This window comes from Delphinus delphis, chromosome 1 (genome assembly GCF_949987515.2).
Source record: "Delphinus delphis chromosome 1, mDelDel1.2, whole genome shotgun sequence".
Classification (NCBI taxonomy): domain Eukaryota; kingdom Metazoa; phylum Chordata; class Mammalia; order Artiodactyla; family Delphinidae; genus Delphinus; species Delphinus delphis.
In genome coordinates this window covers 152,196,467-152,339,961 of record NC_082683.1, presented here as the reverse complement: position 1 = coordinate 152,339,961, position 143,495 = coordinate 152,196,467, and the positions used below count along the sequence as shown (strand labels likewise).

At 40.3% G+C, this 143,495-nt stretch overlaps 7 protein-coding genes across 12 annotated transcripts; 5 read left to right on the top strand and 2 right to left on the bottom strand.

The window, feature by feature from the left end:
• The first annotated feature begins 3,259 nt into the window (after positions 1 to 3,259).
• On the top strand, positions 3,260 to 10,846 carry LAX1 (lymphocyte transmembrane adaptor 1). The gene is made up of 6 exons (XM_060010415.1): positions 3,260 to 3,344; positions 3,683 to 3,882; positions 6,422 to 6,531; positions 6,945 to 7,055; positions 7,730 to 7,815; positions 9,618 to 10,846. Exons 2-6 carry the CDS (start codon positions 3,794 to 3,796, stop codon positions 10,359 to 10,361), a joined length of 1,140 nt encoding a protein of 379 aa, XP_059866398.1. The 5' UTR covers positions 3,260 to 3,344; positions 3,683 to 3,793; the 3' UTR covers positions 10,362 to 10,846.
• Positions 10,847 to 46,305: 35,459 nt separating this feature from the next.
• On the bottom strand, positions 46,306 to 48,451 carry LOC132414070 (uncharacterized). Its single transcript, XM_059996362.2, has 2 exons — positions 48,243 to 48,451; positions 46,306 to 47,118 (listed from the first exon to the last, which is right to left on the bottom strand). Exon 2 carries the CDS (start codon positions 46,915 to 46,917, stop codon positions 46,312 to 46,314), a length of 606 nt encoding a protein of 201 aa, XP_059852345.1. The 5' UTR covers positions 46,918 to 47,118; positions 48,243 to 48,451; the 3' UTR covers positions 46,306 to 46,311.
• Positions 48,452 to 60,375: 11,924 nt separating this feature from the next.
• ZBED6 (zinc finger BED-type containing 6) lies at positions 60,376 to 66,203 on the top strand. Its single transcript, XM_059996271.2, has one exon. It carries the CDS (start codon positions 62,114 to 62,116, stop codon positions 65,054 to 65,056), a length of 2,943 nt encoding a protein of 980 aa, XP_059852254.1. The 5' UTR covers positions 60,376 to 62,113; the 3' UTR covers positions 65,057 to 66,203.
• Positions 66,204 to 66,249: 46 nt separating this feature from the next.
• Positions 66,250 to 66,829, top strand: LOC132414062 (uncharacterized). The gene has a single exon (XM_059996350.2). The coding sequence runs from the start codon at positions 66,722 to 66,724 to the stop codon at positions 66,818 to 66,820; it is 99 nt and encodes a 32-aa protein (XP_059852333.1). The 5' UTR covers positions 66,250 to 66,721; the 3' UTR covers positions 66,821 to 66,829.
• Positions 66,830 to 72,231: 5,402 nt separating this feature from the next.
• Positions 72,232 to 95,519, top strand: ZC3H11A (zinc finger CCCH-type containing 11A). 5 transcript variants are annotated; one of them, XM_059996328.1, is made up of 16 exons: positions 72,232 to 72,360; positions 73,446 to 73,565; positions 80,391 to 80,514; positions 82,844 to 83,047; positions 83,173 to 83,289; positions 83,562 to 83,642; positions 84,887 to 84,997; positions 85,808 to 85,870; positions 87,228 to 87,326; positions 89,398 to 89,466; positions 91,262 to 91,765; positions 92,275 to 92,354; positions 93,245 to 93,551; positions 94,168 to 94,334; positions 94,693 to 94,760; positions 95,177 to 95,519. In XM_059996328.1, exons 1-16 carry the CDS (start codon positions 72,307 to 72,309, stop codon positions 95,433 to 95,435), a joined length of 2,427 nt encoding a protein of 808 aa, XP_059852311.1. In that variant the 5' UTR covers positions 72,232 to 72,306; the 3' UTR covers positions 95,436 to 95,519. The 5 variants fall into 5 exon arrangements, with proteins under 5 accessions (XP_059852311.1, XP_059852292.1, XP_059852301.1 ...); XM_059996309.1 differs by having other exon boundaries at positions 93,245 to 93,557; XM_059996318.1 differs by having other exon boundaries at positions 91,259 to 91,765.
• A 10,617-nt stretch (positions 95,520 to 106,136) lies between these two features.
• Positions 106,137 to 111,899, top strand: SNRPE (small nuclear ribonucleoprotein polypeptide E). 2 transcript variants are annotated; one of them, XM_060010391.1, is made up of 5 exons: positions 106,137 to 106,260; positions 106,758 to 106,784; positions 107,833 to 107,895; positions 108,841 to 108,919; positions 111,244 to 111,899. In XM_060010391.1, the coding sequence occupies exons 1-5, from the start codon at positions 106,207 to 106,209 to the stop codon at positions 111,297 to 111,299; spliced, it is 279 nt and encodes a 92-aa protein (XP_059866374.1). In that variant the 5' UTR covers positions 106,137 to 106,206; the 3' UTR covers positions 111,300 to 111,899. The 2 variants fall into 2 exon arrangements, with proteins under 2 accessions (XP_059866374.1, XP_059866383.1); XM_060010400.1 differs by lacking the exon at positions 106,758 to 106,784 and having other exon boundaries at positions 106,192 to 106,242; positions 111,244 to 111,479.
• Positions 111,900 to 114,778: 2,879 nt separating this feature from the next.
• LOC132424578 (small ribosomal subunit protein uS19-like) lies at positions 114,779 to 115,466 on the bottom strand. Its single transcript, XM_060010379.1, has one exon. The coding sequence runs from the start codon at positions 115,235 to 115,237 to the stop codon at positions 114,872 to 114,874; it is 366 nt and encodes a 121-aa protein (XP_059866362.1). The 5' UTR covers positions 115,238 to 115,466; the 3' UTR covers positions 114,779 to 114,871.
• Positions 115,467 to 143,495: the final 28,029 nt, after the last annotated feature.

Below are 143,495 nucleotides of genomic sequence, written 5' to 3'. Positions count from 1 at the left end.
AGGCGTGAGAGAGCAGTCCATTAAGTGTAAAGAAATGAGTCTCATGCATTAGGAGATGACATGATAGTAGCAGCCCCATTTAATGAGCTGTTTCATAGCCAAGAATTTTTCATTGTTCATCCAATTAATTCTCACAACAGCATTACCTAAACACTATTATTATCGTCATTTTGCATCCAAGGAAACAGCCAAAAAGATTAGAGGACCTGCCCGACATCACCCAGGTAGTCATTTAAGATCTGATACTCTTAACCCAGCGCTCTGTCTTTCCTGAGAGGATTCTGAACGATTTTTGGTATTAGCAACAACGTTAGGCGTGTAGCCCCGCCCCCTCAAAGGGCTTTGCTTGCTTGGATGGTTAAGTTCTGTCTATTTAAAACCAATCTTAATACTTTAGAATCATATGTCACATTCAACCCCTCAAGTCATCGAGTGGTTAAAAGCCAACACTAGAGCAATCAGGTTGAAAACACATACGCTGTCACCCAGGAGTGAGTAGTTTTCTTCCGCTATCACGATGAATAACTTAGGGTATCTATTTTGTGTTTTGAGTGGTGGGTTTGATTGGTTTACGTACCATGGGGAGGGAAAGAACAGGGGAAAGTGATGCAGCCAGGGCCTGGCAACCAGAGCTCACTCTGAAGCCTGGGAACTTTCTATGAGGAGGCTGTTTCACTCAAGCGTGGGGCCAGGAGAAAAGCAGAAGACCGGAGAGATTAGTCTAACTAAAGCAGACTGGGTAGATAAGATAACATGATAAGACCTTGAGATGATCACAGGCAGGGGGAAGTTCTTGAAAAAAAAAAATTTTTTTAAGTAGCTGTCAGTGTGCTGAGGTTTGGTTCTATCTGCACTTCCCATGTACCATCTTCCAAGTTCCCAGTTCACACACCATCCCCTATTGGCACCAATGGCTCCGGACAGGCCTGTAGAGCCCTCTCTCTTCCTTCGGTCCCAGCCACAAGTGTGATGCAGCAATGGATCTTCTTCCCCTGTGAGGAGTCCTAGTTCTTAGACCCATCCAAAGGAGAGGCGGACAGAGACCCAGGTTCCAGTTCTAGAACCAGCTGCCTCTGAGTCATCTCTACTTCCTGCCAGGTAAGGCTACTTGGAGGGAAGGCAGCGAGGACCTGCACTGGCAGAGCCCAGAGGAGAGCTGGCCAGGGCCAACCTGCAGACCTTTCCCCTGGGGGCCCTCTGGGAGCCTGGACACAGGGCAGGCACCGACACCTCAGGGAAGCTGAGGCCTCAGTGTCCGCTGGGATGACATAAGGGAGAAGCATGTTGGACTTCCCTGGTGGCACAGTGGTTAAGAATCCACCTGCCGTTGCAGGGGACACGGGTTCAAGCCCTGGTCCGGGAAGATCCCACATGCCGCGGAGCAACTAAGCCCATGCGTCACAACTACTGAGCCCGCGTGTCACAACTACTGAAGCCCGCATGCCTAGAGCCCGTGCTCCGCAACAAGAGAAGCCACCGCAATGAGAAGCCCACACACTGCAACGAAGAGTGGTCCCCGCTCACCGCAACTAGAGAAAGCCTGCGCGCAGCAATGAAGACCCAACGCAGCCACAAATAAATAAATAAAACAAATAAATTTATTTTAAAAAAAAAAAGAGAGAGAGAGAAGCATGTGATGAGGCACTGGCTGGCTTCCCTGCCATCCAGCTGGGAATCCATTTCCTTGTGGAAAGTGACATCAGAAGCTCTTCTTCACTAATAGTCTTAGTGGCCCCTTCTCCTTGGACTCTCCCAAGATGAAAGAGTGTCAGGAAATGCGTAAAAGGAAGAGGGGGAGAAAGCTAGAAAAAAAACTTTGAACAATCTTTGAAGGGACTTCCCGTGTGGCACAGTGATTAAGAATCCGCCTGCCAATCTTAACAAGAAAAGAAATGGTTCTGAAGAACCTAGGGGCAGGATAGGAATAAAGATACAGATGTAGACAATGGACTTGAGGACACAGGGAGTGGGAAGGGTAAGCTGGGACGAAGTGAGAGAGTGGTGGACATATATACACTACCAAATGTAAAATAGCTAGCGGGAAGCAGTCACATAGCACAGGGAGATCAGCTCAGTGCTTTGTGACCACCTAGAGGGGTGGGATAGGGAGGGTGGGAGGGAGATGCAAGAGGGAGGAGATATGGGGATATATGTATATGTATAGCTGATTCACTTTGTTATAAAGCAGAAACTAACACACCGTTGTAAAGCAATTATACTCCAATAAAGATGTCAAAAAAAAGAATCCGCCTGCCAATGCAGGGGACACAGGTTCGATCCCTGGTGGGGGAAGATCCCACGTGCCGCGGAGCAACTAAGCCCGTGAGCCACAGCTACTGAAGCCCACGCGCCTAAGCCCGTGCTCAGCAACAAGAGAAGCCACCGCAATAAGCCCGTGCACCACAACGAAAAGCAGCCCCCTCTCGCCACAACTAGAGAAAGCCCGCGTGCAGCAACGAAGACCCAACGCAGCCAAAAGTAAATAAATAATAAATTTATAAAAAAAAAAACTTTGACGTTTGGGACACTTTGGGTAGACACGGGGAGTGAATCTTCCAGCTTCTGAGACAGGTGCACAACAGGCCAGACTGGGATGGATCTTCTCTTGAAGAGCCCTGTAAGCAAGCCAGCCAGCAGCCGGGGGCCCTGAGGGCAGGCCCCCGGGGCCATGTCAATCCTGCTTCAGCTTCATTCTGGGGCTCGCACCCAGAGCAGAGGTCCTCAAAATGTGAAACACAGACCAGTTCTGTGAAAATCACCTGGGAAGTGTTTATGAAAACCACCAGTCCTCCTCTGCCCCCTCCACCCACGTATCAGCAGCCGGTGCCAGAGATCTGCATTTGTTTCTAAAAAGCACCTCCCAGTGCTGAAACAAACATTGTAAATCTGGAGGCTTATAAAACTCTCCGTGTCTCAGAAACCCAGGGCGAACAATCACAAATCCCCCACCACCTTGCCCCATCTTGAATCACGCTCCCCCCAGAACACAGCGCGCCGGGCAGCCCAGGGAACGGGGTGCAGACATGATTGCTTCTACCTTATTAAGAGCTGAGCAGCCTTTCCTGGGCCCCATGCTTCATTAGCACGTTAGTGGTGTTGCTTCCTGTAGCTGACTCTCTGTTTCCATTCTGGCAAAGTGTTTGCTCTCTTATCTCTGCTTTGGGGGTTGGGGGAAGATGAGCTTCTCACGGAGCCTGTCTCTGCCTTCTTTGCAGTTTCCCCGTCAGTGCCCCTCACATCCCCCTCACTAGGCAGAGACCCTGGCTTCCCCCTGAGCCTCGCTGCGGAGCACCACACCCAGAGGAGCTCGCCCCTCCTGCAGTCGGCATCGCAGCTACATCCAGGTAGAACCAAACCTGTTGTTTCATATTTTGGGTCAAGTCAGCCTGACATTTAAGGGATAGAGGCAAGGTAGGGAGTTGATTGGGGGTAGAAAGTTCTAGAAAGATAGATGGGAAGCTTTAGAAAGAAAGAAAGAAAAACCAATAGACTTTATTTGTGAGGGACTTTGGTAAATAAAGATTTACGAAGATGAATTTTGAGAGTAAAATGTTGTATGTTAGGGAATGTTCGGAAGACATGGAGACCAGGAGGAGTTCTGTCATTCTTATCTACTAAAAAAAGTGGTTATACCACACAGGATTATATGTAAAACACAAACCAATTCTGCCTTTTCTCCTAGGAGTCAGCAATTTAGGAAGAGCCAGGGAAAGTGGCAGACAGGCTGGCAAGCAGATGACGATTAAGAGAAGGCTTAGAAGGAGGAGCTGAAGCCAGAGACGGTCCTGGGATAATGGATGTCACCATACCGACCCGCTCAGAAATCAGAGCGAGGACCTCACAGCCCAGCACTCTGCAGGGAACCCTCGGCAGCCCAGACACGTAAGTGGCCCGGGTGGTGAGCTCTCCCCTCCCCTGATTTAGACAGAGGGCCCTGGTCTACCCTGGGATGCTTCTATCCCAGCAGCATTGCCACCCCTCACCAGGGTGGTCCCCTGAGACCAATAAACTCTAGGCTCAGAGAAGTTTACTCAGAACTGCTTGGAGGAAAGAAATGGGTATTGAGGAGAAAAAGGAGTTGATAGGGGGAGACAAAATATGATAACACAACATTTCCTTAGAGCTGGCTGCCTGGCCTGGTTGGATTTCTCACGCTCAGAGGTCCTGATTGCTGTCCTCGATCATTACTGTCTCAGGTCCCACCAATCACTCCTCAAAGAAATAAAAACAAAAACTAGTTCCCACTCTGATGGAAACAGAAAGCCCACTTTTTTCATGTGTTTTTAGGCCCTAAAAACTTGCCATGAATAAAAATGGAATCATAGATATGATAAAGATATATCCTTAGAACATAAAACCCCACAGAACTAATCGTAGATGTAAATTTTACAGCTAAAACTTCAATATTATATTAAATAAAAAATCCATCAGCCATTGAAACTTTGACAGTGGGAGGTATAAATTTCAGTGCTATCATAACAGCACAGCTCAAAATAATAAATTTTAAATCACTGTAGTTTGGGGCGGTAAGTATCATTACCATGACAAACAAATATATGTCACTTGCAGGTGGACAGAGGCATTGATGGGGAATGAATTCGTAAAATGTCAGAACACTGCAACTCCCCCAGCAAAAAAATCCTATCTCTATATTCATTCATTTGTTTGATAATTTACTCATTCATTCATTTAACAAATATTCATAAGGCCCCTACTGAGTACCAGGCACTGTTCCAGGCACCAGGTGAACCAGACAGACAAGTTCATGACCTCCTGGAGCTTACAGTCAAGTGGGAGAGTCAGATAGAAACAGATGAACAAATGCATGGATAACATAATGTCAGTCAGTCATAAGTGCTCTGAGGAAAAACCAGGGCAGAGTAAGAGGACTGAGAGTACGAGGGAGGGTGTGGCCAGGAAGGACCTGTCTGAGGAGGTGACATTTCAGAAGAGACCTGAGTGAAATGAGGGACTGAGCTGTGGGAGAGGGAGCCGCAGGTCTGAGAGACCAGACTGCTTTGCCAGGAACAGCACAGAGTCCTGGAGGTCAAGGTCAGAGGGAAAGTGGTAGGAAATGAGGTCAGAGGCAGGCAGAAGCCAGAACAGAAGAGGCCATGAAGTTCTCACTGGGTACGGACTATGGATGTTATCCCAAGTGTGATAGGAAGTCATGGGGGGTTGCAAGCAGAGGAGGGACGTGATCTGATTTACCGTTTAGAGGATCACTCTGGCCCGAGCATGAAGATAGTGTGTTGGGGCCAAGAGTGAAAGCAAGGAGACCCATTAGAGAGGTTCTTGCAAAGGTCCATGTGGAATGCACGGTGGTTCAGACCAGGGTGCTGGTAATGGAGGAGCAAGAGGTGACTGGTTTGGATAGATGCCCAGGGATGAGCAGACAGAGTCTGCTGGTTAACTAGAAGTGGGGTGTGAAAGAAAGAAAACATTCAAGGATGGCTCCAAGGTTTTTGGCCGAGTCATTAGATGATGGGAAACACCAGAGGGGCAGGTTTGTGGGGGGAGAGCAGGAGTTCTGTTCCAGACATTTTTGGTTTGAAATGTCTATTAGGCAACCTTGTGGAAATGTCCAATACAGAGTTGGGTAAACAAGCCTAGAACTCAGGAGGACAAAAATCTTCCCTGATAGATGACCTGGTTTCTAGTAACTGGGGGAGCAGGTCTGCTAGTGAGTCCTTCTGTAACGTCAGTTGGCTGCTTCTTATAGGCAAAGCAGAGCAGTAACTCCGTGCCTGCCTGGGAACTGCAAGTAACCCAGAACTTGCTCCGTGCATTTGCTAAATTCCGCAGAACAACAGAGTGTTGCTTGGAGACCAGCTCCACAAGTTGGTGCTACAGGGGTTATTCAAGTGCAGGCAACATGAACTCTTGTCCCAGAGCTGCTCCCTAATTGTAAGTTGGGTAATCTTCTACTTCAGGCAAGACAGAAAGCCCAGGAGCAGTGAATGGGGGAAGCGGGAGCAGGTGGACTTGACATTACAAGTTTGGAAGACAGTGTGAAGCCATAGAAAGAAGAGTCTTTGGGCCCAAACAGACCTAGACTCACATTCCATCATGCTCTTTCCTACCTGTGTGATCTTTGACATGTTACTCTACCTTTCTGAGTCTAATTCTCGGATTCCTTGGTCACAAAGAGAAATGGGATTGTTGTACAGATTAAATAAGGTTCACATGCAAAACACTGGCATCCAGTAGGCATTCAAAAAGGATAGGTCCCGTCTCCCATGTCCTATTTCCCCTCTCCAAGGGAAGATGACCCTCTCTTCCACCATCCAGCCCACCCCACTTCAGCTTTCCTTCACCGGGCTCTCATTCCAAATCCTCAAGCCCTACCTCCTAAAGGAAGCATCTTCTCCAACTTCCCACCCTCCTATGGCTGGGTCATGGCGTCTGGTTTTCCTCGCAGAGCTAAAGACCACAACAGCAGCATCTTTTCTGGGTTTGCGGGACTCCTTGCCATCCTCCTGGTTGTCGCAGTTTTCTGCATCCTGTGGAACTGGAGCAAATGGAAGAAGTGTGAGTCCCTTGTTTGTCCAAAGTTGAGACACACTAGGATCAATCAACTAGCCTGGTATTTAAAGCCCAGTTTACCCTCCAGAGATAAACTGTTGAGCTGGGCAGTCCTCTGTTCTTACCTGACACACGAGTCATTGTCTCCCTTGGGATCCTAAGCTGTGGCTCCATAAGGCTCAGTGCTGAGTGGAGTTCCATTTTGAAAGTCATTGCCCTGGTATCCCTGTGCCCTGCTTCTGTCCACTGAGTCCCCTATGCTTCCAGCTCAAAGGGAATTGGTCAAGTCTGAAAACGTATTTTTCATGATACATGGTGAGGGTGGGCAATATTTTCAGGGACCATCTCATCCCCAAGGGGCCCCGCATTCTGTGCAGCTGGGCCCAGCCATGACCTCCGTGTCTCTCATTGCCTTGCAGGGCGAGTTCCTTACTTCCAAGGTACCGTCATGCCCTTGTTGACTCTGCCTCGACCCAGACAAGGAGCCAAAAATATTTATGACCTCTTGCCCCGAAGACAAGAAGAGCTGGGTAGGTTTTTCTTTCTAATCCATGGAGTCCAGACCTACAGAACTTCTACCCCCGGAATGTACCTCTCACCTGCACACAACTTTCTCTAAAGTTGCAGACCTTTCTGCCCTTCAGGGAGCATGAGAGAGAATGGGATAGATAGACTGCAAGATGCAACTCCAGTGGGGGCTTGGAGAGCTCGAAGAAGGGAGCGGGAGGTCATCTGGGTTGGGGGTTTTGTTTGTTTCTTTTTCCAATTTCATTGATAAAAAATTGACATACATCACCATATAAGTTTATGGAGTACAGCATGATGGTTTGATTACATAGACAGCAGCTTTGGTTTTTCCTGACGTAAGTTAGCAGGCGACAGCTGGGTACGTCTAGCATTGGGAAAGACATACAGAAGGAGAAAATGGCCTCCAGCCTCAAGGCAGGGAGGGTTCGCCCCAGGAGCCTCTTTCCCAGCCTCCTCAATTCCTGTGCTAGTGTCCTTTTGTCCTCAGCTAGCCGAGGAGGGTTCCGGGTCTCCTAGCACATCATCCCTGTAGCTCTGACCCTCTCCCCACAGAACGCCAGGCCCCAAATCCCAGACATCACACAAACCTACTTCACCCAAGATGCAGGAATTGTACAGGCTGAAGCACTCGGAGGACTGGCTGACTACGTTCAGGGTTTGTTCTCTGTCCTTTCAGGAAGACATCCGTCAAGAAGTATTCGTATTTTCAGTACCGAGAGCCTCCTCTCCAGAAATTCTGACAGCCCTCCCTCTGAGCATGTGGTAAGAGCCAAGTGAAATGACAACCCATTTGGAAGAAATGATATGTCTCTGGCAGAAGAGCTGAAGTGCAAGAGTGCTAGGTCTTGGCTCTAAGCCTCTGCAAACAGCATGTCCTTTGGCACACACACACCACCCGCCTGCCCCCCACCCCCGAGGCCCTATTAATAAATTGGGAAGACTAGCCTCAGGACTTCCCTACCACCCAAGGCAAAAAATTTAGAAAGAGAGGAGCAAGCACTTGGGATTTTAGGAAAGGCACCAGGGCACGTGTATTCAAGGACATGATGTTAGAACTGAAATGTGTTTTCCAAATGAGTGTTGTCCCCTTCAAAGTAATCACCTTGGGAGGGTACCTACATATTCCAACAGTGCTGTTGGTACTCAAAATACTCGTAAAGTCCTACTTTGACAATTACTTCTGAGCCTATGTCTAATTGTTTCAATCCTCCTCCATAGCAGAAATACTCGTAAGTTCACTCAGCACTGTAACTGGTGTAGAAATCACTGAGCACGTCGGGGATACCTTTGAGGTTACAAGGGGACTATTACAATTAATAACAATAATCCCTTGTGTCTTGTAGTCTGGCTCTGAAGGCCGCTCCCCAGGAGGAGTCACACCAGGGATAGTAGAGGGACTATTTTGAAGATCAGGGTGCTTATTTCCATAGATAAGTTCTCATTAGCTTGTTAAAAGAATCAGTTCCTTTGGTTTTGTGACCATCCTTGGGTAATACAGCCATGCTGCAGCTGCTGCTGATTCGGTTGTTACCCAGCCTTTCTTCACTCAGGGGCTTAGGTTGATTACCATGTGGCCGCTCCACGTTGCCACCTTTGCTTCCCCTTCCTCTTGCATGTCCCATCCTTGGGCTCTGCTCCTGCTTCTAAGACTTCCTGGGGCAGCAAGTCTAAGGGGCTGATAAAAGGAAGAGCGGAGGAAACTCCACTGCTAAAGCGACTTCTAGGACTCAGGGGGGCCCTGAGGGAATTTTGCATCTAGAGTTTAGATTTCAAACTGGCTTAAGCCCACAAACATGTTTGGATTGTACTCTGTAGTGTTTGAAGGACATTTTGAACCAGTTGGCAACATTCAAAAACCTAAAAGATTTCATATTAAAGTCCAGATGTCCAGCTTTTCTTGAAAATCAGAAGTTCTGGAAACAACAGACTAGCATCTCTAATTGGCCATAATCAGCTGACCTGCGTATCAGCTGCCCCTATACTAATATAACAACAAGCATTTTTTAGTGTTTTCTTTGTGCCAGGAGCTATTCTAAACACTTTACGGTCCGTAATCCATTTACTCCTCACAAAGCCCTCATGGTGTAGATATTATTATGATTATACCCATTTTATAAGTTAGGAAACTAAGGCACAGTGAGATTAGGTAACTTGCCCAAACTCAGCACAGAGTGGTGAGGCCTGGGACTTGCACCCTCAGTCTGAGCCTAAGCCTCTACCTTTAACCACTATGCCGCGCCTCAGTGTGCTCTGGGGTGTGGCAGGCTCTCTCCAATTCCTAATACTTCCCCCACTCCCCATTGAAAGCCCACAGTGTGGCCAAAAATCTGTTGCAATTTATTGTCAAATTTACACTGCTGTTTCCTTAAACTCAGCCTACTTCACTTATTCCTACCTAGCATCTGAAGCCTTGAGGTTTGAGATCCCTGATTCAGACCTTTTCTCCAAGGTGAAGAACTGAGAGGAAGAACCATTAGATGTAGTAGTACTGGGCAGGGAAGAAGAAAGGTTTTGTCCATGTTTCTACTTCTATCCTGTCACTGGCTTTTTCTTCTTACTCATAGCCCTCCCAAGCAGGTGATGCCCTCCATGTGCACAGAGCCCATACTCATGCCATGGGGTATGCAGTGGGCATCTATGACAATACCATGGGGCCCCAGATGTATGGAAACCTCACTCCCTCAGCGCACTATGTCAATGTCAGAGCTTCAAGAGATTGCCCAAGCACTTCTTCAGAGGATTCAAGAGATTATGTCAATATCCCCACAGCAAAGGAGATTGCTGAGAATTTAGCTTCTACCAACAGCCCTCCTGGGAACCTCTTCATCCTCCCAAGTTCCAAGGTGCTGGAGTTGACTGAAGAAATAGATGAGGGCTGTGGGAACGCCAGTGACTGCACCAGTTTGGGGTCTCCAGGAACTGAGAGCAGTTATCCACTCAACGATGGTGAAGGGTCTTCTCAGACCTCAAATGATTATGTCAACATGGCAGTGTTGGATCTCGAGACCATCCAAGGGAAGCAGCCCTGGGGAACTTTTCAGTGCTGCAGAGATTATGAAAATGTACCACCAGATCCCAGTGGAAACCAGCAGCGGGAGGAGAAGGAAGTGACATCCTCAAACACAGACCATGTAGAGGGCAGGACAGATGGTCCAGAGACCCACATCCAACCTGTCATGCAGTCAGGGAGTTTCCTGGCCTTAAAGGATTATGTGGCCTATCAGTCATCTGCACAGAGTGAGAACAGTCAGATGAAACATGGAGAAGAGATGTCAAATGAAGACTCTCATGACTACAAGAATGTGTGAGCTGCCAAGGTAGGAGCTAGGGACATTGAGCAGGGGCCTGACACATGGCTCCTTCCTGATGAATTAACACCCAGCCACCCAGCTGGAAAGTCACGTGGAGTGGTCTATCCTGCCGGATCCATAGCCATTACAGGGTCTAGTGAAGACCCTTGACCACCCTTGTATTTCAGTGCATTCGTTTGGTTACGCTAAAAAGAAGCTGAAATGAGTAGGAAGCTAAGAGGCTCACAAAAGCAGAGGTTTGAGAAAGTCAGAAAGAAATTCTTCTCAGGCAGGGTACTGTTACCTCTCATACCAACTTAAGAATGCTGAAACTGCCTTATAGGTCTGTGAGGAGGTTAAAAATGGAAGAGTGCTTTAGTACACAGTGGAAGCATGAAGTAGTCTAAAATCATTACCTTCACTAATACCAGCAGGCTGCAAAGCAGGAATACAGATTATTTGGTAATCCAGGCAGAGGCCAAAAGGAACAAGGAAGTTGGGCTGGGGTGGGGGGACAGTTTCCACTCTAAAATGAGTGTGGACAACCAAACGCTGGAGAAAATGCAGAACAATAGGAACTCTCGCTCATTGCTGAAGGGATTGCAAGGCATAACATTCACTCTGGAAAACTGTTTGGCAGATTTTTTTGTTTGTTTTTGTTTGTCTTTTTTTTTGTGGTACGCAGGCCTCTCACTGTTGTGGCCTCTCCCATCGCGGAGCACAGGGTCCGGACGCGCAGGCTCAGCGGCCATGGCTCACGGGCCCAGCCGCTCCGCGGCATGTGGGATCCTCCCGGACCGGGGCACGAACCCGCGTCCCCTGCATCAGCAGGCAGACTCTCAACCACTGTGCCACCAGGGAAGCCCATTTGGCAGTTTCTTATAAACATAAACCTATTATACAGCCCAGTCATTCCACTATTAGGTATTTATCCAGGTGTGAAATTTGTATTCACAAAAAAACCCATACAATGACTGTTTATAGCAGCTTTATTCATAATTGCCAAAATCTAGAAATAACCCAAATGGCTTTCAACAGGTGAATGGATAAACAAGTGTCCTATATCCACACGATGAGTTTATCCACACTCAGCAGTAAAAAGGAGTGAAGTAGGTTCATGCAACAACATGGACAAATAAACGTATTTTGCTGAGTGATAGAAGCTAGACCTAAAAATCTACATATTGTATGGTTTCATTTATATGACATTCTGAAAAAGGCAAAACTATAGGGGTGGAAAACAGATCAGTGGTTGGCAGGTTTGGGGAGAGGGAAGGGGTTTACAACAAAGAGCTGTACAAGGGAATTTTTAGGATAATTGTTCTGTATTGTACTATGATGATGGATACATGACTGTATTCATTTGTCAAAACACACACACACAAAAAGCTGTATAGCACCCTCCACTGGAGGGTCTAGCAGCAATCATGGTCCAGTAGCAGTGAATGCACTTAGCTCTCAGACCTTGGTTTCTAAACTTGGTAGACACCACCTTAACCATGTGATCAAGGTCAACTCACCAGTAATAAGTTTTACTGCTATATGATCAAGGAGAAGGGTACTTCACCGCCATGGTATTCTTCCCCCAAATCCACAACCCCAGTCTTATCATGAGAAACATCAGAAAACTCAAATTGAATGACATTCTACAAATACCTGACTGGAACTCTTAAAAGTGTTAAAGTCATGAAAGACAAGGGAAGACTGGAGAAACTGTCAGACTGGTGGAGACTAAGAAGACATGATGACTAAAATATAACATGATGCCTTGGATGGGATCATAGTACAGGAAAAGGGCATTAGTGGAAAAAATGGTGAAATGAAAAACAAGAAAGTCCATATTTTAGTTAATAGTATTGTATCAATGTTAATTTCTTAGTTTTGATCAATGTGCCATGGTTATATAATTAACATTAGGGGAAGCTGGGTGAAGGGTATACAGGAACTCTCTGTACTATCTTTGCAACTCTTCTGTAAGTTATGTCAAAACAAAAAATAATTTTAAAACATGGACAAAGCTGGAAGTGAAGACATCTGGGCTCATTCCACTTAAATAAATGTGCCTTTGTTCCTTTTTCTGCAAAATGGACATAATATAAAGCATATGCTACTGTAATTGTTCTGAATATTTGTCTGTTTTCTGCATTGCTCTGTTAATGTATGTACTCAGTCTCTCCTATCAAACTGAAATCACTTTGCCTTTAGGAAAATATAATTACATCCTTTGTATTCACCCTAGTTCTTGGCACGAGGCCCAAGATGAACTCAGGTTATCGATGTGACACTTGATGATGTGGTTTCAGTGCATGTCTTTATAAAATGTTGAGTGAGGTTTTTTCTGTGGTTCAGGAATGGAGACTAAGGCTTAAAGCTAAGTATCAAAGGTGTTAAAACATCCCACATTCTGAGTTCAGAGCACCACCAGCTGTTAGGGATCTGCCAACACCACTCAAGGCTTACTGAGAGTAGGAAAATTAGTCCTACGATGTACTGCTCTCCACCACATCGCATCCCTTCTCCACAGGAGAGGACTGAGATGTGATTGCGGTTAGCCTTTGAGGACATGCTGGTCAGGAAGAGAGTTTCTTTCCTCCTTCACTGCCCCCGTCCCCAGGGATGCTAACCATCTCTTCTGCAGAGCACCTGATGCCCCAGTAAAAGGAGAAAGAGCAGTGTGTTGCCAGAATGGAGAGAAAGGGCTGTGGAGCAGATGGCCACCCACTGTTGGCCATGGCAACAATAAAAGTGTCACCAGAGGAAGGCAACTGGACCTGGGTCATTTTGTTGGCACCACCTCAACAGGGTGCCAAGGCAAGAGGCCTCTAGGCCTGTGAGGTATAGACCATCTGAGGTGGCTTCACAAACACTTGGGTGGGTGCTATAGACTGAACATTTGTGCGCCCCCAAAATTCATATGTTGAAACCTAATCCCCATTGTGAGAGTAGTAGAAGGTGGGGCCTTTGGAAGTGATTAGGTCATGACGGTTGAGCTCTCGTGAATGGGATTAGTGCCCTTGTAAAAGAGGCCCAAGGGAGCTCCCTCATCCCTTCCGCCCTGTGAGGACACAGCAAGAAGATGGCTGCCTGGGAAGCAGGTGTCAGGCTCTCACCAGACACCAAATCTGTGAGTACTTTGATCTTGGACTTCCCAGCCTCCAGAACTGTGAGAAATAAATGTTTGCTGTTTAAGTCACCCAGTCTATGGTATTGTTGTCATAGCAGCCCAAGCAGACCAGGACAGTGGGATAAAGACAGATTTTTACAGGAGCTAGCTCTCTCATACCTGGTGGCTATATTTTGGGTAGATTTCTTCATTGCTCTCAGATTCACTCTACATGTGACCAGCATTTAAATTCCTGCCACACAGAGGGTACCACATCAGTCTGATATTGATGGCCAGTAAAGGTTGGCCTGGGAAGCAACAATAAGCACAGTCAAGTAAGGAGAGATTTGTATCAGATGTGAGATGAAGATTCAGACAGAACTGAAAAACACTGGCATGTAAGGATTCTCATAACCAAGAAACAGTTACGTAGTCAAACCCAAGTCCATGTGCCCGACATACAGTGAGGCCAAACAAACTGAAACGTCGGTGTTTGGAGCACAAAAAGGTTTATCGCAAGGGCCATGCACGGAGAATGGGTGGTTCATACTCGGAAGACCTGAACTCCCCAGTGGTTTTCAGGGAAGAGTGTTTTGTTTTGTTTTGTTTTGGCTGCACCGCTTGGCTTACGGGATCTTAGTTCCCCAACCAGGGACCGAACCTAGGCCACAGCAGTGAAGGCGCTGAGTCCTAACCACTGGACCACCAGGGAATTCCCAAGGAAGAGTTTTTAAAGGCAATATTTAGGGTGAGGGCTGCAGGGTGTACAACTTTCTTTGGACTAGTTGGTGGTGAGGTAAACAGGGATCTCAGTCATCAACCTTCTGGTTCTCACCAGTCTGGCGTCTCAGCATGTATTTACCATCCTCCAACTGGATGGGGGTCTTAGTTCTTGCAGAACAACTCGAAAATATGTATCAGATTGTTACGTGTATTCCCTGAGGCAGAACTAGGACTCTGTTCTATCACTGAATTATTGTTTCTCGACTGCTTTTCCTGTGTTTCTGCATTCTTTAATTAGTAACTGCTTGAATTTGAATCTGTTCTTTGGAACTCAAGGAAGGCCTAGGAGACTAAAGCCTTCTTCTATAAACAAGAAGTGTGGAGGTGTATCTTTTGTACCTGGGAGGGGCCCACAGGATCCTGCTCAGTGTCAATCCCCCCTTTTCTTTGATACTCCTCAATCTTGAGGGGAACAGGGGCAGGACAAGAAAAGGAATAAAGTTTTGGATAGAGAAGTTAATCATAAAGTCAGCAGAGGAACTCAGTTTTAGGGGGACTCAAACCCAGCCAAAACCTAGATGGGACTTGAACCCATGGTCTCTTTTTTTTTTTTTGTCTGTTTTTAAATAAATGAATTTATTTGTTTGTTTCTTTGTTTATTTTTGGCTGCGTTGGGTCCTCGTACTGCTCACAGGCTCTCTCTAGTTGCAGTGAGCAGGGGCTACTCTTTGTTGCAGTGCGTGGACTTCTCTTTGCAGTGGCTTCTCTTGTTGCAGAGCATGGGCTCTAGGCGTGCAGGCTTCAGTAGTTGTGGCACACAGGCTTAGTTGCTCCATGGCATGTGGGAACTTCCCGGACCAGGGCTCGAACCCATGTCCCCTGCACTGGCAGGTGGATTCTTAACCACTGTGCCACCAGGGAACTTTGAACCCACAATCTTTTAATTGAGATCACACACTTGGTCTCAGGACTTAACGAAGCTCAGGTTCTTAATGTCTCATCACAGAAAGAATTTAGTGAGAGACAAAGTGATAGGTAAGAAGTGGATTTATTCAGAGAGGAACACACTCAACAGAATGTGGACCATCTCAGAAGGCGAGAGCAGCACCAGGTTACGAGGTTGCCAGTTTTTATAGGGACGGGTAATTTCATAGGCTAATGAGTGGGAGGAGTATTCTAGTTATTTTGGGGAAGGGGCAGGGATTTCCAGGAACTTGGCCACCGCCTACTTGTTGACCTTTTATGGTCAGCCTTGGAACTGTCATGGCGCCTGTGTGTATGTCATTTAACTTGCTGATGTGTTACAATGAGTGTATACTGAGGCTCAAGGTCTAGTTGAAGTCTTGTCTGCCATCTTGCACCTAGTTGGTTCTAACCAGTTTATGTCATGTCCTATGGCTTTGTCATTCTTTTAAAGGTTGTGCCCTGCCCCCCTTCCTTTCTGTTTCATTTTCAGTTATGAGATGAAAAACTATGGGATCAAAATGAGTTGTTAAGAGAGCTACCACCCAGTAAGAAAGGGAGGTTCAACCTACAACTTGGGTGGCAGGTCCCAGAAAAAAGAAAGCCAGCTCATGCTTATACCCCAATGAGCTGGACACCTCAATAAAAAAGAAATAACAAGCCCCAAATGGAGTCATTTGCCCTCCACTACATCAAACCACGGCTTAATTGCAGTGTCAGTTCTGCCCAGAAATGTGACCTGTAAAACAATATGAAATTTCCTGATCAGTACAAGTGAGGTAATCTGCATGATAAAGATCCTTGCTATTCCCTTCCCCTCAAAAAGACGAGGATCTGGCCCAAAGTAACCTTTTTCTTTTGCTAATAACTTTCTTGTCCCACCCTCCTTTCTATAAAAGCTTTCCATTTTGTACCACTCCTGGAATGCTAGATGGGATGCTGCCTGATTCTTGAATCGCCTAATAAAGCTAATTAGATCTCAAATTTACTTGGCTGAATTTTGTTTTTTTAAACATCAGTTACCCTTATATACATTCTCCCAAATTGAGAATAATTAATAAATTATTTTCTCAGATAGGTAACCTTTCTGTTTATTTCTTGTTCCGAGAATTTTTACAAATGAATGGATGAAAGACTTTATTATAATTCTTTCCCCTTACAGTTTTGTTGCAGGAAGGGGGACCCCTTCCATGGCCCAAGAGTGAGCTCTTTTCTAACACTCGGAAATGAATTATCCGAGGAGACACACATGCTGACAGAGCAAGAGACTTCATTGGGAAGGGACACCCGGGCGGAGAGCAGGAGGGTAAGGACTGCTTTGCCACCTGACTCACAGTCTCAGGTTTTATGGTGATGGGATTAGTTTCCGGGTTGTCTCTGGCTAATCATTCTGACTCAGGGTCCTTCCTGGTGGCGCACACATTGCTCAGCCAAGACGGATTCCATCGAGAAGCATTCTGGAAGGTTGGTAGGATGGACTGGCATCTCCTTTTGACCTTTCCCAAATTCTTCCAGTTGGTGGTGGCTTGTTAGTTCTGTGTTCCTTACCAGGATCTCCTATCGTAAAATAACTCATGCAAATGGTTACTGTGGTGCTGGCCAGGGTGGGCGGTTTCAGTCAGTGTTTCCCCAACAGTTTTATTTTCTCACATTAGTTGTCAGGAAATTTGAGTTAAATTGAATGCCCAGTTGTGAAACAGGAGGGAAGGGGGGATGTCATCTTTAAAAGAATGACACAGCCATAGGACATGACAAAAACTGGTTAGAACCAACTAGGTCCAAGATGGTGGAAGATTCGACTTCCAGTAGGCCATGAGCCTCATTATACATTTATTGTAATACATAAGCTTGCTAAATGACACACCCATCAGCACCATGACAGTTCTGAAGGTAATCATAAAAGGCAAAAAAATGGGTGGTTGCCCAATTCCTGGAAATCCCCACCCCTTCCCCCCAAATATTTGGAATAATCCTCCCACTCATTAGCCTATGAAATTACCCAGCCCATAAAAACTAACCACCCCATATTTCAAGGCCTCTTGCCTTCTGATGGCCCACATTCTGTCTGTGGTGTGTACTTCTCCCAAGGTCACTCTCACCTTTTGAGATGGACCACATTCTGTCTATGGAATGTGTATCTCTCTAATTAAATCCATTCTTACCTATCACTGGGTCTCTCACTGAATTCTTTCTGCAATGAAACTTAAAGAAACTGAGCTTCATTAAGTCCTGAGACCAGGTGTGTGATTTCAATTAAAAGACCATGGTTTCAAGCCCCAATCTGAATTCTGGCTGGGCTCGAGTCCTGGCACGTGGGTTCACATCCCATCTGAGTTGTGCAGTTTCAGCTGCAGTAATTGTCCCATCTCATATGCCTGATAATGCTAAATATGAAGACATTTTTTCAAGATCAGGATGAGAAAGTAGATATAAAACTAACTTATTCAGTATGAGTCCTTAATTAGTTAAATATAGTAAGTTAATTATTCAAGCTTGTAGCATATAGATTGTGACTTCCTTCAGAGTACTGTTTAGTATCAAATACAGAAGCTGGCTAAGTCTCCTCCTTCTCTCTCTATCATTCACCCTCTAATGGTGAGCAGAGGACATTCCCTCTGGCATGTCTCCTTCCTGAACACTCCATTAGTGTCACGGTGCTTTATCGTCATTTCTGATTTTCCTTTGGGCTGAGAGCCTGTATGAACTTGCAAATACTTCCAGAAACTCTCAGTCTTAAATGAGTCAGTAAGCTGTTGTCACAGAAAGAAGGCAATGGTGGTCTAGGAAACACAAACAACCAAGGAAATCTATCATAGCTATTCTTACTTTGTTACTGTTACCCAAATAATGGCTTCACCTCTTTGTGGGTGTCAAGCCAAAAGACTCAACCAAGGCAAGGAGCAGCAGAAGGAAGCATTTATTACTTACAGCAAGTAAGGAGAACACTGGGGATCTTTCCCAAAGCAGTGTCTCCTCAAACAGCAAAAGTGGGGAAGTTTTGAATTGGGGAAAAGGTTAGAGTCCAAGACTTAGTTGATTGAAGTCACGAGGGCCAGAAAAGGTCAATATCATCATTCTTTAGGTTCCAACCATTTTGGGGTCTTAGCAAGTATTTACTATCCTCCACCTGGCTGGGAGCCTTAGTTCTTGTAGAACAACTCAAAGATGTGTGTCAGGTTATTATATAAAAACAGTTCCATGAGGAGGAACTGTGTTTATATAACTCTGTTTTATCACTGAACCATTGTTTCTAGGCTGCTTTTCCTGTGTTCCGTTAAGATCATTAATCACTGAGATTTGTTCAAGGACAAGAATTATGGCCAGGCTTATATCACAAAATGGCTTTGGCCAAAATGGCTTTTCTTATGTCAAAAAGCTATATCTGGGCTTCCCTGGTGGCGCAGTGGTTGAGAGTCCGCCTGCCGATGCAGGGGACATGGGTTCGTGCCCCGGGAAGATCCCACATGTCGCGGAGCAGCTGGGCCCATAAGCCATGGCCGCTGAGCCTGCGCGTCCCGAGCCTGTGCTCCGCAACGGGAGAGACCACAACAGTGAGAGGCCCGCATACCGCAAAAAAAAAAAAAAAAAAAAAAAGCTCTATCTGGTTCTTTTCCTCCTGGGACCCCCTACCCTATCTATGTACATTATTTCCTTGTATTGGTTAACCACTTATGTTTGTAGGGGAGCAGAATTTTGCCACTGCAAAATATGCCCTCTTGACATAAGGATTATTTTAAACTGGTTATTTTAAAGAAACTGCAGACACAGGAGAAGCTCTGAAAACTGAGTAAAATTTACCCCTTTGTAAGAGACATTTACATTTATAAGGGAAATCTCCATTTGGAAGGGTGTCTCCCTCACTGTACCAGGAAGAGGGGGATGACTAAATCTTTAGAAACTCTTATCATTGGAGAAGGCAGCAACTTAAATCTGCATAACAACCTTACCCTTGTTTACTGTGCTTTTCCTGGTGATCGCCCATAACTGACTCACCATCACCACATCCTTTGTCTTTAGCTGAAGATGGTATTTAAGGTGCCCTTTTCCACCACTTTGAAGAGTTACTCACTTTTCCTAGGTCTGTCCCAAGGATACATGTTATTAAGCTTTTGTGATTTTTTTCTTCTGTTCATGTGTCTTATGTCAGTTAGGCCAGCCAAGAAAGTTAGAAGGGGAGAAGGAAAATCTCCCTCCCTGCCCCCGCTGAAAAAATTCCATTATCAAGAAAGGGAAAAATAGGCGAATCCATGGTTTGTTCTTCTGTCTGCCCTTACTCATCAAGTCAAAATTGGAGAGTGTTGATAGAATGCACGTCTATTGAGCAGTGGAGTTAATTTTTTTAATATTATGTATTTATTTATTTATTTATTTTTGGCTGCATTGGGTCTTTTTTTTTTTTATTATTTTTTGCTGTACGCGGGCCTCTCACTGTTGTGGCCTCTCCCGTTGCGGAGCACAGGTTCCGGACACGCAGGCTCAGCGGCCATGGCTCACGGGCCCAGCCGCTCCGCGACATGTGGGATCTTCCCGGACCGGGGCACGAACCCGTGTCCCCTGAATCAGCAGGCAGACTCTCAACCACTGCGCCACCAAGGAATCCCCCAGGGTCTTTTTTTTTTTTAACATCTTTATTGGAGTATAATTGCTTTACACTGTTATGTTAGTTTCTGCTGTATAACAAATGAATCAGCTATATGCATATGTATATCCCCATATCCCCTCCCTACCACCCCTCTACGTGGTCGCAAAGCACCTAGCTGATTTCCCTGTGCTATGCAGCTGCTTCCCACTAGCTATCTATTTTATATTTGGTAGTATATATATGTCAAGGCTACTCTCTCACCTCATTCCAGCTTACCCGTCCCCCTCCCCATGTCCTCAAGCCCATTCTCTACATCTGCAACTTTCTTCCTGTCCTGCCCCTAGGTTCATCAGAACCATTTTATTTTTTAGAGTTCATATATATGTGTTAGCATGCAGTATTTGTTTTTCTCTTTCTGACTTACTTCACTCTGTATGACATACTTTAGGTCCATCCACCTCACTACAAATAACTCAATTTCGTTTCTTTTTATGGCTGAGTAATATTCCATTGTATATATGTGCCACATCTTCTTTAAACATTCATCTGTCAGTGGACACTTAGGTTGCATCCATGGCTATTGTAAATAGTGCTGCAATGAACTCTGTGGTACGTGACTCTTTCTTTTTTTTTTTTTGCGGTACGCGGGCCTCTCACTGTTGTGGCCTCTCCCGTTGCGGAGCACAGGCTCCGAACGCGCAGGCCCAGCGGCCATGGCTCACGGGCCTAGCTGCTCCATGGCATGTGGGATCTTCCCGGAATGGGGCACGAACACGTGTCCCCTGCATCGGCAGGGAGACTCTCAACCACTGCACCACCAGGGAAGCCCCATGACTCTTTTTGAATTATGGTTTTCTCAGGGTATATGCCTAGTAGTGGGATTGCTGGGTCATATGGTAGTTCTATTTTCAGTTTTTTAAAGAACCTCCATACTGTTCTCCATAGTGGCTGTATCAATTTACATTCCCACCAACACTGCAAGAGGGTTCCCTTTTCCCACACCCTCTCCAGCATTTATTGTTTGTCAATTTTTTCATGATGGCCATTCGGACTCGTGTGAGGTGATACCTCATTGTAGTTCTGATTTGCATTTCTCTAATGATTAGTGATGTTGAGCATCTTTTCATGTGTTTATTGACAATCTGTATCTTTGGGAAAATGTGTATTTAGGTCTTCTGCCCATTTTTGGATTGGATTGTTTGTTTTCTTGATATTGAGCTGCATGAGCTGCTTGTATATGTTGGAGATTAATCCTTTGTCAGTTGCTTCATTTGCAAATATTTTCTCCCATTCTGAGGGCTGTCTTTTCATCTTTTTTTATGGTTTCGTTTGCTGTACAAAAGCTTTGAAGTTTCATTAGGTCCCATTAGTTTATTTTTGTTTTCATTTCCATTTCTCTAGGAGGTGGGTCAAAAAGGATCTTGCTGCGATTTATGTCATAGAGTGTTCTGCCTATGTTTTCCTCTAAGAGTTTCATAGTGTCTGGCCTTACATTTAGGTCTTTAATCCATTTTGAGTTCATTTTTGTGTATGGTGTTAGGAAGTGTTCTAATTTCATTCTTTTACATGTAGCTGTCCAGTTTTCCCAGCACCACTTATTGAAGAGGCTGTCTTTTCTCCATTGTATATTTTTGCCTCCTTTAGCAAAAATAAGGTGACCATATGTGCGTGGGTTTATCTCTGGGCTTTCTATCCTGTTCCATTGATCTATCTTTCTGTTTTTGTGCCAGTACCATACTGTCTTGATTACTGTAGCTTTGTAGTATAGTCTGAAGTCAGGGAGTCTGATTCCTCCAGCTCCGTTTTTCTTTCTCAAGATTGCTTTGGCTATTCGTAGTCTTTTTCTTTTTTTTTTTTTTTGCGGTACAAGGGCCTCTCACTGCTGTGGCCTCTCCCATTGTGGAGCACAGGCTCCAGACACACAGGCTCAGCGGCCATGGCTCACAGGCCCAGCCGCTCTGTGGCACGTGGGATCCTCCCAGACTAGGGCACGAACCCACGCCCCCTGCATCAGCAGGTGGACTCTCAACCACTGCACCACCAGGGAAGCCCTATTCAGAGTCTTTTGTGTTTCCATACAAATTGTGAAATTTTTTGTTCTAGTTCTGTGAGAAATGCCATTGGTAGTTTGATAGGGATTGCATTGAATCTGTAGATTGCTTTGGCTAGTATACTCATTTTCACAATGTTGATTCTTCCAATCTAAGAACATGGTATATCTCTCCATATGTTTGTATCATCTTTAATTTCTTTCATCAGTGTCTTATAGTTTTCTGCATACAGGTCTTTTGTCTCATTAGGTAGGTTTATTCCTAGGTATTTTATTCTTTTTGCTGCAGTGGTAAATGGGAGTGTTTCCTTAATTTCACTTTCAGATTTTTCATCATTAGTGTATAGGAATGCAAGAGATTTCTGTGCATTAATTTTGTATCCTGCTACTCTACCAAATTCACTGATTAGCTCTCATAGTTATCTGGTATAATCTTTAGGATTCTCTAGGTATACTATCATGTCATCTGCAAATAGTGACAGTTTTATGTCTTCTTTTCCAATTTGGATTCCTTTTATTTCTTTTTCGTCTCTGATTCCTATGGCTAAAACTTCCAAAACTACATTGAATAATAGTGGTGAGGGTGGGCAACCATGTCTTATTCCTGATCTTACAGGAAATGGTTTCAGTTTTTCACCATTGAGAACAGTGTTGGCTGTGGTTTTTCATATATGGCCTTTATTATGTTGAGGTAGGTTCCCTCCATGCCTACTTTCTGGAAAGTTTTTATCATAAATTAGTGTTGAATTATGTCGAAAGATTTTTCTGTATCTATTGAGATTATCATATGTTTTTTATCCTTCAATTTGTTAATATGGTGTATCACATTGATTGATTTGCATATATTGAAGAATCCTTGCATTCCTGGGATAAACCCCACTTGATCATGGTGTATGATCCTTTTAATGTGCTGTTGGATTCTGTCTGCTAGTAGTTTGTTGAAGATTTTTGCATCTATGTTCATCAGAGATATTGGCCTGTAGTTTTCTTTTTTTGTGACATCTTTGTTGGGTTTTGGTATCAGGGTGATGGTGGCCTCATAGAATGAGTTTGGGAGTGTTCCTCCCCCTGCTATATTTTGGAAGTGTTTGTGAAGGATAAGTGTTATCTCTTCTCTAAATGTTTGATAGAATTCACCATCCAAATTTATTTTTTGGATGAGTATGCTGTATTCCTGTCTCACTGGTTGTTTGGCCTGCGACATCCAGCACTTGAGTTTGCAGGCTGTTGGATAGAGCTGGGTCTTGGTGCTGAGATGAGGACCTCCGGGAGTCCTCACTTCGACTGATATTCCCTGGGGTCTGAGGTTCTCTGTTAGTCCACCAGTGTGGACACAGAGTTACCACCACAGGAGCTTGGCCTGACCTCTGGCTTGGGATAAAGATCCCACAAGTTTCATGGTGTGGTTAAAAAAAAAAAGGAAGAAAGAAAGAAAAAAAGGAGCAGTACAATATCAAAGAATAAAAAACAAAATAAAATTTGAAAGATAAAAAATATATTAGGAAAAATAAAACTATAATTGAAACAGCTGCAACAGGTAAAATGAAACCACAATAGAAAAAGGAAAAGAAAAAGGGGTGTGTGTGTGGGGGGGGGAAGAAGCCAAAAGGAGAGAACAATAACAAAGTATAAAGAATAAGACAAAATTAGAAAAATAAAAGACTTGTTAGGAAGAATAAAAATATAAAGGAACCAATAACAGTGAATCAATAAGGTAAAATCCTATACACTAATCCTATACACAATCCTATACACTAATGATGAAAAATCTGAAAGTGAAATCAAGAAAACATTCCCATTTACCACTGCAACAAAAAGAATAAAATATCTAGGAATAAACCTACCTAAGGAGACAAAAGACCTGTATGCAGAAAATTATAAGACACTGATGAAAGAAATTAAAGATGATACAAATAGATGGAGAGATATACCATGTTCTTAGAAGAATCAACATTGTGAAAATGAGTATACTAGTCAAAGCAATCTACAGATTCAATGCAATCCCTATCAAACTACCACTGGCATTTTCCACAGAACTAGAACAAAAAATTTCACAATTTGTATGGAAACACAGAAGAACCCGAATAGCCAAAGCAATCTTGAGAACGAAAAACGGAGCTGGAGGAATCAGGCTCCCTGACTTCAGACTATACTACAAAGCTACAGTAATCAAGACAGTATGGTACTGGCACAAAAACAGAAAGATAGATCAATGGAACAGGATAGAAAGCCCAGAGATAAACCCACGCACATATGGTCACCTTATCTTTGATAAAGGAAGCAGGAATGTACAGGAGAGAGGACAGCCTCTTCAATAAGTGGTGCTGGGAAAACTGGACAGGTACATGTAGAAGTATGAGATTAAATCACTTCCTAACACCATACACAAAAATAAGCTCAAAATGGATTAAAGACCTAAATGTAAGGCCAGAAACTATCAAACTCTTAGAGGAAAACATAGGCAGAACACTCTATGACATAAATCGCAGCAAGATCCTTTTTGACCCACCTCCCAGAGAAATGGAAATAAAAACAAAAATAAACAAATGGGACCTAATGAAACTTCAAAGCTTTTGCACAGCAAACGAAACCATAAACAAGACCAAAAGACAACCCTCAGAATGGGAGAAAATATTTGCAAATGAAGCAACTGACAAAGGATTAATCTCCAAAATTTACAAGCAGCTCATGCGTCTCAATAACAAAAAAACAACCCAATCCAAAAATGGGCAGAAGACCTAAATAGACATTTCTCCAAAGAAGATATACAGATTGTCAACAAACACATGAAAAGATGCTCAACATCACTAATCATTAGAGAAATGCAAATCAAAACTACAATGAGATATCATCTCACACGAGTCAGAATGGCCATTATCAAAAAATCTAGAAACAATAAATGCTGGAGAGGGTGTGGAGAAAAGGGAACACTCTTGCACTGCTGGTGGGAATGTGAATTGGTACAGCCACTATGGAGAACAGTATGGAGGTATGAACTACAAATAGAACTACCATATGACCCAGCAATCCCACTACTGGGCATATACCGTGAGAAAACCATAATTCAAAAAGAATCATATACCAAAATGTTCATTGCAACTCTATTTACAATAGCCAGGAGATGGAAACAACCTAAGTGTCCATCATCGGATGAATGGATAAAGAAGATGTGGCACATATATACAATGGAATATTACTCAGCCATAAAAAGAAACGAAACTGAGCTATTTGTAATGAGGTGGATGGACATAGAGTCTGTCATACAGAGTTAAGTAAGTCAGAAAGAGAAAAACAAATACCGTATGCTAACACATATATATGGAATTTAAGAAGAAAAAATGTCATGAAGAACCTAGGGGTAAGACAGGAATAAAGACACAGACCTACTAGAGAATGGACTTGAGGATATGGGGAGGGGGAAGGGTAAGCTGTGACAAAGCTAGAGAGTGGCACGGACATATATACACTACCAAACGCAAAATAGATAGCTAGTGGGAGACAGCCGCATGGCACAGGGAGATCAGCTCGGTGCTTTGTGACCACCTAGAGGGGTGGGATAGGGAGGGTGGGAGGGAGGGAGACGCAAGAGGGAAGAGATATGGGAACATATGTATATGTATAACTGATTCACTTTGTTATAAAGCAGAAACTAACACATCATTGTAAAGCAATTACACTCCAATAAAGATGTTAAAAAAAAAAAGATACAAGTTACCTTAAAAAATAAATAAATAAATAAAAGAGGAAAAAAGAAGGAAAAAAAGCCTTGGGTATGGGGGCGGAGTTTAGGCTGGGGTGGAACTTAGGCAGCGGTGGGGTTTAGGATGGGGCGGGACCTAGGCTGGTGGGGGAGGGTGACGTAACGTTTGAGCGTGGGGTGGGGCCTAGGCTCTGGACCCACGTAGCTAGAAAAGGCTCTGGCGGCGGGGCGTAGGCGGGGCAACATTCAAGTGTGGGGCAGGGTTTCTGCTTAGGACCTGAGCGGAAGGAGAGAGGCAGCACGACGAAAGGAGGGCGTCTGGAGTGTGGAGTCCTGGAGTTTGGAGGTAGGGCCCTGAGTGAGGGTGTGTGGGTGGGGTTTAGGCCCAGTGTGGTTAGAGGGGGTCTCAGAGGGGGTCTCCGAGTGTAGATTTAGGGCCCTGGGTGGGGGTGTAGGGGTGGGGCTTGGGTTCTGCACTGCTGGAGGGAGGCTCCGAGGACAGAGGATTAGGCCTGGGAGCCCAGCAGGGTCCCCAGTGCCTAAGTGGACAGGGAACACACTGGCCATGTTCCCTTCCGTTCCTTTGCCCCCCTCCCCCACTGTCTCCCTCAGGGTCTCCCCCGTCGCCGATGGACCCCTAACCATGGGTGGGTCCCGCTGGATGTAGGAACACCTCCCCTCCCCCAGCCACCCCTCAGGGGTGCCATTCCTGGGAGTCCGGCCTTTACATTTGCTCCCCGCCCCCCACTCCCTCAGGACCAGCACGGCTGGAGGGGTCCCAGGTGGGCAGAGGATCAGGCCCGGGATCTCAGCAGGTTCCTGGGGGCCCAAGTGGGCAGGGGAGCCCTGGCCATGCTCCCTTTTGATCCTCTGCCCTCCCAGTGGTTCCCCAATTTACCCCTTTGGAGTGGGATCCCTTCCCCTCCCCCAGCTTCCCCTCAGGGGTGCCAGTCCCATCTCACCTCCACTTCTCCAACCCCTTCACTCCCCCCACGCTGCACGTCCTATCCGGTTGCTGGGGGTTCCTCCTGTCCCCTTAGGTGTCCGTGGTCCCTCACCGGTGCCTGGTAGATACCCTAGTTGTGAAGAGATGCGAATTCCACATCTTCCTAGTACGCCATCTTGACTCTCCCCTACTGCATTGGGTCTTCGTTGCTGTGCGTGGCTTTTCTCTAGTTGCGGGAGCAGGGGCTCTCTTCGTTGTGGTGCGTGGGTTTCTCATTGCAGTAGCTTCTCTTGTTGTGGAGCACGGGTTCTAGGCGCGTGGGCTTCAGTAGTTATGGCATGCAGGCTCAGTAGTTGTGGCTTGTGGGCTTTAGAGCACAGGCTCAGTAGTTGTGGCATATGGGCTTAGTTTCTCTGCTAAGAATCGGGATCTTCCCGAACCAGGGATCAATCGCATGTCCCATGAATTGGCAGGCGGATTCTTAAGCACTGCGCCACTAGGGAAATCCAGAATTAACAATTCTAATCACCGATTACAGCATGTGGGGAGTTTCTGCACATCAGGCAATTCTCCAACACAGCTTGGTATCCTACAGTTCAATTCAGTTCTGACACTATCTACCCTGAGATAGCATCAGTTCCCACAGGTTAAGGGTTCAGTCCTACAAGACTGCCTTCCATTTCCAGTGCCAACTGCAAATCCTGGTTGTTACCCATGCTTCTGGTTATAAATCAGAGTTTCTCACAACCGCCTTCTTGGGTTCAATTAGTTTGCTAGAGCAGCTCACAGGACTCAAGAAACTAGTTAGCTCACTAGATTACCAGTTTCTTACAAAGGGTATTAAAGGGTATGACTCAATAACCAGATGAAGAGATATACCAACTAAAGAAGGTTACTCACCATCTGGTTCTGAAACCGAGCAGAACCCTGTGGAGCTCCTGGGCACAGAAGCCTTTCTGTGTCCCCCATTTCTTGTTTGTAGGGAATACCCTTCAGCCTCCATAAACTTCCCTGAGTACCAAAAGGCGGGTTCAAACAGTTGCTAATCAGGGAAGGGAGGGGATGCAGAGACAAGGGAGGAGGAATCAAGAAAAAATAGTGCAGCCTTGGGGCAGAGTCCTGGTTCCTCCTCAAGGGATACACATAACAATATCTTTGAGCCCTTCTGCAGAACTGAAACCCCCAACAGCTGGAAGATGTTAACTACTTGACAGAAGCATTCTTCATTACAGAGAGAAGGGCACAGTTTGATAACCTTGAGAATCACAGAAGTTCCTCAGGAGACCACCTGAGGCCAGATTAAAGGAATGCAGGTCCTGCACACACCCTGATCCTTATCAGCAACCCCGCCCTTGAACCACTGCTATAAAACTCCTCACCAAATCCCCCCTGGCTTGGGACACATAGTTTTGAGGGCATGAGCCCTTTGCCTGACAAAACAATAAAGCTATTCTTTTCTACTTCACCCAAAACTCTGTCTCCAAGATTCAGTTTGGCACCGATGCACAGAGGCCCAGTTTTCAGCATCGGTTCTACAAGCATTAAGTCATTAGCCTCTCAGTCACTGACCTTCAACACACCCTGTAAGGAATTCAGGGTGGAGATCAGGAATTAGGCACTCTGTGCTCTGGAAAAACTGGCAGAACAGGCCTTCAGATAGTTAGCTATTTTCAGGAGAAATTTTTTGTGAATCTGCATTCTTGCATCTTCCCATTCTTAGAAAGTCACTAAAACTGTTAGGGGAAACACTGACCAAAACCGTCCACCCTGGCCAGACAAGATAGTAGCCGTTTGCACAAGTTATCTTACAACAGGAGGTCCTGGTAAGGAACACAGAGCTAACAAGCTACCACCAACTGGAAGAATTTAAGAAAGGTCAAAAGGAGGGAGGAGACGCAAATCAATATGTCCTACCAACCTCCCAGAATCCTTCTCGCTGGAATCCATCTTGGCTGAGCAATGCATGCACCACCAGGAAGGACCCTGAATCAGAATGATTAGACAGAGACAACCAGAAACTAACCCCATCACCATAAAACCCGAGACTGCGAGCGACATGGCAGAGCAGTCCTCCTGGGTTCCCTTGCCCTCCTGCTCTCTGCCCGGGCGTCCCTTCCCAGTAAAGTCTCTTGCTTTGTCAGCACGTGTCTCTCCTTGGACAATTCGTTTCTGAGTGTTAGACAAGAGCCCACTCTGGGGCCCTGGAAGGGGTCCCCCTTCCTGCAACAAAACTGTTAATTAAGCTATCTAAGCTATCTAACTGAGTTCCTTATGACTAGCAGCAACATTCTACTGAAATGTGTGCTTTTTTTTTTTTTTTTTTTTTTTGTGGTACGTGGGCCTTTCACTGTTGTGGCCTCTCCCGTTGCAGAGCACAGGCTCTGGACGCGCAGGCTCAGCGGCCATGGCTCACGGGCCCAGCCGCTCCACTGCATGTGGGATCTTCCTGGACCGGGGCACAAACCCGTGTCCCCTGCATCGGCAGGCAGACTCTCAACCACTGCGCCACCAGGGAAGCCTGAGATGTGTGCTTGATTGCACCTATACCCTTCGCCAAAATCACCTACACCCTTTGCCAAAATCACATACATACTGACCTCCCCCCTTCCCTTTTGAACAGTTTCTCAGAGCTATCTGAGAGGCTGTCTCCCAGGCTATAGTTGTCAGTAAGACACTGAATAAACTCAGCTCACAGCTTTTACGTTGTGAATTTTTTTTTCAGTTGACAGACATCAATACACAGGGTGCCATCCCAAACAAAGGAGCTTCTATCATCATAGTGGAAGCACTCTGGTTCACCAGCCTGGAAGCTCTCCAAACTCTGTCCTTCTGGGGCGTTATGGAGGTTTTGTTTCACAAGCAGATTGATCAAATCATTGATGACTGGCGATGGATTCAACCTCTAGCTCCTCTTTCCCTCCCTTCCCTTCCCTCCTTGTCCTTTCCTTCCCTCTAATCACATGGTTTGTTCTCCTGACAATCAGCCCCCTTCCTTAGGTGGGGCCAGTAGTCACCTCAATAACATAACAAAAGGTATCTTTGTCATCCTCATCACTTAGGAAATTCCAAGAGTTTTAAGATCTCTGTGCCAGAAATGGGGACAAAGACCAAATATATATTTCTTATTATAGGTCACTATATCACAGGAGTTAAAGCAGTTGTGTTAGTTTTGTACAGTGTTTCCACTGCTCTGGTAAGAACGAAATACAATTGATTCTTGTTATTCACGGTAGTTATGGTCTAGAAAGTTACCACAAACACGGAATTGGTGAATACTGAACCACAGTGCTGCCAAGGGAAGTACAGAGTTAGGTTCCTGCAAGCTTCTGATCACATTTTCATCAACAGATCAATACATAACCTTATTTTATGTGTGTTTCTCTTTAAAGACACTTTATTTAACATACAGTATTGATTCATTAACATTTGAACTCACAGTCAACTGCACTAACTCATGCCTAAAGGAGGCTTATCTAGCACACATATTTTCTCCATAAGGCACATCACAGCTTTCTTGCCCTTTGAACCTTCAGCACTACACTTGGGGGTCACTTGAAACAGTGAAATCATGAACAAAAACCACAAAAATGCAAAAAATGTGACACTAAATAGGCCACAAAAAAGACACTTGTTTACAGTTTGAGACCTAAAACAAGAAAGCAGAACTTCACCTCTTTCAACCTGTAAGAAAATTAATAAACAGAAACCTCAGTTGAATAGAGTGGGGGACTAGAAGGGGAAGCTGTCACCCCTGGGATGATGGCAGAGCCCAAAAGGAAAAAGGAAGACTCCTCTGCTTTCTCAGCAAGGAGCCAATGAAAAGCCATGGACTCTTTGTTTGCTACAGCCCTCCCAATTTCCTTTTCCTCCTTGTCAAGTACCCTTCCATTGCCATGTGGGGGCTTGCACATGGCACACCATGTTCACAGACCTCGAATTGCAATTCTCTGCTGTTTCCGAATAAACCCATCTTTGCTGGAGAAATATCTGGCAGTCTATTTGTTTTAGGTCAACAAACCTAAAAGGTTTGCTGGCATGTGGGATCTTCCCTAAACCTTCCTTAAAAGGTTTGCTGGGAGGGAGTATGCATGTTGTCCAATTCCAGTTTTTCCCAAACTGTGCATGCACATGTCCATGAATGACCAAAAGTGCTGAGAGTATTGATTTTGAGGTTACAAATAAATTTTAGCTAGTAGGCAAATTCACAAACACAGAATCTAAAAATAGTGAGGATCAACTATGTGTATGCATGTACAAATTACAAAATAAAAATTGTGTAATTTTGGTGATTCCACTGATGTGTTAGTTAAATGCTGATATATTTACATTTAAAACTGGCATTTGCACAATATAAAGCTGAATGGTAAAATTATGTTAACAATTTAAAATTCAAGCTTTACTTAGAATGACATTAAGTAGTAAGTGAAAAAACACAAGTCAAGGGACTAGAAGAAAGGAAAACGTTTTCTATTTTAGCACCTTTGACAACACTTTTTTTCCTGATTTTTGAAGAATGGGTCCCACTTTTTCATTTTGCATTGGGCCTCATGAGTTATCTGTCTGGCCCTGTTCCCAGGGGCCTTCTTTCCCTGTCCTCCAGTTGATGTGCTTGTCCCAGTGTTGCGTATTGGTTTGATATGATTTCAAATCCAGGTGTTTATCACCTAGGTGAAGTTGTTTTAATCTACTTGTTTATGACTAAGACAAAAAATGTTGTTTTTAGAAGTAAAGTTGTTTTCATATGAGAATGAAGTAAGCTGTGTCAGGATGTCATCATCTCATCTGTTGTTGATAAGCAGTCAGTAGCTTAGTGGCTGAGGGATCCGGAAGGGGGCTTTTCCGTAGAAGATGTGGAGAAGGAACTATGGCCAGGGAACATTTAGACTATGAGTACCGAGATTTTTGTCTGGGCAGAGCTACTCTTTATTAACCTAGTTCTCCGAAGACCTTGGGGCACTGGCTGCTTTGATAAAGGCAACTTCTTTATTGGCAGTGGTGACCAACTGCTGGGAGATCAGCCAGCCTGCCAACACAACCACCATCGTTCCCTAGCAACGTGCTTTAGCAACCAGGGACTTTTATTTTTGTGCTGGCGTCGGATGTTAACTCTAACAAGAAATCAAAGCTCATAGAAAAGGTATTCCCTCAACTAAATTTGGACTTTATTCTTTTCATCTCCCCTTGCCTGGAGCAATCTATATTGGTTTGGTGTATGTTGTTTCTTTACTGGCTTATTAAGAGACACTATCCTGTATGCTATTCGCTTGTGAAATCATTGTAATTCCCGCAGTGAACCTGTGTTAAATAAAATATTTAACAAGAACAATCTCAGTCTCTGAGCATAATTTGCCACCCCCAAACAAAGTACTGAGTCTCTTTACGGGAATATGGGACATTCGTCTTCCCCACTCCAACCTCAAGAAACACATCCTTTCTCACAGGGAGAGCTCTGGCTCCCTCAGTCCTTCACTCTCCCCAGCACTCTATGCCCCAAGCCTAGGATTTGCAGGCTTCAGTGTCAGCTAGACAGACAATAAATGACCATCCCTACCTATGCTAGCAGATTCCTATAGAGAAAGACAGGCCCAGTCCAAAGATCAAACAGATAAAGACTCTTCCATCTATGTTTCCTTCTTCTATTATATCAATACAAGATACAGACCTCTGGCTGGTTCCTTTAATTAGTCAATCTATTAAAGTAATAAAATCTAAAACCATGGAAGTTTCAAATGAGACATGGGGAAAAGGTTTATAATCTCAGAGTGGCAAAGGTCTTCCTAAACATGAACCCAAACTTAGAAAGCTATAAAGAGAAAGATTGATAAATTTGACTACTGTATTAGTTTTATGAGGCCATAAACTTAGTGACTTAAAACAACATAAATTTATTATCTTACAGTTCTGGAAGTCAGACGTCTGAAATGAGTCTCACAGGACTAAAACCAGGGTATCGGCAGAACTATATTCCTTCAGGAGGCTCCTTGCCTTTTTCAGCTTCTAGAGAATGACTGCATTCCATGGCTCATGGCCTTTATCCTTCATCTTCAGAGCACACACTCCAACCCTGTTTCTGTTGTTGTATCTCCTATTTTTTGATGGTGCCACGCAACTTGCAGGATCTTAGTTCCCCGACCAGAGATTGAATCCAGGCCCAGGTGGTGAAAGTGCCTAACCACTGGACCACTGGGAAATTCCCTACACCTCCTTTTCTGACTCTCACCTCTCTTGTCTCTTGTCTCCCTCTTATAATGACCCTTGTGATTACATTGGGCCCACTCAGATAATCCAGGATAATTTTCCCATCTCAAAATTATTAATTTAAAAAAAAATTATTAATTTAGTCACATCACATAGTCCTTTTTACCACATGGGGTAACATATTCACAAATGCCAAGGACTGAGACATGACCATCTTTGGGAGGGACATTATTTTGTCTACCACAACTACATAACAGTTTAACATATCTGATGATAGATGAAGCTGATAGCATCTGAAGCTCTGTTATAAGATTCAGAAAAGTAAAATGATATGTGCACACATAGGCATACACACACATCTGGGTTTTAAAAGAAAAAATGAGAGTAAGAAGATGGCTGCTAGGCCTGGCACATTTGCTGGTTTCTTGATAAACTGATTTAGATTATGTACCAGATAGTGTATTAATTTAGTGGAGGTGCTTCCTTTCATGGAAATCACAGCAAACGTCAAAGCAGAAAGCAACCATGAGAGCCACCAATGCCCTGGGAGATACCAGGCAGGTATCAGGGGATACATCAGGGGAGGCTTCCAGTTGGCTAAATTTATTTAAAAATCCCTGAGTAGCTTACACTTAGATACTTAGAATCTCTGACAAAAGCTTGGGTTTGTCACAGGTGTCCTGGCTAACCCTGATTCCCTATAAGAGGTATGTGTTCTTGATAATCTCAGATAAAGGCATAAGTCTCTAAGTGTGTTCTAATTTTGCAGAATCTCTCACACAAAAAATATGTATTCATCTGCTGCTGAGTGGAATGCTCTGAAAATGCCAGTTATGTCAAATTGGTTGATAATGTTGTTTAGGTCATACATATCCTTATTGATTTTCCTTCTACTGGTTCTATCAACTACTCAGGAGTGTTGATATCTTCAAATGTAATTGTGAATTTCTCTATCTATCCTTTCAAGTTCTACCCATTTTTTCTTCATGTACTTTGAAGCTCTATTGTTAGTTGCATGCACGTTTAGGATTGTTATGTCTTCTTTTTTAAAAATTTATTTTTATTTATTTATTTTTGGCTGCTGTGGGTCTTCATTACTGCACACAGGCTTTCTCTAGTTGCGGCGAGTGGGGGCTACTCTTCGTTGTGGTGCGCAGGCTTCTCTTGTTGCAGAGCACAGGCTCTAGGTGTGAGGGCTTCAGTAGTTGTGGTGCATGTGCTTAGTAGTTGTGGCTTGAGGGTTCTAGAGTGCAGGCTCAGTAGTTGTGGCGCACAAGTGTAGTTGCTCTGCGGCATGTGGGATCTTCCTGGAGCAGGGCTCGAACCCGTGTCCCCTGCATTGGTAGGTGGATTCTTAACCACCGCACCATCAGGGAAGCCCCTGTTATGTCTTCTTATTGAGTTGACTCTTGTCATTATTTAATGTCCCTCTTTATTGCTGGTAATATTCCTTGTTCTGAAGTCTACTTTATCTGACATTAATATAGCCACTACCTACCCCCCTTCCTTCCTTCCTTCTACCCTTCCTTCTTTCTTTCTTTCCTTTCTTTCACTTAAAAAATGTTTAACCCTTTTTATTTTGAAGTAATTTTAGACTTACAGAAAAATTCCAAAAATAATACAGAGATTTCCCACATATCCTTCATCCAACATTCCCTAATGTTAACATCTTGCGTAACTGTGATATGATGATAAAAACTGAGAAGTTAACCTTGGTACAAGATTACTGACTAAGCTGTACACTTTATTTGACTTTTATTAGCTTTTGGCCAATGTCCTTGTTCTGTTCCAGGATCCATTCCAGGATCCCACAGAACACTTAATTGTATATCTTCTTAGGCTTCTCCAGTCTGTGGAAGTTCATCATTCTTGCCTTGTCTTTCATGATTTTGACACTTTAAATGAACAGTACCTGTCAGTTATTTTGTAAAATATTCCTTGATTTGTGTTTGATGTCTTCTCATCATTAGATTGAGGTGTTACGTCTTTCAGCATGATGTGCCCTTCTCAGTACATTATATCTGCAGGTACATGATGTCAATATGTCTTATTACTGGTGATGTCTAACTTGATCATTTGATTTAGGTGGTGTCTGCAAGATTTCTCCACTGAGAATTGACTATTTTCTGCTTTGTAATAAATAAATATCTGGGGGAAGATACATTGAAACTATTCACATACCTAATTTCTCCTCAAATTTTCTCCCATTAATTTTAGCATCATTGGTGAATCTTGTCAGTGACAATTAATACAGTCATCTCATAATGATAATTTTCTATTTCCTTCATTCCCTCTACATTTATTAACTGGCATTTATCTGTAAAGGAGAGCCATTCCTTTTCTCCTGCCAGCTTTCTTTTTGATTAGTGTTTGCAGATTATATCCCTTTCTATACTTTTACTTTTAACCTATCTGTGTCTTTAAAGTGGGTTACAGTTGACCCTTGAGCAATGTGTGTTTGAACTGCATGAGTTCACTTATATGCAGATAATTTTCAATAGTAAATACATGGTCTGTGGTTGGTTGAATCCATGGATACGCAGGGCCACTCTAAGTTATATAAGGATCAACCTCCTCATTGTTCAAAAGTCAACTGTATTTGTATGTAGCGTATGTTGTGGTAATTTTAAGAAATCACTTATTGAAATGAAATATAATAATATAAAATTAACACTTTTAAAGTGAACAATTCAGTGATATTTAGTACAATTTACAATGTTGTGCAACCGTGATGTGGTCTTTGTAAAATACAGTCTGATAATCTCTGCCTTTTAATTGGTATATTTAGACAATTTACATGTAATATAATTATTAATATTATTGGATTTAGGGTTACCATTTTATTATTTGTTTTCTGCTTTTCCTTTCTATTTCTTTTGCTGTTTTTGTCCCCCACTGCTCTGCTTTCTTTTTGATTATTTGAATATTTTTTATTATTTTACTTTATCTATTGGCCTTTTGGCTATATTGTTTTGGATTTTTATTCTAGGGGTTGCTCTAGGAAATTCAGTATATATATATCTAACTTTTCACAGTTTACTCAGAGTAAATATTTTACTGTCTCAAATAATATGTAGAAGCTTTTAACCATATAGGCCTCTTTACCCTTTCTCCTTTATATTGTAGCTGTCATATGTATTATAGGAACATTTGAAAACTCCAACAGACAATGATATTATTTTTGCTTTCACTCAGTCATATATATTAAAGAAACATGAGAGATGAAAAATAGACTTTTATATTTACCTAGCTATTTACCACTCCTGTTGGTCTTCCTTTATTCTTAAATTTCCAAGTTTCCCTCTAGCATTGTTTCCCTTAAGCTTGAAGAACTTCCTTTCTTCCTGTTCTTTTAGAATATGTCCATTGATGACAAATTTTCTTAGTTTTCTTTCATTTGAAAATGTCTTTTTTTTTTTTTTTTTTTTGGCTGTGCTGCACAGCTTGCAGGATCTTAGTTCCCTGATCAGGGATTGAACCTGAGCCACAGCAGTGAAACCACCAAGTCCACTGGACCATCAGGGAATTCCCAAAAATGTCTTTATTTAGCCTTCATTACTGAAGAATATTTTTGTTGAATGTAGGACTCTGGGTTGACAGATATTTTAGTACTTTAAAGATTTTGGTCCACTGTTTTCTAGCCTCCACAGTTTCTGTAACAGAGATGAACAAACCTGACTCCATATTGTATCTATTCAATATGCTCTAACCTTTGTGCTCTGTTGCCTGTGCTTAGTCATGCTGGCTTTGTACCTTTTGCAAAAGAATGTTGCCTATAGCCTGAAATATACAGGATAGTCCATTCTCAAGGCTCTGACCTTTAAAGGTATAACACTTTTCCTTTAAAAAGTTGCAGAACAGAGAATAACATTTGTCTTGTTGGAGGTTTATAGGAACATTTTGACCAGACCTAGGTGGACAGCTGCAAGAACAAGGGTTCCTACACTAAGAAGTTTGCAGTAACCAACTTCACCCCCTCCCCTTTTAGTATAAAATAAGCCTGAATTCTAACTCAGGTAAGATGGTTCTTTGGGACACTAGTCCACCATATTCTTTGTCTGCTGGCTTACTGAATTAAATTGTTATTCTTTGCCCCAACACATCATCTCTTGATTTATTGGCCTGTTGTGCAACAAGCAGTACAAGGTTGGACTCAGTAACATTTCTGATGAGAAATCTGCTGTAATTCAAATAATTGTTCATCTCTGTGTCCACTATATTTCATTTTTCTCTAGCTGCTTTCAAGAATTTTCTTTATATATTTTTTTTAGCAGTTTAATTATGATGTGTCTTCATGTGTGCGGTTGGGGGTTTCTGGGTTTTGTTTTTTTTGTTGTTGTTGTTTTAGTTTTTCCTGTTTGGAGTTCACCAAGCTTCTTGAATCTGCAAATTTATATCTTTCATTAAATTTGGGAAGTTTTAACCTATTATTTCTTCTAACATATTTCTGCATCAATCTGTCTTTCCTCTTCTTTGGAACTCCAATGTCATAAATGTTAAAATTTAAAAAAATTTTTTTATTCCACAGAAACCTGAGATACTGTTCATTTTTCATCCTGTTTTTCTCTTTGTTCTTCAGATTGAATACATTCTATTGATCTATTTTCAGGTTCATTAATTCTCTCTTTTATAATCTCCATTCTGCTGTTAGCCCATCAAATGAATTTTTAAATTTCATGTGCTGTATTTTTTCAATTTAAAAAGTTTTCTATTTGGTTCTTTTTTACAGTTTTAATTTCTCTTCCAAGAACTTCTATCTTTCTATTCACTTCAGGTATGTTTACCTTTAGCTCATGAAGCATAGTTACCATAGCTGCTTTAAAGTCTGTGTGATAATTCCAACATCTGGGTCATCTTGTGGTTGACATTTGTTAATTGTCCCTTGAGAACTGATCACACTTACCTTTTATTTTTATGTAAAGTAATTTTAGATTATATGCTAGGCATTTTTAATATTATGCTGTATAAGGTCTGGGTCCAGTTAAAATCCTCTTAAGAATGTTGATTTTTTTTTTCATTATAGCAGACAATCAACCTAGTTAGGGTCAGATTGCTAGTTCTGCTTCATCTTCTGTGGGCAGTAGTTTCAATCTCAGTTCAGTTCTCAAAGCCTTTGCTGTACTGATTTCAGTCTGTCCCACGCAAGCACAGTTCAACATCAGCCCATGACATGTATAGGTTCATACACAGAATTAAGTGATCCCTTCTCCAGTTCTCTCCTCCTCATGAGTCCTCTCACACTCTCAGGCCCTCAGGGCCACCTTTTCCAGTTCCTCTGGCCAGATAGAATTTTAACTGAAATTTTAATTGCCTACATTACCATCAAAGTACAGCTTTGTGCCCCATTTCCACAACTAGGGCCCCATTTCAAAGAAAAGGTAAGAGAGGAAAAAAATGAGGATCACATACACATACTCTCTTCAATCCTCTTTTCTTGTTTCTTCTTTTTAGAAAGATGGGGTTTCTACTACAAGTTTAGCCTCTTCTGCCACCACCACACAGTGTTATAACTGGTACCTGCCCTCCGGTCAAAGCTATGAGAAAAAGGAGGAAATTTTTTTAAAAAACAAAAAATTCACATCTGTATGGCTCATTTCTCTAAGTTTTGACTTTTCTTGACAATTTATCTTCTTTTTTTTACTTTCCAGATCCTCATGTAGTTGCTTTTCATGTTGTGTCCAGAGTTATTAGCTGAATCCATAGGAGACGGAGGATGTAGTGGTCTTATTCCATCTTGGAAAGAACCAGAAGCTTCACCTTTATTATTTTTTATGTTTGAGTTATTTGATTAAAAAGAAAAATGTTCTGGCTTATTCAGCCTTATACAGAGTTCATTCTGGAGTCTCTTGTATCTTCTGTCAGATACAGTTTCTCCCAGTATTAAAGCAGGTTTGATAATATTCGTTGAAATGTGATGGTTGAGATGTTACATAGAAAGGTTGAGAACCACTGAGCTGACAAGCTGTAGTTCATCTTCAGTTAGTTACAGCCACTCTGTTAGCCAAAGGTCAGCATAAACACATTCAGCTGGCCACCTCACTAGGGTTTGAGCCAGTGTTGATTTTTTTTAATGCTATTCTCAACAGGCTTAGCCTCTTAATTAATTAGAGAATTAAAATTTTTTGTTTGGCTCTTTTTTATATATCTTAAGCCCTACTGTGTTGTACTGTCTGTGTGCCCAGGGATACCAAGCAGTTCTTAAAACAAACAAAAATAATTAATTAATTAACCCTTAATCAACTCCCAGAAGCCCATGTAAGGAAGAGAGCCTGTTTTATGCCTTTGCACAGTTAGCCTGTGTTCAGGTCTGGATGATGGGGGAAGAGAAGACTCTTCATGTATCAGTCAGTCCATCAAATTCAATCAGCAGAGACCCCATCAACACTGAATAAGTCATCTGATGTTCACTGTCCCACATGACACTTTGGCAATACATGGATGGGTCTGAGGGCTTAGAAAACCAACTGCTGGTAGATCTGTCCTGTAGTCTTGGGGTATGTCTGAGCAGTCCCAAGCCCTCTTCACCATCACACTTCCTGAAGCACTGTAGTAGGCACTTTCACAAATATTATCTTGTTTCATAGGCAAAGACTTATCTGGATGCCAATTTATGGGGCCTTGGATGGCCCTGGGCTACCTCACAGTTGAAAAATCTGCTTGATCTAGTATGAAAGTTGACAGCCAACATTTGGGGCAAATTTTTTACCATTCTTTTTACCAAAATTCCTTGATCTCTTAATTGTGGGAAAAGGCTCCACCTTCGATGCAAAGTTCTTCAGGAAACCTTTGCCTTTGGCAGAGTCTATATTCTCAACAGTTATACTAGTCTTAGAGGATATCAGGGATGACTCCTGGGTTTGGGACCTAAGCAAATAGATGAGTAGATGGTATGTCATTTGCTGGGGTGGGGAAGACTGAGGAGAAACAAGTTTCAGAGTGGGGAATTAAGAGCTCTGCTTTGAATATATTATGTTTGATATATTTTAGAGAGCCGAGTAGAGATGTGAAGTAGCTAATTAGATGAAAGTTTGGAGTTTAGGGAGTCACAAGCCCGTAGACAGTATTTAAAGCCATGGAAGGGGAAGTGGTCCCCTAGGGAGAGAATCAGGATAGAGGAAAGAAGGAGATGCAAGTCCCAGTTTTGGAGCTCCATCATTTGAAAGTTGGAGAAAAGAGCCAGGAAAAGAGACTGATTGCCTGATGCTATAGGAGGAAGACTATGAGAGTGTGTTGTCATAGAAGCCATGTGAAGAGAGTGTTCCCGAGAAGTAGTGGTCGTCCATGGCCAACGATGCTGAGAGGTTGAGTGAGAAGGGGCATGGAGATGTTCTTTGGATTTGCCAACATAGAGCTCATAGTGACTTCAGTTTCTCTGTCAGTAAAATGGGTTGTTCTGAGGATTATAGATTATAGAGAGTCTATATCTAAGTTGTCGTTAGCCTGAGTTCAAATGATTTTACTTTTTAACTGAGGTATAGTTGATGTCCAATATTATATAAGTTTCAGGTGTACAACATAGTGATTCACAATTTTTAAAGGTTACATACCATTTATAGTTATTATAAAGTTTGGCTATATTCCCTGTGTTGTACTGTTTATCCTTGTAGCTTATTTATTTTATACATAGTAGTTTGTACCTCTTAGTCCCCTTCCCCTATCTTGCTCCTCCCCCTTTCCCTCTCCCCACTGGTTTGTTCTCTACATCTGTGAGTCTCTTTTTTGTTATAATCACTAGTTTCTTTTATTTTTTTGATTCCACATATAAGTGATATCACACACCGTGGAAAAAGAATGTCGCCTGCCATTTCAGTAAACAAAGGATGTTGCAGCCATAAAACCGTCAGCTAGCTACTGCAGCAGCCCCTGATGGTGCAACCTGAGGGGAATTCAGGATGGAGAAAAACAGGATACTGGCCCTAGATAGTTAAAATGCATATCAAAAGAATAATTTCAATGAGCCCAGACTCTTGCATCTTCCCATACATAGAAAGGTACTAAAATCATTACTTGAGATGGCAGTAATCTTTTGATGTTTGAATACATGGGGGGTTTTTTTACAGCAAAAACTCCTATATATACTGGCTCCTCTCTTTTCTCCTTGGAACAGTCCCTCAGAGCTATCTGAGAGGCTGTATCCCAGGTTTAAGTCCTCAGTAAGTCTGCCAAATAAAACATAATTCTCAACTTTTAGGTTGTGCACTTTTTTTTTTCAGTTAACACAGTGTTTGTCTTTCTCAGTCTAAATGATTTTACTTTTGCAGTGATGTTCTATCAGTAATTCTCAAACTTTAATATTTATTTGAATCACTTGGAGGGCTTGTTAAAATACAGTTTTTCTGATTCAGTAGGTCTGAGAATTGTATTCCTAACAACACTCCAGGTGTTGCTGAGTCTCTACCTGTTTGACAAATAAGAAGCTACAGCCTTTTCCAGGGGTTACTTTCTGCCTCTGCTTTTGAGGATCCCCATGACGCCTATATGTCCATAGATAGGCCTGATTACTGCTTGTTACTTCAGCCCATTGGTGAAAAGGAGACTAAAATACACTTTGAGCTGGGCCCAATTTCTGGTCCCTGACCGCCCCTCAGAGACACCAGTCTGACCAAGTCATTCATGCCCTCTGGCCTCTGCCCCAGTGTGGACAGCCAGGCACCTGCTGCCACTGCTAATAATGGAACCACAGATCCACCACTCAGTAGAGTTAGAAATTCATCAACGGCACTGGTATCAGTTTCTTGGCTTACACCCCAGAAATCCTAAAGGAATAAAACCCTAGTCTACTGACTCCTAAAGACCTTAGTTTAGACCTCTCTAGGTTTCCACAGACAGCACAACTTTAGTGAAATGGGAGGAAACATACTCCATTTCGACTAAACCCAAGGCAAAACTGCCTGGCTCTGCAAGTGGTAAGCTCATTCAATTCACATGCATACACTCCTCCGGAGTCACCACCACTCAGTACACTGTCAAAGGGACTCCCCTTTAGACCTTTGAATTGAATTTGCGTCACTGGCCCAAGTCCATTTTACCCTGTAGGGATTTTCCTGTTAGGAATCTGATTATCCTTTCCTGAAAACTTGCTTTGCCTGGGCCTTCCCCATTCATCAGTCATGCTGTTTTTGTTTGTTTAAGTTTATTTATTTATTTTAATTTTATTTATTTATTTTTTAGCTGCTTTGGGTCTTCGTTGCTGCGCCTGGGCTTTCTCTAGTTGTGGCGAGCGAGAGCTACTCTTCGTTGCAGTGCACGGGCTTCTTATTGCAGTGGCTTCACTTGTTGTGGAGCACAGGCTCTATGCATGCGGGCTTCAGTAGCTGCAGCACATGGGCTCAGTAGTTATGGCTCGTGGGCTCTAGAGCACAGGCTCAGTAGTGTGGTGCATGGGCATAGTTTCTCCGTGGCACGTGGGATCTTCCCGAACCAGGGATAGAACCTGTGTCACCTGCATCGGCAGGCAGGTTCTTAACCACTGTGCCACAAGGGAAGTCCCATCAGTCATGTTTTTGTAACCTTAAATCTCAGTGGGGTCAGAGTTCCTGTTCCCTCTGTTTTGTGGGATGGATTAGTTTCTAAACAAATTCATGGCTGCAGAAAGATACAAGGGATTGTTAGACCTGCGCGGTCTCCTAGGAGTTTCGACTCGCCCAGGAAACAACAAGAGTCGGAAGTCGATGCAAAACGCAAGAGGTTTATTGAAGGCCGGTGCACCGGGGTTCCTTGGTCCTCACGCAGGAGGTCGAAGAAGGAACCCTTTTGGGCGCGAATATGTCAGTTTTATAGGTTCCCACTTCCCCGTATGTAAATTATAGATTTGGTTGTGTTCTCCTGCTGATTGGTCCCGGCTTAGGCTCGGACCAGAGAGGGAACTTGTCCCCAGCTGCCTGATTGGTCTTTGACAGACACCTTTTTTACATTTTGTTATCTCCCTCCTTCTCCCCAGCTGCCTGATTGGTCTTTGACAGACACCTTTTTTACATTTTGTTATCTCCCTCCTCGGAAGGGGGCCGGACATCCTGGAAATTCACCCATTGTCTAAGAAGCCCCTATTGTCTGGAGAGTTCTTAATCATTAGCTGGAACAATGTCCCTCGAGTCCCACATTCCCCCCTTTTTCTTGTGACTATTGATTCCAATCATGGAATCTCAACCTTCTGTATCCCAATAAGGTGCTCCTATAGCCAATTTACAAACATCAGGAAAAAGATCTGGCCACCAGGTCCAGGGGGGTGCAGTATGACTAATGGACCAGGTTACATCTCCAGTCTGAGAAATTACCTGCCAAGTTAAACGTTGGGGGAGGTGAGGGCTAAAATCACTTACAGTCAGTAAAGGCAGTAAAACCAAAATTATAAGTCTTAGGTTCGTAGAAGCTTGAGTTTGAGCGGGTTGTCGGTTCTTTGGGCCCGCCATCCTGATGATGCCGTCGCTGGTGCAGCCTTCACATGTGAAGCATGGATCCAGGCAGCGATGCCGTCCACTTTTATGGCCGTTGGGGTGGTGAGGAGGACGGTGTATGGTCCTTTCCATCGAGGTTCCAACGTCTGGGTTCGATGCCGACGGACGTATACGGAGTCTCCGACTTGGAAAGGATGAGTTTCTCCCGGTGTTCCCGGTTGGTAGGCCTTGGCGAGTTGGGACCGTATTTCTTTCTGGACCAATTGGAGTCCCAGTAGCCTAGCATATAAGTCAGTGTTATTTTGACAATCAGGTTTTATTTCTTTTCCTAAAGTGAGGAGGGGAGGCGGGGCACCATATAATATTTCAAAAGGAGTAAGATGGTATCGGGAAGGTGTATTTCTAACCCGGAATAGGGCCAAAGGAAGGAGCACCGTCCAATCGGTACCGCCAGTCTCCAAGGACAATTTAGTTAGGGTCTCTTTTAGAGTCCTATTCATTCTTTCTACCTGACCTAAACTTTGGGGTCTATAGGCACAATGTAATTTCCAATCAGTCCCCAAATATCTGGCCACATCCTGACTTACCTGGGCGACGAAGGCTGGACCATTATCAGACCCTATTACCTTTGATGCTCCAAATCGAGGAAAAATTTCTTCTAAAATCTTCTTGGCTACTACAGCAGCTGTTTCTTTCTTTGTTGGGAAAGCCTCTATCCATCCTGAAAAAGTGTCTACAAAAACTAAAAGGTATTTATTACCATACCTTCCAGGACGCACTTCGGTAAAGTCCACTTCCCAGTAAGTTCCTGGGCGGTCCCCCCTGAGTCTCTTTCCAGTTTCAAGTTTCCCTTTGTGAGCATTTACCTGTTGACATGGGACGCATTCCTGCACAATTTGTTCAGCTATTTTGTCATTCCAGGGGTTTCGTACCCGGCTTTTTGTAACAAGGCTACCATCTTTTTAGTCCCCAAATGTGTCCATCTGTGCATCTGTTGTAACATGGATTCTGCTTGCTGAGGGGACAAAGTTCCTTTTGTTGTGGCCGGGATGATTTCTTCATCGCGGCCTGGTTTTTCAGGAACTTTATGTGACAGTCCTAAAATGACTTCTCCCGATGCTGTTTCTCGGGCCACTTGGTCAGCCATATTATTTCCCCTAATTATTGGGGTATTTCCTTTTTGATGTCCAGGGCAGTGGATGATACTGACTTTAGTAGGAAGCATGAGTGCAGTCAACAAAGCCACGATTTCGTCTTTGTTTTTAATTTCTTTGCCACCTGAAGTTAGTAGCCCTCTCTGTTGGTAAATGGCACCGTGGATATGAGCGGTAGCAAACGCATATCTACTGTCTGTGTAGATGTTTACTTTTTTATTCTCTGCCATCTCTAATGCCCTCGTCAGGGCAATTAATTCAGCTCGTTGGGCTGAGGTCCCTTGTGGTAGCGCCGCTGCCCATATGACTTGATTTCCGTCTACCACGGCTGCCCCAGTTCGACGCTTACCTTCCTCCAGGAAACTGCTCCCATCCGTGAACCAGGTGAAATCAGCATCAGGGAGGGGCAGGTCCATCAGATCTGGCCTACTGCCGTGTGCTGCAGCTAGTACTTCCTGACAATCATGTATGATGGTGGAGCCTTCCAAGTCAGGATCAGGTAGCAAGGTGGCTGGATTGAGTCCTGTGGCTGGAGCAAACTTGATGCGATCTGAGTTTAGCAACAGGGTTTGGTAATGGGCCATCCTGATGCCACAGGGTCCAATTTTTTTGACAAATAAGCAACTGGGCGATTCCAGGGACCCAATTTCTGAGTCAATACTCCTTTTGCAATGCCCTTATTTTCGGCCACATATAAATGAAAAGGTTTGGTTACATCTGGCAGTCCTAGGGCTGGAGCTGAAAGTAAAGCTCGTTTGATTTGGTCAAAAGCCCGTTGTTCCTTATCGCCCCAAATGAAAGGAGTGCTGTTTTTGGTTAGGGGGTACAATGGGGCTGCCAGCTTAGCAAACCCTGGAATCCATAGTCTACAGAATCCGGCCGTCCCCAAAAATTCTCTAACCTGCCTGGCGTTTTTGGGAGCCGGAATTTGGGCCACCATATCCTTTCTGCTCTCCGTGAGCCATCTTTGCCCCCCTTTTAATAGATACCCCAGGTAACTGACCTGTTGTTGGCATATTTGTGCTTTCTTGGCTGAGGCTCTATATCCCAGGGTTCCAAGTTCCGTTAACAGTTTTTCAGTACACTTGATACAATCTTCTTGGGTCTCAGCAGCTAATAAAATATCATCAACGTATTGGAGTAATGTTACCTGGGGATTTGATTCTCTGTATAATGCCAAATCCTGATGGAGGGCTTCATCAAAGATGGTCGGGGAGTTCTTAAATCCCTGAGATAGCCGTGTCCATGTCAGCTGACCAGACATTCCCGATGTTGGATCTTTCCATTCGAAGGCAAAGTAGGGTTGGCTCAGGGGAGAGAGTCTTAAACAGAAAAAAACATCTTTAAGGTCCAAAACAGTATACCACGTATGTTGAGGTGGAAGAGTGCTCAGGAGGTTGTAAGGGTTTGGAACTGTGGGGTGGAGGTCTGCCACCCGTTTGTTTACCTCTCGTAGATCCTGCACCGGCCGATAATCATTTGTTCCTGGTTTCTTTACCGGCAGGAGAGGGGTGTTCCATGCTGATTGACATCTTATTAAGATGCCCAAGTCTAGTAGCCTCTGTATATGGGGACGGATACCGTCTTTGGCTTCTCTACTCATGGGGTATTGACGGACTGTTATCGGGGTGGCAGTTGCCTTGAGTTCCACTAGCACCGGGGGCCGATTTTTGGCCATCCCCATTCAGGCAGTTTCTGCCCAGGCTTGAGGGAACCGAGTTACCCAATCAGTAACATTAACTCGTGAGGATGAAGGCTGCTCGTATAATTTATATTCATCTTCTAATTTCATAGTCAATATTTGAAGTAACCTTCCCTTATTATCAGTTATGGTGGGACCTTCTGGCTGAAAGTGGATTTGAGCCCCTACTTTGGAGAGTAAATCTCTTCCCAGCAAAGGATAGGGGCATTCCGGAATAATCAAAAATGAATGGGTTACTCGTCCAATCCCAAGATCTACTGTCCTTCGTGTGGTCCATGAATATTGTTTATTCCCAGTGGCTCCTTGTACCCATGACCTTTTAGCTGAGATAGGACCTTTTGAGTGGAGAAGGACGGAGTGCTGGGCTCCGGTATCTACCAAAAATTGAACAGGTTCCCCCTCCACTTTAAGAGTTACCCGGGGCTCGGGGAGAGGGTTCGAGCCCTGACTTTCCTAGTCGTCTTCTTTCAATGTTAAGATTTTGTTTTTGGTTGGCCTTCCTCCATTCTTTTTCTTAGGGCATTCTCTCGCCCAATGTCCTTTTTCTTTACAGTAGGCACATTGGTCCTTGTCTAATGGCTGCCTTCTGTCTGCCGTTCGCCCTTCCTGCCTACTTCTATCCCCTATATTTCTTCCTCCAACCACAGTGGCCAGTATCTTACTTAAATTCCTCTCCTGTCTCTTATCCCGTCTTATTTCACGGGCTTCCTGCTCTTTCTGCTTTCTTTCTTCCTTCTCTTCCTCTGTTTCTCTTTTGTTATATACTTTATCTGCCTCTTTTACTAACTCCTGAAGCGAAAATCCCTGCAAGCCATCTAGCCTTTGTAATTTCTTCTTAATATCAGGGGCCGCTTGATCTATGAAAGCCATCGCTATAGTAGCCCTATGTCCCTCCGAAGTTGGATCATAAGGGGTAAAGCGTCTAAAGGCTTCCATTAAACGTTCCAGGAACACAGTTGGCGATTCCTGGGGCCCCTGAGTTACTTCCCTTACCTTAGCCAAATTAGTGGGCCGTCTGGCCGCTCCATGGAGACCCGCCACCAGAGCCTGGCGATACATTTTCAGGCGCTCCCTACCTTCCGGGGCATTGAAATCCCAGTTTGGCCTGACGAGTGGGAAACCAGCATCAATCTCGTTAGGCAGCTGGGTAGGTTGCCCATTGGCGCCTAATACATTTTTTCTGGCTTCCAAAAGAACCCGTTGCCTCTCCTCAGTCGTTAGGAGAGTCTGGAGCAGCTGCTGACAATCATCCCATGTGGGCTGGTGGGAGAAAACAAGAGATTCTATTAAAGCGGTAAGGGCCTGTGGATTTTCGGAAAAAGTTGGGTTATGCATTTTCCAATTATAAAGATCTGCAGAGGAAAAGGGCCAATATTGGAGAGGTCTATTCCCTTGGCCATCGCGGGGGCCATATTCTCTAAGAGGTAGGGCAGTGGAGTCCGGGGAGATAGCCCTCCGGCTCCTAGTGCCCACTGAGGGACCCCTTTCTTCTTCCATCATGGATGGTTCCCTTGGTGCCGAGGGCAGTGGAGCTGGGGGTCCTCTAGGTGGTAGGGGATTCGGGGCCGGAGGATAAGGGGGTGGGGAATCCAAAAGAAGCAAATCGGACTGCGGGTCAGGATAAATCGCCTTCGGTAGATCCGGGGCGTCGGGTAGCTTCTCCGTGTTGGGGTTTTTCTTTAAGGCTAATATCTCCGACGCTGCTGATGTATGCGCGGACGTACCTGTTGAGGAAACAAAGGGCCGGACCCACGGAGGTGGGGAGAGAATTAAATCTTCCCAGACCAAGACATATGGTACTTGGTCTGGATGTCCGTGGGGATCTATATTAAATATCTTAGACTTCAGCAGCTTAATCTTGTCTAATAAAAAGGATCCTTCGGGGGGCCATCCTATCTGAAATGTTGGCCATTCAGAGGCACACAAAGTCTGCCACTTTCCTTTCTTTACCTCTACCGAAAAATTATGGGCTCTGGCCCGAACTTCGGTCCAATAGCTTAGGGTAAGGGAAAGAGGAGTCGTCATAGTTTGTCCCATTGTCGTCCGTCAGAGAAGAAGAATAGACCACAATACAGAAACAGTTAAAACTCCACGAAACACATATACGTATGGGCCACCGCGAGCTCGCTTCAAAACCGAAACTTCTTCAGATGGCAGTTACCACCAAGGGAACTGCCGAAACCGAGTGAAGGGGAGACAGAGTTTGCCTCTCCTTCCAGATGAGCCACTAGGGCGTCCCCTAGGGCTCATGGACGCCGGCTATTAGCACGTCTGCCTAGCCAGAGGTCCGATACAGATTCCATAATAAGCCGATTCTTACGGCTTTCCTCCGATAATGGCCCACAAAGAACAAGGGACAAACAGACAATCAAGCTCGAGCTTACCTGGTACCTCCAACTCCCGGTGTTCTTGTGGTCCGGGGCGAGTGGAATCCCGGACGAGCCCCCAAATGTTAGACCTGCGCGGTCTCCTAGGAGTTTCGACTCGCCCAGGAAACAACAAGAGTCGGAAGTCGATGCAAAACGCAAGAGGTTTATTGAAGGCCGGTGCACCGGGGTTCCTTGGTCCTCACGCAGGAGGTCGAAGAAGGAACCCTTTTGGGCGCGAATATGTCAGTTTTATAGGTTCCCACTTCCCCGTATGTAAATTATAGATTTGGTTGTGTTCTCCTGCTGATTGGTCCCGGCTTAGGCTCGGACCAGAGAGGGAACTTGTCCCCAGCTGCCTGATTGGTCTTTGACAGACACCTTTTTTACATTTTGTTATCTCCCTCCTTCTCCCCAGCTGCCTGATTGGTCTTTGACAGACACCTTTTTTACATTTTGTTATCTCCCTCCTCGGAAGGGGGCCGGACATCCTGGAAATTCACCCATTGTCTAAGAAGCCCCTATTGTCTGGAGAGTTCTTAATCATTAGCTGGAACAATGTCCCTCGAGTCCCACAGGATTCCACCAGAATCCACCAACCACAACAATCAAACCCCAAAAGCAGATAGATGCACTGGGGGAGGGGCATTGTTAAACTCTCAGCAAAAGCTCAAGGTCCACCCAGGCCTGTAAAACACTTAGCATGTACATGGTACAGATGTTCAATAAATGGTAGCTATTACTATTATTGCCTGTTTCTGCCTATAAACTCTCCTTCTCCCCAAACCAGTTTCCCCTTAGGCTTTCCCTACCCATCCCAGGGCCACAGCCCTAATATTAGTCCTCATTTCTTTATACCCAACTTACTCCCAACATCTGACTATCTAATCTCTCCCCCTCCAGCCTCTCTCTCTCCCAGTCCATTTTGTCACGTCATTCCCTTGCACAAGAACAGTGGTTCCTTATTTGTAATTATCCAAATTCCTCTCCCTGGCTGTTAAACCCTATTCCCCTATGTATGCAATCTTAGCAGTTACTCCCCAAAATTCATTCAAACACATATTGAATGCCTTGAGGCACTGGGGCTATGAAGATGAGCAAGATGTTTCTGTTCTCAATGAGTTTACAGTGTGTGGAAAGAAACAAATGAGCAATAAGCCGATTCCTAAACCATGTGACCAAGCACAGCCTGCTGGAACTTAGGGGTAACCAGTCAGTAGGTTGACTGAGGGTGGAAAAAAGGAGTTTGGGGGCAGAATAAACTACATGTGTAAAAGTATGGGGGCTTGAGAAGTAGGACACATTCAGGTTACTGCAGGTTATTCAACAAGACAAAGCAAAGAACTGGAGGAGAGTGGACTAGCAAGTTTTCGGGATGAATAGGTAGGCAGGAGTAAGATTTTTAATAATAATAGATATTAATAGAAGCTTAGAATTTATCCTAAAGGCAATGAACAGGATTGGAAGGATTTTCAATAGGGGAGTAATGTTTAAATTTAACATACAGGTTTGGAATTGTTCTGATTCATAAATAAGTCCTAATTAAGGGGCATGTTATGTGTTTTGAAGAGCTTATCAGTACAATACAGAGAGATCACGTGTTTGTGAACATGGAAGAGAGGGTAAGAGGAGTGACCTTCAGTGACCTTCAGTAACACCATGTATACCAATGTAGAAAACCATATTTAGCCAGACTATCAGGGAATACAAAACTAAAACCATTACTAGTATAACGTTCCTTCATTTTGCATAAAACTGTGTATCTGCAAAGAATGAGCGATAAAGAAGCTTGGAGAAGCAAGATAGCTTCCAGTCAGTATAGGACAATCCAAGTGAATTGTGCCTCTTTTCATGAAATGGATTATATTACCTATTAAAATTATATGCATTTAAAAAATTTTGCATAGATTAATACATAAACATGGTATAAAATTCAAACACTATAAGCCAGTGAAAGTAAGCTTCCTCCCATGCTACATAGGAGATATCCCCTGTCCCCTTGTCCCTCCCTAGAAGCAACTACTGTTTAAGTATATTAAAAAATCTTTCAGAGATGTTCTGTGATATACAAGTGGTATATCATAGAATATGCTCTTTTGCATGTTCATGCACATTAATACACAGAGGTACATAGTACAAAGCACATCATTCTTCATGACAGCATAGAAATTCATTGTATGTCTGTACTATTTTTGTACTTAGCCATTATAGTATTTATTGGCATTTAGGTTATATCATATCCATGTACATATGTCACTTTTGCTCATGTGTATGTACAAGAATAGGATAAACTTTTAGATGTAGAATTTCTCAGTCAAAGTATAGAGAAGTCATTTTTAAAAACTAGTTTTTATATAATAAAAGTAACACATATATAGTAAAATAATATTTGAATCAGTACAAAAAAATATAATAAAAGTCTCCATTCCACCTCAGACATCCAGCTCCTCTCTCTTCAATTAACCACCATTTATAGATTCTTCCAGAAACCTTTCTGTGCATAAGTGTGTGTGGAGTGTGTGTGTGTGTGTGTGTGTGTGTGTGTGTGTGTGTGTGTTGTTTACATTATACTTGCATTTTAGAAAGAGAAATTCTGTGGTAGGGAGAAATTCTGTTTGGAAGGGAGACTAAGGAGAGGGCAAGATGGACAGGCAGCAAAAGCAATGAGGAGGCTGGCTGTGGCAGCAATCTGGAAAATGAGCAACAAGTGATAAAGGCCTAAACTAAGCAGAAGAAATGGGAATGGAAAAGAAAAAGGAATATTCGAGAGATATTTAGGAGGTAAAGTCAATAGGATTTCCTAAGTATTTGGATATGGAAGGTGAGAAAAGAGAGAAGTCCTCATTGATTCCCAGATTTTTTTTTTTTTTTAATATTTATTTATCTGGCTGCACTGGGTCTTAGTTGTGGCACGTGGGATCTTTGTTGCCGCATGTGGGATCTTTTTTTTTTAGTTGTGGCATGTGAACACTTACTTGAGGCATGTGGGACCTAGTCCCCTGACCAGGGGTCGAACCCGGCCCCCCTGCATTGGGAGCGCAGAGCCTTAGCCACCGGACCACCAGGGAAGTCCCCATTCCCAGATTTCTGACCTCAGTAACTGGGTGGATGGTGAGTGGCACCATCCACTAAGACAAAGACTTCAGGAGGAAATATAGATGTTGGGGACAAGATGATGATTTCAGTTTTTGTTTGGAATTTAAAGTACCTCTGAAACATCTGATCAAAGATTCCTAAAGCCAGTTGAAGAGAGATCTGGGTCGGAGATTCAGATCTGAGAGTCACCACATATAATTAATTCATAGTCGAAACCAAGGAAGTGGATGAAATAACCCACGGAGAGAATGCAGAGTGAGAAAAGATGAGGGCTGAGGACTGAATCACAGCTAAGTGAGAGATGATAGAGGAGGGGAAACCTACAAAGGAACTAGAGAACAGGCAGCCAGAGAATCTGGAAGGAAACTGAGACAGAATTTTGTCCTTCAAACCATGGGAGGAGGAGTTTAAAGAAAGAAAATGGTGAGTGAGGCCAAATGATTGCATAATGATTTGGAGTTGGACAGACCTGGGTGTAAATCCTAGTTTTGCCACTTACTGACAATGACACCTTGGACACATCACCAGAACTTTATAAGCATTTGCAAAAAGAGATTAATAATATTACTTATCTAATAGAGTTATTGTCCGGATTAAGTTAGATAATGTATATAAAGCTATTAGCACAATATCTGGCACATAATAAACTATCAATAAATGCTGATTAATAAGAAAAATAAGCACAGAAAAGGATCCATTCAATTTAAAACTAATGACCCTACTACAGTAATTTCAGAGAAGCCACACAGATATAAATCCAAATGAAATATATAGAAGCGTGTATGAGAGGTGAAGAAAGAGCCAAGGAATTCGGCAATGAAGATAAAATGAGAAAGTAGGGGCTTCCCTGGCGGCGCAGTAGTTAAGAATCCACCTGCCAATGCAGAGGACACGGGTTCGAGCCCTGGTCCAGGAAGATCCCACATGCCACGGATGCAACTAAGCCCATGTGCCACAACTACTGAGCCTGCTCTCTAGAGCCTGTGAGCCACAATTTCTGAGCCCGCGTGCCACAACTACAGAAGCCTGTGTGCCTAGAACTCGTGCTCTGCAACAAGAGAAGCCACAACAATGAGAAGCCCGCGTGCGCAACGAAGAGTAGTTCCCAGTCGCCGCAACTAGAGAAAGCCTGCGCACAACAACAAAGACCCAATGCAGCCCCAGATAAATATAAATAAAATAAATAAATTTATTTTAAAAAAATGAGAAAGTAGGTGTGCCAGAGGGAAACAAGGAATTGAGCATAATGTTCGCCTACACCCATACCCCAGCCTTTTTAAAAAATGGAATGGGGAGTCATATATGTTACTAGCCTTTGGGGAACAACTTAGAGAGGAACAAGTTAAAATACAAGAGATAATTTGGATTGGGAGAATTCATATTGTTAAAATGGCCATACTACCCAAAGCAATCTACAGATTGAATGTGATCCCTATCAAATTACCCATGACATTTTTCACAGAACTAAAACAAATAATCCTAAAATTTATATGAAACCATGAAAGACCCAGAATTGCCATAGCAATCCTGAAGAAGAAGAAAGAAGCTGGAGGCATACCCCTCCCAGACTTCAGACAAAGAAGTCATCAAAACAGCATGGTACTGGCACAAAAATAGACACTGGATCAATGGAACAGAAAGAGAGCCCAGAAAGAAACCCACATACCCACATTCAATTAATCTTTAACAAAGGAGGCAAGAATATACAGTGGAGCAAAGACAGTCTCCTCAGCAAGTGGCGTTGGGAAAGTTGGACAGCCGCATGCAAATCAATGAAGTAAGAGCACCCCTCATACCACACACAAAAATAAACCCAAATGGCTTAAAGATTTAAATATAAGACATGGTACCATAAAACTCCTAGAAGAGAACATAGGCAAAACATTCTCTGACATAAATCATACCAAAGTTTTCATAGGCGAATCTCCCAAAGCAACATAAATAAAAGCAAAAATAAACAAATGGTACCTAATCAAACTTACAAGCTTTTGCACAGCAAGGGAAACCATAAACAAAACGAAAAGACAACCTATGGACTGGGAGAAAATACTTGCAAATGATGCAACCGACAAGGGCTTTATTTCCCAAATATACAAACAGCTCATACAACTCAATAACAAAAAAACAACTCAATCGAAAAATGGGCAGAAGACCTAAACAGACATTTCTCCAAAGAAGACATACAGATGAACAACAGGCACATTGGAAGATGCTCAACATCTCTAATTACTGGAGAAATGCAAATCAAAACTGCAGTGAGTACCACCTCACACTGGTCAGAATGGCCATCATTAAAAAGTCCACAAATACAAATGCTGGAGAGGGTGTGGAGAAAAGGGAATTCTTCTACACTGTTGGTGGGAATTATGTTGCAGCCACTATGGAAAACAGTATGGAGCTTCCTTAAAAAACTAAATATAGAGTTGCCATATCATCCAGCAATCCCACTCCTGGGCATATATCTGGAGAAAACTATAATTTGAAAAGATATATGGACCCCAATGTTTATAGCAGCACTATTTACAATAGCCAAAACATGGAAGCAAACAAAATGTTCATTGACAGATGGATGGATAAAAAAGATGTAGTGTACATATACACAATGGAAATACTACCCAACCATAAAAAAGAATGAAATAATGCCATTTGCAACAATATGGATGGAACTAGAGATTATCATACTGAGTGAAGTAAGTCAGAAAGAGAAAAACAAATACCGTATGATATCACTTATATGTGGAATCTAAAATATGACACAAATGAACTTACTTATGAAACAGAAACAGACTCACAGACATAGAAAACAAACTTACGGCTACCAAAGGGGAAAGGCAGGGGGAGGGATAAATTAGGAGTTTGGGATTAGCAGATACACACTACTATGTATAAAAATAACAAGGTCCTAGTGTATAGCACAGGGAACTATATTCAATATGCTATAATAAACCATAATGGAAAAGAATATGAAAAAGCATATGTATATATATGTATAACTGAATCACTTTGCTGTACACCAGAAACTAACATAGTTGTAAATCAACTATACTTCAATAAAAGAAAAATCTTTTTAAATACAAGAACCCTCTTAAGTGCTCATAGTGTCCCCCTCATACCCTAAAAGCAAAGACTCAAATGGGTCAAGATCACTCTTAGTGGAGTTGTCAGTAGAGAAGCTGCTGCATGGCTCTGGGTGTACCCTACTCTGCAAGTGGGAGACTCAAAACTCTTCGTGCAGAGCTCTTTGCAGCTGAACCAGGGTTGAGGTGACACACACGTGCCAGCTTAGAAAGAACTCCAGATAGTTTTAAGTGAGAAGAACAAGTCTCAGAATGGTACGTACAGTGTAGTGCCATTTTTTAGAAAACAGTGACAATGGGGACTTCCCTGGTGGTCCAGTGGGTAAGACTCCACGCTCCCAATGCAGGGGGCCTGGGTTTGATCCCGGTTGGGGAACTAGATCCCGCACACATGCCGCAACTAAGAGTCTGCATGCTGCAACTAAGGAATCCACTAAGACCCACACAGCCTAAATAAATAAATAAATATTTGAAAAGAAAACAATGACAATAAAAGCTATGTCTTACCTTAAAAAAAAATAATACAAGAGACCAGAGGGGGTCATGGGTAGGATCAATAAGGGACCACTCCTCGATTCTCCTGTTGACTCTTTACTGTCATCACTCCTGCTGAACATCACCACTAGTTTAGACTTTATGAAACACAAATTTGCAAATGTCACATCCTCTACCTTTCTGTCCCTGTTCCAAAGTCTTCAAGGAATTCCTAATGTCCAAGGAATATTATTCAAATGCCTTTCCAACATTCAAGGGCCTCCATAATCTTTCTCCAACCTACTTTTACAATGTTCTCTCTTCCTGTAGTCTGTAGACTCTTCCCCAGCTGAATTTCTCTCCTAGCTCCTTCAGGGATCTCCCTAACATAGTCTTCACTTACCTCTCACTCTGTCATAGTTTAAGGTCAGCTTAGGTCTCACTCCCTCCAGGAAGTATTTCCTGGAACACTGCACTTTTCAATGACCACCTCTTCCTTTCTAGAACTAAAGTAGAGTTGCAGGCCAGGCCATGAAGTGATTTTTTTGTTTGTTTCATTTGAATCAGCTCAATCATAAATTTTCACATAAAAATCTGAGTTCCTGCCTTCCATTGAAAAATCAGGCATTCCCACCTGGCAAGTCTAGGCTGGAGTTGAATGTAACAGTGGGACCTTTAGCTAGGGCATGCATTCTCAAGTTTTATTCTTTTTTTTTTAATAATTTTAAAATTATTTATTTATTTATTTACTTACTTGGCTGCGTCAGGTCTTATTTGCGGCATGCAGGATCTTCATTGCTGCATGCGGGATCTTTTCATTACAGTGCACGGGCTCTTCATTGCGGTGCACGTGCTTCTCTAGTTGTGGCACACAGGCTCCAGAGTTCACGAGCTCAGTAGTTGTAGCACGTGGGCTTAGTTGCCCCGCGGCATGTCGGATCTTAGGTCCCTGACCAGGGGTCGAACCCACGTCCCTTGCATTGGAAGGTGGATTCTTAACCACTGGACCACCAGGGAAGTCCCTCGAGTTTTCTTCTTACACCTGGCTCATCATTCTCATATACACACGAGCCTGGCTCACGTAAGCATTTGAGTTTGTAATCCCAGATCTAAACTGTAGCTGGACACTTGATGTACAGTACATGGCAGTTACTTATCTTTACGTTTATCATGTCTTCTGGAAAAGTTCCACATGGGCAATTCCACATATTATGCCTATTTGGGATTCCTCACAATGCCTAGCACAGCAACCTAAACATAGAAGAATACTTAGTATAAGATAAACGGGAATGAGAACCTAATCTGCTTTTTCTTAACTAACCCATCACCCAACAGAACTACAGTTACCCCACTCCAAAATTAAATACCAAGGAAAAAATTCTATATAAGGAAATAAGAAAAGCACTGGGAGTGAAGAGGGGAAGGCAGTCCTAGGAAGGTTGATTTCAGTGATACCAGCTCTGGTCTTGCAGCTAGAGCAAGAAGTTTTTAATTTATCCATTGCAGTTAACAGGTATTTGTGACTCCTGTGCAAGGCTCCTCGCTAGGAGACTCTGTTGGTTCCTATTTCCTTACTCATGTCAGACATTTGAGACCCAAAGGCAAGAAGAAAAAGAGGAAGGTTGATGGATAGTGGTGATGGACACTGGGTCAGAGAAGGGACTAGCTACTCATGTGGTAGTTCCCCTCCCATTCTGTTCTCTAATGTGGGAAGTACAAAAAGAGGGCTACTGCCAACTTGTGGAGCCCACAGAGTTGGCTAGAGCTTCAGAGGAGGGACAGGCCAGGATTTGAATCTAGATCATATGGCTCCACAGTCAACATACTATACCAAGAGAGGAGGATTTAACATGAAGCTAAAGAAGTTTAACCTTCAGGCCCCCTACTTGCACAAGCCCCCTTCAAGGCTCTGGGCAAGGCCTTAGCAATATGCTCATGTGGTTATCATAAAATTCCATAAGTAAGATATTTTCATAGCAATGACTAAGATCCTTGTTTCTTTTCACTCAGACTCTCTCTCCAATACCTTCCCCTTGTTGGACATTTTTGGGATCCTGCTAAGAGGAAGTTGAGTTGGGATACAAATATTTTGGGTTTTATTTATGTGGTGTACAGTCACTTAGAGTTAAGTTATTGCCAGACATTTAGGTGTAGAAATGGCTTTCAACAATACCCCTATTACCTGCTATGTAGACTCATCTGGCATTATGACCCAAAGTTGTAGGGCCAGAGGTCATATCTTGATATAAGTGGCATGTACATTGTGGAGGAGAGACAAGGTTTGAAATTTATGTAACCAGAAACTAATGTTTGGAAAAATCCTGAGCAGCCCCGTGGAGAGGTCCACATGGTAAGAAACTGAGGTCTATATGAGAGAGCTTGGAAATGGATCCTCTAGCCCCAGTCAAGCCTTCAGATGACTTGTAGAGATGGCCAACAACTTGATTACCATCTCATGAGAGAACCTGAGCAAGAACCACCCAGCTAAACTGCTCCTGAATTCCTGACCCACAGAAACTGTGAGGTGATAAATGTTCATTGTTTTAAGCCAGTAAATTTAGGGATAATTTATTATGTAGCAATAGATAACTAATATATCTAGCAAAAGTGATTGTTCTCTCCTGGTCAAGAATATATTAAATAATTCAATATTCTATGAAGTCTTAGTGCTTACATATGTAAGAAACTTGATGGAAGTTTCCCTAAATTTGACAACAAATCTATAATTTTCACCAATTTTACCAATAAGCTGTGAAATAAGAGACTTTTCTAAACTATCATTGATAAAACTATTTTTATTAAAAATTCCAGAGGGAAGACTGATGTATTTTTTATTCTTTTTATAGAAATATTACAAGATTGTCATATGAAGAGGCAATCAAAAACTATGCAGCTAAATATATAGAAAAGTCTATTATAGAGGATTATAGTTTATTGGTTAAAAAAAAGTATGACTTTTTTGAGTTTGTAATATATATAGTACAAGATTTTTTTATGTGTAATTTATTGTGATTTCCTTTCCTAGTCTAAATAAATATTCACTTTTGAATCAATTCTCAATAATTTTGCATTATTTTTCTAGAGGGCTCTACAAAACCTTTGCTCTCACATTGCACATGGTAAAATGTTTTGTCAATTACTTACTGAAGAGGTCTAAAGATTGTTTGAAATTCATTTAGAATCAAGGTGGGGTGTGAGTAGGGAAAATCTGGCATTGTGCCCTTGGCCTAGATAATTTATCCCCTTTTAACAAACAAGGGGCAAGCCCACATCCACCCCTGAGAATTCTGTTTGTATATATGGGGTGGGGTGGGGGGATCCCCATGTGGGTTCCCACCTGGACTTCAGAGGATTCCCTAACTAGTTCTCCCTCTTTTTAATAGCCAGAGGCTTTTAACTTCTGCATTCTTCAGTGTCCCTATTACTCCATTATTTCTCTTTTCCCCCTTGGGAGAGACTAATGGAGACGGAAACAGGATTATTTCCATCAAAAAGGAACTTGTGAAATTTACTGCAAAACAGCCTTACCATGGTATGAGAGCTGTTAAAAAGAATATGGTAGGCCTCTAAGCACTGATGACCATTAAAAGATACTCAAGATAAATGGTAAAGTGGAAGAAAAAAAGCAAGTTGCAAAGCAATATGCATAGTTTTAGCCTGTTCTTATCCTGAAATTACTGTATTTCATTCATTCTGAGATGAACATCCTATCAAATTTTAATATCTCTGATCAATGGCCTGTCAGAGTTTAAGCGGCAGTTTTTTCTCTTAGAGGCCTGTAAAATAAGATGCACGCTATAATCAATGATACCTTAGATTTGATGAAATATAACTATTGTTAAAGAACAAATCTTGAGCCGAGTACATTTAAAGATGAAATTGGCTTTATTCAACGTTTCATGAACCAGGCAGCATCCCATCTAACAAATAGAAGGAGGGAGTTGTATAAAATGGAAGGTTTTTACAGGCAGAAAGCAGGTGGGACAAGGAAGTTAAAAGTGGATTCTTTTGGGGAAATTTACCCTTTCTTAGAGAAAGGTAGGGGGGAATCTTATCAGGCAGATTGCCTCACTAGTGCTGACCAGGAAATTAAAATTTCACTCCTGGGAGAGGCCGAAACTACAGTTTGGTTACGTATTAGGTCTTGGATGCGGCTTGAAAGTCCTAGTCTGGAAAACATTTCAGCTGTTTGGAAAGCCTTCTGTTAAACTGAAAAACCCTAGGTGTTGTGGCATAGACAGAAACTGGTTACCAAGAACCTACTTGTAGGGCTGGTTGACATGGCAACAGAGTATTGTTATGTTATACAGGGATTGGTGCTACGATTCTAATGCTGTGGCTTCTCACTTTAAAAGGAGATAGCAGCTCAAGTGTGAAGAGACTCACCCGTCTGGATTGGCTGGGACGCTCTCACTAGGCTGGCAGGTGGGGAAACAAGCCCAAGAGGAAATAAAAGAGGCCTGGAATCCCATCAGCTTTACCATCAAGTGTATCCTTTCTTAGTAGCAGAAATGGATCCTTTATCCAAGTTCTGTTGAGCCTATAACCCAGGGGGTATCTTGGGCTCCTGCTGTATCAGTGCAATATATTTAAGTATATTTGCATACAAAAAAGTTAGCAAGAATACATGTTAAATTAATGAGAGATTATTTCTCAGGAATGAGGTTAACGCAGATTTAAACTTTCTACGTTTACATTTCTCTATTATTACCTTTAAAAAAAACTCATGCCTTACTTTATAATCGGGGGAAAAAAGGAAAGACATTCAAGTGGGAAAATACAGGCTAATATCAATAATGAAGTGGGTAGGCAAGTGATCTTTTTCCTTTTCACGTCTCAATCCTTGTCAACTTCTTAATGAGCATGAATTGTTTTTCCAAAACGAAAATTTGTTTTAAGAAATAAAAGAAACTTCCCTCAAACCCATTTCACTTCCTCAAATAAAAATAAATGCACAAATCCTTCAACATTGCAAGAAAAAAGTAGTTTATTTCTAAATCAAATTAACACAGGATTTGGACGATTTATTCATTAAGCAAACACTCTGGTGAGAATAAACTGAGCGCCCACTGTCTGGTAGAGACAATTCTCGCGATTTCCTCGCTTATTACGTGAATTTGATTAAAAAATTTTTTTTAAATCAAAGACGGTTTCAAAACACCCGTAACTTTCTAAAACGCGTGCTTTAGAAAGGAAGGGACGCCACCAGTTTATCGCCTCTCCTCTCACGTGACCCTCTCTTACCCGGGGAAGCCATCTTAAGCCGCGCCTCATAGAGGAAACTACATCTCCCAGAACCTTTGCGCTTTGCGTCGTGCTGGCACTTTTAGTGGCCGGGTCTTAGAGCTGAGCCTGTAGCTGGGCGCCATCTTTGACTCTGGCAGTGTTGGGTTTCTGCTGGTGTTGCTGCTGAGAGGACGGCGGGCGGCAGCGGCTAAGAAAGAAGAAAGACGTGGCAGCAAACGGGAGTCGGGGATAGTGTCGACGGTTCGGTAAAGTTTCTGTTCTCTGGTAACTAGACCCGTTTTTTGCTTCCCGGGTGGCTTGGGACCGGGGAGGTGGGGGAGAGGGCGAGGGGAGTGGCCACGGCCTCCCCTCGCCCCTGGGTCGCGGCCTAGCCCGGGAAGTCAGAGCGGGTCCTTCGGCCCCACGGTAACGACCCCCTCCCCCACCTCCCGGCCGCTGCCGTCGCCGGGGCGGGCTGGGAGCCCCAGGCTCCCGCTCCCATCCACCCCACCCCCACCCCACTTCACCCCACCCCACCCCCACGGCGCCTGCTCCTTTTCCCAACGAACCTTCTTCCCCTCCCCCACATCCGGTGTTGGTGAAACTGTAGGAGCCCGGAGCAGCCCCAGGAAGCCGACTTGTTTCCCTACTCCCAGAGGAGAACTGACACTAGATTGCTTTCTTTGGGGGCAACAGTTTCCGTAGTTGAGCGGACCCCCGCTGCCTAAGTCAAATTGAGTGCCAGGAGCTGATTTTACCTACTCTCATTCCTCTCCAGGGTCCCACTACTTGGGAGATTTTCTCAAACTCCACACACAGAAAGCCACCGACCTTATTCCGGTATCCTACACCCCTTCCCTACCTTAATTACACTTCCCACTCCCAGCCCTCAGCATCGGAGTCAAGAGCAACAGGGACACTTCCGTTCTCCTTGTAGGACTGATGAAACCGTAATGAAGAACACCCCCTAAACTCCCATAATCGGTGCGGATTCCTATGGGGAAGGCCCATATTGTTGACATCTTCCAGGCCTTGGTTCTGGACCTTGAGAAGGAGGCTGAACTAGTGATAGCGATGCTTTTTAGGGTAAATGTATGTAGGTATTGGGGGAAGGGGAGGGATCAACCGAGAAGGCATGGAAGTGGTTTAAAGCTAATATTTCAGTTTTTGCTGCTCATATAGAGTCCAACCTAGGAGTTACTCATTTACAGGCTGTAATGCTTCTCCAGACTAAAAATGTTTGAAAACCAAGCATGGATTAACTCTCCATACGAACAGTAAATTGAAAATTCAGCTTCTGAGTAAAATTTAAAAATTTTACTCCCAAAGCATTTTTTTTAGGTACCCACATTTTAAAAAAATTGTGTTACTTTTAATTAGAGTTGAAAGGCCTCAACTAGAATTTGCTGTTAATGACCAGTATGTGGAGTCTGATTTAGCTTTCCAGAATTGACATTTTGGGTTTTATTGCCAAATCACAGTCCTAAACGATGAATGTTGAATGATGCACTATGTTTTTGTTTAAATGAAATTTACTGAGAATAATTAACTTCAGAATTAAGGGAAATTGATGTTGCTATCATGAGGCAGCATACAAAATACATATTTTAAAAACTGAAGACATTTCAAGCAGGTATAGTTCTTGAAGCAGAAAGAACATGAACCTGGGATTTGGAAGACCTGGTTTCTAGCTGCTACTGATCAACTCTATTACTCTGGGAAAGTAGGCCTCAGTTCTTTTTCCTGTAACATGAGTAAATTGGACTGTTTGAATTCAGAACTCAGAAAGTTGGAAGGGATCTGAAAGCCCTCTGTGAAAGCGTTTGGGAATGTTCTCCATTGCTGTCATTTTTCCTCCAAAAATAACCTGGTTTGGAAGTCATTGGTCCAACGGGAATTTGACTCCCCATAGAAATTGGAGAAAAGGTAATGCAAGTAGAGAGGAACAGCTGTATATCTGTTTGAGGAGTAAACCCACCAATAGATTCTGGTACGAATTTCAGAGACATAAAAAGAATGAGTGTATGTGCCTTAAGTGTACCAGTTTCCTCACTCTCTCCTGGCAGAAGATGTAGCACTTTTAGTGGTGCTGGGATTCTGGGATGTGTTCCTATTACGTCTAATACAGATGAAGATGTGGTAGAGGGAAAGATGGTGGCAGAAGGACTGGATAAAGAGGCAAAATTGCCCGCGAAAAAGAAAAGAAAGAAGGGTTTGCGAATTAAGGGGAAAAGGCGACGAAAGAAACTGATCCTTGCGAAAAAGTTTAGTAAGGATTTGGTATCTGGGAGGCCAGTTGCAGATGCCCCTGCTTTGTTGGCTTCCAATGCCCCTGAGCAGGATGAAGAAAGTCTTTTTGAGAGCAATATAGAAAAACAGATCTATTTACCTAGTACTAGAGCCAAGACCTCCATCGTGTGGCACTTCTTTCATGTTGACCCCCAGTACACCTGGCGGGCTATTTGTAACCTCTGTGAAAAAAGTGTTAGCAGGGGTAAACCAGGTAGCCATCTCGGGACATCTACTCTTCAGCGACATCTGCAGGCAAGGCATTCACCTCACTGGACCAGGGCAAACAAATTTGGAGTTACTAGTGGGGAGGAGGATTTTACTTTGGATGTACCTTTATCTCCCTCTTCTGCGGGAAGCAGTGGAAGCTTTGAATATATCCCTACTGATCCATTGGATAATAATGGAATGGGAAAGAAACGTGATAAATCAGTATCTGATGCCCTGAAGGCAGAAAGAGGGAGATTTCTCATCAAAAGTAACATTGTCAAGCATGCCTTAATTCCTGGAACAAGAGCCAAGACATCTGCAGTTTGGAATTTTTTCTATACTGATCCTCAGCACATCTCAAGAGCTGTCTGTAATATATGTAAAAGAAGTGTGAGCCGGGGTAGGCCGGGTTCTCACTTAGGAACTTCGACACTTCAACGACACCTGCAGGCCACACATCCCATCCATTGGGCAGTTGCCAACAAAGACAGTGGTGCAGTTGGAAATGGATTAGATGAAGCTGAGACTGAGAGAAATGATCTCTTGAGTGATACTTTGCCTGGAGAGAAGTCTACAGGCAGCCAGGATGTAACAGCTGAGGACCTTAGTGACTCTGATTCAGATGAACCTCCTGTATTAGAGGTTGAAAATAGAAGATCTGAGAGTCCTATTCCTGTTGCAGAGCAAGACACTCTAATGCATGCACAGGAACAAGAAACAACATATTGTGAAAATTCAACCTCAAGTCAAATAAGTCAAGCAATTATTCAAATGATTGTGGAAGATATGCATCCTTACAACTATTTCTCAACTCCAGCCTTTCAGAGGTTCATGCAGATTGTGGCCCCTGACTATAGGTTACCATCTGAAACTTACTTTTTCACTAAGGCTGTGCCTCAATTATATGATTGGGTCAGAGAAAAAATTTTCTTAACTTTGGAGAATGTTCAAAGCCAAAAGATCCACTTGACTGTGGACATATGGACCCATGACCCATCCACTGACTATTTCATTGTGACTGTACACTGGGTCTCTTTGCAAACTACACCTTCTTCCAGTAATGGCAGGATCCCCAATTTTAGAAAGTGGGCAGTTCTCTGTGTAACAGGTTTGGCCAAAGACTGTTTGATAACCAACATTTTACAAGAATTAAGTGACCAGATTGGTCTGTGGCTTTCTCCTAATTTCCTCATCCCTAGCTTCATCGTTTCTGACAATTCTTCTAATGTAGTACATGCAGTCAAAGATGGTGGTTTTACCCATGTGCCATGCCTTCTGCATTGTTTAAATACAGTCATTCAAGACTTTTTCTGTGAGCACAAAAGCATTGAGAACATGTTAGTGGCTGCTAGGAAAACCTGTCATCATTTTAGTCATTCAGTCAAGGCCCGTCAGATACTACAAGAATTCCAAAATGATCACCAACTTCCATGGAAAAATTTGAAGCAGGATGAAGCTGGCCATTGGATTTCTACCTTTTATATGTTAAAATGGCTCTTGGAGCATTGTTACTCAGTTCACCATAGTCTTGGTAGAGCCAGTGGAGTTGTGCTCACCTCCCTTCAGTGGACTCTAATGACGTATGTTTGTGATATTCTTAAACCATTTGAGGAGGCCACCCAGAAAGTGAGTGTGAAGACCACAGGATTGAATCAGGTGCTACCCCTAATCCATCATCTACTCCTTTCCCTGCAGAAACTCAGAGAAGGTTTTCAAGTTAGAGGTATTACTCAGGCCCTCAATCTGGTAGACAGTTTATCTCTGAAACTTGAAACTGATACCCTATTAAGTGCCATGCTCAAATCCAAGCCCTGTATCTTGGCTGCTTTGTTAGACCCTTGCTTTAAAAACAGTTTGGAAGACTTTTTCCCTCAAGGTGCACATTTGGAAACTTACAAGCAGATCCTTGCAGAAGAAGTTTGTAACTATATGGAATCTTCATCAGAGGTCTGCCATATTGCAACTTCAGAAGCTTCTGGTTCCTTAGCCATAGTAGGAGCTGATTCATTTACCTCATCTATAAGAGAAGGCACCTCCAGTTCAGGGTCTGTTGATAGTTCAGCTGCAGATAATGTTGCCATTGGAGGCAAAAGCTTCATGTTTCCTTCTGCTATGGCAGTAGTGGATGAATACTTCAAAGAGAAGTATTCAGAGACCTCAGGAGGTGATGACCCTTTGATTTACTGGCAGAAGAAGGTGAGCGTATGGCCAGCTTTGACCCAAGTTGCCATTCAGTATCTGAGCTGCCCCATGTGTAGTTGGCAGTCTGAATGTATCTTTACTGCAAATAGCCACTTTCATCCAAAGCAGATCATGAGCCTGGACTTTGACAATATAGAACAGCTGATGTTTCTGAAAATGAACTTGAAAAATGTTAACTATGATTATTCTTCATTGGTTCTGAGCTGGGATCCTGAGAATGAAGTTATTCAAAGCAATGAAAAAGAAATATTATCTTAATTTCTTTTTCCTTTCTCCATTTAAAATGGGCAACTTATTGCTATGTTACTGTGTCCTAATTGCTATAATTGTTGTATACAGTTATACTAATTATTCTTTATGCACAATCTGGGGAAACCTGAAAACACAGAAAGGGCTGAAAATTCCTCAGGGGTAATATAATGTTGACAAAGTGAAGATTAAAGATTTCATAGTAGTAACTCAGTGTAGCTGTCACTTGAAATTTTGTTTATACCAATTGAGAGAAAAAAAGACTTTTTTAATTAAAAAAATATAGTGCAGCATTGAAAAGCCTTAGGCTATTTCTGGCTGGTAGACTGAACTAGTAATTGGTTTTAAGTAAAAATTTCTCTCAACCTGGGAGGTTTGATTGCTCTGAAACCAATGAAATAGAGAAAAAGCATACTAAACTGGTATCTCTCCCCATCACCACCATTTTTCTATTTCTTTAAAAACCCTGATTCATACTTACAGCTTGGCAAAAACAAAGTTCACAAAATTGTTTTATATTTAGGAATTCCTAATTGCCTCCTCATACTGGTCAGCGTTATAATTTCAACTTACTGAGTGTGATAGAGTTGCCCTTTATATTTAAGATTGGGTCTATATAGAGAGGAGACATTAGAAAACAATTAGGAAGAAATTACTTTTAGTCTTTGAATTGCCCTTTTTAACTTTTATTGTAAAAACAAAGATTAGCTACTTTTATATTATTTATGGGTAAATGACAGAAAGTTTACAGAATTGAAAAAGATTGAATGGAAATTGGAATGAAAGCCCCATGAGTATACTGTGACAAACCAGTATCCCTTTCCCACAGAATGTTTCTCTGAATTTAAGTGATCTTAAATGTCATTTAAAAATTATACTGAATGATCCATAATACTGTATTCTTAACTATGAGATTATTTTGGCCTTAATTCTTATTTAAAAATAAGCAGTCAATATTTTCATGTGTTAGGAATCATTGCCTCACTGGTAAAATGAGAGAATTGATCTCAATTGATCTTGTCCCTTTCCACTCTGGAAGTATGTTTTTGTGATTGAGTGGGAGGCCATAAATGATGACTTTTAGTAAAAGTCTATTAAAAGTTTCAGACTGAATAACTAATGTAAGATCCCAATTTTTCCTTTTTTTCATTTTAGATTTGGGGATATTCCCTGCCCAAAAATTTCCTGGAAAATTGACTAGTATTAAGTGTGAGTAAAAGGTGTCCACTTTTTTTTAAGTTTTGATTTTAGTTTTGTCTTGGGTAGTATTTGGCAAGATTTAGCCTAGAAATTATGTAGTATTTATTACGTGAGAATCAAAATTGCTTTGTTACTGGGCTGGTTCAAAATTTAGAACTCATTTCTATGTATCAAAATTGTTTTTTGTTTTTGTTTTTCGTTTTTTTGAAATTCTTAAATGGTAAATGTACCATTGTGAAATGAAATTTCAACTCCAAAAGTTTACCCTTTTACTAACTGGAGTAAATGGATAATTATAAAGTCTTTAGTTGAAGCCATCACTAGTAAAGAATTTGGAACTAGGCTGCATAAGCAAGCCTTTGCAGGGCCACCATTGAATGTCATGCCGGTGACACTGGTGTTGCTATAACAGAAGGAAAACATCTTCCCTTATTAGATAGAAGCTTTCTGTAATTTTGACAGTGCCAGTTCAGGATGACTATAATGCTGCTCTGCCTTCTACAGCTTGCTGCACCGCTCTGTAGTTACTCTATAACTATACATTTCTATCTTTTTTGGTTAAACACTCCCTGAAGGTGATAAAAGATGATGTGATGATATATATACATCCACATTGTACACATCGATATATGTGTAAGGATTTCCCTTCATCTTTATTTTGTGGGCTGGGCAAAATTTAGTGTAACATATTAATATACTTCATGATACTTTGGTAGAAGAGGAAGTTCACTATTTTTATAATGAACCCAAATTTAAAAGCTTTTGTAGTGTATTTTAAAAGGGAAAACTTACCCAAATGTTTTATTTCTACACATTTGTGTATGTGTGTGTGTGTGTGTGTGTGTGTATAAGCCAGTTAGTATATATGTATATGTATATTTTACATAAAACACTTTATATTTTTACATACAAGTATGTTTTTATTATACAGATAATAAAGATGGGGGAAGGTTTCTGTTTTTTTCTTAATAGGTGAAGAAATCTTGAAGACCAGAAATTGGATCTTATTGAATTTTGGTGTTCTTTTTCTTTTTTCTTTTTAAATTAATTGTTCGGCTATGGAAGATGGATCTTTTTTTTTTTTTAATAATTCTTTGAATCTCAAGTTCATCTTTATATGAACTCTTTTTTGTTGTTTTTTTGTTGAGGAGATAACTAACCCTAGCTGTCTCCAGTTTGACAAAGGTTGTTTGAATGGACTTAAATCTCTCAGTAGTTGGGAGATGTTTTAAAAACACGCCCTGTGTTTGAATTGTGGCTGAGAGGTTTCCTTGGCAATGTGAGGAGGAAAATTCTTTCTGCCTCATTATTATTAATTCATGGATTGAGTGTTGGTTCGACCTACAGGCGTAATAGATTGGAACTCAGTGAAGACACAGACATTGCTGCTGAGAGCAACCAGCTAATAATGTAAGTGTGGAAATGTGTTCTTTTTTTCCCTGATTAAAGGAGTGAACATTTTTGTAATTTAAGGCATAATTTTCCTGAATCAGTAAGAAAATCAAAAAAATATTGTCAACACATTTTTTTCTTGTAATTGTTCATGAGTTTTTAGTTTTTTTGAGGGAAATATCCCTACCCCCTCTTTTTTTGATAATATATGCACATTATAAAAAAGGTAAAAACAATATAAACAAGGTGGACTCTTCCTGTAATTCCACCTCCTCAGAGAAAAGCACTGTTAATAGTTTATCGTGGCATAGTTCAGTATCCATACACATAGCTCTGCCTCACCTTTTTCTAATGACTACATAGTGTTCCTTTATATGGATGGATGTGCCATAATATATGTATCCCTGATTGGTAGACATTTGGGTTTTTGCCATTAAAAACAAAAAAGCCCTGCATCCAAAAACAGCTCTGTACACACATATATGTGAACTATTTCTTTGAACCACTTCTTAGATGCGAATTTGTAGAATTGTTAAAATTCCTAAAGAGATTATACCAATCTACTGAATTAATGAAGTCTTTTTGATTTTTAAAAGTTCTTAACACATCCCTTTTAGTGAAGATATTAATCTTTGGCCGTGTTGCTGGTAAACCTTTTGCTATATGAATGTTTTTCATTTTATGTAGTGAAATCCATCAGTTTTATTAAGGTTTGTAACTTTGGTGTCATGTTAAGGACAGGTGTTTTTCATCCTGAGCTTATTAAAAAAATAGCATGCATTTTTTTTTTTCCAGTACTTGGGTGGTTATATATTTTATATTAAAAATGTAGTCTGGGCTTCCCTGGTGGCGCAGTGTTTGAGAGTCCGCCTGCCGATGCAGGGGACACAGGTTCGTGCCCCGGTCCTCGAAGATCCCACATGCCGCGGAGCGGCTACGCCCATAAGCCATGGCCGCTGAGCCTGCGCGTCCAGAGCCTGTGCTCCGCAACGGGAGAGGGCACAACAGTGAGGGGCCCGCGAACCCCCCCCAAAAAAAAGTAGTCTAAGGATTGTAATTATATGACATTGCCTCTCTTCCTTCCATTAAGCATTGTCAAATATTGCTTGTTTTTTTGTTCAGCATAGTTACAAATTTAGAATCTTATATAGTGCTTTTAGTGAGCTAAAGCCTCTTTGCCATGCTTGCTTTTATTCCCTTGGAACCTTTTTGTATGAAGTAGTAATTGTTTTTTTCAAATGGGTAGCTAATTTTTTGGTTAATTTCAAATGCCACCTTTTCCAGAAATTGCTTGGATTCTGTTAATCTTGTACTCATTTATTTGCCAGTATTACATTTAAATGTTATCTTTCACATCTATGATAATATCAGGAAGCGCAAGGCCTCTCATTCTTTTTAAGATTTTCTTTATTTTTCTCAGTTACTCTAGGTTGTTTTGCAGTCTGTCAAGTTCCAGTAAAAATAAAGTATCACTGAGATTTTGAATTGAATTGCATTCAATGTTATTATCTGAATGATTGTTGCTGGCACAGGAAATTTATTGATCTTTTAAATATCTTATTTTAAATTTCTTTAGTTGATTGTTAGATTTTATAGTTTGCAAGCATATAATGTGCAGATACTAAATTTTTTGCCTCATCCTTTCTAATCTTTATACTTTTTTTCCTTATTGCATATACTGGACTCTGGAACAGTGTTGAATGATGGTGCAGACGGCGAGACTTTTTTTTTGCCTTTTTTTTTTTTTTTTTTTTTTTGCCTTGAGTGCTTTACCTCTAGTGTTTTACCATGTCTCATGTGTTGATAGTTTCTGATGAATTAGTACATTCATGCTAAGGAGGTTCCTTGTAATTTACAAAGAGTTTTTACTGGGAGTAGATGTTGTATTGTAGCTTTCTTTTTTGTTAAGCCATTTTAACTTTAAAAAATTATAATTTTCAATCTTTATTTTCCACCGTTTTTCTGTTTTTGAAATCTTAAGATACCATAGAGTTTCTGTTTTTAGCCCCCCTTTATTCTATTAATGTAATAAATTTCTCAGTATTAAACCATTTTTTGTCCTGGAATAAACCCTCTTTGATCATGTTATTTTCTTTAAAAAATTTATTTTATTTATTTTTGGCTACATTGGGTCTTTGTTGCTGTGTGCGGGCTTCTCATTGCGGTGGCTTCTCTTGCTGCGGAGCATAGGCTCTAGGTGAGCAGGCTTCAGTAGTTGTGACTCACGGGCTGTAGAGTGCAGGGTCAGTAGTTGTAGCTCACGGGCTGAGTTGCTCTGCAGCATGTGGGATCTTCCCGGACCAGGGCACGAACCCGTGTCCCCTGCATCGGCAGGCAGATTCTCAACCACTGCGCCACCAGGGAAGCCCGTCTCCTGCCAATTTTTAAATATTTATTTATTTATTTGGCCACACTGGGTCTTAGTTGCAGCATGTGGGATCTAGTTCCCTGACCAGGGATCGGACTTGGGCCCCCTGCATTGGGAGCGTGGAGTCTTAACCACTGGACCACCAGGGACGTCCCCCTCCCCCCAATTTTTAAAGTTACCTTTTGGTGTACCCTACAAGGCGGAATGCATTCCCTGTGTTTGCGGTCAGAGGAATCCTGGTAGTGGATTGGTGAGGTGCTATTAAAGGTCCAGTCCTTCGTGGATCAGTGATGGTCAGGTCAGTTAGGGCAAACTTAAATTTTTTATGTCTGTGTTGCATTATATTAGAAAACTTAATGTTATTCTCAGCATAAAACAAAATAATCAGTAGCCACCTGTAATTCTACTACCATAGCCGTAACTACTGCTAACATTTTGGTCTGTGTTCTTCTAGACTTCTTCCTGCTACTCATCTTCACCAGCATTTGGTGGTATGTTTTTGGATTTTAGCTCTTCTAAAAGGAATTTGCAATTCCCTGTGATGTTGAGTATCTTTTCATATGCTTGTTTGTCATCTGTATGTTTTCTTTGGTGAGGTGTCTGTTTCAATCTTTTGTCCACTTCTTCCAGGAGTGTTTATTGAAAAGACTATCCTTTCTCCATTGACATTGCCTTGCTCCTTTGTCAAAGTTTAGTTGACTGTATTTGTAATCTGTGTTAGTTTCCTAGGACTTCCATTACAAAGTACCACAAACTGGGTGTCTTAAAGCAACAGGAATTTATTATCTCACAGTTTTGGAGTCCAGAAGTCTGAAAAGGTGTTGGCAGGGTCATGCTCTCTCTGAAACCTGTAGGGAAATGATCCTTCCTTGCTTCTTCTAGCTTCTGGTGTTTGCTGGCAATCCGTGTCATTCCTTGGCTTATAGATGCATCGGTTTTTGAACATTTAGGTTTCTCAGTGGTTTTCCATTGTTAGAAGAAGATGGTGATGAACTTTCTTATGCACTATTATTTTGCATATTTGTTGAATTTTAATCTCAGCATAAATTCTAGAAATGGAATTGGAAGTCATAGGGTATGTACATTTTGAAGGTATGTTTAGTAACATAACTCTTCTAACCTTGGTTGCTGACTTAAAGGCTGGTTTTTGTCATGGCCTGCTGTTCTTGGATTAGGAATTGTTATTAGGAAATATGAAGGAATTTGATTCAGCTGATTTCAAATTGTAGCTCAGTGTTTCTGTTGTTGTTGTTGTTTCTGGCCGCACCTCTCGCATGCAGAACTTCCCCTATCGACTGCACGCCCTGTTCCGGGGGTAGCACAGAGTCTTAACCACTGGACCACCAGGGAAGTCCCTAGATCAGTGTTTCTGAAACCTGATCTTCTGATGTAGGAGTTTGTAGAAACCCCTTCCAAATTCTGGCTTGTGCTCTTGTCATGTATTTTTACTTCTGTAGAAGCTTTCTTTCTTGAACCCTTTAGTGCAGGGGGCCAGGGTATGGCAGGGACTGAGGCGGGAGGGAATATTGGTCATTTTGCATAAGCACTATTTTATGGGTCAAGCCCTGAGAACTTCTTTTGCTCCTTGTTTGCAATTGGTGTGCAGCTCTTTGTCCATCTTAATTATATTAGCTATTAGCTCTACAGATTTTTCAGGAGTAATTGTTTCACCAATTTTTCTAGTGAGACAGTTTTTCCCACATACTTATAATTATATACTTTTGAAATAACAAAAATGCTTGTGAAAATATTGGAACTTCTGTTAGATGAAAAAAAATCTGGTTTGTCAGAAATGTAGATTTAGCAAATTATCTTGTGTAAAATAATCCAAGTCCCATTAATAATCTAAACTGCAGATCATTTATTGAACGTGCAGTGCTTACCTAGGTTATGCTGAAGCACCATAGAGAGTGCAAAAGAAAGAAGCATGGCTATTCTTAACAAAACTTTTACATTGTAGATGAGAATGTACAACTTTCACATCAGAATAAAATGTGAATCAGTTTTCATAAGGCTCTGTTATAGGCAATATAGACATACTAATACAATTAAAATTTGGTTTTAACAATGTGATCTCATTGGTCAAGGTGATTTGGAGGAGAAAGTTGGAAGAATTTACCTGAAATACTTTCGTTCATTGACTTCTCATTTTAGGATTACGTTTAAAAGACAATTCCTGTGATTGAGTTGTCTTTTGGAAGATTAAACCCATATCAAGAGGACTTGGAGCTGGTCCTCGCCTTGAGGAAGCAGTGGCTTGTTTTCAAGAAGCCACTTCTCATCTGAGGATCTACTCAGCATGCCTAATCAAGGAGAAGACTGCTATTTTTTTTTCTATTCTACATGTACTAAAGTAAGAATTGGCATCTCTAAATCATTTCTTTCTATGATTTCCCTAATAAAATTGGATAAGATTTTCCCAATATACCAAGTCGTCTCTGTGTTTTGCTCAGCTATTTATTATCTGCTGTCAGTTTTTAGTAAAGGGTAGCATTCCTAAGGGAATTCATTCTTCATCATTTTTTTCTCTTCATTTTATGTTCTCCATATTCTCCAAAAATAAAAAGGTTCATAGCATTTAATCATCATTCAGTGTTCTTCTAGCTGTAATTAATCTGTTCAGGGTGCTTTCGGAATTAGGAACACTTTAACTGTGGCTGGCCAACTTTGCTTTTATTTACTTTGTGTTAAATGAATGGGTGGGTTGAATTTGACTTCTTGCTTAAGATTTCCTGCTGAATACTAAAGCCATTTTCTAAATAAGCTTTTGCAGCTTTATTGCTTTTTCTTTGTCAGAGCTTCCTGTTTTTCAGCTTGATTCTTCTATAGCTCCATTTAGATCTGTCTGCTGTTTTCTGTTGTTCTTTTATGACTAATTCTATGCATGTGTATTTTTTTTCAAAAATTTTTCTTAAATCATATTGGTGCTATGTTTAAAATTGTCAGTTTTGAGCAAAGCTTTGATTTTATATAGCAAGTTGCACAACAGTAGCATTTTGTTTCAGATATTAACGTTGTATGAAATACATAGTGAAGTATGGAATTATACTTAAATTCTAATCTATTAACTTTCTGATTTTCCATTAAAAACTAGTTACACAAGTCAGGATGTATGAAATGGTTTTGAAGATTAACAGTAAAGTATATTTTTAAACAGTACCTAATACTCCCATTTGTCTTTTTCAGCCCCGTCTCTCAGCTTGTGTCATTCATGTTGTCAGATCAGATGTAGGATGCTGTCAAGAAATAGGTTTTAGGAAATTAAAAATTTGTTGGCCTCACATTGTTCGTGTCATCTCATCCCAGTTGTTTTCTACTTTACCTGTCTCTCCTTACTGCTTTGTGTTTGTCTAGATACCAAGAAATGTACAGTGAACATTTTGCCTGGGATCTAGTTTGGTACCACAGTTCTTTTCTGTATTATTCTCTTGTTTACAGGGTGACAGCTGTCCATTCCGTCACTGTGAAGCTGCATTAGGGAATGAAACTGTTTGCACATTATGGCAGGAAGGGCGCTGTTTTCGACAGGTGTGCAGGTTTCGGCACATGGAGATTGATGTAAGTTTTCAGTTTGTATTATAGTAAGTAGTCTTGTGTCCTAATGGGCCAATAAAAAATATGGGGGTAAAAAACAACATTTCATATAACATGTGAGTTAAATTTTTTTAATGACCTACTGAAATTTCTCTCATTAAAATGTTCACTTAATATCTAGATGTTATATGGTATGATTTGGTATCATATTTCTTAAAGGTAGTTTGGTAATCTGTCCAAAGTGTAAAAATTATATATGTATATTTGGGGGGTATTTATATTTCTATGTTTATTTTAAAGCAATCTGAACTTAGAGAAAACTTGCAAGTACAGTATTATAAAACTTTCTTCTAAGCCATTTAGGGGTAAATTACTGACATTTCCTATCACTTCCAAATACTTTCATGACTGTTTCCTACAAACAAGAAAGATACTGTCTTCCATAACTGTGATACAACCATCAAAATTAGAAAATTAATATATATGTATTATTTTCATTGAATCCTCAGATCCCATTCAAGTTTTGCCATTGTACTAGTGATGTCCTTTATTGCAGTAGGAGTGAGTCCAGAATCAAGTGTTGCATATAGTTGCCATAACTCTTCAGTCTCCTTCTGTCTAGAACAGTTAGTTTTTTCTTGCCTTTCATTGGCCCTGACATTTTTGGTAGTTTGAGGACAGTTATTCTGTAGAGTGTTCCTCAATTTGGGTTTATCTGATATTTTCTCATTACTAAATTCAGGTCATGTATATTTGGCAGGAATATCACAGAGTCACCTCTTATTACTCTTCTCATTGCTTATCATTGGGTGGCATACAATACTAATTATCCCATTACTGGTGTTGTTAACTTTGATCACTTCATTAAGGTGGTATCCACCAGATTGCTTCACTATAAAGTTTTCCTTTTTGTATTTAGTAAGTATTTTTTGGAGAGAAACTTGGAGACCTTGTAATTATCCCGTTCCTCATCAAGTTCTCAAGGTTTTTTTTCTAGCTTTTTATGTGTGAACTCATGGTTTCCTATTTTATTCAATGTGTTTTATGTCACTACTATCATTTGTTATCCTCAGGTTGACTCAGTTTGGGCCAGTAAGAGACCTTAAAGCTGGTTTTTGTGTCTTTTTGATGTTTCCATCATTCTTTGAACACGTCTTCACTTTGTGGCCTAACAAGATTATCCAGGTTCATCTGGTACTTTTCCTCCTCCAGTTGTGGAATCAGCCATTTCTGCAAGGAGCCTTGGTTCCTTCTAGTGTAACTGCTTCTGGAGTGTCACTGCTTCCAGGCATGCAGTGGACAGAACAGAGGAATGTATAAATGTGTATACATACATTTATATCATTGTTTATTATTTTATGCATTGAAAATCATGAGTTCACATAGATGCTTCCAATTTACCAACACTACAGTGTTTTGTGTAGGCTTCTCCTTATTCATACTTGTAACTCTTTTCTCCAAAACTTGATTTCCATTGTTCTTAATCTTACTTGATCAGTCCCCTAGTTACGTAAACTAGACAGTGTATTACAGCCTGTTTCTTCCTCTCAGGCTCTGATGTCACATGAGGCTGCTCCTGCACAGGACATCTTTCTCACCTTGTTTCTATTCTGACATCCTGTACCAGGGCAGGCCTCCCACCTTGCTCCACTGTGAGGACTCCTTCCTCACCCTGCTCCGGACCTCATGGATGCCTTTTTCACATCCTTGGGCTTTGATACTCTGTGTTGGGCAGCCCTCCCATGTGAGATGCTTGCTTTCCTCACCCTGCTCATTCTCTGACTGTACCAGGACCCACTCAGAAGAGCCTGCCTTCCTCACCTCACTTGATCTTTGATGCCCATTCTAGGCTGACACTCCATGAGTATACCCTCCTCACCCTACATTAGGATCCCTTCTGCATAAAAGCCTTGCTCACCCTTCTCAGGCACCAACCTTGTGCCAGGCCATCCTCCTACACAAACGCCTTACTAACCCTGACACCCTATGAGCTGGTTCCACCTTGTCACATGGATACCTTCCTCATCTCAGTCAACCTCCAACACCTTGCTCTGGGGCACTTGCCCTTCCCTCTCCCAACATGAATGCCTACCTCTCTCAGCTTCACCTAATGACTTTGGACTGAATTGTTTGAGAGGGGGTGGGGAAAGAAGAAGGAGACTAAATATGCAATTTGTATGCCTGTGGTTATGTAACTACTCCATTCTGGTTTCAGATTTATGGTCTCTCAGCTACATTCTATGCTGTCTTCTAAATAGGGAATTCACTAAATACATTCAGAAAAAGAAATACTCTGGAACTTTCAAAAGATCATGTTGTAACATTGCGAGCAGAGTGTAAACTGGCACAACTCCTAGGAAAGGTGTATCAGTCTCTAAGAACATCTGCGTTTGGAGATTTTCTAAAAAACTCGTGGGACTTGGCATATGGTTTATTCATGGCTAAGATTTATTACAGTGATATAGTAAGGTTACACTGATCATAAAAGAAAAAAACACAGAGACTGGAGGAATCCATGTGTGGGTTTCTTTTATTATCTTTCCCTCCCATAAGGGGTCACAAAGAACATACACTTCCCCCAGTGGTGAAAATGCAGCAACATGTGTGGGGTGTTTTTGCCCAAGGAAGCCCATTAGATCAGCATCCAAATTTTTTTATTGGGGCTGGTCACATAGGCACCCTCTACCTAACACATACCAAAACTCTAGTCTCCTAGAAGGATGTCAGGTGTTCAGCATAAGCCATATTGTTTGCATGAACAGTCCAGGCACAGTGATCAGTTAACTGACCAGGAGCATTATAAGAGCCAATTTCCCACATGCCGGGAAAGGACCAGCCTTACAAGCAGGCTATCTGAGGACTGCAGGCTTAGGGCTAGGCTACTCTGTTAACTCTTTTTTGCACAGAGGCTTGTTTGGCTGCATCTTTCAAAACTACTAACTACTTGTACCTTTGTCTCATCTGTACTCATGTGCAAAATGAGATCTATGCAGAATTACTCATTGTAACATAATTTGTAATATGTAAAGTGTATGAAGCAACCGAACCTTCATTTAAAATAAATTTTATTACATTCATACAGTGGAGTGCTGGGCAGCTGTTACCAAAAAATTTTAAAGGGATACTACTTATTTATTTATATGAAAAGATCAGGATATAGTGTCACTGAAAAAGCAAAGGACAGAATAAAGTGTGTAATATACTACCATTTGTGTTAAAAAAAAAGATAAGGAAAAGAATTTATATTTGTTTTTCACTCGTATATGCATTTTAAATATCTCTGGAAGTATAAAGGAGAAACCTAACAACAATGGCTATAGGAGAGTGGAGATGGGAATGGTAAGGAGTCGGTTTACTGTATACCCCCCTTTCTAGATGCATCGACTTTCATTATTCATGGGTTCCATATTTGCAAATTCGTATATATGCTAAAATTTATAACCCCAAAATCAGTACAGATGTCCTCTTCATGATCTATTTAGTGCCATGTTTGTTTGCATTTTTGTGCTTTTTGTTTGTGATTTTGCTGTTTTAAATGGCCCCCAAGTGTAGTGCTGAAGTGCTGTATGTAATGTCCCTAAGTGCAAGAAAGCTCTTATGTGCCTTGTGTAGAAAACACGAGTGTTCGATAAGCTTCATTCAGGTGTGAGTTACAGCGCTGTTGACCTTGAGTTCAGTGTCAATGAATCAATGATACTTACTTATTTATTAAAATTTTATTTATTTTTGGCTGCATTGGGTCTTTGTTGCTGTGCACAGGCTTTCTCTAGTTGCAGCGAGTGGGGGCTACTCTTCATTGCGGTGTGCGGGCTTCTCATTGTGGCAGCTTCTCGTTGTGGAGCACTGGCTCTAGGCACACAGGCTTCAGTAGTTGCAGCACATGGGCTCAGTAGTTGTGGCACGCAGGCCCTGGAGTGTGCGGGCTTCAGTAGTTGTGGTGCGCGGGCTCTAGGGCATGCGGGCTTCAGTAGTCATGGCACATGGGCTTAGTTGCTCCGCAGCATGTGGGATCTTCCGAGACCAGGGATTGAACCTGTGTCCCCTACATTGGCAGGCGGATTCTTAACCAATGCGCCACCAGGGAAGTCCCCAGTGATATTTATTAAATAAGGTATCTTTAAACACAGACACACATCAAACAAGATTATGTATTGATCACTTGATAAAAATGTGACCAAGAGCTTTCAGGAACCCAACTCTGTTTCCTTGAGCAGAATTGTTCAGTATTTGCTAATTAAATAATGTGAGCATTAACTATATATCTTTGGACCATGTGCTATGTTACTGTTAAAAAGTTAAAGGAGGGGCTTCCCTGGTGGCGCAGTGGTTGAGAGTCCACCTGCCGATGCAGGGGACGTGGGTACGTGCCCCGGTCCGGGAGGATCCCACATGCCGCGGAGCAGCTGGGCCCGTGAGCCATGGCCGCTGAGCCTGCGCGTCTGGAGCCTGTGCTCCGCGACGGGAGAGGCCACGGCAGTGAGAAGCCCGCATACCGCAAAAAAAAAAAAAAAAGAGGAGTAATCATACAGGAGAATGTTACTATGGAGGATGTGTTGCTAAGTGAAAATGTACAGAATTATATGGAACAACTTTCTTTTAAGTGTGAATCAATCCATTCTACAGGTTTTGGTTTTTGTTTTTTAAGAAAAAGAATTCTATACCAAAATAAGTGACTCTCACTGGGTAATGGCCTAACAGGCATTAATTTTATTTTCCAAGTCATCTTCTTTGCTTATGTATTACTTTTTATTTTGAAACAAAATTCAGTAAAAGTATTAAACAGATCAAATAAACGTCATGTGACTCCTGTATAAAGAGGATGCTATCACAGTAGTCATCCAGTAATTTGAAGATTGCTTTCAGGAAAGAAGTAAAAACTTAAGCAAACACAAATCCAGGAGTAAGGAAGATTGGCATTAGATTCTGCCTCAAGGAGTAATAGAATAATTGTTGTTATTCTAAAAAACAATGGTATCTATTATACCTACCTTTTAAGTGTAACGGGAGACTAATAAATTCTATCCAGTTTTTTCAGAGGCAAAGTTATTTGCTATACTTTTTTTTTTTTTGCGGTACGCGGGCCTCTCACTGCTGCGGCCTCTCCCGCCGCGGAGCACAGGCTCCGGACGCACAGGCCCAGCGGCCACGGCCCACGGGCCCAGCCGCTCCACGGCACGCGGGATCCTCCCGGACCGGGGCACAAACCCGCATCCCCCGCCTCGGCAGGTGGACTCCCAACCACTGCGCCACTAGGGAAGCCCTATTTGCTATACTTTTTAAAAATATGTGGCAGTAAATGCAGGACATAAATTTTTTACATAGTTTTTACCCAATCACTTTCAGAGATGTTGAGCTAATTTATATTTTCATTATCAGTATGTGGGACTCCATGATTCTTCCACATCCCTACCAACACAGTGTATTATCAAATTATCAGTCTCCCAATATAGTAGATATTGGGATCTTTGCCCCTTTTGATACATTTAAGGATCTTTTTGTAATGGTCATTGTTCCTCTGTTTCTTTCCTCCATATTTAAAGATTTCTGAAGTAGTGCTTCTGTTCTTTCCTGGAAATTTAATCCTTAGGCTGCTTATTATGAGAGGTCCAACATAATGCAGGTTATTAATCAGAATTTAGTTGCTTTTCAGAAGTGCTTATCACGTCTTTTTTTTTCTTTATTGAACTGTTTGTTAAAGTATATATAGAAATGTGCACATATCATAATCTTACAAGTTGAAGAATTTTCACAAAGTGAATATACTTACTAGACCAGCACCCTGATCAAGAAATAGAACATTTCCAACACTCTGTCTTCCCCCTTTGTCTCTTCATTGTCACTCACCACACCCCCAAAACTAATCACCATCTTGACTACTCTGCAATAGAGGAGTTTTAACTGTTTTGGTCTTTACATAAATGGAATTATACAGGATGTGCTCTTTTGTGTCTGGCTTCTTTCGTTCTGCACCCATGGTGTTAAGTTTATTCCCTCTCATTACTGGATAGCATTGTATTTTATGAATATACTACAATGTATTTATCCTTTCTAGTGTTGATGTACATTTGGTTTGTTTCCATTTTGGAGCTGTTACAAATAGTGTTCTTTGAATATTCTTTATATACATCTAATGTGTATATTAGAACTTATGTATGTGTTTCTCTTGGACATATATCCTGTTATCCAGCAAATCATTCTAGATGTACCAGTATTCTTGTTTTTCTTGTTCCCCTTTATAAGAGCGAGGTAGCTTGGGAAGGAAAGATAACCATCCTAGTGTGTTACATGAACCTTTAGAAGTCACGAATGGGAAGAGGAAGAATTTTTCCAAGTCTTGAACTATCAGCTTCAAATAATAACTGCAGTTTATTGCATCTTTTCTGTGTGCTAAGTGCTTCATGTACATTATTTCATTTAATTCTCATGAGAAACTAATTAATAGCTACTGTTACTCCCATTTTATAGCTGAGGAAAGTGAGACTAAGAGGTATTAAATTATTTGACATCACATGGTCAATAAGTAACATAATAGAGATTCTTGACTCTTATCCTTGATTCCATAGTCTTACCTACTATATTACCCTGCTTTTCTAAATTAAATGTAGACATTTAGGAGTTCAAGGATTAGGCCAAGGAGGAAAGAATAGCAGCAGACTACTTCCCTGTTCCTTTCATCTCTCTGTCATGCTAGAATAAGTTACTTTCAGCAGCCCTTCTTCCTCATACTCAAAATCATTTCACATGCCTCAGATTTTTTAACCTTGTATGAACTTTGTCCAGAAAACATGACCAAATTAATACAGGTCACACTATTTTTTATTTGAAAATAATGTGTTTTTCCTCTTACAGAAAAAACGCAGTGAGATTCCTTGTTATTGGGAAAATCAGCCAGTGGGATGTCAGAAACTAAACTGTGCTTTTCATCACAACAGAGGACGTTTTGTTGATGGCCTTTTCCTACCTCCAAGCAAAAGTGAGATTCGTTTCAATTTTGAAAGAATAGTTACTGTATAATGAACACCTACATGCACAATGTACAGAGTACTTTATAAACATTGCCTTCTTTTAGTCTTGTGAGAGAGCAGTATTATTTTCACTTCACAGATGAGGGAATTGAACTTTATTAAGGTTAAATGACTTGTACACAGTCATAAGCCAATAAAATAGCAGTCACGATTAAAACTTTGTTTCCAAAATCCATGCTGCTTCACAAATGTTTCTTGGCAAGATAGTTTAGATTACTACAGCTTATTACCTCATTTCCCATTTTCTTATCATATCTATAGAGATTTTCAAAAGAAATTTGATTCTCCAGGCCAGGGGTGTTGGCAAGTCTGGTCTTCCACCTGTTTTGTAAAATAAAGATTTATTGAAATGAAGCCCTGCCCATTTGTTTATATATTTTCTGTGGCCAGATTTTTTTTTTTTTTAAATAAGGAAACACAAGCTTTATTTATTTATTTATATTTATTTTTTGCGGTATGCGGGCCTCTCACTGTTGTGGCCTCTCCCGTTTTGGAGCACAGGCCCAGCGGCCATGGCTCACGGGCCCAGCCGCTCCGCGGCATGTGGGATCTTCCCAGACCGGGGCACGAACCCGTGTCCCCTGCATCGGCAGGCAGACTCTCAACCACTGCGCCACCAGGGAAGCCCCTGTGGCCAGATTTTGTGCTACTGCTTCAGAGTTGAGTAGTTGAGACAAGATCTACAAGGCCTAAAATATTTACTATATACCTCTTTACAGAAAAACATTTGCTAACACTGCCCCTGCTCTAGGGTGTAATCTAAAATGAAACTTACACTCTGCCAAAAGCTAGTATTTAAAGTCCTTTTAAAGTAATTTCCTAGTAGAGTGATGAGCCATTTAAAGCCACATCTGCTATGTGATTAAAATTTGATGGATATATATTTTTATCTCTATTTAAGGGGAAAAAGGCTCACCCCTTTCTGGTATAATTCAGAAGTATTGCCCGCTATCTCTTTAAAAGCTGCTTCTTGATCAAAGAGCCTAGAATTTTAGTATTAAAATTTAATGTCTAGAATTCGTAAATAGTTGCTGTGCATCTAGCTTCCTGTTTATTCTCTGTTTTGAGCACCCACTTTGAGTGTGTTTATGTGCAGTGAATAGTTACTAGTTGAAAGCCACATTTTCCCTCCCTGGGAGTTTAAAACCTAATTGGGAAAATGGGGAAATTAAAAATTAGATTAAAATTTTTTTTTTTTTTTTTTGCGGTACGCGGGCCTCTCACTGTTGTGGCCTCTCCCGTTGTGGAGCACAGGCTCCGGACACGCAGGCTCAGCGGCCGTGGCTCACGGACCCAGCCGCTCCGCGGCATGTGGGATCTTCCCAGACCGGGGCACGAACCTGTGTCCCTTGCATCGGCAGGCGGACTCTCAACCACTGCACCACCAGGGAAGCGCAGATTAAAATTTTAATTAAAAGACATGAATTTAAAGTACATAATGCTCAAAGAAAATCACCAAACTTATGATAGGTGGTTGGAGATTTTTTTTTTTAAAAAAAAACATCTTTATTGGAGTATAATTGCTTTACGATGGTGTGTTAGTTTCTGCTTTATAACAGAGTGAATCAGCTATACATATATCCCCATATCTCCTCCCTCTTGCATCTCCCTCCCACCCTCCCTATCCCACCCCTCTAGGTGGTCACAGAGCACCAAGCTGATCTCCCTGTGCTATGCAGCTGCTTCCCACTAGCTATTTATTTTACATTTGGTAGTGTATATATGTCAGTGTTACTCTCTCACTTCGTCCCAGCTTATCCTTCCCTCTCCCCGTGTCCTCAAGTCCATTCTTTACGTCTATGTGTTTATTCCTGTCCTGCCCCTAGGTTCATCAGAACCATTTTTTTTTTAGATTCCATATATATGTGTTAGCATACGATATTTGTTTTTCTCTTTCTGACTTACTTCACTCTGTATGACAGACTCTAGGTCCATCCACCTCACTACCAGTAACTCAATTTCGTTTCTTTTTATGGCTGAGTAATATTGTATTGTATATATGTGCCACATCTTCTTTATCCATTCATCTGTTGTTGGACACTTAGATTGCTTCCATGTCCTGGCTATTGTAAATAGAGCTGCAATGACCATTGTGGTACGTGACTCTTTTTGAATTATGGTTTTCTCAGGGTATTTGCCCAGTAGTGGGATTGCTGAGATATATGGCAGTTATATTTTTAGTTTTTTAAGGAACCTCCATACTGTTCTGTCAGAGATTTTTGATGAATTGGGACTGTATCTTCTGTTTTTAATTTATGACTAACTTTGTATGTCTAGCTGTGTTGCCCACTGTGCCTGAGTCACCAGAAGAGGAAGTGAAGGCTAGCCAGCTCACAGTTCAACAGAGCAAATTATCTGTCCAGTCTAATCCCTCTCCGCAACTGCGAAGTATTATGAAAGTAGAAAGTTCAGAAAATGTTCCTAGCCCTACACATCCACCAGTGGTAATCAATGCTGCAGATGATGATGAAGATGATGATGGTAAGCTTTAGCTCTTTCTTTAAGGCAAGTAAATGATCAGGGTAACTTAGTGAATTAGAATCAGACTTGAAGCTCTAGTAGACCTGTTTTTAATTGGGAATTTGCCTTAAATTTTGATAATATAGATCAGTTTTCTGAGGAAGGTGATGAAACCAAAACACCTACCCTGCAACCAACTCCTGAAGTTCATAATGGATTACGAGTGGCTTCTGCCCGGAAACCTGGGGTCAATTTAAAACAAGGTAAGAAGAGGCTATATTGATGCTGGTTCCTGCTCATAAATCTTACAGCACTGTTGAGTGAGTCCAGACTATTTTAAATACCTTTGAAATTTAGTTCATGATTACCACCACCTCCATCTTCCTTGCGCCCATTATACACACACACACACACACACACACACACTTAATTTCTCTTATTCATTGAACAAACATTTGAATGCCAGCTGTGTACAAATAAACTGCAGAGGTGAAATGGTGCTGGTTCCTCATGTGGTTGCTATTTGCATTCCTAGGTGAATGTTTGAATTTTGGGATAAAAACTCTTGAAGAAATTAAATCAAAGAAAATGAAGGAAAAATCAAAGAAGCAAGGTGGTGAGTTATCAGGAGTTTTGACATGGAGGATTTTTTTTTTAATAAATAAATTTATTTATTTATTGACTTGGTTCCCCCGGGTCTCAGTTGCGGCAGGCAGGTTCCTTAGTTGCGGCATGCATGTGGGATCTAGTTCCCTGACCAGGGATGGAACCCAGGCCCCCTGCATTGGGGGTGTGGTGTCTTAACCACTGGACCACCAGGGAAGTCCTGACACGGAGGATTGAATGTTGCTACAGAAGAATAGAAAGGACACTTCTGCAGCAATGAAGACCCAATGCAGCCAAAAAAAAAAAAAGATACTTCTGATAATAAGGACACTTGACACCAACCAAAATGAGCAAATAGATTTTGATTTTTGTGGCTTCTTTGAAGTAAAACACAGTCTTATTTAAATCACAGTTGCTTTTTTAACCCATTGCAGCTGTTTCAGTCCCTAACTGTTCAGAGCTAGGCACATACAATGAAGAACCTGAAAGAACTTGTTTATTTTGAGAAATATAACTAAAGAATAGCATATAAGGTTTTTGTTTTTTTTGTTTGTTTGTTTTTTTGAACGCATTGCATGGCTTGCAGGATCTTAATTCCCCACCCAGGTTATTGAACCCATGCCCCCTGGAGTGGAAGCATGGAGTCCTGACCACTGGACCGCCAGGGAATTCCCTAAACTATTACTTAAAAGAGGAAAAAGTTCATTTTGTAGTAAGTGAATTCTTCCTCAAGAGCTACTAGGATTTTCTTCTGGTGCTTGCCTTAGCCTGGTTGATCTATATTTCCAACCCTAAAAATTATATAGTGTGAAATGCATTTAGAGAGAATCAAATGGTTGGTTCTAAGTGCCTTCTTGCTAAGGATTGTTCCGTAGCAACTTTGGAGTTGTGTTTTGCAGATAATTGAATATAGATGGAAAAGATTGAATTAACACACTTAATAGCTAATGTGCTTCTGAGGTTAACTTTAGAATAATGTTAGCCTTCCTAGTAAATAAAAGTACATTGAGTGCCTGAGTCACTCAAAACAGTTTTATATTTTACTTTCACATTGTGCCAAAGGCAGATAAAAAATAAGATTATCTCCCCTTTCCCTACTCCATTTCACTGTAGGCAAACAGGAACACAAAAACTGATTGACTTGTAGTCCAGTGGTCTGTGTTGGATTTACCTGGTCTCAAAAACAGAATTTCTTGACTTCTGATAGCTGTATTTTCCATAAATTATTTACTGTTTTTGACTCTCTATATTTAGAAGGTTCTTCAGGAGTTTCCAGTCTTTTACTCCAACCACAGACCATTCCAGGTCCTGAAAAAGAGAATGTCCGGACTGTGGTGAGGACAGTAACTCTGTCCAACAAACAAGGTGAGGTATAGGTAGGTCTTAAGAGGTGTCAGCCTACTACTTTTAAATGACTGGGAGAGCAAAATGCTTGGGTTGGGTATATTGGTGGATTTGCAGGGAGTCTTCAGTATGTTGATTGGATAGAACGATGAAAAATTAGTGCATTTGCCCCTACTGTTTAAAAAGATGAAATTCTTAATCATGCAGCTCTCACATTATGTATTGTATTTGATTTTTACATATACTGTTTATTTTATCCAACAAATTTATTGACTGTCCATTGTAAGTAAAGAACTGTAATATACCTTTTAAGTTATAGAAAAATGTAAAAGTCTTTTTCCCTTAATAGTTTTAAATCTGATAAGGAATATGACACAAGTAATTGTAGTATGCAGATACATTAAAATGTGCCATTCAGACAACAAAGAATCAAAGGAAAGAGATCTCACTTTTTGCTGGGGTGATCAAGGAACGTTATATAGGAGAGTTAGCAGTGGAGTAAAGTATGATTTCATTTAACATATGGAAGTGCACAAGCAAAAGTATAGCTTGGGTTTTATAATCAATTGGTTAGACACAGCTTGTCTTTGTGTACTTAGCTACTATTAATTAGGACTGTGCTATTGCTTCCCTTTGGACTGTGCATTTGGTTATTTAAATTATTATTTAATAGGTTGATTTTTTTTTTCTTTTAATGTGGGTAGTTTTCCTTAAGACTGAGATCTGATTTCCAAGAGACTTTAATATCAGAGCATACTTTGTACCCATTAGTAGTTACTGAATACGGAAAAATTGGCTAATGGTAGAGAAATTCTGTTTTTGCCATTTTAGGAGAAGAACCTTTGGTAAGATTGAGTCTAACGGAGAGACTGGGGAAACACAAATTTTCAGGAGGTGAGATAAGTTTTGAGCATATCCTTTGTTTTCTGCTTGTTTGTGCATTACATATCTCCTCCAAATTTCTCTTTATACAAATGCCGTGTCAATATTGACATTAACTCCCTTGTATTTCTGGCTGAAAGCATGTATAAAATCTCTTCATGTTTTTGACATGTGCAAAGTTATACAAATTTATAGTGTTTTAATTAGATTATGGCCAACTTTTTAGAAGGTACTCGGTTTAAAAAAGAGTAAAGAATACCTGTATTTGTATGGATAAATTGAAATTTGAGTTTTTAGAGGGAAAACAAAGTGTCCAGTTAATATAAATTCAGTCCTTGAATTTATTAGTGCTATTTTATACTTAGGGAAGTATTTTACCATGTAACTGAATTACTGTGTACTGACCCTAGTGTATCTGTCTCAAAATAATTATTTTGAAGATCTTATCTGACTTCAGAGGTTCCTTCATACTCCTTTAAAATGTGCTTATGAGTATGAAATCTTATCTGTTTTGTGTTTTGTTTTATACCATTCTCGCTGCCTGAGAAATTTAGGTAAAAAATTACGGAAATAATCTATTTTAATATCAGCATATGTGTAATAAACTTTGTGATTTGGTGTTGTATATTTAAATTACAAAGAAGAGGAGAGAGAAAAGTACATTCTGTGTAGGGTCTTTAAAGTTTTTATGGGACCCTGCTAAAGTTCTACCTTCAGTCAAGTGATCCAAAGAATAGTTTTTAAAAACTTTTGACATTTAAACAGCTTGTATTGACCAGTGTAATGCAATAAACCAGGAGTCAGGAAACTTGGTTCAAGTCCTGGCTCTGTCACTAATTGGTGACTTGGGTAAGATACAGCATCTTTCATAACCTTAGATTTCTTATCTGGAATTGAAGAAAGGGGCTCTTTGGCCTTTGGAGTCTTCATGTCCCTGGAAAAGTTTTAATTTTATGGTTCTTTTGCTGTCCTCCTAATCATCCCAGTTGTATTTAATCACAGATCGACCTAGAATTCAACAGTTGGCCAGTTAAAGATATTTTTTGTGCATGAAGATTTTTTTTTTCACATATTCCTATTCCTGAATTTCAGCTTTAATCAGGGTTTATAATCCTCCATTTATAGTTTTAGTTACTTGGTAAATGTTAATTTGTGCATTCTAATTTTTTTATCTCCTTCCTTACCTCTTTTTTCTGGGACATTTTTATTCCTTCTCTAACATTGAGTTATAAGGAAGCTAGTGAATGAACACATCATATAAATGCAGAAAACTTACAGAATTATTCATTGTCTGTTTTTGCCTGTATTTCTTGACCTTGCTAAAGGTTGGCTTGAAATCTTAAACTGAGTTCCCTCTCTCTGTTTGTAGGTTGCGACAGTGATCCTCCATTAAAGCATAGCCTTGCACAAAGACTAGGGAAGAAAGTTGAAGCTCCAGAGACTGACACTGACAGAACACCAAAGAAAGGTATTTTTGTTCTAATATACTTTGTGTGTGTAATCTTGACACTTGTCTCTTGTAATGTTAACAGGTATGGTTTGTCATTCTTTTTGTTCAGGTTAATAAGATTATTATCTTCTTGTGTCTGTTTTATTATTCGTTCAACAAACATTTGAATGTTTACTCTGCTGGATTCTAGGTAGACACCATTGGATAAAAATAAACACCATCACAGACCTCAGGAGCTTGTAGTATAATGGCAGATAGGAATCTTTACATATATTGTGATAAATTCTGTGACAGAGAAAGTACACAGTGTTATGGGAGCACATAGGAAGGGCACCTAATCTCACCATCTGTCAGGGAAAGTTTCCCAGAGGAAATGATATTGAAGCTTAGACCTGAAATATGATTTAGCCAGGTAAAGTTGAAGGGCCAGAGGCAGAGAGTATAATACACAGAAGGCACAGAGCTCAAGGGACTCACTGTGACTGAATCAGAATTGGAATGAAGAGCATGGTAACTGGAGAGGAAGAAGGGATTGGTCGTATAGAGCAGGAGTCCCCAACCCCCGGGTCACGGACAGGTAGCTGTCTGTGGCCTGTTAGGAACTGGGCCGCACAGCAGGAGGTGAGCAGCAGGTGAGCAAGTGAAGCTTCATCTGTATTTACAGCCACTCACCATAGCTCGCATTACCCCCTGAGCTCTGCCTCCTGTCAGCATTATAGTGAGTTGTATAATTATTTAATTATATGTTACAATGTAATAATAATAGAAATAAATGCACAATAAACGTAATGCGCTTGAATCATCCCAAAACCACCCCCTCCCCACCTTGGGTCCGTGGAAAAATTGTCTTCCACGAAACTGGTCCCTGGTGCCAAAAAGTTTGAGGACTGCTGATAACAGAACCTTTTAAGCCATATTAGAGAGTTTGGGCTTATCCTAAGATAGTAGCAAATAATGGGAAGGTTATAAACAAGGATCAGAGATCCTCATATTGGCATTTTGGAACCATCATCTAAAATATGGAGAAAGGGGATAAGAGTGCTGTCCAGGAATGAGTTAGCAGGCTGTTAAAATAATCCAGGCAAGAGGAGTTAGTGTCATAGATTTAGTGTTCTGGAAGTTGGTATGAAGAGATGCAGACTAATTTGAGAGATATTTGGAAGTTAGAATGATTTTATAGTTGAAGTTTTATTTATAGAAGGAAGTAAAGGGTTGGATTTTTTTCCCTTTGTCTCACTTGCAGTGAAGCAGTGGTGTTAATTACTTGAAAAAAAAAAGGTTTTTTCTTCTTGTGTTTAGTTTTAACTTCTGCCGAAGATAAGACACTTCTTTACACTTCTCCCCTAGCCCGAGAGGCTTTGACGAGTAGACTTTCTTGTTTGGGGGCTTTCCTGTATTCTGAAAGCTGTAAACAGAAGTTAACTTTTTTTTCTTTGCAGTCAAATTTCCTTCCCTTTTGCCTATCAATCGTATTGAAGACTCTCATAACTAAAGAGCATATTTCAGATGGATCTAGGGGGGAAAAAGCCTTTTGATGCCAATAAGATTTTAGAATGATAAGATTTTAGAATGTTGCACAGTAACAAAATTATTTCCTTAAATTCAGTAATTTTTGCTTTTCAGATGTAAAAGAGAGGACTTTTTCTTTGTGCTTTCCAAAGTGCTCTAGAGAATCCATTATTTGTATAGATCTATCTGTACTGTGAAGAAGAAGTTGTAAGACCTGAATAGATTTTTGAAAAGCATTTTCATTAGAAAACAAGTATAAGCCTAATTCGTGACCTTTGAAAAAGATTTTTGACCTATAGAAAGTCTCTGTTCAACTTTTTTTTTTTTAAGACAGTGTTTGTTGATTGATTGATTGATTGATTGATTGCTGTGGGCTCTAGGTGCATGGTCTTCAGTAGTTGTAGCTCATGGGCTCTAGAGCACAGGCTCAGTAGTTGTGGCACATGGGCTTAGTTGCTCTGCAGCATGTGGGATCTTCCCGGAGCAGGGCTTGAACCCGTGTCTCCTGCATTGGCAGGCAGATTCTTAACCACTGCACCACCAGGGAAGTCCCCAACTTTTTTTTTTTTTTTTTAAACAGTTCAAGTTTCCAAGTCTCTGAAGGAGCGATTAGGCTTGTCAGCTGGTCTAAACAGTGAGGAGGCAGCAGGTAGGTAAACTCTAATGCCAGCTCCTGATATTTTTTTCCTTGCTGTTAAAATCTTTGGTTTTTCTCCAGTTTACCTTTTGAGTTATGTTGGGGCTTACGTTTTCTGTTTTTTGTGGGTTTGCTTTTTAAGTAATAGTTTTCTCACTGGAATGAGTTCTCTTTTTGTAGTTAAAGGTGGCAAAATGATTGTTTATGATAGCATTAATAACCAGAAATTAGAAATAATCTAAATATCTAACAAAAAGGAATTAAGATAGTTATGTACTAAAATAATTGCTGTCATGAAAAGTCATGTTCTGAACAATAATGATATGGGAAACTTATCTCCTTGTATTGAACGAAGAAAGGTTATGAAAGTATATACAAGTGCTTTTGTCTTAGGGCAACATATGAATCTTTTTTTTGGGGGGGTGGGGAATGAAATTTATTTTCTTATTATAGAAACATATTCCTTAGCGAAAAGGTCCACATGTGAGGTGATTTCCAGTTTTATAAAAATATATGCCTAGAAAAAAAGATACACTGAAATATTAACATTGGTTTTATCTGGGTGTTGAACTTTTAAGTAATTTTAATTTTCTTCATCATATTCCTCCTGTACTCTAATTTTTAGACTTTTAAAATTGTGAGATATAACTACCTAAGTGTATATACCTGTGTTCAATTTTAAAGAATAATAAAATGAACATTTTGTGTTTTCAGCCATCCAGCTTTTTTATTAAAATATTTTATTGCTGGATTCAGTAATGCATTTAAATTTTTATATCTATACGTATGAATGGTGTTAGCCTGTGCTTTTCCTTTTTCATCCTATCCTTATCTTTAGATAAGGATAAGTATCATAAAAAGGGAATCTGATGTCAAACATTCTTTTGTAAACAACCTGAATTTACTCTTCAGAAACTTTGAGGATTTCCTCTTATTTCTTCCTACTAGGCTGGGACTTCACTATGATAGATCTAAACATGGATCTTTTTGTTCATTATGCTCAGTGTGTAGTGGGTCCTTTGAATTTAAGGACTTAACTAACTTTTTTTTTTATTTTTTTTTTAACTAACTTTTTTAGTTGTAGAAAATATTCCTCTGATTTCTTTGAGCATGTCCTCCCCACCCTTCTTTTTGTTTTCTCTTTATGGAATTGTTATTAGATGTTGGAACTTTTGGACATACGCTCCATGTATCTTAACCTTGCCTTCATACTTTCCATTCCTTTGTTTTTTTGCCTCACTTTCTATGACTTTTGCTTGGTTATATTTTCTAGATTAGGAATTGACACACTTTTTCTATGAAGGATCAGATGGTAAATGTTTTAGACTTCGAGGTTCACAATCTCTTGTTGCAACTACTCAACTCTGCCACTGTAGTTGTTGTTTAATTATTGGTCCGTTAGACTGCGAACTATCAATACATGTGGGCAGAGTTTGCATTTTGCTTGCCATTATATTTCTAGCATACTGTCTAGCATGTGTTTATATCTGTGCACGAATGGAAGAATTTATTTTTATTGGTAAGATTTATAATGACAAGCTTCTCTAACTAGTAAATGGCTTTCAGGATCCTCAGGAATAAGCTTCTGAATAGCAATCCAAATCACTAATTTTTGCCTCCTGAGAGTTTTCCTTGAGGGCCACTATCTAAAATTGAGATTGAAACTAATGTGCTTTTGACCATTTTAATTGCTTGCCTAAGTGATACCACTCTATTGGACTCTGTCCTGATCCAAGAATAGAGAGATCGTAAGTCATTAAGAGATGACATCCAAGTACAGTGATTTGTTTTTCCCCCATGAAAGCAGAGAGAGTTACTAAAGTTGGTGAGATCCACGTGAAGACATTAGAAGAAATTCTTCTCGAAAGAGCCAGTCAAAAACGTGGAGAATTGCAAACTAAACTCAAGACAGAAGGACCTTCAAAAGTTGATGATTCTACAATAGGAACAAGAACCTCCTCCACTGTCCGAATCAAAACGTTCTCTGAGGTCTTGGCTGAAAAGAAACACCGGCAGCAGGAAGCAGAGAGACAAAAAAGCAAAAAGGACGTAACCAGCATCAAGCTAAAGACTGATAATGAAATTAAAAAAACAGTGGTTTTGCCATCTGTAGTAGCCAGCAGAGGACAGTCAGAGGAACCTGCAGGTAGAGCGAAGTCTATGCAGGAAGTGCATATCAAGACGCTGGAGGAAATTAAACTGGAGAAGGCTCTGAGGGTGCAGCAGAGTTCTGAGAGCAGAACCAGCTCCCAGCCTCAGCCTGAGGCCACCCCAGGGGCAAGACGGCTTCTCCAGATCACTAAAAGAACAGGTAACAAAAGAACTTGGTCTGTAGTACCACTTCCCCAGATCATATTTCAAAGGGCGGTATTCTACAGGATATTCATAGGAATTCTGTGAGAACTTTTCTTTACTCAGATAACTTTGAAAACCACTGGATTAAAAGAAGTTAAGCTGGGCACTGAAAGAAGTTAAGCTGGCAGTCCAGTGGTTAGGAATCTGTGCTTCCACTGCAGGGGGTATGGGTTCGATCCCTGATTGGGGAACTAAGATCCCACAAGCTGTGAGGCGTGCCAACACCCACCCCCACCCCACCCCCCAAAAAAGTTGTTAAAGCTCTTTCTTTACAACAACTGTATATAGACCTTGATATTTTAATGTGCATTTTGAATCTGTTTGAGGACTAAGTAGATTTTGTCCACAATTTTTATTTGTCCTATCTTATCATTACTTTTATTAAGAAAAGTTTTGTTTAACTTCATCTGTTACAAGGTTGCAGCACAAATAAAATTACTAGTGATGTGTTTAATGTGAATCTAGGTATAAAAGAAGAGAGGAAACTTAAAGAAGAAAGTGTTGTTGCTTCTCAGAGCAGTGTTACTAGAACAGAGGCTAAAGAGGTGAGTTTATTTAGAATCATTTTATAATTTTGTCCATGGCAAGCAAAGGCTAGATGAATGGTATATGTGCTTTTTAGTTTTAGTTTATAAGTTTTCTATTTAACACTTCACTGATGTATTCAGGTAAACAGTCTTTCACTATGCTTATAATTTTCTATGAGAGTTTTCTGTACTTCTGTGTATATCGGTGTTTTCTGCCCTTTTAAAGTTGTTTTTAATTGGCCATTCATATTTTTTAAACTAAGTTTTCCCTTGCCTTTGAGAGTAATGCTACTCATTTATAAAACTCATGAATTTTTATTTTTTAAAAAGAATGAGAAACCCTATAATTCCACATTCCAGATGTCACTACCCTTAGTTTTTTTGATGCATTTCTTTCAGGCCTTTTCTTTGTATATGTATGTACGTGAACTTGTTTAATGTTTAACTCATATTTAGAACATAGGCGAGAACTCTACAGTGTATCATTTTGCAGCCTGCTTTGACTTTACCATATTAATAATACTTTAAGACAATTGCTTTTACCGGCCACGTAGTGTTCTATTACACAAATATAGTCTGTTTCTGGACTGGATTTTGTTTTACCCAGTTAAGATAATGAACGTCTTTGTACATACATTTTTGTGCAAGTGTCTGATTAGGAACCATTTGTGTTAGACTTACGGTCATGATAGTCTAGCTTATAGAATTTGGGTTTTTATTGTTCCACACATCTTTTATCTTGATCTTTCTATTTAATATCATACAAAAGGCAAAAGCTCTTGTGTTCTAGATCATGTGAAACTTTGCTTGACTTAGATGTTAGCTTGGTAACTTATAAACAATAATTATCATCATACAGATTGTTGGAGGTACTAGATTTTAATTCTGTCGTTTAAATTTATCCATAGACTTCAGATGAGACCACAGCAGTTGACGTCACTAAAATTCAAGTCAAGAGATGTGAGACAGTGAGAGAAAAGCATGTGCAGAAACTGTCGGAGAAGCAAAAATCAGTTTTGGCACGCCTTCGGGGAGATTTAGACACTTGCAACACCCAGTTAGAGAAACCAGTGCTCGCTACCGTGCCAGACATCACACGGCTCCTGACTAAACGGCCTCATTCAAAGATATCCCAGAAGACAGAGGTGGAAACCTCAGGGATTGGGCACTCAAAACTGAATGTGAAAGGTGCAACACAGACCTTGGAAAAAAGGGGTAAAGGTGAATGTTTTTTCTAGTGCATTTTGCTTTAGAATTTCAAAATTACCAAGTTTCAGTGACTGCCTGGCAATAATTGGGTTGAATTTCATTTGCCTTTGTATACTGATCACACAGGTGGGTAGTAATATTTCTGAAAATTCTATTTAAAAAGACAGAAAGACTAGATGAGTTCCTTTTTCACAATTTAAAATTGCTGTTTATAAGGCTTTGTCTAAAACTTTCCATGGTGCCTTTTCCCTCTGGTTTTGAAGGAGAAAAACACCAGGGAAGCAAAGAGCAGTAGCAAATTCAAGAGGCACTGAAAGGAATTGTTTGAGAGAGAGAAGAGAGGGGAGAGTGTGTGTGTGTGTACATGTATGTACATGCACACACACGTATGTAGATACATGTGTGTATATATACACGTGTGTGTGTGTATATTACGGCCAAGTGTAGTGCAGATTGCTGGTGGATCATTTTCAGTCTGGTTTTCTTTTTTGGTTAGTTGGTTCGTTTTTTTACTTATTTGTGCTGTTCCTAATTGCTGAGAAGGAATTTTGATATTCTGAGTTATTCTCCATGTAAAAAGGGGATTATTCTAGCTTTTAATCAGATGTTTTCTGTCTTGTAGCTAAACCTAAAATGAATGTGAAGCCATCTGTGGCTAAAGTTGTCTCATCACACAAAGTGGCCCAAAAACGCAGGGCAGTGGAGCCCCACTCTGCTGTCATTGCATCTGTGAAACCACTCACCTCCAGCAGTGTCCTGCAGAAAAGCCCAGTCAAAAAAGCAGCTGTGGTAAGAAGGAAATCCACCTCAGTGGTGCTTTAGTCTGTGTGGTAGGAAAGTGGGCAAGATGAATTCTCTGTTAGCTCTCTCTGTATTATGTCTAATAGTTTGTCAATTCCTAAGCATTTTAGTTGTTTAGGTTGTTACTGTATATTGTGTTTACAGCTTAAACATTTGCAGTGGCAGGGTGAATTTTTTTTTTTTAACCTAATTAAGATATTTTGCTTATTTGTACCCTCAGTCTTCGGGTTTATTCTTGGATTCCCAGGCTTAAAGAATGGTTCTAAGAAGGCAGCAGAGAAAATGAATCTGCTCAAATTTAAAAGCCTGACTCTCCCACTGAATTACCTTACTCTCACTTTTGTAGGCTGTTGTCCCACTTCTCTCTGAAGACAAATCAGTCACTGTGCCTGAGACAGAAAAACCTAGAGACAGGTAATACCTTGCAATTCTTTTTAACCAAAGTTTAGGCCGCTATTACTGTTTATGCTCTCTAGAGAATAACACTGCTAAATAATTTGAAAAATTTACAGTTTAGCCACATCTAAATAAATCTGCTAAACTTCATATTAATTGCAGGAAAACATGATATTCAAGGTTGCTGTTCTCTTTTGGTGCTGTTGTTTATATTTTGCCTGTATTATTGAAAACAGTTTTTAAACACCTGTCTGGATTCTCCTTTAAAGGATGAAAATGCTTTATCCCAAATCAGTAAAACAATTCTTTGTTTATGTGTGTCTTCAGAAACAACTCTTTGCTAAAATTCTTTGTGTACCTGAGACTGGGTGGTCCAGCCAACCATTGATGAAGGGCAATTATCTAATAATCCTTCGGGTTTTTTTTTCTTACAGTTTTGTGCTGCCTCCAACCCAGTCCTCTTCAGATCCTTCCCCACCAGAAGTATCTGGCCCTTCCTCATCCCAGGTGGCCACAAAAACTCGCCGACTCAGCTCTGCCTCAACAGGAAAGCCGCTACTGTCTATGGAGGATGATTTTGAGAAATTAATATGGGAGATTTCAGGAGGCAAATTAGAAGCTGAGATTGACTTGGATCCTGGGAAGGATGAAGATGACCTTCTGCTTGAGCTATCAGAAATGATTGATAGCTGAAGGTTGTAGTAGAACATTTAAAACAAAAACACAAAAAAAAGACTCACCAAAAACTGGACTTAGTTTCATCTATTATAACATTTATCCAAAATGATCATTTCTTTAGTCTAGAATTTTCCCCAAATAAGAAATATACCTCTGAATTATCCATGTGTGTTCTGGATTCCTTGGGGTCAGATTTTTAAAGTCCCTTGGTAGTCGTTTTGTCCATTTGATGCCATTGTTTAGCATCTTTGAGAAAAATGTTCTGTCTTACCCCTCTCTCCACAAAAAGACTGAGCGGGAGACCTAAGTGAAAGGGTACAAGAAAACTTAGTGACTCCTTGAGGTGTTTGTCAGTTTTGACTTTTTTCCCCTTTGTTGTATTATTTCTTTTATGTATTATCCTAATGTACCTACTGTTACCTGAGTTTGAAAAGGATGAAGACAGCTGCTACCATTAAGGACCAAATTTCATGCCACCACTAAACAAAAAAATCCACTCAGTCTGTGTTAAATTGTACGTCTTTTTAAAGGTATTTGGAAAATTCAACTAAGCCTCTAGAGACAGCTGAGCAGCTCAGGAAACCTGTAATCTGGACATAACTTTTTGGATGTGATTTTCATGCTTCTACTGCTCTGTAAGCCTCTGAAGAGCAATAGCTGATTTATTATTACTGTAAGTTTTTAAGGCTTTAAAGTGCCTCAGGGGTCCTCTGAAACTAATTTTCTATTTCTGGGATTCCTTGGATTCTTAATAAGAGATGGTGACATAATGATTACAGGAATTTATTTTTTAGTAAGAAAGTTGTCCCTTCTCTTCTTCAGTACTTGCCACCTTACTAGCATTGAATTATCACAGGGATAAAAATTGGTTAACTTTTAATTTCTAATTCTCCTAGCAAACTCCTCTTGCCCAGTATTTATTTGGTGCCCTTTAAACACCTGAGGGGGGCGGAAATGAACTCATTCAAGCTGCCATTATTTATCTATGGACTGTAGCAGTATGCTGAATTGTACAGTAGCAGGGATTATCAAGATGCTCTGGGGGTGTATTGTATACCTTCCAGTTTTCTTCATTTCCGAATTGAATTTTCGTTTCTTGATGTTGGTCTCCTTCATATCACCTCAAGGTTTAGACTGTGAAGGAACAAGTATGATGGGAATAATAGTCTTGAAAGGAGACATACTGTGCATAATCAGAAGGAAGAGGAAAGGACCTGCCCATTTTGATATTTTGCTATAGGTGGCCGGTTTTGTTTCTCATAGGGAAATCTGACCCACCTGTCATGTTGGCTCCTAAGGAACTGCTGTTGTAAGCGGCTCATCAAGAGTTGAACTTCATGTAGCGTTTTTGGGAATATGGAAAAGGAAGAAAGCCACAGAATTGCCCATTCAGTTTTGGGAAGATCTGGATGATTCTACACAAGCAAAACTGACTTGAAATTTATGTACAGACACTTCTCTACCAATCCATCTTCAGCTGACTGAATGTTATCTAATAGCCCTTCTCCAAAGCAAGGGTGGAATGTTCTGGTTTCACCGCAAATTTTCTACTCATTTCATTTTTGGAATCGGCTTGTAGATTCCAGGTCCCTTTTGTATATAACCTTTATTCTTTTGGTTTTTTAAAAATTTTGTTTCATATTTAAAGCCCTGTATTAGTCAATGATTCATTTTCAGCATTATTTGAACCATTTGCCATTACAGAAAGAGAAATACTTTATTTGTGTTTTAAATAAAGCTGGTGTAGGAAAGTCTTGATGTTATGAGTTAAGTAGTCGTACATCACTTCAGCCTGGGATCTGCCTCAATAGAGGCCCAGTTTCACAGATACTGTTGGTCTTTAGAAACCTTTTACAAAGACATACTGCCAGACTTCTCCACAAGTATGCTCAGTTTTAGTTGCATTTGCTTTAGGTAAGAATAAATACTATTATATGTGAGGATTTTTTCTGACACTGATACTTAGCCATTAGCATTGTAACTCGAGTTATGTCATTAATTTTTTAAAGGAGAGAGGGTTTAGAAGTGATCTTAGATGGTTCCAACAATTTAGAATTTTCAAGCATGAAGGCATATAAAATTTTTACTTCAGGAAAGTCCAGTTTTTTGTTATGGGAATACATATAAATTTTATAATTTACCAGAGAGTATAGATTTTCCCAAATAGTCTAAAAGTAGTCCCCAAAAAGTTGAGTCAGCTTTTCACAGAAAGCAGAACCGATTGTGTGTTCAGTTTTGAGTGATGATGGTTTTCAGTTTTAACAGGAAAAGGGCCCAAATGTTGTAGAACTTGGTCATAGCATAGCCAGAACTTTCAAGATAATTTGCAGCTCATGTATTTGTCTCAATAAATGATCCTTAAAGTTCTGGCCTTAACCTCAAGTTCCAGTGGATCCTCTCACATACCACCAGAACATAGTTTGTTTTCATCTCAACCAATCTTTGGTCGATGTTTAATTACAGTTTCAGAAATAAAGCTTGTTCTCTATATTGATCAAAGTTCTATGATCCTTTTCTAAAATTGTGGCTTCATTTTGCAGAATATTTCTGCAGTTCTTTAAAATATTTGCTTTGAATTTGTCAGGAACCAACAGGAACTGTGTAGTCTCCAGTTGCTATGTAACACCACTCTAAAGTAGCTAACATATATTGAGTACTTATTATGTGCCTCTTAATTCACATATCCATTTTGACACTAAATCCTACACTGCCTTGGAAGATTACTGCTTTTTATCTCCACTGGAGTGTCAGAATCAGTGTGTTCAGATATAACAGTAAGAAAGTATATTTTTATGTGCAGTTGGGTTTGATTCGTTGAACCTTTCAAGAACTCTTTTTTTCTTAAATCTGGTGTTTGAAAGCTGCTCAGTAAGTCTGTGGAAGTTTCCACAACCTACACATCTAACTGCATTAATAATTTATTCTCCAAACTAATTTATATGAATTGCAAAATGTTAGAGGCATCAACACAAAATACTTGGCCATTTTCTTTTCTTTTTTTTTTTTTAAGCATTAACTAATTTAATCCTCACATCCACGGTGGCATTGGTACTTTTGTTTTTAATTAATTATTTTTGCTGTGTTGGGTCTTCGTTTCTGTGCGAGGGCTTTCTCTAGTTGTGGCAAGCGGGGGCCACTCTTCATCGCGGTGCGCGGGCCTCTCACTATCACGGCCTCTCTTGTTGCGGAGCACAGGCTCCAGACGCGCAGGCTCAGCAATTGTGGCTCACGGGCCTAGTTGCTCCGCGGCATATGGGATCCTCCCAGACCAGGGCTCGAACCCGCGTCCCCTGCATTAGCAGGCAGACTCCCAACCACCGCGCCACCAGGAAAGCCCCAACCATTTTCTTAACATTGTACAATAAAATTGACAGTATAAACAATGGCCATAAATAAGAACAGCAATTAAAATTTTATATTTTAAAAAATAGGAGTCATAAAATTTACTGAGTGGGCCTATTAGTAAAGTTTGGTTGGATTTAATTGGGAAAGTGTTGCAGTCTGAGTCAATCGTGACGAGCAACAGTGGATTAAAACTTGGTAATGCCTGTTCCTGGGCTTTTTGGTCTTTAGATTCTGTGATTGATCTGTGTTCAGATAGGAGTAAAGCAATAGCCTACTGAGTTAAGGGTGTAAACACCCGATATTCAGACTGAAGAATGCAGAGGAGGAAAAATGATTAAGTAAAAGACTACTGTGGGACTTCCCAGGCGATTCAGTGGTTAAGATTCCGCGCTTCCACTGTATGGGGCGTGGGTTCAATCCCTGGCTGGGGAACTAAGATCCTGCATGGCGCGGCCAAAAAAAAAAAAAAAAAAAAGACTGCTGTTTGTTGAATAGACAAATGACTGAAATAGGACATTGGATGCATCAAGAACACTCAAAGGAGGAGGAGAAATTTCAAGGGGAAGGAGAAGCTAAATAAGAAGGAACCCTTCCCTGGTAGGTGTATTTGATTAGTGAGGTCACTTATTTAGGTTGAGAGGTCAAGGAAGGTAGTCAAGTTTAGAAAAGCTGTAAGGAAATGTGAAATACGTTACTGCCGCAAAGTGTTTTGGACTGCCTTCCCTTGAAGAGGCTCAAATTAGAACATTATGAATTCTAACCATCATTAAACACTGCTGGCCACTAGGGATAGATTAAGGTAAACTCCTGCCTTTGAAATACTTTTAAGGATAAAGTAACAAGAGTGAAATGGGTACAAGTAATAAATGGATGATGCTGTCTATAAAGGGGATGAGTGAGAAATCAATGAGTTCAAGACTGATCAGGGAAGTTTTCCTTGAGGTGTTAGATCTGGAGTTTTGTGTAGCTTAGCAAAGGAGATGATTTGAGCTGCAAACAAAGCCAAATTGAGCAGGTAAGGTTTGTTTTTAGTGACCTCTGACAATCCTGTTGGTATTCTCAGAGTCTGTCTTGTCTCATTCTTGCTCAGTTTGCTGTCAGCTGTTCTTGGCTAAGGAATAAACTGGTCTTTTACAAAGAAAGAAGGATCTATTTTAAATGTGAATCTGAGTCACTGTGTTTCATGAAATCCCCCTGTGCCTTCCCCTTCCCTCCAAAATTAAAGTCCCTTAGAATAGCATGTTGTACCAGCCTCTTCCATCACTCACCCTTCATGCTCTACACTAGCAAAATTACTGACAGTCGACTTCGCTTATACACCAATCTGTCTCTAGCTGTTTGCCTTTGTTAATGCTGTCCTCTATTTAAAGGTCTCTTTTCTCCTCTTTTCATTGGCTGATTCCTACACACTCCATGACTTCCAGGTTACCTCTCCCAATACCCTGTTCTCCCTCTCCCCAAACTGGGCTCTGGTGCCTGTCTACTAGACATATACTCTTTGTTTACCCTCATTGTTTTGAAATTGTTTACCTCTCCATCAGCAGAGTATAAACTCCTTGAGATAGAGATTCTTACTAACCTATATATTCTCAGCACCTAGTACAAGTCTGGCACGTAGAAGGTATATTAGTTTGTTAGGGCCGAAACAACATACCACAGCCTGGGTGGCTTAAACAACATAAATGTATTTTCTCACAGTTGTGGGTGCTAGAATTCCAAGATCATGGTGTTGGCTAGTTTGGGTTCTTCTGAGTCCTTTCTCTTTGGTTTGCAGATGTTCCCCTTCTCACTGTGTCCTCACATGAGGCATGGCCTTCCCTCTGCATATACATGTCTGTATTTTAATCTCTCGGTAGAAGGACACTAGTCACCTTGGATTAGGGCCCACCCATATGACCTCATTTAACCTTAATTTCCTCTTTAAGGGCCTATTTCCAAATAGTCACATTCTAGAGGTACTGGGGGTTTAGACCTTCAACACATGAATTTTGGGGGGCACACTTCGGAAAATAACAGAAAGCGTTCAATAAATACTTGCTGCCCATTTCAAGGGCTGTTGATCTTTGTTAGGCTGCCCCTGTCTCTTCCCAACCCCATTCTTTGTCATGCTTCATTCAGCAAGTTTTGAGGCTCCTGGTTGATATGCAAGAAACTTTAAGCTGAGAGGAAGGATGTTCTTCAATATTCAGAAGGCCTGGAGGTGACTCTTCTCAGGATATGTCCCTTTGGACCAGTGATTCTCAGGGTATGTCTCTGTACCAGCCATTTGCAGATACCTTGGGAATGTCATGAAAATCTCAGATTTTACAAGAACATTATGATTAGTTGGAACAAAAAAAGGGAAACATGTCATAGTACTTTCCACTATCTAATAAATTCATTGAATTGGTGATATTCATTCACAAGTTTCAAACTTCAAAATGTGTATAAGGGTATACAGTAAAAATCCTCCCTCCTACTCCTGCCCCAGCTACCCACTTCTCCAAAACCAATGTTCTCAGTTTCTCAGGTATTCTACAGATATTTTAGGCACATATAAACAAATATACTTCTATATAATATTATATATAAAACATGATATCCTGCACCTTTTATTATATTTATTATGAACAGTTTTAAATTATGAATTACAAATTCATGACTAATCCTGTTTCACCTATACCCATACCAGCTATCCATCCCCTATTCTGGCCCCCAGGACTGGGGCTAGGGTGAGGCAAGCAAGGTACCTGGGCATAATTTAAGGAAGTGCTCACTCTCAGGGTTGTACTTGTACATGCAAGTGTGACTCCTAAAATTTTATTCCTTAGGCTTGCCCCATCTGAGATCCAGCTCTGCTGGCTCCACTAAATTATTCTGAAGTTAATCTGAAATGTATCATAGCTTACTTTTTCTCTTACTGTATATTGGATATCTTTTCATAACAGGACACAAAGAACTGCAATTTTTATTATAGTTGCGTAGTGTTACACTATATGAACATGCAATAATTGAGCTAGTTCCTATTGACAGACATTTAGGTTGTTTCCCATCTTGGTATTTTAAACAATGCTGCAATGACTATATTATTTCACACATGTAAGTTTGTATGATTAAGTGTCTAGTATTGGAGCTTAATAAGGTATATTACCACCAGTTTTTGATCTTTGCCAACCTAGTGAGAGAAAATGATTTCTCAGTATAGTTTAGTTTGCATTTCTTTTATAATGAGTGAAGTTTGACCTCTTTTCATACCTTTGAAGACCATTTGTATTTCCTTTGCTATAAAACTGATTGTTCATATCCATTGCCAATTTTTATTTTGGGTCTTTGTGTCAGATTAGAAATGGCTGCAAATTCTTTAATACACCTCCAATAAAGAGTTGGGCTTTATTTTTCCAGCCCTTGAACCTGGCCTGGGGTGTGAATATTATACTAGTTCCAGGCCTGGTCTTAAAGTGTACTGTTAGCTTCAGCTTTGGCTTCTTAGAGCCTTGGGCCCCCATATAATAAAGCATATTCCTCTGCCAGAGAGACCATGAGGTGAGGCCCTGAGGCTATATAGACATGGAGACTGACTCAGGTGGGGCTAGCCTTCTAAATACACATGCCAAGGCCTTAGACCATCTGAAGCAGAAAAATCACCCAGCTGATCCCTGCCCTAACTCTTGACCCACAAAGGTCACAAATTAAAAAAAAAAAAAAAAAGTATGCTGTTTTAAGCCATTAAGTTTTGGAATATTTCTTGCACAGCATTTTTTTTTTCGAGTTCTTTATATATTAGTAAAATCACCCACTTTTCTGATGTGGTACAAACATACTTTTCCCAGATCTTCTCATTTTGCTTATTATGGTGGCTTTTTAGTGATGCAAAACTTTATAATTTTTATATAATTGAATGTATTACTTTTCTTTAAAAACCAGTTAGAGCATACAATTGAATAAAAGACAATTTTTCAGTCCAAGAGAGATGAAATATCTATGATTAAACTGGATGAACTAGAAAGAAGAAACTAAAAACTACAGAAAATTAAAAACTTCTCAAAGACTCAAAGGAAAATTTGAACAAATAGAAAGCCATCATGTACTTAGATTTTTAAAAATTAATTCTATGGGGCTTCCCTGGTGGCGCAGTGGTTGAGAGTCTGCCTGCCAATGCAGGGGACTCGGGTTCGTGCCCCGGTCCGGGAAGATCCCACGTGCCGCTGAGCGGCTGGGCCCATGAGCCATGGCCTCTGAGCCTGCGCGTCCAGAGCCTGTGCTCCGCAACGGGAGAGGCCACAACAGTGAGAGGCCCGCGTACCGCAAGAAAAAAAAAGAAAAAGAATTCTAAGTTGTTCTAGATTTAATGTAATCACAGTAAAAATACCAAGAGAATTTTTTAAAATTAGATAAGCTTATTCTAAAGTTTTAAAGAAAAACCAGAATAACTAGGAAAATTCTATGTAATTCTAGTCCTAGCAAATAAGAAAACATTATAAAGCTACAAAACTTATAACAGTGATACTAGTCTATAAATAGACACTAAGATCAACTGAACAAAATATAAATGCTATACATAAAAACACATACCTACACACACACATACACTTGGTATATCATAAAAGTGGAATTTAAAATTGAATGAGGAACAAAGGATTATTTTTTTGTAATAGTGATGGACAACTGGGTAGCCACCTAGAAAATTTTAAAATTGTATCAGTTCTAGGATATACTGGGATAAATTCTAGATGGATCAAAGATTTGAGTTGTATAATCAGTCAAATGATTGGTTATAGAGATCAATCCTTAAAAGTTTAGAAATCATGACTTCAGAAACAGGAAAATGCAAAAACAAGTAGCTAAGTATCTCTACATATGAGATGGGCTAGGTATACTGGTGTGTTCTAGTCACACTGTCTTCAAATTCAGCAAATCTCAACTTTACTCCACATCATGACCCTCTATTTGGTTTTGGGGGGGGCTGATTAAAAAGAAATAATTATTCCATGTGTTTTCTAGCTCTCTCTTTTTTTATTTTTATTTATTTGGTTGTACTGGGTCTTAGTTGTGGCAGGCAGACTCCTGAGTTGTGGCTCTCCAGTTCCTTATTTGCAGTATGTAACCTCTTAGTTGCAGCATGCATGTGGGATCTAGTTCCCTGACCAGGGTTTGAACCCAGGCCCCCAGCATTGGGAGCATGGAGTCTTATCCACTGTGCCACAAGGGAAGTCCCATCTAGCCCTTTTTAAAAAATCACTTTCATATCCTTTGATCTCACATTTTTATGAGGTTGCCATTAATATTATCCTCATTAAACAGAAGGCCTTGAAACTGAGCAGGACCCTGCAAGGCCTTCCAGGGGACAGACCCCCTTGTATCTCCTGCCTCTTGTTTATAGAAAAGCTTTAACCTCCTAGGACTTCCCTGAGTTTCTAAGAGTAAATTTAATCAGAGAAGTGAGAAAATGCAGAAACAAAGGAAAACAGTCAAACAAGACAAAATCATGATAGTTTAGCCATAAAACAAAGTCAAGGGCTATAGATAATATCCTGAGCCATATCCTTGAGTTGTTTTTCAGATACCAAAACAACTAAGAAGCTAACTGCATCTTGACCATAAACACCTAGCCTCCAGACCACCTGGAGCCTGAGGATTGATAATGCTGACCCCTGTGACCTCACGTGGTTACCTCAACACCCAGAGAATTGTGCATGAGCTGATCATGTACCTGCAAGCCTCTCCCTTACTTTGTCTTTAAAAATCCTTTCCTAAAAGCCACTGGGGAGTTCGGGTCTTTTGAACGTGAGCTGCCTGTTCCCCTCACTTGGCCTCACAATAAACACTGTACTTTCCTTCATCACAAACCAGCGTCAACCGCTTGGCTTTACTGCTCCTCCGCTGAGTGGACCTAAGTTTGGTTTGGTAACAACCTCAGTTAAACAAGTTAGGATTTTGCTACTTGCCCTACGTGGTGTCCCCTTTGACGAGCCCCTTCAACTCTGAGCTTCAGTTTCCTTGTCTATAAAATGGGTATTCCAATTAAATGAAATTTCTGCCAGCCCACAACATACCCTAACAAATTCCAACTCCTCCCCTTCCAGCTGTGTTACCCAGGAAAAGAAAAGGTCAAACATTGAGACCTTAATGTGTACACATGTATACTACTACTTCATTGAATCTTTAACTCCATGAGGAAAGAACTTTCTTTTTTGGTTGTGCCAGGTCTTAGCTGTGGCCAGCGGGCTCCTTAGTTGTGGCATGCGAACTCTTACTTGCGGCATGCATGTGGGATCTAGTTCCCTGACCAGGGATCAAAGCCGCGCCCCCTGCATTGGGAGCCCGGAGTCTTAAACCCCTGCGCCACCAGGGAAGCCCCCGAAGGAACATTGTTATCTCCACTTTGGTAACAACTAAGCCAAGACATGGCAAGGCTGAATAACTTTTTTTAAAATAAATTTATGTATTTATTTTATTTTTGGCTGCGTTGGGTCTTCATTGCCGTACGTGGGCTTTCTCTGGTTGTGGCGAGCAGGGGCTGCTCTCCATTGCGGTGCGCGGGCTTCTCACTGCGGTGGCTTCTCCTGTTGCAGAGCCGGGGCTCTAGGCTCGCGGGCTTCAGTAGTTGCAGCACGCAGACTCAGTAGTTGTGGCTTGCAGGCTCTAGAGCGCAGGCTCAGTAGTTGTGGCACACGGGCTTAGTTGTTCCGCAGGATGTGGGATCTTCCCGGGCCAGGGCTCGAACCCGTGTCCCCTGCATTGGCAGGCGGATTCTCAACCACTGCGCCACCAGTGAAGTCCAAGGCTGAATAACTTATTCTTGGTCACACACTATAACAGTGCCAGATTTGAAGCCAGAAATCAGACTTCAGGGTTTTCATGCTACATAGATCTTCTGTTGCCACCTTACAATTAACTCCTCACAAAGTTGATGAGAGTTGAATCGGTTACTGGAGCAAACCAGAGCATCTGGCTAGTGAATTCGGATTGTCTGTGGCCGAAAGTGTCAGCTGTGGGAGCCCTGAGTTTGGGCTTCTTGCGGCCCTACCCTGTCCACCACAACGCTGCTATCAAGCCTAAATTCCAGGGAAACAGGCCTTAGAAAAAGCACTAAACCAACCTATTTCACAGACAGAGGTACGCAAGGGGACGATCTGGCTCTTAAAGCCGACTCAGAAAACGAAGTCGCGATGGCCAAGCGCTGTGCACCGCCTCCCGGCAGCCGAGGCACAACCGAAGCCGCTAGGCTCCACCTCCAGCCTCCCTTCAGGCGACGCTGTAGGACTAACCCACGTTCCAAAATGCAGTCGCCGCAGTTGCTACAAAGCACCGAGATAAGCGGAGCCCGTGGCTAGAGAGGTATTTCCCAGGAGCCTCCCAGGTCGCCCCGCGAGCACCATGCACTTCCGCTTCCGGCTCTTTATTCCGGAAGTTGCTTTTTGAGGTAGTGTGCGGGATAGTGTGGTCTTTGTGAGCTTCCACCATGGCGTACCGAGGCCAGGGCCAGAAGGTGCAGAAGGTGATGGTGCAGCCAATCGTATCCTACTCGGGATGTGAGAAGGAGGAGGTTCGGGTCAGGAAATGGGGGGCGAAGGAGCAGACGGAGCAGGCCAGAGGGAGCGGAGTCCGGCCCCTCATCCCATGAGCCCCTGGGGCGGCCGAGACTGGGAGAAAGCGCGGGTAGTTGAAGAAGCAATTACAGGTGGGAGGTGGGCTTGGCAGACCTCTGCGGTGGGAAATGCAAGAATGGCGGGGGTGAGCTGTTGGAAGACAACCTTAGTTAAGTACTCAGTGAAAGCGGGAGTTACCGGTCTCGTGCCTGAGGAAGATGTCGGCGCCGAAGAAACTCCAGGAGAATGAGAGTGGGAGGGGATTCGTTTACAGTGTTTAGGGAGCCCCAAATGGGTGCCTAGTTGGGCACTTTGCATAGGCACAGACGTCGCGTTCAGAAAAGTGAGATGGGGGTAGGGTTGACCAGTTCCAGGAAGCAGAGTCTATGCTATGCGTGTATTTTTTCCTTAACTACTGCTGCAGAATCTCATCTTCAGATACTTGCAAAATGTAAGTTGTTTGTTGTTAACTGTTTCATAATTACTTTTTAAGTTAAAGGTGAATTTATTTGGCTGTTTGTTTCATCCTTTCTGATCATTGTTCTAGAGTTAAATGTAGATGAAACTGGAGATTGTGAGGGTATTTGAGGGGAAGGAGTGCTGGGAAAGCTCTAATGTGTTAAAATGGTGTGTAACCATGCCAACTCCAAGCATGCAAAGAATTGTGTCGTAATTACTCTACAAGACCAAAATTACTAATTTCAAAAAGTAATTATTGGTTGACATGACAGTGGTAATTGGGTACTTTTGTTGCAGTGGGTATGGCCAGAACATTGGAACCTTTCCCCCTTCCCTTTAGGATGAGACACTGGAAGAAAAATTCAGTCGGCTTTAAACTAGGTCATAAAGTGGTGTGTTTAGCACTTTGCGGGGTGGGGGACACATATTTATAGAAAAGACCCAAAAAAAGGAAGACAGGAAGGATAGGTTCAGAGGATTTAGTGGCAGCCTTCTTTCCTTTGAGGGGAGTTTTAGCAACTCAAAATTTGACTTGACAAGGCGGAGTATTTAAGTTATCTCTGAAAGAAAATGTGGCTCCTGTTGTTCTGACAAACTTTAGTGTGTGACAACACAATTGAAAAACAGATTAATTTCAAGCTCTTGTAATTTTTAATCACAGGAATTGAGAGTCCCCCTCCTGGTTATTAGGTGTGAGACATGGAGAACTGAGTACCTAGAGAAAACTGTCTTGGAGCTGGATTTTGCTATAGGAGATAAGAAAGAAGCCCTTTTAAATGCTATCCTGTCACAAATTTTCACTTTAAATGTATAGAGACTAGAAGCAGTGGAAATATGATTGAGTTCTAAGTTCACAGGAAAATTATTAACTTAGTTCCAATATAGCATTTATTAAATGAGAATGTTTCTTGATAAGTAACTAGTCTTGGCTTTTATTTGTTAAGGTTTTTTTAGGAGCCATGGTTGTCTGTTGTTTGACCAAAGTGGTTGGATTTTATTTACTTATTTCTTAACATTTCTATTTTTGTTGATTATTTCAGAGATCTCGGATTCAGGTGTGGCTTTATGAGCAAGTGAATATGCGGATAGAGGGCTGTATCATTGTGAGTACCCAAGATACTTTATCTCAGAGCAGTTTGTTTATAGAAAAAGACTTACCAAAAGATAGCAGAGCAATATACAAAAAGTCAAAGACCCAACCCACGGAAAGTTCTTCAGGACCCACTGTCCTTGTCTCATTGTTCTGCTTGATAGGGATTATGTAATTCATAAAAGAGAGGGAAAATTATTTAAACAACAGTATTGGTCCTTAAAGGAGGGGTCAAAAGAAATAAAATGGGGCCGGGGAGATGGGATTAATGGAGTATTAGTTCTGGGTTAGGTGATACCTGAATAGAACTGGGTGGGGTTAGTTAAATAAGATGTCCACGATGGCAGAATAGCCTAAATAATGTTTTTAAAAAGGAAGATATGGATGGAAGTGTTATGCTACGACTCTGGTATTTCTTTTAGACAGTGTAGATTCTATCAATAATCTCCCCTTCCCTGTTTACTAGTTAGAAAACAAGCACGGTGGTTGGTGGTGGTAGTGTCTTGTGGGGAACATGGGAAGAGTTAATTCATATATGTACACACACTATATTGAGCACATTATAAAAGATAAGGGAAATGGCTCTTTGGCATAGTTAATGAAATCTTAAGTCCCAAAGGTTCCAGAAGTAATGTGAAGTACATTCCATCTTCCTTTATTTAAAAAGAGGCTTAGGGAGTTTCCTGGTGGCCTAATGGTTAGGGTTCTGAGCTTTCACTGCCATGGCCCGGGTTCAGTCCCTGGTCGGGGAATTGAGATCCTGCAAGCCGTGCAGCATGGCCAAAAAAAAAAAAAAAACAAAAAACAAGGCTTAGGACGGGGAGGTGGTGTTTCAGCTAAAAGATCAGTGGAGAGGTGAGTTTCTGAAGTTAGCATCTCTATATATAGCCATTTTCATTTAGAATGGTTTGGATATGATCTTATGTGAAGATGACAGTCAATTGGCTTATTTTTCTAGGGTTTTGATGAGTATATGAACCTCGTATTAGATGATGCAGAAGAAATTCATTCTAAAACAAAGTCAAGAAAACAACTGGGTAAGACTATAGATGGCCTTAAAGAATTGTAGAAATTTTTATTCACTTACAGAATTGAATTGCAACTCATTTCACATTTAAATTTAGTTTGCATTTGAGAAGTTATTATTTGGGAGAGAAATATACTCTTGAAATCATCCTTTGCCACTTATTCTTTACCCCACTCCGTTTTTGCTTTTGTCTCTCCACTCAGAGAGCTCTCACAAAGGTTACCAAAGACTAATGGTGTTAAATCGAATGGTCCTCATTTTGTTGCGCTCTAAGCAGCATTTGGCTCTGTGGTACTATAGTCAGGTTTTTGCTCTTCATTACTAGTTGTTCCTTTTTCAGACTTTTATATATTCATTCTTTAGGACCCAGCCATTAACTGTTTGAGTTGCTCAAGTCTTGGTTCTACGTCCTTCTGTCACTCAGTATTATTTTCCTAGGCACTCAAGACTGCACCTTAAATTACATTTATATGTTGACTTCCAAATTTACATTTGTAGCTCTAGACCTCTCTGAGCCTATTCAACATTTCTACTTGGATGTCTCAAAGGCTCCTCAAAGTTAGCATATCAGAAATCAAACTCAGTTCCAACCCCTCATACACTGTTTAGAGCAGTTTTAGTGTTCCCTGCCATGCTGAATGGCACCAGTTCTATTCAGTTTGCTAATAAATTTCTCTGCAACTACCTCAGCTCCCTCCAGTTTGCTCTGCAGGCTCCTGTCATCTTTTATTTAAAACACCAATCTGAACTTGTTATCTCTTTGCTAGAAAGCCTTCAATGGCTTCTTATTGCTCATAGGATAAGGAAATCTTTAATGTATCCTTCAGCGTCCTTCATGATCTGGCCTTACCTCCCTCTGCTCATTTTGTATCACTTTGCACTTCATATTCTGAGCTTCACCCACACTTCTTTCAATTCTTGGAATCTGTACATTTGTCCCATCATAAATCTTTGTACATGCTGTTACCTGTTTCTTGGGACTCAGACCAAATGTCACTTCCTGCCAGGGTTTGGTTTGGTTTTGCTTGGGGTGGGGATTGATGGAGGGTGTGCTGTGCTGAGTTTGTAGTAAAATATTCATTACTGGGATTATTAATGTCTCTGCCACTGGACCACATGCTCCATTAGTGCATGAGTCCTGTCTTTTTTGCTCCCTAATATGCTCAGTGCCTAACTCAGTGCATGCCACGTAGTAGAAATTTTAAAATATTTGAACAGTGAAGGCAGTTTATTAACCCATGTTCTTTAGGATTCATGGCTTCATCAAGACCTACTGAATCATTTCTGTTAAAACTCCATTAACTTGAGGTTTATTTAGACATTTTGTCTTTAATTGTTTAATGCCCCACTTCAGAGCTCACTAGTATTTTTATCAGTGGTGGGTTTCAGGTGCCTCTTTCTTCCAGTCCTTGAGGATTCTCTTGAGCCTATACTAGCTCTGTGGAAAGTAGATTCTAAGGAGTGGTATAATGTTTTGCTTTGCTTTTTCCTGCTTAGGCTATTTTTGTGAAAGCCTGGATTTTTCGAATTTAAACATGTCTTGCCAGGAATGCCAAGCTAACCTTATTGATGTTATTTATAAATTATTTGCAAAATGTTGATTTCCCATGGTAATATCCACCCTGTAGAACAGATTAATATTACCTGTTGTAGAAGCCTGGGAAAGTGAAACAATTTAATTGCTATTGGTGTTGATTAGCATTTCTCAAACTGTTTTACTGAACACCAGTGTTCCTGAAGATATTTATAGATATTTCTCAGGAAAAAAGTATTCTCTGCTCAAATAAGTTTAGAAAATGTTAGGTAAAACTTAAACAAATTTGTGTACCACAGGATGAAATCTATTATATTAAGAATTGTAGAAGAGATATGGGAACATATGTATATGTATAACTGATTCACTTTGTTATAAAGCAGAAACTAACACACCATTGTAAAGCAATTATACTCCAATAAAGATGTTTAAAAAAAAAAACTGTAAGAAAGGGATTATAGTAAATATGCTGCATTTCCTAAAAAAAACCAATTTCTCAACTTCTGCAAACTCGGAGCATTAGGAAATGTTGGGGTAGTTGACTTAGTCTACAGAAACTACTTTTTGTAAAATAACATTTCTCTACCTTCATTATGTTATTGTTGGAAAAGTGCACATGGTCTGATATGCACAACCTTTCAATATATGAATATTGGAAAATGTCACATACCTTCTCAAGAGAGAAAGCATTTTCAAAATCACTCAAGAATGATATGAAATTCTGAGGCTAAAAGGTGGTTACAAAGTAGTCTGAGTGGCTATTAATAGCTTTTTTTTTTTTTTTTAATTTTGTGTTGCAGGTCGGATCATGCTAAAAGGAGATAACATTACTCTGCTCCAAAGTGTCTCCAACTAGAAATGATCAATGAAGTGAGAAATTGTTGAGAAGGCAATACAGTTTTTTTAGGTGTGCTTTGTTAGAAGTGTAGTTTTAAAGCATTTATTCATATTGTTTTGCTCACCTTTATGTTATTACCAGATGACAATAAATGCTGTGGGATTGTTTTTATTAAAATATTTACATTGTTTTCTTTTATCCAGTTGTAGAGAGTTTTTACACAATGGCACCATTAGCTGTTAGTATTTATTTTAAGGTTTTCTGAAGATGGCACTTGTCCTGGGCATTTGCTTTTCACAGAACTGGGATCTGTAGATTCTTAAGGCAAAGAGTAGGAATTCTGCCTGACATGTAATCTTCTGATACTGGGTGGTGGAGAAGGGGAGTGTTCACAAAAGTAAAGATTATGGTGCCAATATCATCAGTTCTAATTCTGAATGCTGGGACACAAGGGTTTCTAACCACAATAGGTTGGGGACATTATAGTAGCTCAGTTTTTGCTTAGCACTCTCTTAGAGTTATTGTGTAAGGCCTTTGTGAATTCTTTTATCACTAAGATCAGAATGTGAGAAGTATTTGGGTATAGGCAAAGAATGAAAGTTTGTTAAAAAGGAGCTCTGTTAACTGGAGGGAGACTGTGAGATTGGTAACCTGAAAAAGACCCACAGGCAACACTGGTAAGTTGTTGTTAGGCAGAACAATAGTATGTTAGTTGGGGAAACACCTCTCCTATTCTTATCTCCAAGAATTTTGGTTCCTCCTCCAGTAATTGCTTATTTCCTAATTAAATTATGTGGTCAGTTCTCTCTTGCCCCAATATCTTAAGGTTGTTCTAGTTAGAATTCTGTTAAATGGTTATAGAGCATCTGCTATTAGTTGAATATATACAGTGAAACAGGCTGATAAACATAGCTTTAATACCACATGCTAAGTGTTATTTAAGTTGAATCTTGAAAGATGAATAAGGCCTACCTTAAATTCTGGTAATGGGCAGTATTATTAAGGGTAGGTAAGGAAGAATCAAAAAGTCCAGTTCCTGCTTTTCCAAGTGCCTATGAGGGAGATACAGAACTTTCCTTTTTTTTTTTTTTTTTTTTTTTTTTTTTTTTTTTTTTGCTGTACGCGGGCCTCTCACTGTTGTGGCCTCTCCTGTTGCGGAGCACAGGCTCCAGATGCGCAGGCTCAGCGGCCATGGCTCATGGGCACAAATGCTCCGCGGCATGTGGGATCTTCCCGGACCGGGGCACGAACCCGTGTCCCCTGCATCGGCAGGCGGACTCAACCACTGCACCACCAGGGAAGCCCAGAACTTTTCTTTAAACTGAGTAAAAGAATCACTTCATGAGACAGAGGAGATTTGTCGGTAAGTGTAGAAATCAGTCTAGCTTAGAACTTGGCATTCTAGCTGTTCCACTCCATTTGAACTTGTGCCTTTTTGGTCATATTTTGAAATAAAGGGCTGCTTTAGCTCTTTTAACATATTTGAGTTTGAAATTCAATTGAACCTGCTACAGCATGCAAAGAAAACATTGGGCAGCAGAGGGAGTTGCAGTCCTGAGACTGCTTCAGCCTTTCTGGTGAAAAGCTTTTTGAGAGCAGAGCAAAGACCTCCCTGCAGCTTTCTTGGCACCAAAATAGCTGGGAAGCAGGATAAAAACTGGAGCAGTATAATCCCTAAGAAAACCTGCTGGCTGCTTTTTCCAGTTCCCTGTATGGCCTTTCTGACCTGGCTGCCCTATGTAAGCAAAGCTGTGCCTGCTGTGGCTTATCCTGAATGGATCAAGACATGGAAAGGTCTATTTTTGACAGAGCAAGTGGTGATAGTGAGAAATAAGGTACAGTGAACTCTTAAAATTGAGCTCTGTATTTAGAAATCTCTGCTTGCTTTCCTGCTGTACTGGAGCCTGTGGTGTTTACTTTTTAAGTTGTACTTTTCCACAATCTGGAGATCTTTTCTTCCAAGCAGAATTTGTATTACAGAGGGAGTTGCTGTCTGCTTCATTAAGGTTATTAAAACATGCTGCTGGGAAGCTGCTCTTGTTGGCAGCCCTTGGTATGTGAGCGGTTATTTTTCTGGAATGGCTGTTGGTTTCCGAAGGGGGTCTTGCTAACCACCCACGAACTCTCTTGTAACATTATTGAAGTGAGGGGTGGGAGGAGAATCAGCCTCTGAAAAAGTAAGTACTGATTTGGGCCTGGTGTTCTGTAAGTAGTAAGTAGGGAGAAAGAAGGATAAGAATAGTTTGAAAATGCTAGAATTTTGTATATGCAGGCACCAAATATTATTGTATCACATTTGTCAATTTCAAGACTAGAGAGTGGATCTCTGTCTAATTTGGATTAAGGCATTATTAGCCAGGAAGTGTCACGGGCATTTTCTGGGGAAAACCTAATAGCACCATCTCATGTTAACTGGATGACACAGGATCTTTTCCCTAATTAATTATTTGTATTAGAACTGATCATAACCACATACTCGTGGCATGCTTTTTTGAGGGGATGCTTGGTAAAACTTAAGGTGACATGAGAACTTAAGTCTGTTACTACTTAGAATTTAATTTTAATTTAAAAGTTATATCCAGTGGAATTTTTAAATATTAAAAGCATTAACTTAATACATGTTTATGATCAAATGTAAACTATACAGAAATATACAGAGCAGAAAACAGAAGTTCCTTCTTTTCCTATCAGTGTTCTCCATAAATAACCACTGTTAACAGTTAGGTGCTTTCTGAACTCTTTACAGATATGTATAGCTTGGTTTGATTCTCATTTTGGTATTACTTTAAAATTTCTTTTAGGTAAAATTTTGGTAAAATACACATAATATTTACTATCTTAACCATCTTGTTTATTTATTTTATTTTTTTTGGCTGTGCTTCACGTCTTGCGGGATCTCAGTTCCCCAACCAGGGAACCTCTGCCCCCTGAAATGGAAGCGTGGAGTCCTTAACTCCCCTGGACCGCCAGGGAAGTCCCTATCTTCACCATTTTAAAGTGTACAGCTCAGTAGTGTTAAGTATATTCACATTGTTATGCAACCAATATTTAGAACTTTTTTATCTTGCAAAAAACAAACTGTACCTATTAAACAACAACTTAACCATCCCTCCTTTCAGCCCTTGGATTTGATTTTTTGTTTCTGAGTTTGATTAGGCACCTCATATAAGTGGAATCATACAATATTTGTCTTTTTGTGACTGACTTACTTCACTTAGCATAATGTCCTCAAATTTCATCCATGTTGTAGAATGTGTCAGGATTTCCTTCCTTTCTAAGGCTGAATAACATTGCATGTATATATACCACATTTTGTTTATACATTTAACTGTCGATAGACATTTGGGTTGCTTCCACTATTTTGACTTTTGTAAATAATGCTGCTGTGAATCTTCGAGACCCTGCTTTCAGTTCTTTTGAGTATGTTCTCTGAAGATTTTTGAGTAACCATCCTACTGTTTTCCACAGCGGCTTCACCATTTTACTTTCTCATCAACAGTGCATAAAGGTTGCAGTTTCTTCACATCCTTGGCAAAACAACTTCTTTTTTTTTTTTTAAGAGAAGTCTGTGACTTTATTGGCCGAGCAGGCTACTTGAAGGGGGTGAAGCCAGAGGAGTGACCCCGATGCCAACCTGGCTGTGTAGGTGATTGAGAACTCAGGCTTGATTCCACCTGGTTGAAGGCCTTGACCTTGTAGACGCCCACCATGCTGCCCATCATCTCAGGCAGGATGATGATGTCCTCCAGGTGCATCTTTGCCACCTCAGGTGGCTCCTTGGGCAGTGCCTCCTTCTTGGCCTTGCACTGGCGCTTTAGCAGGGTGTGCTTCCTTGGCAGTCCTGGTTCAGCAGTAGCTGGGTGCTGTACAGCTGTACCAGCTGCTTGTAGGACACGTCCTACAAGGCCTACGCTGCTGTAGGTGAAATTGCCGAAGGTCTGCTGCTTCTGCTCCATTTCTGCCGTCTTGTCGATTCTTCGGAGAGGTAAAACTTCTGTTTTTGATAGCAGTCATCCTGATGGTTGTGAGGTTGTGGTTTTGATTTGTATTTCCATAATGATTAGTGATGTTGAGCATCTTTTCATATGTTATTGGTCATTAGCTTGTCTTCTTTGGAGAAATGTCTATTCAAGTCCTCTGCCTATTTTTAAACAGTTTTTTTTGTTGTTGTTAATTTGAGGGAATTCTTTACATATTCTGGCTTAAATAAATGATTTGCAAATATTTTCTCCCATTCTATGGTTGCCTTTTCATTCTGTTCATTGTCTTTTGATACACGGAATTTTTTAATTATGATGTAATCCAGTTTATCTGTTTTTGCTTTTGTTGCCTTTTTTTTTTTGGCCTTGCTGCAACTTGTGGGATCTTAGTTCCCCGACCAGGGATGGAACCCAGGCCCTTGGCAGAGAAAGTGCAGAGTCCTAACCACTGGACCGCCAGGAATCCCCTGCTGCCTTTTTAGTGTCATAGGTATTTTTATTTATTTCTACACACATACTCTTTGCAGTTCTGCTGTTATAACAAAACTTGCACATAGTTCCATGTTAAACAGCTATGATGTATTCCATTATATATGAGTCTCTCAATTTAAGTAATCACACCCTATTGATGGGTATTTTAGGCTGTTTCTCATTTTTTACCATTAAAAAAAATTTTGTAATGGACGTCTTCATGCCTGTCTTTGTCCACTTAACATTTTCTGAGATGAATTCTTAGAAGTGGAATTGCTAGATCAAAGGATATACACATTAAAAAAAAATTATATAGGTACTTCTAAATTGCCTTCCAAAGTACATGTGAGAAAATTGTTTTCTTCATACTGGGCAACCGTTAGGCAGCAGCTTTAATGAAACTCACAGGCTTATTGTGAGGATACTATGAAATAATAATTGCCAACATCCTAAGGATGCCAGAATAGAAAAATGGAAAAAATTTGGCCTTTGATGACTTTGGAACCACTGAATTAACTCTGGAACTTCCCTACCACCTAACTTGTTATGTGATAGCAGAAAATTCCTGGTTGGATTACAATTAAAGCATTGTAACTGAGAACGGTGTCAGAATGGGGCCACTTGTCTTCAGTACCTCTTAAACTTGGGATGGGATTAGTTGTTTAATGAAGATTCGTTAAATGCCATAGTTAAGAAAGTTGGCAATTGAAGTGATAATCTTGGACTGTAGGAGGGAATACAAATGAAGTGATGTGACTGATTTTATTCAATAAAACAGTAAACTTCCTTAGTTAGGAAAATAATTCCTGAGAAAGATGATCTTGGATCATCATTCTATTTCTATGTCCATAAAAATTGCTGTCTCTGGAGTATTAACAGATTAGCCTCATCCCCAGAGCCACCTGAGTTTGTGATGTTTTGCAGGGCTGGGAAATTGCAGAGAGGAACTAGGGAGAATAAATAAATGAGTGCCTCCTTTTGATGGGCTGATACTAAACCAGAGATGGTAGGAGTAGAGTGGGAAAGGGAGGATTTTCCCCAGAAAAGCATCTTTCTTTAGATCCTACACTTGATAAGGTACTCTGTTTGGGAAGTTGTTTTTCACCAGTGCCAGTTTTTATTTGCATGTTATATGTTAGACATAGTGAAGAATATAAAATTTAGTCCCTGGGCTTCCCTGGTGGCACAGTGGTTAAGAATCCGCCTACCAATGCAGGGGACATGAGTTCCAGCCCTGGTCCAGGAAGATCCCACATGCCACAGAGCAACTAAGCCCGTGCGCCCCAACTACTGAGCCTGTGCTCTAGAGCCCGTGCTCCGTAACGAGAGAAGCCACCACAGTGAGAAGCCTGCTCGCAGCAACGAAGACCCAACTCAGCCATAAATAAATAAATAAACTTACTAAAAAAAAAAAAAAGTTTAGTCCTTGTCTTTGGGGAATTGGGAAAGCAGCGAGGTACAGAGGGAAAAATGACCTTGGTAGTCCGCATACTCGGGTTTAAACAGCAACTTTAGAATTATTCAAACCTCTTAACCTCAGTTTCATAGGGCTGGTGGAATAATTTCATGAGATAATACATGTAAAGTACCTATCAGGCCTCGGGAATGCTCAAGAAGTATTATTTGTCTCGTTACAAATGAGGATAGATCTGTCGTTTAAAAGATTTATTTAGGAATGTGTGGGGAAAAGGTAAACTTGTTCCCCATAGAACGAGACAGATCACAACTTCGGGAATCCGTTTTGTTTTTCATGGTTCAGTTTACTGAGGCATAATTTACAGATACTGAAAGTCACACTTCACACGTGTGCACTTTGATGACATTTGACAAATGTATAGTCATGTAACCTCTGCCACAGTCAAAACATAACATTGATATTTCCATGATCCAAAATGGTTTCCTCAGGCTCTTCACAGCCAATCCACTTCATTCACCCTAGCTCCTTGGCAACTACTGATCTGATTTCTGACTTTACAGTTTTGCCTTTTCCAGAATGTCATATAAGTGGAATCATACAATGTATGGCCTTTTGTGTCTGACTTCCTTCATATAATGCTTTTGAGATTCATACATGTTTCTTGTATCAGTGGTTTTTTCCCTTTTTATTGCTAAGTATTCCATTGTATGGATATACTACAATTTGTTCATCCATTACCTAGTTAATGGACATTTGGGTTTCCAGTTTTTGGCAAGGGAGTGGTGTGACAGTCAAATGATAAGTGTATGTTTAACAAGAGACTGTGAGACTTTTGAAAGTGGCTATACCATTTTACATTCCCATTAGCAATGTATGTGAGTTCCAGTTGCTCTGCATCCTCACCAGCAATTGGTATTGTCAGATTTTATTTTCTCCATTCTAACAGGTATATAATGGTATCTCATTGTTTTAATTTGCATTTTCCTAATATTGAATAATTGTGAGTACTACAGTCATTCTTTGGTATCCTTGAGGGATTGGTTTCTGGGTGGCTGCCCCCCACCTCCTCCCACAGGATACCAAAATCTGCAGATGCTTAAGTCCCTCATATTAAGTGGCGTAGTATTTGCATATAACCTATGCACATCCTCCCCATATACTTTGTCATCTCTAGATTACTTATAATACCTAATACAATGTAAATAGTTGTAAATACAATGTAAATGCTATGTAAATAGTTTCTGGTGTGGGGGCAAATTCAAGTTTTGCACTTTGAAACTTATGTAATTTTATTTTTCTGAAAATTTTTGTTCTGCAGATGTGGAACCCTCAGATGCAGAGGAGGGCCGACTGTCTTTTCATGTGCTTATTTGCCTTCTGTATCTATGATGAAGTGTCTCTTCAAACCTTTTGCTGTTTTAAAATTTGGGCTCTTTTCCTCTTTTAGTGTTGGAGAGTTCTTTATATATTCTGCACAAAAAATTCCTTATCAGAGAGGGGTTTTACAAATATTTCTTCCCAGTCTGTGGCTATCTTTTCATTTCTCTGCAATGTCTTAACACAAATTTTTCATTTTTTCAATTTTCAAGGTTTTCCTTTATCAAAAAAATTTTTTTTATGGTTTATGCTTTTTGTGTCATAAGGATTCTCTGCCAAACCAACGGTGACAAAGATTTTTCTGGTGCTTTTTTCTAGAGATCTTAGGTGCACCTTTAGATCTATGATGCATTTTGTGTTAATTTTATAATACAGTGTGAGGTATAGATTGAGTTCATTTTTTTGGCAGATGGATGACCAATATTCCAGGACCATTTGTTCAAAAGACTGTCATTTTCCATTGATTTACTTTAGCACCTTTGTTGAAAATCAGTTGACCGTATGTGTGGGTCACTTTTTCGGGACTCTTTTGTTCCATTGCTCTGTAGGTCTGTATTTTAACCAATACCACATTGACTTCACTATTACAGCTTTATAATAAGCTTTGAAATCAGGTGGTGGGAATCAGCCAGCTTTGTTCTTTTAAAGTAGTTTGTTCCAGGGCCTTAGCTTTTCCATATAGATTTCAGAATCAGCGTGTCGATTTCTACAAAAAAATCTGCTGGGATTTTGGTTGAGATTACTTGATGATGTAAATAGTTTTGGGGAGAATTGACATCTTACTATCATCTTCCATTGATGAACGTGATATCTCTCCACTTATTTAGGTTTTCTTTTATTTCTCTCATCAGTGTTCTGCAGTTTTCAGCATAAAATTCTTGCACACATTTTGTTAGATTTATCCTTTCCTAAATATTTCATGTTTTTTGATGCTATTATAAAGTACAGCTGAGTTTTATAAGTTGACCTTGTATCCTGTGACCCTTCTAAACTCAATTATTAATACTAGTCTCTTTTTTGTGGATTGCTTGGGATTTTCTACATACATGATCATTTTGCCTGCAAATAAAAATGCAAGAAATAAAAATTCAAAGAAAAAGTTTTATTCCTTCCTTTCCAGACTAAGCCTTTTATTTCTTTCTCTTGCCTTTTTTTCAATGGCTAGGGCCATTCTAGTATGAGTGGTAGGAGTAGACATCTTTGTCTTGTTCCTGATCTTAGCAAGAAAGTATACCATTAATGAAAAAACATACTATCAAGTACGATACAGTTGTAGGTTTTTGGTACATGTCCCTTTAGTTGGTTAAGTTCCCTCCAAATCTAATTTGCTTAGCGTTTTTTATCATGAATATGTGTTGAATTTTGTCACCACTTTTTTCTGCACCTATTGGGATGATCACATGGTTTTTCTGTTATTGTCTGATAAGGCAAATTGCATTAACTGGTTTTCTCTTTTTTAAAAAATACTTATTTATTTATTTTCGGCTGTGTCAGGTCTTATTTGTGGCACGCGGGATCTTTCGTTGAAGTGCTCAGGCTCTTTGTTGCGGTGCACAGGCTTCTCTCTAGTTGTGATGCGCAGGCTCAGTAGTTGCAGCGTGTGGGCTTAGTTGCCCCGCTGCATGTGGGATCTTAGTTCCCCGACCAAGGATTGAACCTGAGTCCCCTGCACTGGAAGGCAGATTTTTAACCGCTGGACCACCAGGGAAGTTCCTGCATTAACTGGTTTTCAATGTTGAACTAACCTTGCATTTCTGAGATAAACACCACTTAGTCATGGTGTATTATCTATTTTATATATTGTTAAATTCAGTTTGCTTATTTGTTTAAGGTTTTTTGTGTCTGTGCTTATGAGGGATGTTGATCTGTAGTTTTTTGTGGTGTTTTTATCTGGTTTTAGTATCAGGGTAATAGTTTCAAAAAGTTGGGAAGTGTTTCCTCATCTTTTATTTTCTGGAAGAGTTGTATGGGATTCATATCATTACGTCCTTAAATGTTTGGTATATTTTTGCCTATGAAGCCACCTGAGTTGGAAGTTTTCTGTAACTTTGCCCCCTTGGAAATCTTTATCATGTGACCTATCCTAAGGAATTTACAGACTTGCTTAGGGCACTCTTACACATATAATCAACAGAGAAAATAGTACAAGGCACTATATAAATACTAAAGATTAACTGGCATAATAAAAAAGAACAAAATAATGCCATTTGCAGTGACATGGATGGACCTAGAGATTGTCATATTGAGTGAAGTAAGTCAGACAAAGACAATATGACAATGACAATATGACAGTGATATCCTATAACATATGATACTGCTTATATGTGGCATCTAAAAAAATTCTACAAATGAACCTATTTACAAAACAAACTGAGTCACAGATGTAGAAAACAAACTTACGGTTTCCAAGGGGGAAAGGGGAGGGAGGGATAAATTCGGAGATTGGGATTGACATATACACACTACTATGTATAAAATAGATAACTAATAAGAACCTACTGTATAGTGTAGGGAACTCTATTCAATGCTCTGTAATGACCTATATGGGAATAGAATCTAAAAAAGAGTGGATATATGTACTGATATATGTATAACTGACATACTTTGCTGTACAGCAGAAACTAACAGCATTGTAAATCAACTATACTCCAATAAAGAAAAAAAGATTCACTGGCATAAATGCGGAGGGTGGTCTGGGGCACACCATGAAAAAGAAAGACATCATCTGTGTAATGGAAGTTGAAGTCCTTAGCCTGACTTTCAGTGCTTTCTACAGTCTATCTATCTCTCAGGACTTCGTCTTATCCCCCAGGACTCCTAGGACGCCTCTGTATTCAAAACCAATAACTCATTGTCCCCTAAGTTCACCTATCTCTACAGCTTGTTTTTGTGATAGAAGGTTTTTTACTACTAATTCAATTACTTTAATAGATCTAGGACTATTCAGGTTATCTACATTTATTGAGTGAGTTTTGAGAGGAAACTTTATAAAGGAATTTGTCCATTTTATGTGAACTATCAAACTGGCATAAAGTTGTTCCTAATGTTTCTTATTTTATTTTAATGCCTGTATGATCAGTAGAGATACCTTTTCTTTAATTCCTAATATTGGTATGATCAATAGAGATACTTTTTCTTTAATTCCTAATATTGGTAATTTGTGTCAAAGTTTTTTCCTTGGTCAGAAATTTATCATTTTTATTGAACTTCTTAAAGAAACAGGTTTTCATTTCATTAATCTGTAATGTTTTACTATTTTCAATTTCATCAATTTCTGCTTTTTATTTTCTTTTGTCTGCTTGCTTTTGGGTTTAATTTGATATTTTCTAGTTTTTTAAGGTGGAAGTTTAGATTATTGATATAAAAATATTGGTTACTTTTTTTTTTTTTTTTTTTGCGGTACGCGGGCCTCTCACTGTTGTGGCCTCTCCCGTTGCGGAGCACAGGCTCCAGACACGCGGGCTCAGCAGCCATGGCTTACGGGCCCAGCTGCTCTGCAGCATGTGGGATCTTCCCAGACTCGGGCATGTCCCCTGCATTGGCAGGCGGACTCTCAACCACTGAGCCACCAGGGAAGCCTGGTTACATTTTTAATATAAGCATTTCATCATGTCTCAGAAATTTTGATATATTGCATTTTTATTAAGCTCAAAATCTTTTCAGTTTCCTTTTTAAATTCCTCTTTGATACATGAGTTACTTAGAAGTGTGTTGTTCAATTTCCAAATATTTGGGGATTTTCCAGTTATTTTTCTGTTATTGATTTCTAGTGTACTTCTGTGTGTACAGATAATACACTTTATATGATTTTAGTTATTTTAAGTTTGTTAAGTTTGTTTGATAGCCCACATGATCTGTCTTGGTGACTATTCCACATGCACTTATAAAGTATGTGTGTTCTAGGGACTTCACTGGCGGTCCAGTGGTTAAGACTCCACACTCCCAATGCAGGGGACATGGAATCAGTCCCTGGTCGGGGAACTAAGATCCTGCATGCCTCATGGCACGGCCAAAAAAATAAAATAAAAAATTTAAAAATCAAAAAAGAACAAAAAACTTAAAAATAAATCTGCCATCTAGTGGGAGACAGAGCTTCATAAGTCTTTTGCATTTCTGTGTGTCTTGCAAGCAAGGTACTGACTGCCCTTTGTTTCTGACTGTCTTTTTTCAAGGATGTTTATTTAGCAAACAGCCTTGGAAGATAGTATCTTTCTAGAGCAAGGAGCAGGCATGCTTACTGCCCACATAAAAAATTTAGTTCTCCAAGTTCACGGTTTTTCTGAACCTGACAAAGCACTATGTGTCAGTGTCATGTGGCCCTAGTTGCATTGCTCTGTGCTAATTGAGATTTGGGGAACCAGTAGAAAAAACAAAAACTGATACTCTGGGTATTTCCATTGATAGGAATAATAAGCTGCCCTTCTGTAACTCAAATGCCTCATGTCTTCTGCCAGCATCCATGAAACTGTGACAGGCCAACCTGTTAGCTTGCAAGTAGGGTAAAATTTCAGATACTTCACAGTTCTTGAATCCATCTTTCTTGTTTTTTATTAGTCCCATTTCTTCTTCTTTTTTTTTTTTTTGCGGTACGCGGGCCTCTCACTGTTGTGGCCTCTCCCGTTGCGGAGCACAGGCTCCGGACGCGCAGGCTTAGCGGCCATGGCTCACGGGTCCAGCCGCTCTGCGGCATGTGGGATCTTCCCGGACTGGGGCACGAACCCGTGTCCCCTGCATCGGCAGGTGGACACTCAACCGCTGCGCCACCAGGAAGCCCTTTATCTATTTTTCTGTCTTTTGGATTGTTTTTATTATGATTCCATTTTATTTGTCTATTGGCTTGTTAGCTATACCTCATTTAAAAAGTTTTTTACATGATTCCCCTAGGGATTACAATATACATATTTGACTTATTATAGTTTACCTTCAATAGTATTTTACTGCTTCATGTATGGCGTTAGAACCTTATTCCTCACATTGTTCATACTCTGTCATACTTTTAGATGTGTTATAAATTCCTCAATACATTGTTGCTATCTTTGCTTTAGATAGTCAGTAACAAGATTCACATATACCTACCTGAATATCTGGTTGGGAAGTCCCATCTTTTCTGTCTTATCAGTTTTTAACTTTTGGATTGGGAATAATTTTTCAGGTCATTTTTTTTTTTAAGAGACGTGAGGGTTTGTTTGTTTTTTTTTTTACCAGGTGGATCTTTTCTTGGCTTCAGCTTGAGATCTTTTCATACGTAACCTTCCCACCTCCTCTTAGAGGAAACCTGAGTGCTGAATCCACTTCTGTATAGGCTCCCTTTTAAAGTGTTGGCTAGTGTTGAGTGTCAAGGAATTAGCAGCAGGAAAGGCTGGAGGGAAGGTCAATAAGGGCATTTCCTTTTCTCCTCTTCATAATTTCCTTCAGACAGCTAAAGAAATGAAAAGGTACTTTCTGCTGCAGTCTTTTTACCTTGTTTCAACTCTAGAGGGTTCCTTTTTCTATAGATTCCATTGTTAAAAACAGTTTGTTATGGCATTCAAGGATTTTTAAATTATCACCCATAATGATGGTTCCTTGTAATAGCTGTTTCCTGCTGTCCTTCAGGCTTTGTGCATAACATTCCACTGAGTTGACAAATCATAATTTATGAAATATTTCTTTATGTAGCTTTTTCATTACTATAAATTATGCCACAGTGAACATCCTTTTGCATCTCTTTTGCACTTCATGAGGTATATTTCCATGAGTGGGTTTGTGTATTTAAAAACTACCAGCATTTATATAGGTAAATATATATATTTACCTATATAAATATATTTTTATATATTTATTATATATTACAAAAGTAGGTTAGAAAGAGGAAGAAACCTGGAAAATACATACCCTGGGGTTTGGGGATCTTATAACTTTGCCTAGAGAAAAGAAGGTGAAGAAATTGTATAGACTTGTTGAAGACAGGCTATTGCAAGGAAATTTTCAAAAATTTGGTTATGGATCTCTACTGTTCTTTTTCCAGAGGTTAGTATTTGAGGTTTCAATACCTCTTGATGGGTTTAAAAAAAAATTTTTATTGTGTGAAATACATATAAATTTTCTATATTAACCATTTTTAAGTGTACAGGTCAATATTTAATGTCACCATCCATCTTCATAACTCTTCATCTTGTTAAACTAAAACCCTATGCTCATAACTCCCACAATCCTCTCATCTCCCCCACCCTGCCACCAACCCCTGGCAATCACAATTCTACTTTTTTTTTGCGGTACGCAGCCCTCTCTCACTGTTGTGGCCTCTCCCACTGCGGAGCAGAGGCTCCGGACGTGCAGGCTCAGTGGCCATGGCTCACGGGCCCAGCCACTCTGCGGCACATGGGATCTTCCTGGACCGGGGCACGAACCCATCAGCAGGTGGACTCTCAACCACTGCGCCACCAGGGAAGCCCCCACAATTCTACTTTTTGTGTCTATGATTTAAGTACCTCATTTAAGTGGAATCACACAGTATTTGTCTTTTTATAACTGGCTATTTCACTTAGCATAATGTCCTCAAGGTTTATCCATGTTGTAGTATATGTTAAAATTTCTTTCCTTAAAGGCTAAAGAACATTCCATTGCGTATATATATATCTCACATTTTGCTTATCCATTCAGCCATCAACAGACACTTGGGTTGCTTCCATGTTTTAGCTATTGTAAATAAAGTTCTGAACATGGGTGTACATATATCTCTTGGAGACCCTGATTTCAATTCTTTTGAGTGTATATCCTCAGAAGTGGAATTGCTGGGTCATATGGTAAATCTGTCTTTGATTTTTTGAGGAACCACCATATTGTTTTTCACAGCAACCCTACCATTTTACATTCTCACCAACAGCATGCAACAGTTCCAGATTCTCCACATCCTCAGCAACATCTGTTGTTTTGTTTTTTTGATAGTAGCCATCCTAATGGGTGTGAGGTGGTATCTCATTGTGTTGTTTTTTTTTTTCTTTTTAAAATGTTTATTGTGGAAAATACATTTAACATGATATCTACCCTTTAACAAAATTGTAAGTGTACAATACTTTTTCCTTCTTTTTATCCTGCATGTATGTTAAATTTTATAGAGTGCTTTCATTAATGATTATATGAATTTTCTATCTTACAATACTGCAATAATTTACATTAATTGACTTTGTGGTTTTGATTTACATTTCCCTAATGATTATTGATGCTTAGCATCTTTTCATTTGCTTATCTGTCATTTGTGTATCTTTGGAGAAATATCTATTCAAGTGTTTGCCCATTTTTTAATCAAATTGCTTTTTGAGTTTTAGGGATTCTCTATATAGTCTAGATATTAATCCCTTATCACATATATGATTGGCAAATATTTTCTCCCATTCTGTGGGTTGCCTTTTTACTCTGGATGGTGTCTTTCAGTGCAGAGAATGTTTAAATTTTCACGAAGTCCAGTTTGCCTATTTTTTTCTTTTGTTGCCTGTGTCTTTCATGTCATATCCAGGAAATTATTGCCAAATTCAGTGTTGTGTAGCTTTTATTCTGTGTTTTTTCCTGAGTTTTATGGTTTTAGGTCCTACATTTAAGTCTTTGATTCATTGTATATGGTATTGGATAGAGTTTAACTTCATTTTCTTTTGCATGTGAATATCCAGTTTTCCCAGCACCACTTGTTGAAGACTGTCCTTTCTCTGTTGCATGGTTGTGGCACCCTTGTCAAAAATAATTTCACCATGTGAAGATTTATTTCTGGGCTCTCTCTATTCTATTGGTCTATATATCTGTTTTTATTCCAGTACCACACTATTTGGAGCTTTGTAGTATGTTTTGAAATCAGGAAGTGAGTCTTTCAGCTTTGTTCTTCCTTTTCAAGATTGTTTTGGTTATTCAGAGTCCCTGGTTTTAGGATGGGTTTTGGGTTTTTTTTCTATTCCTGGAAAAAATATCAGGATTTTGATAAGAAATGCATTACATTTGTTAGGAATCTGTAGATCACTTTGGGTAGTCTTGACATCTGTGGGGTAGTACTGACAATACTAAGTCTTCCAATAAATGAGCATGGGATATTTCCATTTTTTAATGTCTTCTTTAATTTCTCTCAGCAATGATTTGTAATTTTCATTGTACAAGTGTTTCAACTCCTTAGATAAGTTCATTCCTAAGTATTTTATACTTTTTGATGTTATTGTAAATGGAATTGTTTTTGTAATTTCCTTTTCAGATTGTTTATTATTGGTGATTATTAGTGATACAAATATAACTGATTTTTGTATGTTGACTTTATATTCTGTTACTTTGCTGAATTAACATTTTAGTGTCACAATTTTTTGTAGACTAGGGTTTTCTCTATCAAAGATCATATCTGTAAATGATGATAATTTTACTTCTTCTTTTCCATATTAGATGCCTTTTATTTCTCTTTCTTGTCTAATTGCTCTAGTTAGAACTACCAGTACTAAGTTGAACAAAAGTGAGGAAGGTTGACATCCTTGCGTTATACCTGATCTTAGAGGAAAGGCTTTCACATTTTTTTTAATTGAGGTATATTGGCTTACAATATTATATAAGTTTCAGGTGCACAGCACAGTGATTCACAATTTTTGAAGGTTATACTCCATTTATAGTTATTATAAAATATTGGCTGTATTCCTTGTGCTATATAATATATATTGTAACTTATTTATTTGATACATAATAGTTTGTACCTCTTAATCCCCTACCCTATCCTGTCCCTCCCCTCTTCCCTCTCACCACTGGTAACCAGTTTTGTTCTCTGTATCTGTGAGTCTGTTTCTTTTTTGTTATATTCACTAGTTGGCTTTACATTTTAGATTCTACATGTAAGTAATATACAGTATTTTGTCTTTCTGTGTCTGGCTTATTTCACTTAGCATAATTCTCTCCAAGTCTTTATCTATTCATCTGTTAATGGACACTTATTTTGCTTCTATATCTTGGCTATTGCAAATAATGCTGCTATGAACATTGGGGTGCATGTATCTTCGAATTAGTGTTTTCGTTTTCTTCAGATGTATACCCTGGAGTGGAATTGCTGGATCATATGGTAGTTCTATTTTTAGTTTCCTTTTTAATTAATTAGTTTAAAAAATGTTATTCAAGTATAGTTGATTTACAATGTTGTGTTAACTTCTGGTGTACAACAAAGTGATTCAGTTATTCATATATATTATTTTCCATTATGGTTTATTACAGTATATTGAATGTAGTTCCCTGTGCTATACCATAGAACCTTGTTGTTTATCTATTTTATATATAGTAGTTTGTACCTGCTAATCCCAAACTCCTAATTTATCCCTCCCCAACCCTTTTTCCCCTTTGGTAACCATAAATTTGTTTTCTATGTCTGTGAGTTATTTCTAGTTTTTTTGTTGTTTTTTTTTTTTGTTTTTTTTGGTACGCGGGCCTCTCACTCTTGTGGCCTTTCCCATTGTGGAGCACAGGCTCCAGACGTGCAGGCTCAGCGGCCGTGGCTCATGGGCCCAGCCGCTCCGTGCCATGTGGGATCTTCCCAGACCGGGGCACGAACCTTTGTCCCCTGCATCGGCAGGCAGACTCTCAACCACTGCGCCAGCAGGGAAGCCCTATTTTGAGTTTTTTTGAGGAACCTCCATAACTGTTTTCCACAGTGGCTGCACCAATTTATATTTCCACCAACATTGTACAAGGATTCCCTTTTCTCCACATCCTTGCCAACTCTTATTATTTATGGTCTTTTTGCTGTTAGCCATTCTAACAGGTGTGAGGTGATATTGGTAATACCTCATTGTGGGTTTTTTTTTTTTAATATTTATTTAGGCTGTGCTGGGTCTTAGTTGCAGCATGTTTAGTTGTGGCATGTGGGATCTTTAGTTGCAGCATGCAGGCTATTAGTTGCGGCATGCAGGCTTCTTAGTTGCAGCACACGGGCTCTTACTTGTGGTGTGCAGCCTTCTTAGTTGCAACATGCGAACTTGTAGTTGTGGCATGCATGTGGGATCTAGTTCGCCAACCAGGGATCGAACCTGGGCCCCCTGTGTTGGGAGTGTGGATTATTCTTACCCACTGGACCACCAGGGAAGTTCCTCATTGTGGTTTTGATTTGCATTTCTCTGATGATTAGCAATGCTGAGCACCTTTTCATGTGCCTGTTAGCCATCTCTATGTCCTCTTTGGAAAGACATCTATTCAGGTCTTCTGCTCATTTTTTAATTGGGTTGTTTGTTTTTTTGATGTTGAGTTGTCTGAGCTGTTTATATATTTTGGATATGAACCCCTTATTGGTCATATCATTTGCAAATACTTTCTCCCATTCAGTAGGTTGTTTTTTTGTTTTGTTGATGGTTTCCTTTGCTCTGCAAAAACTCTTAATTAGGCATTTGTTTATTTTTGCTTTTGTTTCTTTTTCTGCCTTAAGAGACAGGTCCAAAAAGATATTGCTATGATTTATGTCAAAGAGTGTTGTGTCTATGTTTTCTTCTAGGAGTTTTATGGTTTCCAGTCTTACATTTAGGTCTTTAATCCATTTTGAAACTTTGAGTATGATGTTTGCTGTGAGTTTTTCAGGTATGGTTCTTATTATGTTGAGATGGTTTCCTCCTATTCCTAATTTGTTGAGTGTTTTTGTAATGAAAGGCTGTTGAGTTTTGTCACATGCCTTTTCTGTATCAACTGAAATGATCATGTGGGTTTTTCTCCCCTTTCATTCTGTTAATGTGTTACATTACATTAATCAATTTTTGTATGTTGAACCATCCTTGGATTCCAGGAATAAATAGCACTTAGTCATGGCATATAACCTTTTAATATGCTTCTGAATTTGGTTTGCTAGTATTTTGTTGAGGATTTTTATGTCATTGTTCATAAGGAATATTGGATCTGTAGTTTTCTTATAGTGTGTTTGTCTGGCTTTGGTGTCAGAGTAATGCTGACCTCATAGAATGAGCTAGGAAAAATTCCCTATCCTTTTCATTTTTGGAAAAGCTTGGGAAGGATTAATATTAGTTCTTCAAATGTTTGGTGGAGTTCAACAATGAAGCCATCAGATCCAGAGCTTTTCTTTGTTGAGAGATTTTTGACTACTGATTCTATCTCCTTTATGGTCTATTCAGATTTTCTATTTCTTCATGATTTAATGTTGGTAGGTTTTATGTTTCTAGGAATTTTTCCATTTCATCTAGGTTATTCAATTTGTTGGCATATAGTTGTTCATAATACTCTCATAATCCTTTCTATTTTTGTAGAATCAGTAGCAATGTCCCCACTTTCATTTCTGTTTTTAGTAATTTTGAGTCTTTTTTTCTTAGTTCATCTAGCTAAAGTTGTATCAATTTTGTTGATCTTTTCAAAGAACTAACTTTTGGGTTTCGTTGAGTTTTCTCCGTTGTTTTTCTGTTCTCTTTTTCATTGATTTCTGCCCTAGTCTGTATTATTTCCTTTCTTCTGCTAGCTTTGGTTTCAGTTTGTTCCTTTTTCTAGTTCCTTAAGTTGTAAATTTAGGTTGTTGATTTCAGATTTTTTTTAAATGTAAGCATTTTATAGCTATACATTTTCCTCTTAATACTGCTTTTACTTCATCCCACAAGTTGTGATACGCTGTGTTTTTGTTTTCATTTATCTCTGTTGTTTAATTTCCCTTGTTACTTCTTCTTTGACTCATTGGTTGTTTAAGAGTATGTTGTTTAATTTCCACAATTTATAAATTTCCCAATTTTACTTCTCATTGATTTCTAACGTTGTCCTCTTGTGGTCACAGAAGATAACTTTGTATGACATTTATCTTTCTAAATCTATTGAGACTTAATTCGAGGTCTAAAGTGTAGTCTGTCTTGTAAAATGGCCCTTGTGCACTTGAGAAGAATGTGCATGCTAGTTGTTGGGTAGAGTGTTCTGTATATGTCTTAGATGTAATTGGTTCATTGTGTTGTTTAAGTCCTCTGTTTTCTAATTTATCTTCTGTCTGATTGTTCTATTCATTATTGAGAGTGGGGTATTCAAGTCTCCAACTATTATAGTAGAGCTGTCTATTTTTCCTTTCAATTCTGTTTTTGCTTCATATATTTTGCTGGTATGTTATTAGGTGCCTAAATGTTCATAATTATTATGAACTGTAGTGTGCCTTTTATTAATATATGATATCTCCCTTCTCTCTTGTAATCTTTTTCGGTTTAAAGTCTATTTATCTGATATTAATATAGCGAATCCTGCTCTCTTTTCATTACTATTTGCATGGAATATCTCTTTCCATCCTTGTACTTTCAATCAATTTGTGTTTTGGGATCTAAAGTGAGTCTTTTGCAGGCAACATATATTTTGGATCATGTATTTTTATGCAGTCTGCCAATCTTTGTCTTTTAACTGGAAAGTTTAATCCATTTACATTTAAAGTAATTACTGGTAATAAGGGACTTGCCTCTGCCATTTTGCTATTTGTTTTTATGAGTTATAGTTTTTTTCCCCCCTAATTTCCTGCAGTCCTGTTTAGTTGATTTTTTAGTAGTAAAAATTTTAAATTCCGTTCTCATTTTCTTTTGTGTATATTCTATTGGTATCTTCTTTCTGGTTACCATGGATATTACATTTAACATTCAATAGTTGCAACATTCTAAGTTGAACTTATACCAGATTAATTTCAATAACATACAAAAACTCTGCTCCTTTATGGCTCTGTCCCCCTGGTTTCAGTTGTCAATTCACAAAATTGAATCTTTTAAACACTCTATGCCCCAAAACATAAAATAATAATTCTTTTAAATGCATCAGTTTCTTAAATTTTGTGGAAAGCAATATGTGGAGTTACTAACCAAAATTACAATAATCCTATTGTTTTGTGTGTGTGTGTGTGTGTGTGTGTGTGTGTATATATATATATATATATATTTTTTTTTTTTTTTTTTTTTTTTTTTTTTTTTTGGCCACACCGTGTGGCCTGTGGGATCCTAGTTCCCCGACCAGGGATCGAACCTGGGCCCTCAGCAGCAAAAGTGCAGACTCTTAACCACTGAACCACCAGGGAATTCCCCTAGACTAATAATTTTTTTAAAAATACATTAGTCTCTTAAATCATGTAGAAAAAAAGTGGAGATAGAGACTGTTTTTAAAATAATTCTAGCTTTCATAATTACTTCTGTACATTTACCTTTGTTGAGATCTCTGTTTATTTATTTTTTTAATTGGAGTATAGTTGCTTTACAATGTTGTGTTAGTTTCTGCTGTACAGCAAAGTGAATCAGCCACACATATACATATTTCCCCTCTTCCGTGGATTTCCTTCCCATTTAGGTCACAGAGCATTGAGTAGAGTTCCCCATGCTATACAGTGTGTTCTCATTAGTCCTTCATATTGTTTTGAGTTACTGTCTAGTGTCCTTTCATTTCACCCTTGAGCATTTCTTGCAGGGCAGGTTTAGTGGTAATAAACTTTTTCAGCTTTTGTTTATCTGAGAATGTCTTAATTTCTCCCTCAGTCTTGAAGGATAGTTTTGTGAGATATAGGATTATCAGTTGAAAGTTTTTTTCTTTTAACACTTTGAATGTATCAGCTGCACTGCTTTCTGGCTTCCGGAGTTTCTGATAAGAAATCTGATTGTCTTATTGAGGATCTCTTGTATGTGACAAATCACTTTTCTCTTGCTGCTTTCAAGATTCTTTATCTTTGGTTTTCGAACATTTTATTATAAGTGGGTCTCCTTGAGTTCATCTTGGAGTTTGTTGAGCTTCTTGGATGTTTATTTTCATGTCTTTCATCAAATTTGGTAAATTTTCAGCCATCTTTTCTTTAAATATTCTCTCTGCCCCTTTCTGTCTTCTCCTTCTGGGATTCCCACAGTATATATGTTGGTCCACTTGATGGTGTGCCACAGGTCCCTTAGCTCTGTTTACTTTTCTTCCATCTTTTTTCTTTATGCTCTTCAGACTCAATAATTCCTATTGTCCTATCTTCTTCAGGTTTCCCTATTCTTTCTTCTGGCAGCTCAATTCTGCCTTTGAATACCTCTACTGATTTTTTCTTTTCAGTTATACTTTTTTTTTGGTGGTGCTGGGTCTTCGTTGCTGCGTATGGGCTTTCTCTAGTTGTGGCGAGCAGGGACTACTGTTTGTTGCAGTGTGTGCAGGCCTCATTGCGGTGGCTTCTCTTGTTGCAGAGCATGGGCTCCAAGCATGTGGGCTTCAGTAGTTGCGTCATGGGCTCTAGAGCGCAGGCTCAGTAGTTGTGGCACATGGGCTTAGTTGCTCCGTGGCATGTGGGATCTTACTAGACCAGGGATCAAACCTGTGTCCCCTGCATTGGCAGGAGGATTTTTAACCACTGCGCCACCAGGGAAGTCCCTCAGTTACACTTTTTAGCTCCAGAATATTTTTAGTTTCTTTTTAGATTTCCTATATCATTTTCTTGACTTTCTCCACATCTTCCTTAGTTTTTGAGCATTGTTAAGATGATATGTTAGACTTTGTCTAGCAGATCTGCAATCAGGTCTTTCTCAGGGACAGTTTCTATTGATTTAGTTTTTTCCTTTGAATGGGCAATATTTTCCTGTTTCTTTGTGTGTCTTGTGATTTTTTTTGCTGAAAACTGGACATTTGAATCTAATAATGTTATCTCTGGAAATCAGATTCTCCCCCTTACCTGAGGTTTTTTGTTATTATTATTATTATTTTATTGTTATGGGTTGTCTCAGTACCAAGGATCAGCTGGAGGTTTAAACTTAAGGTCTTCTCAGTTCTTTTTTGAGCCTGAGCACTTTCTAATTTTCCCCATATATGTAGTTGGTTTTGAATGTCACAGTCTTTTAATGTCTGGCTGCCAACGTGGGAAAAAAGAGAAAAATGAAAGGGAGGGAGAAAAGGGCACTGGCACTTTAAATCCCCTGTAAGTTCACTTCAGCTGTAGGGGAAGTGGCTTGCAACAATGGGTGGAGGTGCAACAACAATGGCACCTCCTCTTTGCACCTCTGTGATCAGAAGCAGCCATCACCAATTAGAATACAACTTTCCAGTATTTGGAGAACAGGGTCCTTTTTACCCAACCTGGATGTGTGCAATCTGCTCCAGGAACATATGCACAGCTGCCTGCCATGTGGATGGGGATGGGGAATAGTACTGTGCTAAGAGCTGAAACTGACCAAAATTAACCATAGTTTACCTTCCATATAGAAAACACACATGAAACTAATATAATTTTTTTAACATCTTTATTGGAATATAATTGCTTTACAATGTTGTGTTAGTTTCTGCTGTTTAACAAAGTGAATCAGCTCTATGCATACATATATCCCCATATCCCCTCCCTCTTGTGTCTCCCTCCCACCCTCCTTATCCCACCCCTCTAGGTGGTCACAAAGCACGAAGCTGATTTCCCTGTGCTATGCAGCTGCTTCCCACTAGCTATCTATTTTACATTTGGTAGTGTATATGTGTCAATATTACTTTCTCACTTCGTCCCAGCTTACCCTTCCCCCTCCCCGTGTCCTCAAGTCCATACTCTACGTCTATGTGTTTATTCCTGTCCTGCCCCTAGGTTCATCAGAACCTTTTTTTTTTTTTCAGATTCCATATATATGTGTTAGCATACGGTATTTGTTTTTCTCTTTCTGACTTACTTCACTCTGTATGACATACTCTAGGTCCATCCACCTCACTACCAATAACTCAATTTTGTTTCTTTTTATGGCTGAGTAATATTCCATTGTACATATGTGCCACATCTTCTTTATCCATTCATCTGTCAGCGGACACTTAGGTTGCATCCATGTCCTGGCTATTGTAAATAGTGCTGCAGTGAACACTGTGGTACATGACTCTTTTTGTGTTTCTCAGGGTATATGCCCAGTAGTGGGATAGCTGGATCATATAGTAATTCTATTTTTAGTTTTTTAAGCAACCTCCATACTGTTCTCCTTAGTGGCTGTATCAATTTACATTCCCACCAACAGTGCAAGAGCACTCCCTTTTCTCCACACCCTCTCCAGCAATGATTGTTTGTTGATTTTTTGATAAGGGCCATTCTGACTGGTGTGAGGTGGTACCTCATTGTGGTTTTGATTTGCAGTTCTCTAATGATTAGTGATGTTGAGCATCTATTCATGTGTTTGTTGGCAATCTGTATATCCTCTTTGGAGAAATATGTATTTAGGTCCTCTGCCCATTCTTGGATTGGGTTGTTTGTTTTTTTGATATTGAGCTGTATGAGCTGCTTGTACATTTTGGAGATTAATCCTTTGTCAGTTGCTTCATTTGCAAATATTTTCTCCCATTCTGAGGGTTGTCTTTTCATCTTTTTTTATGGTTTCGTTTGCTGTGCAAAGGCTTTTAAGTTTCATTAGGTCCCGTTTGTTTATTTTTGTTTTTATTTCCATTTCTCTAGGAGGTGGGTCAAAAAGGATCTTGCTGTGATTTATGTCATAGAGTGTTCTGCCTGTGTTTTCCTCTAACAGTTTTATATTGTCTGGCCTTACATTTAGGTCTTTAATCCATTTTGAGTTTATTTGTGTGCCTGGTGGAAGTGTTCTAATTTCACTCTTTTACATGTAGCTGTCCAGTTTTCCCAGCACCACTGATTGAAGAGGCTGTCTTTTCTCCATTTTATACTCTTGCCTCGTTTATGAAAGATAAGGTGACCAACCATATGTGCATGGGTTTATCTCTGGGCTTTCTATCCTGTTCCATTGATCAATATTTCTGTTTTTGTGCCAGTACCATACTGTCTTGATTACTGTAGCTTTGTAGTATAGTCTGAAGTCCAGGAGCCTGATTTCTCCAGCTCCATCTTTCTTTCTCAAGATTGCTTTGGCTATTTGGGGTCTTTTGTGTTTCCATACAAATTGTGAAATTTTTTGTTCTACTTCTGTGAAAAATACCATTGGTAGTTTGATAGGGATTCCATTGAATCTATAGATTGCTTTGGTAGTATAGTCATTTTCACAATATTGATTCTTCCAATCCAAGAATGTGGTATGTCTCTCCATCTGTTTGTAACATTTTTAATTTCTTTCATCAGTGTCTTATAGTTTTCTGCATACATGTCTTTTGTCTTCTTAGGTAGGTTTATTCCTAGGCATTTTCTTCTTTTTGTTCCAGTGGTAAATGGGAGTGTTTCCTTAATTTCTCTTTCAGATTTTTCATCATTAGTGTATAGGAATGCAAGAGATTTCCGTGCATTAATTTTGTATCCTGCAACTTTACCAAATTCATTGATTAGCTCTAGTAGTTTTCTGGTGGCATCTTTAGGATTCTCTATGTGTAGTATCATGTCATCTGTAAACAGTGACAGCTTTACTTCCTCATTTCCGATTTGGATTCCTTTTATTTCTTTTTCTTCTCTGATTGCTGTGGCTAAAACTTCCAAAACTATGTTGAATAATAGTGGTAAGAGTGGAAAACCTTGTCTTGTTCCTGATCTTAGTGGAAATGGTTTTAGTTTTTCAACATTGAGAATAATGTTGGCTGTGGGTTTGTCATATATGGCCTTTATTATGTTGAGGTAAGTTCCCTCTATGCCTACTTTCTGGAGGGTTTTTATCATAAATGGGTGTTGAATTTTGTCAAAAGTTTTTTCTCCATCTATTCAGATCATCATATGGCTTTTATCCTTCAATATGTTAATATGGTTTATCACATTGATTCATTTGCATATATTGAAGAAATCTTGCATTCCTGGGATAAACCCCCTTGATCATCATGTATGATCCTTTTATTGTGCTTTTGGATTCTGTTTGCTAGTATTTTGTTGAGGATTTTTGCATCTGTGTTCATCAGTGATATTGGCCTGTAGTTTTCTTTCTTTGTGACATCTTCGTCTGGTTTTGGTATCAGGGTGGTGGTGGCCTCGTAGAATGAGTTTGGGAGTTTTCCTCCCTCTACTATATTTTGGAAGAGTTTGAGAAGGATAGGTGTTAGCTCTTCTCTAAATGTTTGATAGAATGTGAAGCCATCTGGTCCTGGGCTTTTGTATATGCATCAAAGAAAGAGATTTCTTTAAAGTGTTAAGTTTTATCTTAAAAAATCATGTAGATTTTGCTTATATTTTTTTCCATTTATTTTCATCATTGTTTAACATTTTAAAACATTTTACTTAATATTTTATTTAAAACAAATAATGTTTTAAAAAATTTAACTCACCTTCCACGTTCTTTCTCTGAAGGAGAAGAATGCTTCAGTTTATGCTGTGGCTTCACAACTTTATAACTTCTTGTTTTTCCATCTTTTCTCCTTGGATTTATCATCTGGGAATATGATATCATATGGAAATTTGTGAATAACACAGGACCCAAGTATCAGTAGCTCAAACAAATATACATTTATTTAGCACACAGTAAGAAATCTGAGCTAGGCAGTCGAGCTCTGTGCCACCCATTGGTATATAGCACATTGCAGTGCTAGTATGGGAGTCCAACAACACCATCAGACACCCAGGCTACTTCCATCTTTCCCTGCTGCTTCCTTTGTCACAGAGAGAATTATCCATATGCCTTTCCCTTTGTGATCATAAGAAAGGACTGCTGTTCCACTAGGAAAATGGAGGGAGCTTGAAGAAGCATGCCATTTGAGTCTGACCTTTTTAAAAAAACTTTCTCAGAGTTTCCACCCAAAGGCTTCTTTGTATATCATTAGCCATAACCAAGACTTACTGTTCACTCCTAGCTACCAGGATGTCTGAAAAAGTAAACGTATTAGTCTGCTTGGGCTGCAGTGACAAAATACCACAGACTGGTAGCTTACATAACAGAAATCTATTTCCTCACATTTCCAGAAGCTAGAAGTCTCAGATCAAGGTTCCAGCAGATTCTGTTTATGGTAAAGGCCCTCTTCTGGCTTGCAGAAGACTGTCTTTTCCTTGTGTCCTCACGTGGCCTTATCTCTGTGTGTGCAAGGAAAGAGAAAGAGGTGTCTGGTGTCTCTTCCTCTTTTTATAAATTCTATTGGTTTAGGGTTCCACCCTTATGACCCCACCCCAACTAACTTGTCAAAGGCCCTATCTCTAAATACAGTCACAATGGGGGTTAGGGCTTCAGCTTCTGAATCTGGGGGGAACACAATTCAGTCCATAACAGCATTTTTAGCTCAACATATTACCACACCAAACAAAATCATTCTTTTGTTACTGTGACTATCAGTGTTCAGCCCATGTTTCCTTGGTTCAAACTGAGGGCACCTGCAGACCATTTACTGTACACAACAATCACTTCTTACATCTCTGCCTGGGGGCATTCTCTGGCCACTGCCACACACTCAGTCCATGTGCTGCCTGAGATTTAATGCTCTTAGAGCAACCCTTAACTAATAAGAAACTGGAAATGAGGGAAAATACCCATGTTACAATTCTGAGACATATTCTGCACATTCTCTCAGAGGGTCCCCAGCAGATTGAGCCCCATTTACCCACAGTGGTTAACCAACTTATTAAAACAATTTTGTTAGCTTTCCTGTCATCCCTGTTCATTCCCCACTTTCATACTGTGCTTTCTGGGATCATCTCCCAAATAAACTACTTGTACCCAAATCTTGACCTCAGCCTTGGCTTTTGGAGGAACACAAACTATGACACTTAAGTAGAAAATGTGGACAACTAGGAGTGTGTTACATTGAGAAAAAGTGTGTTTTCTGACACTATGCTTATATATAATGTTAAATTCCATTTTAAGACTGGCTGTAGTCTACTGATGTGTCCTAGGGTCTGTAATCTACCACATCTTACTTCAGTAATCTTACTTAAGCTTATATCTCAATTTTCTTAACTATAAAATGATAATAATCAAATTAACTCCTTCACAGGATTGTTATAAGGATGAATTGAGTTAATTCACATAAATTACTTAGAACAGGGCCTGGAACATACTAAATATTCAACACGTTTCACTGGTCATTATTATTATCCTGTTTGAATGTGTGTGTTACCTTTATCAGGACCATATATGCCTAATAAATTGAATTTATATCTTGCCATCTTTTTTGGAATAAATTATATAATATGGAAATTTTAAATTTCTTGAAAGTTTTAAATAATTCACATTGTGAATCCAATAGACCAGATGATTTCTCTTCAATAAAATTTTAAAATTTGGAATAATTTTAGATTTGCAGAAAAGTTACAAAGATAGTACAGGGAGTTCCCATATACCTTTGTTTGGTCTCCCCTAATATTAACATCTTCCATAATTATGGTACATTTAGCAAAACTAGAGATTAACATTGGTATATCACTATTAACTAAACTCCAGACTTTATTCATATTTCACCATTTTTCTACAAGTGTCCTTTTTCTGCTCAAGGATCCAATCCAGAATGCCACATTATGTTTTATCATCACATCTCCTTTTCTTCTCTTGTCTGTGACAGTTTCTCAGTCTTTCCTTGTTTTTCATGACTTTGACAATTTTGAGGATACTGGTCAAGTAATATTTTGTGGAATACTCCTCAGTTTTGATTTTCTCATGATTAGACTAAAGCTACAGATTTTTGGAAAGAAAACCACAGAAGTAAAGCAACCTTCTCATTGCATCATATTGGGGGCACATGATGTTAACATGACTTACTGCTGGTGAGTTAACCTTTCTCACTTGGTTAGGGTGGTGTCTGCCAGATCTCTCAACTGAACAGTTACTATGTTTCCCTTTTCATACTCTGTTTTTGGAAACAAGTCACTAAGAGGAACCTACACTCAAGGTGGGGGAATTAGGCTTCACTTTCTGGAAGGGTCAAAATATCAACATACATGATTTGGAATTCTATAAGGAAAAATTTTCTCTTCATTTATTTATTTGTTCAATCATTTATTTATATACATATGGGTTCATGAATATTTATGTTATGCCTTAGGTTATAATCTAATACTGTGTTATCTATTTTCTTGCCCAAATTATTCCAAATTTGGTTTTGGGAGCTCTTTCAGTTGGTTCCTGTGTCCCTTTGACACTTCCCCATCATTTTGTCTTTTGAGCACTTTCTTACTTTTGGCACTAAAAGGTGCTCCAGGCCTATCTTGTATTTTCCTTGCCCCAGCCCTGAAATCCCATTTCTTCAAGGAACCTTGGTTCTTTTTATTGGGGAATAGTATTCAGAAACCAAGATCTGGGCTCAGGCGTGCTCATTGCTACTGGGGTGTCACTGCTTCTAATTATCTCAACAAACAGAGCTATAAAATTTAATATACATATATATGTAAAGTATACACACTTAAATTTTATATAAATTTTATATTTATATAAAATTATATATAAATAGTTGTTTATTTGATTATATTTTAATAAAATTTTATTTTGGAATAAGTTTAGATTTAAAGAAAAGTTACAAAGGTAGTACAGAGAGTTCCTATATGCCTTTTGCCCAACTTTCCCTAGTGCTAGCATCTTACATACTAGGTATATTTGTCAACACTAAGAAATTAACATAGGTACATTATTATTAACTTCTAATTTTATTTGAATTTCACCAGTTTTCCCACTAATGCCCCCCCCCCTTTTTTTTTTTTTTTGTGAGATCTTATCCAGGATATCACATTACACTTAGTTGTCATGTCTCCTTATTCTCCTCTGGTATAATTATTTTTTTTAACCCTCAGATAATTGCTTCATTTTAAAGATGAGGAAACAGAGGCTGAAACCATTAAGTGACTTTTCCTTGTTCATATGGCTAGTAAGTTGCTCAGTAGGAGTTTACTTGGCTCTGTCTGTTTGAAAAGACTGTGCATACTCTAGCCACTCTACCTGCGACCTCATGAGCTGTGTATGAAAACCCTGAAGAAGCACAAAATGAAGGAACTAAGAGAGTACCCTGAGTTTAAGTTAGTTTAGAACAGTTTCTACCTAGGAGTGACTCTCAAGTCCACATCTCTAGCCCAGACTTGTCCTCTATGTTCCAGACCTAGATGGAGATTGGAGGAAAGGTTCACATTGGCCCAGTTGGCCAAATTTAAATTGGATGGCCTATGAGCACCTCTAACTCAACATGTCTGAAGCAAGATTCATGGTCTTCCTTCCCAAAACTGGTCTTCTGGTTCCTTCTCTCCAAAACCTGGCTTCTTATGATATAAATGTGTAGTGAGGGCAATAAGAAGTCATGGGAACACAAAGTCATGGGAAAGCATTCACCATGAGTAGGAGTAGTTCTAGGACAGAGAGAAGATATGGAGAGTGGAAGGGATCTCTTAGCAAGAGGAGAATGGATTAGACAGGTGATGAGTGGCTGAAGTATGCTCAAAGGGTGAGGGTGAGGTGCTGGAGGGTCAATTCCCAAATTCCTTAACTGCCCCAAATTCCTTCTTGCCTTTGGTTTCTGTTTCTGTGAGACCACCCAACTTTACTAAGTTCTTGCTATTCCTGAGCACAAGTGCTTGAGTATCCCATGGCTCACTTACTATAAATCCCCATTACTTAGAGATTAATGGAATACGCTGACTCTCTCAATTCTGACCACCCAAACACCCCAACCAGAACCCTACACAGCTGCAAAAGTGTGGCACATTATCAACTTCTCAAGAGGCATACACAAATGGTCTTAATCCAGGATTTCACAAAATCTGTCCAGTTTCTTCTACCTCCCCTGCTCCTACTCTGGGTGGTGAAGTGGCAAGGGTCAGGTACACTTGAATCCCAGCACTACTTGTTGTTTAAATCAGAGTTTTTTAATGATGCAGGAAAAGAATAAATTATTTCTTCTTTGAGAAAATAATAGCTATTCAGAGGAAGTGATATTTTCTACGTATGGCTGTGTGATTAAGAACGCAGACCCCCAGGACCTGGCTCTACCCACCAATGAGATGGCACTAGCCCTGGAACACCCTGGACCTCACCTCACTAGTGACTGACACTAGCTCTGGGTCCCCTGGGCACAGCAGCCAGAGACCTTAGGACACATCTCTGCCCAATAGTTGGCTAGCACTAGCCCCAGGACCTGGCCTCACCCAACAGTGAGCAGGCACCAGCTCCAGGATCCCCTGGGCCCCAGCCCTGCTGACCAGTCAGCAGACATTAGCCCTAGGACCAACACAGCCCAGCAGCCTGCCATGTCAGTACCCAGCCAACCCACCAACTGTCCAGCACCAGCTTTGGGACACCTCAGACCCTTCAACCAGCCACCTCAGAATCCATCCCCACTAATCAACAGGCTGACACCAGCTTTGGGACAAACTGGACCCTTCAGCCAACCATATCAGGAACCTGCCTTGCCCACTAGCAGGCCAACACTGGATCCAGGACCCCTGGTCCCACAGCTAACCACAATAGAACCTAGCTTCGCCCACCAGTGGGCCAGCACTAGCCCTGGAACCCCCCAGGGCTCTGAAGCCAGCCTCCCCATGACCTGGTCCTGCACACCAGTGGCTAGCAACTTCTGCACAAGGCAGGGCCTGGTAATTAACTGAACAAGGGGCCAGCCACACATACCAGACTGCCCACAGTAGTTAGGCTGCTACAAGAGAAGGACTCATGCAACCCACATAGGAGGCACCCCTATAGCTCTGATGACCAGAAGGGAGAACACTACTGGAACATATAGGATGTGTCCTACAAAAGGCCACTTCTCCAAGGTCAGGAAACATAACCAACGTACCAAATACATAGAAATAAAAATAACAAACTGGACAAAATGAGACAACAGAAGAGTACATTCCAGACAAAAAAGCAAGATAAAACCCAAGAAGAAGAACTAAGTGAAGTGGAGGTAGGCAATCTACCCAATATGAGTTCAAGGTGATAAAGATGCTCAAATAATTCAGGAGAAGATTGGATGAACAGAGTGAGAAGTTAGAAGTTTTAAACAGAGTTAGATAATATAACGAAGAACCAAACAGAAATGAAAAATATAATAACTGAAATAAAAATACACTAGAAGGAATCAACAGTAGATTAGATGCTACAGAGAAACAGTTCAGCTAGCTGGAAAACAGTAGTGGAAATGACTGAAGCTGAACAGAAAAAAGAATAAAAAGAAATGAGGACAGTTTAAGAGACTTCTGAGAAAACATGAGTGTAGTAACACTGACATTAAAGGAGTCTCAAAAGGAGAAGAGAGAGAGAAAGGGGCAGAGAACGTATTTGAAGACATAATAGCTGAAAACTTCCCTAATCTGGGAAAAGAAACAGGCATCCAGGTCCAGGAAGCAGAGAGTTCCAAACAGGATCAACCCAAAGAGGACTACATCAAAATACATTGTAATTAAAATGCCAAAATTTAAAGATAAAGAGAGAATATTAAAAGCAGCAAGGGAAAAGGAACAAGGTACATACAAGGGAACTCTGAGAAGGCTATCAGCTGACTTGCAGAAACTCTGCAGGCCAGAAGGGAGTGGCATATATTTAAAGTGATGCATTAGAAAAACCTACAACCAAAAATATTCTACCCACAAGACTTTCGTTCAGAGTTGATGGAGAAATCAAAAGTTTTACAGACAGGCAAAAGCTAAAAGACACAAGCACCATTAAACCAGCTTTGTGAGAAATGTTAAAGGGACTTTTCTAACCAAAAAAGAAAAGGCCACAACTAGAAATATAAAAATTAGGAATGAAAAAGTCTCATTGGTAAAGTCAAATATACAGTAAATGTAGTAAGTCAGCTATGTATAAAGATAGTAAAGGTTAAAGACAAAAGTAGTGAAATCATCTATATCCACAACAAGTAGTTAAGGGATACAAAAAACAAAAAGATGTAAAATATGATGTCAAAAATAGTAAACATGGGGTGGGGAGTAAAAATGTAGGATTGGAAAATGTGTTTGAACTTAAGAGATGAGCAACTTGAAATAATCATGTATGTATAGATTTTTATACATAAACCTCATGGTACCCACAAACCAAAAATCTATAATAGATACACACAAAAAAGAGAAAGGAATCCAAACATAACTCTACAGATACAGATAGTCATCAAATCACAAGGGGAGAGAGTAAAAGGAGAAGACAGGAACAAAAAAAGAACTACAAAAACAACCCCCAACAATTAACATAATGGCAATAAGTACATAAATATCAATAATAATTACTTTAAATGT

Bases quoted from the DNA above. Each gene is read 5' to 3' on its own strand.
- LAX1 (XM_060010415.1), top strand. From the start codon at position 3,794: ATGGATGTCACCATACCGACCCGCTCAGAAATCAGAGCGAGGACCTCA. The intron at 6,532-6,944 runs GTGAGTCCCTTG...ATTGCCTTGCAG, and splicing joins CTGGAGCAAATGGAAGAAGT to GGCGAGTTCCTTACTTCCAA. The intron at 7,056-7,729 runs GTAGGTTTTTCT...CTGTCCTTTCAG, and splicing joins CCGAAGACAAGAAGAGCTGG to GAAGACATCCGTCAAGAAGT.
- LOC132414070 (XM_059996362.2), bottom strand. From the start codon at position 46,917: ATGTATCGCCAGGCTCTGGTGGCGGGTCTCCATGGAGCGGCCAGACGG.
- ZBED6 (XM_059996271.2), top strand. From the start codon at position 62,114: ATGAGTGTATGTGCCTTAAGTGTACCAGTTTCCTCACTCTCTCCTGGC.
- LOC132414062 (XM_059996350.2), top strand. From the start codon at position 66,722: ATGACTATAATGCTGCTCTGCCTTCTACAGCTTGCTGCACCGCTCTGT.
- ZC3H11A (XM_059996301.1), top strand. From the start codon at position 72,307: ATGCCTAATCAAGGAGAAGACTGCTATTTTTTTTTCTATTCTACATGT. The intron at 92,355-93,244 runs GTGAGTTTATTT...ATTTATCCATAG, and splicing joins CTAGAACAGAGGCTAAAGAG to ACTTCAGATGAGACCACAGC. The intron at 94,335-94,692 runs GTAAGAAGGAAA...TCACTTTTGTAG, and splicing joins CAGTCAAAAAAGCAGCTGTG to GCTGTTGTCCCACTTCTCTC.
- SNRPE (XM_060010391.1), top strand. From the start codon at position 106,207: ATGGCGTACCGAGGCCAGGGCCAGAAGGTGCAGAAGGTGATGGTGCAG. The intron at 106,261-106,757 runs GTATCCTACTCG...CTACTGCTGCAG, and splicing joins AGGTGATGGTGCAGCCAATC to AATCTCATCTTCAGATACTT. The intron at 106,785-107,832 runs GTAAGTTGTTTG...TGATTATTTCAG, and splicing joins TCTTCAGATACTTGCAAAAT to AGATCTCGGATTCAGGTGTG.
- LOC132424578 (XM_060010379.1), bottom strand. From the start codon at position 115,237: ATGGAGCAGAAGCAGCAGACCTTCGGCAATTTCACCTACAGCAGCGTA.